Genomic DNA, 144179 nt, shown 5'->3' with positions numbered 1-144179 from the left:
TGCGGGTTTCGGCATTATGCCATGGAGCTAATCTATGTTGTTTTATTTTCTTCTTTTTCAAAGGAGCAACAGAGTCTAATTTTATTCGCAGCGCATCTGTAGCACTATCAACAACATGATCAATTTGGGGTGGTGTACATTTTGTATAAGTTTCCTCCCCTACATGCAGACAGGCTATCGAGTTAAGTATTGGTGGAATCTCTTCCTTAAATTTGGCTATAGCACTAACAGATAGGTTTCTGCTGCAGGAGCTTTTGACTAATGCTTTGTAGTCTAGTAACAGTACTTCAAAAGTTACTAAGAAATGGTCGGATAAAGCAGGATTATGCAGTTCGAGTAATAGTTGCTCAATTTCAATACCATAAGTCAGAACAAGGTCGAGAGTGTGATTATAGCAGTGGGTTGGTTTATTTACACTCTGACAAAAACCAACAGAATCTAATATAGAGTTAAATGCAACAGTAAGGCTATTTTTTATCATCGTCAACATGAATATTAAAGTCACCTACGATAATTACTTTATCTGTTTTAAGAACCAAAGTTGATAAAAACTCAGAGAATTCTGATAAGAATTCTGAATAAGGACCTGGTGTACGGTACACTGTAACAAATAAGATTGGCTGCAAAGTTTTCCAGGTCGGATGCGTAAGACTAAAAACGAGACTTTCAAAGGAGGTATAATTTAATTTTGGTTTAGTATTTATTGATAAGTAAACTTGAGTCAAAGATTGCTGCAACTCCACCTCCTCGGCCCGTGCCTCGGGCAATATGAGTATTGATATGGCTGGGTGGAGTGGCCTCATTTATGCTGACATATTCTTCATGTCTCAACCAAGTTTCAGTGAGACAGCATATATCAATATTATAATCTGATATTAAATCATTTACCAATATTGCTTTAGATGCTAGAGATCTTATGTTTAAGAGACCACATTTAATATTCCTGTTTTGTTGCACTGTAGTAGTTGTTACATTTACTTTTATTAGGTTATTATGTATGACACCTCTATTAGGTTTTACCTTAAATTGTCCTTGGGCAGACACACACACCGCTAATATTGGGTATTTTATTGGGTTCGGGATTCCTATGGATGACTGCCTAGGAGAGAGCGCAGAGAAGCGTGTAAAACTGCGACTCCGCCTCCTCGTCTCAACTCCAGTTTGTCATGGATTAAGTCCACAAAGCCCTGAAATGTTTGCCGAAATGAGATCTGCACCTTCCAAAGTAGGATGAATGCCGTCTCTCTTAATCAGACCAGGTTTTCCCCAGAAGGCTGTCCAATTATTTACGAAGCCCACATTGTTTGCTGGGCACCACCAAGACAACCAGCGCTGAAATGATGACATGCGGCTATACATGTCATCATTGATCAGATTGGGGAGGGGACCAGAGAATATTACGGTGTCCGACATTGTTTTAGCATAACTACACACCGACTCCACATTAAGTTTGGTGCATTCTGATTGGCGTAAACGAACATCATTACCACCGACGTGAATAACAATCCTACTGTATTTACGTTTATTTTTAGCCAGCAGTTTAAGATGCGCCTCAACGTCGCCCGCTCTGGCCCCCGGAATGCATGTGACTGTGGAGGCTTCGGTCTCTAAATTCACGTGTCTCATAATAGAGCTACCAATAACCAGAGTTGGCTTCTCAGCGGGTGTCTCGCTGAGTGGGGAATATCTGTTAGATACGTGAACGGGTTGTTGGGGACCTGCGGGTTTCGCGTTATGCCCCTTCTGAACAGTCACCCAGTCTCCCTGCTGCTCGGGAGTTGCCGGGGGACGGCTAATAGGAGCTACCTTTTGCCGGTCCGCACCGGCTAACATGGGCTTTACTGTAGCTGAGTTACTTTCTAAGATGCGGAGCCGGGCTTCTATGGCTATGATTCCCGCCTCCAACCTAACAACTATACTACATTTAACACATGTATCGGTACCAGTAAAGGAGGTAGGGAAGTAACCAAACATGAGACAGGAAGAGCAGGAAATAACACCTGAGGGTGGGGAAAGAGCCATGGCTAGCTATCAAGCTAAAGTAGCTACCGTTAGCAAACCCGAAAAGAGTGTAGGCAACTGTGGAGTTACAGTCGCTAAGAGAAGGAGAGTTGTGAGTGCTTAAGCTGTAGTAACGTGTGATTACAACGTCAGGCAGTTGCCGTGATCAAGAGTTTTAAAACGATCGATTAATAATAATTAATAATAAGCTATCAGCAACAGAACAGGCACACGGGATACCCGGAGATGACAATGACAACAACAACCGGAAGTTACAACATGCTTACCGCAATAGTGGTCCGTGTAGAAACCGTCTGTGAGAGCTAATTACTGAAACAAGACACAGCGGAATTGGGAAGGCAAAAACACAAGGTTACTAAAGGTTATAAATGAAGGTTACTACAAGTTTAAACAACAGTCTATGTGTTGTTTAAAGGTCACATGTCATGCTTTTCCGGTTATTACCCGTCCCCTTGTGTGTTATGAAGGTTTTTATGCATGTAAACGGTGTGCAGAGTCAAAACCCTCAAAGTACACCATGTAGCGAGTAAACTCTAATACAGAAAATACCTCCCCAAAACGCCTCGTTGGTGAAACATCATCATCCATTTGATTCTTCCGGGTACATCATGATGTCATGTCGTACCCGGAACGAAATGGACCAATCCGTGGAGCCGTTACGTTAAGCCCCCGCTGATTGGTCCAAATTGACCAATCCACGGACTTCCTCACACACTCAGTGCATGCAGCTCTGCTGATCTCTCCTCCCTGGCTGATAACAGACAGTTGGGATCGCGGCGAAATTCTCTCTGCAGACCCATTCTCACACCGTTTATCAACCTTTTTCTTACTCAATATCAAGCCACACTTATTGTTTTTACTTCGGCTGTGACTTTGTGTGTGCTCAAGGTAGGGCTGTGCAATTAATCGTATTTTAATCGCGATTACGATTATGGTTTGCGACGATTATAAAAACAGCATAATTGACAAAATACGATTATTTTGCTGGGTGCGCTTTCGCCCCTCCCTAAAAGCCCACTCGGCCACGTGGGAGTGACATGTGTTGTGAGTGTTCAGCGCGAGCGAAGATGTCAGAACAAAAGCAGCAACTCGTTAAAAAGAAGGGTACAACTATTTCCACTATTTGCAAGTACTTTGCCATTACATTTCACATCGCTAAAGATATGTGCCCAGTTATCACTGTTAGCAACCAGGGCTTTAAGCAACTTGTCAACACGTTGGACAAGCGTTACGCGATGCCGTCTCGGTATTATTTCAGCAGGTCTGCGCTGCCTGCACTATATGACAAATGCCGTGGGGAAGTTGAGAGAGATGTGGCTTCAGCTGACTACTTTGCTACCACAACAGACCTATGGTCTAGCCCAGGGGTGCCCAACCAGTCGATCGCGAGATGTGTCTAAAAATAGAACAACAATATTCTGTTTTATCGTTAATGTCCTGTAACATAATCTTCCTGTGCCAGAATAATGCACTTGAACGCATCAAAGCTTTGTGATTGGCCGGCGTCACCTGCGGAAGTTTATGAAGAGTATTATGCAGAAGATGTGATGCAGCATATTTTTGGTATATTCATTTTAATCTCACCAATATATAAGAGGTGTATTGCATCATGTTATCCCTAAATATATGTGTGGGTATATACATTCCTGTGTATTAATAGTTGAAGGAACAAAATACATTTTTCCTCTTAAATATAGAGAGGTTTTTTATAGATTCCTGAAACAATGTTCCCTTTTTCTTTAAAGTAGATTAGCGCAATAGTCTTTTTCTTTCACTTTTACCCTTTTCATCAAAAGGGTGCTTTAGGCTATTTTTGAGGGGTAAAATGCAGAATTACTTGTGAGTTCTGTTTTGAGTGAAAAGATTACCCTTTTGAGTGTTTTTCTTGGTTAACCATTAGATATAGTGGCTAAATTCGTTCTAAGTTAATTATGCGCATCCTGCAGGCCTTGAGAATTTAGTCACACAGTTAAGAGAGACAATGGTCCTTTTAGACTAAGGGTGAGCTTACTTCGGGTGAATGAAAGTTCAGAGATGATTGGGGGGGGTATGAAGACAGTTAGGCGTTGTTGGTGAGCTAGTTCTGAGGATGTCATGGGATAGTGACTGTTTTATTCCTAACAAGTATGGCTTTCATAAAGAAACACATGACTTGGGTCAGTGCTTGAATTGGAATGAAAAAGGTGCCAGTACTCTAAAATCAGCAACTTTTTCAAGTCAATTTTATATATACAGCCCACAAACAAGAATTTGGCTACTATAATGCTGGTGGGTTTGTCTCTTTACTACTGTATATTTTAGAAAGGTTCACTGTACTTAACATTTTTTATGATAGGCAGCGGATATGGCTAAAGCTCAGTAAGGTCAATATTAACTGAAAATATAGCAATCAAAGTCTAGATCTTCTGCTGAAGACACATGAAGCAGAGACCTTTCAGGTGAGAGCCCCTCTGGTGGTGTTCAACATTAATGACAAGGAAACAAAGCTCTGGTCAGAAGCATTTTTTATAAAAAGCTTTAACAAAATTAAGTATTTCTGTACATTTTGAATGCAATCTAACTTTCCAACTCAGAAAACGAAAAAGTGCCAAAAGTCTTCTCACATTGCTGAGCTGCTTTGCAATATACTTCACCACTGAATAATACAAATATGTATAAAGTAAACTATGATGCAATCTAACTTTCCAACTCAGAAAAATGATAAAGAGCATGAACAAAGAACATGTAAAAACAAATGCAAAATTTGCACAATCTAAAATGAGAAACTGTAACTGCAAGTAACAAAGTCTGAGCCATGGTAAAGAGTTACATTGAACACCAAGCTGATCAGATAACTCCCTGGTTGGTCTGAAGTCCTTCTATCTCCAGGATCTGTACAAATCGGCACATTATGCCAAAAGTCTTCTCACTGGGTGAGCTGCTTTGCAATATACTTCACATTGTTAGAAAAGGCTCCAGAAGGCCTTGGGGACATCAGTATCAGGGGCTGGAGCTGGACAGGCTCTTTCATCAGCACTTCTCCTTCCCTTTGCCAGCCAGGACCTCACATACTGTTCCGGATTGAACTGTCCTAGTGATGGTCCATTACATTTAATGAAAACCAGGCTGGACAGTCGGCTGACAGAGAGAGCATTCCTTTTTGCAGTAAGGATATCGTTCATGCAGCTGAATGCCCGCTCACACTCACTAGTGGAGACAACGATGGTTCGGACTGCTTTCAGTAGAGGCTCCATGGCAGCAGGTGTACGGGATGCCCTGGTTTTCTTGTATTCGCGAAAGCCCTGAACAGTCTCTCTTCTGTCCACTTTCAGCACTTCGCACAAACGTAGCACCTCTACGTCCCCATACTGTACGTCTAACTCCTCTTCAGGCCAACTTCCAGGATGGATAACTTTCATGTCCTGGATTAGCTGATTGTCCCGGGCCTCCCGGCCATGTAATGGGATTTCTCTTGTGCTGACATGAGAGGAGGTTGTGGAAGTCATTCTGTGTCTCAGATTCTCTACCATACTGCGGAAAAACTGACCTGCATGAATCTGTACAAGCCTGCCATTCTCACGCAGGGCAACACCCTTGAAGGACTTCTCAGCTAGAGCTGTATGAACTGTAGTCATGTGTGGGCCAAGCATGGTGACCATGGATTCAAAAACTCGTATTTCTCGAGTTAAGAGCCTATCTGCTGTAGGCAGTGTCATCTCTCTTTTTTGGAGTTGCCGAGAGAGGTCGCTGAGCTCTGTGAGCGCATCGTACATCAGTCCCAGATTGCTGACAAACGTTGCAGATGTGAGCACATCATCCAGGCCCTTGTACTTTGCTCTGTCTCTGGAATCCCTGCTCGTGTCGTTTGCAGCATTTGTGAAGTGATCATGAAGCACTCGGTAGTTTTCCCAGACTGCTCTGACGCTCCTTTCACTTGAAGCCACCCAGCGGATGGACAAAACACGCCCTATCACCAGGAGACGCTGTCCGACTGCTTGCGCACACTGCGCTAACTGCCTCTGATTTTTGGGGGAGGCATGGAACAAGGAATAGAGTTTGTCAAAAAAGATCTGGAAATGATTGAGCCCTGAGACCTCCTTGACCACATCCCCAACTGCCAGCTCTTGACGATGATTGGAGCAGTGCCACACAAACAGGCTTGGGAATTTACTACACAACTGGGTAGCAACGCCTGTTCTCTTCCCTAGCATGACTGAAGCCCCATCACATGCAAAAGAAACGAAACACTGACCTAAAAAGTCCTCGTTAAAATCTCTTCCAAGACACTCCATTAACGCCTTTGTGATGTCATCAGCCGTTGTTCCATCCAACTCGATCAGCTCCCAAAAAAACGTTTCGGGCTCAGCATCAGCTAATGCTGAGCGTAGACACACAACAAGCACCGTTTTACCACTAATAGTGGTAGATTCATCGACCAAAACACAGTTTTCTTTGGTTTTCTGTAATGTCTTTTGCCATTTTTTTCTTCAGCTCATGAGCTATGTGGTCGATGATTTCGCCACAGGTTTTATTGGAGTGCAAAACCCTGCCCACGTTCAGCCCATTCAGTTTCTGTACATTCAAATCAATTGGCATGTCTGTGAATGGCCGGCTATGTTTGCCAATTGTATATGCCGTTCGAAAAACTCTGATAGTGGTGTCTAATTCAGATTTATGCATAGACTGCACTTGATGTTGAATAGTTTCACGTGAAGCAGATGTAAGGATGTCAGCAGCTTTTACATGGGCTTGTGATTCTTTATGTTCTTTGATTTTTTTTCTCAGGCTAGCTTGTTGTTTGCCCTTGTCAACACCGAAATGAGACACTGCACACTCACCCCATTCAGTTGACAGTTTCAGTCCTTGTCCAGTGTGTATTCCCAAAGATTTGACATCTCTGCATATCCGACATCCTAGCTTCTTATCTTTAAGAAGGAGCCATGCATTGGTCTTGCAAAAATATTGCACCTGGTCCGTTGTCCAGCAGTCAGGTGCATCGCTTTGCCCGGTGTTGGTGGTGGCAGTTGCGCCAGCAGCAGCTAACGTTAGAGGCTCTGGAGGAGGCGGCGGAGCTAGTGCTAATGCTAATGCACTAGAACTTGGAGCAGGAGGATCAACCAAAGAAAGCTCCCCATCAGACACAATTTCCAACACAGGCACAGCATTCTCTGTATTTGAAGTTTCTTCCGGCGACAACCGCTGTCTTTTTGCACTTTTATTAATCCACGCTAACATTTTAGAAATGCTAATTTGTGACGTGACTTGCTTTCCTTCTCTCGGGGGCGTGCCTGCTCTGTTCTATCACTCTACATAGCCACCCACTGGGTGGGAGTTGCACTGCATAAACACAACACACGTGCATCTAGGTATGTAAATTGTAAAGCATTAAAACATGGTTTTACTAACAGTTTTCAGTATGTTGTTACTTCGGCATTATTATTATTATTATTTTGAAACGTGTATTACTATGAAATCACGGTCAAATAGGTTAATTTTGACATAGTCGTTTCCACCACAGTATTTACATGGAGAAGATAAGCCCCGCCCCCTCTCCAGCACGTTCTGTTTGAATGACAGGAGTAAACAGCTGACAGCCGCTGTGAAACTCCAGCGGTTAGAGCGATGAGAATGTCCGTTCGGCACCTCATGACGCATCTACTGAGTACCGGGCGGCTGTATATATATATATGGATGTATAATAAGAACGGCGGGAGAGTGTTGAGTACTGGCACGGTGCATGAGTACCGGAGTACCGCCAGCATGCCGGTACTGAGCAAGAAGTGCCGGTACTCCATGGGTCAGAACCAGAAGTGCCGGTACTGCGTACCGGTGAGTACCGGCCCAATTCCAGCACTGACTTGGGTGATAAGATGTGTTTTGTTGTAAAATGGGCCCGTTTGGTTTTCTGCTGGCCAGCGCTGGGTCATTGTGACAAAGCATATTTTGCGTCTGCCAATGAGAGGACCTGAAAAGATGACCAGCTGACGTCACCCCTTCCTTCTGTCTTCTGGTATATGTTCTGTCGATTCCTGAGTTCGGCCTCTCTTCACATGCTGTCAGGACAGAAGGATCTCCGCAGCACGCGAACAGGGCAGAAGTGGGCCGGCTACTTCTTAAAACATTACAATATGATTTTAGTATATTGTATTATATGGTATTGTAATGTATTATATTGCATTGCATTATTATCTTTGATAATTAAAACAGATTGTTTAAACTGGTATCTGGGTGTTCTCTGTCTGATTTCCTTCCTGTTATGATTTTAAGCAGGACTCGTCAAAACGACACGCGGAGCCGAGTGGGGTTGTAAAAACCTCAAAACTCCAACACACCCCATGTGTTGGGGCGTGGGTGGCTGAGGGTCTTCAGTACAGGTGGCAATATTGTCACCTGCCTGCGCTCATCTCTGAAACCAGACCATGTAAACAGGCTGTTGTTTCTTGCAAAAAATCTTTAAGAGATGACACGAGCAGCCCTACCAGCATTTGCCATGGTGGCCTAAACATTTTTATTTGGTCTTAAATTGTAGTTCAACATTTATTTCCTGTTACTTCTGGACCATGACGGTTGGCCAGCCTTCAACGTTTAACTGAGTGGAATATGTTTTACCAAAATGTTGGCTATATGTTAAGGAGTTTTCAGTAGGTTGTGACAGTGCACTGCATCATATTTGATTTAATTTATTTTGGTCTAATTTATTTTTATTTATCATATTAATAATATATGTTTAGTATGGTTTTGGAAGTGCGCTCCAACATATTTGTTGATTTTGCTTATTGGTAAAATATTATTTGTTTTAAATTTCAATAAATGGTCAATGAATAATCGTCAAAATAATCGTGATATCAATTATTGACCCAAATAATCGTGATTATGATTTTTGCCATAATCGCACAGCCCTACCTCAGGGTGCATTCACACCTAATAGTCCGTTTTCTGGTGCGCACCAGACGACAGTTTGTTACATTGTTTCATTTTTCAGAAGGTTCGGTTTGCATTCACACTGGCAAAACTCAAACGGACTATAAACTTTAAACACAAGTCATGGGCACGGAAATGCTGTTCAACCATTGGTCTGACATTAAGGGGGTAAAAACGCAAATCCCGGCAATTTCTATCGGAGCCTCCGCCATGGAGCATCGGCACTTTCGGCAGGTTATTCTCATGCTGCTGTTAATCTGGAGATCAACAGACACTAGCGGCCCGCGCATATGATTATATAATCAGACAACGTCCGTTAAAAAACATTATAACACATATAATGAGAGACGTTCTGCAGTAAGGAGGGGCGTTTCACCGATGACAGGTGTTCTTACTTTTATGTAGCTGACGGATAATTTTTACTTTACACGACACTGTTCAACACTTCATTCTGCTTCACTCTTTAACTAAACAACCGCGGATGTCTTGAAAGACTCTTTCGCTAAAGATTTTGAAGATATCCGCGTTCTTGTGACACGTAAATACTACGCTTCCTATGTTTTGGTGCGGACTGCGTTCACACCAGCAATGAACCGCTCCAGAGTTCGCAAGCAAGCGCTCCGAGACCACCTATTTTAGCGGACCAGAGTCCTGTTGTTTAGTTCACTTCAGAGGTCTCGGACTGTGTTCACACCGACCCAAATGAACCGCACCAAGCGGCTAAACGCACCAGGGTTCGATTCAACCGGACTATACAAGGCAGGTGTGAACGCACCCTCAAAGACAAAACAATTGTCTGATTGTCCTGTACATGTACAATGTAGTGTTGTCACGATACCAACATTTTGGTTTCGATACTAAGTCAAGAATTGCGATTCCGATTCTTTTTCGATACTTTTCTTAAAAAAAGGGAAACAGTCTTAAATGTAATTATTGTGCTTTATTTCACACCAGAACCATAACACAAACTTTTAAACAATGAGAACAATAAACAAAATAAATGACAATAATTCATATTAAATAAAATTAAGCATCATCTCAAACAACTTTTGTTTTATAAAATATAATTTTTTATATTTTATTAACATGTAATAGTACAGTAATATAAATAATTATTGACAAAATGTATATTGCAGATGTTAGCCACATTGGTAAGTTAGCTAAAAAGATAGCCATATTAGACAGTTATCATTGCCATTAATTGCCTCGTCAAACTACGAAAACGTTCGTTTGTCACAAAATAAATTACACTTGTTTGACTTAGATTTGAGGGCATGGGCTTGAGCATGATGTGATTATGTTATCTATCACAGGGGTTCCCAACCCCCGGTCCGCGGACCGGTACCGGGCCGCGGAGGTGTTACTGCCGGGCCACGAAATAGCTGTGAGTTTATCGTAATATTTGCAGAATTATAAATATATAAAAATATTTTATCATAATATTTTTTTCAAAAAGTGTTTAATGTTCGCACCTATAGCCTACCAGTCATATTATTTCATCCAGTAGCCTAGTTAATCTTTCACCAGATAACCGTTGAAAATGGCTTTTATGATGTTCCGAGGGATTCGGCGACTCAGCCTGCATGGTCTCAGCCTCTTGTGCGCACGAGAAAGTTACCGGTGCGCCAAGGAGGAAGTGGAGCGCACAGGAGACAACCGTTTAATTGCAGACTGTTGTGTTTATGTGGGGAAATGGCAGTGCATACATTATTTGAGATATATTTCAAACTCGGACTTCATTTTAAGGACATGTCGGCCAGGGGTGTAGAGCTATATGTTTATTTTTATTAGCTTTTCTTTTTAATGACTGATTTTAAATGCCATTTTCTTAATGTCTTTCATTTTTTTGTAAAGCACTTTGAATTGCCTTGTGTTGAAAAGTGCTATATAAATAAACTTGCCTTGCCTTGTTTAAGCACCGGATTAGCAAAACAGGAGAGTAAACCAGTCTGCCTTGATCTATGAATTAATGTCCGGGACTCTCACGGTATCTGCTGCCCGCAGCTGTTTTATAGAAGGAAAACCTCCTTCACTTCATGAAATGGCTGCAGCATCAGGATGCAGCGGGACGTGTAACTCCGCTTCTGAGAAGTGCAGCACCAGCGCGCCGAGAGCTGTGCCTTACGCACCGCCTTCGCTGTGTTTACCTTCATCAGAACATCGAGTGACTTCAGGCTGCTACGTGTTAACCACACACACCTCTACACACACCTGCCCGATTACTCCCCCTTTTATTAGTTTTATGAAGGAGATGTCCAGTCACCAAGGCGCATGGTGTGTGTGTGTGTGTGTGTGTGTGTGTGTGTGTGTGTGTGTGTGTGTGTGTGTGTGTGTGTGTGTGTGTGTGTGTGTGTGTGTGTGTGTGTGTGTGTGTGTGTGCAGCGGACAGACAGGTCTCAGTTGGTTTGGTGTCCTCTGCTTACATTTAATACTTGTAAATAAAACTTTTGGCCCGTAATTTATTTTCCTCATTGTAGCGACCAGAGAGGGGGGGGGGGGGGATATATCCAGTCTCTGATAGTGTTACGTTATTATGAGAGTGCTCTGTTTGATTCTGAAATTGTATAAATATATACATATATATATATATATATGTGTGTGTGTGTGTATGTATCCGCATCTGTAGCCTGTTATTGTCTCATTATACCGCACTGTGAATGAATCAAAGTAAATATATAAGTGGTCATGAACACATCTGTCCATCAGACAGAGGCTGCTGTGCCTCCTGTCATCATTAATGGACGTCTCTTTAAAATGACCGCTCAGAGGAGAGGAGTTCTCATTTCTCTAACCGCCTGCTGCTTCCCCTCCTCTTTCCTCGGTTCCCCTCCTCGGCTCGCATCTCCTGTGGGCGGGACTAAGTCTCGAGGATAGGAGTCGAGGAGGGGAGTTAGAGAAATGAGAAATCAAATCAAGTTTTATTTATATAGCACATTTATAAACGATTTTTGGTCGAGCCAAAGTGCTGTACATATAATAAAATTAGCCTACAGTAGAGACACTTTACAGCAAATACAACAACACAGATTGTTCAGAATATCAGTATGAGAAAAACGACACCCTCTGTCCTTAGACCCTCACATCGTACAAGGAAAAACTTCCAGAGAAAACCCACAGTTTGAGGGGGGGAAATGGGAGAAACCTCAGGGAGAGCAACAGAGGAGGGATCCCTCTCCCAGGACGGACAGACGTGCAATAGATGCCGTGTGTAAATCGAAGAGATAATACATTTTACAGCACATAGACCGAATGTTAGGAAATGCATGTGTCTGTAATAAGAAGATGAATCCACGAGGATGTCAGCTACAATCCTGAGGAAGCCATCAGGGAAGCAGCATGGTGAGACCCAAGGCAGGACCGCAGAGACAGGTTCAGCCACGACCCGAAACGTCCACGACTTAATCCAGAACTCGGGATAGAGGATCCAAGACACAGGACTACAGCAAGAGGATCAGCCTCGACTCCGGATCCCGGCGTAGATATAGATACAAAACAAGAACAAATATTTGGCTGGGTTAATCGGAACAAGAGAATACACAGACACAGACAGAGAGGGAAAAGGTCATTGGATAAAAGTTATTCTTGATAACCCTCTAGAAAGATCTCATGAACTTCCCCACTCAATCTATCAAGACCCGAGCAGTTCTATTAGAAGTCCAAGGTAAAGGGACAGGCCGGCGCATATCGCTCATGGAATCCCTCACCATATGAACTCTGACCCCTCAAGTGTACAAGTGAAGAGACACCATGTGTCAGCTCCTTTTAGAATATAATTTATTCTCTTCTCAGAGAAACAAGGGTATGAAAAGAATAGCCAGAAACAGAGGAAGAGAGACAGAACGTGACTACGTGAATGCACTCTCCTAAATATTAAACGAGTAAGAGGTGAAGAAACACAAAGCCAGAAATTGAAAAGAAAAGGCACCATCATGCTTCCCCTTAGAATAGGGTGGAAATTATGAAGACCCAAATTATAAAGAGGGGACATGGGATACTAGTGAAGAGGGACAACAGTGAAAAAGCCCAACGTATCCAACGTACTAGCACTCTCCAAAGAGACAGAAAGTCAAAGTATACGCCGAGAGGCACAACGTGACTACGTAAATGCACTCTCCCGTGTCAATTAGTTCAAGGGAAAGGGGGTGAAAAACTAAACTAATCAAAAGAAGGAAGTAGAGAGGCCTAAATGCCCTCTCCTAGATTCAGTTAAAGGAAATAACTGGGGAACAAACAAGTACAGGAGGAAAGGCCCAACGAGTCAACGTCAACACACTCTCCTAGAATAGTTCAAGGTAAACGAGGTAGGAAGAATATAGTAAGAAACAGAGCTGAAAAGGCGTCCAAGAACGCTTTCCCTCTAGTCCAGGGTGAAAAATGTAGGATAAGAAAACAGAGATAGAGAGCACAACAACCTATCTCTTCGTCAGATGCACTCCCCCGCCTGGATAAGCGACTCTGTGCCCCATCCCCCTCTACCGGACCTTAGATCCGCAGAGGGAGAGGGGAGGGACCAAGCCCAAGGGGGGGTTTAAGGTTTTAAAAGAAAACCCAGCAGAGATCCAAAAATGGATGAAGAAGTAATTACAAAACGGTTTATAAAACCAAGAGGTTATTCCTCATATTTCTAAAATGTTCTAATCTTATTCAGGGTTATACCAACTCAGCTCCAAGCAACCAGACGTAGCAACCAGTCGGTCTAGTCAGAACCTTCGCTAAGGTCTCCCCGCCCTCAACCTACTAATCATAAAAAACTGAAACCCCATAAAACCCCAATAATATTAATAACATTTAATAATATTAAAAATAGTATCAATTCTGAGGATAACTAAATAAATAAATAATTAAACAAAAGCCAGAGAGAAAAAGTGAGTTTTAAGTGTTGATTTAAAAAAAGAAAAGAAAAAAAGAAAGGGCCATGGACTATCTATATGGCGCTGGGTTCAGACCTTCAGACATTAATTTAAAATACAAATACTTAAAAGTGGAATAGAGAATGAAAAATTGAAAATGTAATGAAAATGAAAAATATGATGTAAAATATTCTGGATAATTCAAATGTAAAAAAAATAAAACATAAACATAGTTGTATATGAAAAATTACAATAAACAACATTCTGATTGTGAAATATGTCAATTAATTGAAGCAGGGTAAAGTAGCAGACATTTGAAATAATCCTGTTGTAAATATATAAAATGACATTATATTTAGGCCTAGTACCAAGTCCACCTCCGCGCTGTGTGTAGCAGCAGCAGCAGCAGCTCCTGACTGTTTCGGTTTTAAGGTTTTAACTGCAGCGCTGCGGCGGTGCTGACCTCTGTCTGCCGCAGGGAGAACCGCTAGCAGCTAAACCCTGACCTGAGTAATGAGTATGGCGACCTGACGCGGTATGTAGTTGTCCTAACGTTATCTCATGGACATCGTGTTATGGTACAACCACCCGGACTACCCTTTATCTCCAGACCAGAACTACTTGTTTGTGAAATAAATAGCGTCAGTGGTTGATTACGCCGTTAGTGTCAGTAAAGTTGGTTAGCCGCTAGCTCTTATTTTACAAGCTAGCTGATGTCTTGTGTTGTCACTAGCTTCAAACGGCTGGCAGCATCATCACCACGACAACTGGCATCCTTCCCACCCGGCCGTGTGATGGAAGGGTGAGGAACGATGCTCCTGCGTATCCTTTTAACAGGTGAGACGGCCTGGATGTAGCCCAGGTAGCTAATAATGTTCAGCTAAGTTTGTTTTCAGCTAACGCTAACTCTGAAGCAGGACCCGCTAACTTGGGTAGCTTATGGTTGATTATGTAACGGGATTATTTAGCAATTAATTTAAGTGAGCACAATGGCATTGGTTACTAATTGCAAAGTGAACAAGCGTTTTTTCGCATGTATGACTTTTTGAGATGTTATCAATATGTTATGAGTGACTTAACACTAGAATCTTAACTAAAATGCTCCTAAAAACATGTGGCTTGTGTTAAGCCAACTGAGTGAAGTTAGCTGCTATTGTTGACATTTTAAATCTGAATTGGCCCAATAACAACTGCATGTTTGTGTTTTCATGACAGGACTGTTAGGTGTTCTGTGGGATGGAGTTACTGCTTTTGGTAAGCCTGGAAGTGACATAGCCTTGCTTCTTCCTGTGCCTCCACTTTCTGTCTCTAAGCTATCTTCCTCTGATCCACAGGTGGGGTCAGACTAGTGGACGGGGAGAACAAGTGTTCTGGCAGAGTGGAGGTACTCCGCCATGAACAGTGGGGGACTGTTTGCGACCACGGATGGGACCGCCGAGAAGCTCATGTGGTGTGCCTGGAGCTTGGATGTGGCTTAGCTGAATCTGCCCTTCATGAAGCACATTTTGGTGCAGGCAGCGGAGAAATCTGGCTGCGGCATGTCCAATGCTCGGGACACGAGGCCAGTCTGACACGCTGTGCTGTGGTCCTCCACAGTGACGCATACTGCACCCATGAGAATGATGCAGGGGTAATATGCTCAGGTAAGACTCTACTCTGTTGAGTCATTCTCTCTACCAATGGCCACTGCCAGGTGGTTGACTGAGTGATTTCTGCTGGGTTGATTCATTGAGCCTATTCTAGTTAGTGGCATACGGAAATGGCAGACACAGCAAAGCAAATTTAAGCAAGACGTAATGCCAAGTGGACAAAGCTTGTTTAAAAACAATAACACATTTGGTGTTGGCTTTCAACTGCTGACAAGCTATTTCACCCTTGTTGAGTCAGGGTGGAGGAGCTTACTTTGAATGTTGTTTTTAAAAAAAACAGCAACCTATAAATCCTACTCTGTGTCACCTTGGCATTAGTTCAATGTCATAACGGCAAGAAAACCAGCCTGGACAAACAGAATCTGTAAATGAATTATGACAAAACTAATCAGATCTTTAAATGTGAGCCAGATAATATTGTCATCCCTTGGTGGTAGAATGAGTTACCAAACATTGCAAAATCCCTCCCTACCCGACCTCAACCTACCTCTTTCAAGAGTACTTTAACACCTGATGACATCACTGACATTTTTTGATTAATCTGTCCTTTCCTCGCAGGTACGCTTCTAATGCCCACCCTCACCCTGCTGTCACCGCACACTGTGTTCTCTCCTGGCGAGGCTGTTCGCTTTGGCTGCAGTGTTCTGCTGGGTCACCACCTCAGTGACTTCCACCTGTACAAGCATGGAGTGTCCACACCGCTGGTCACTCAGAGGGCGGAGCAGGGCCCCACCCCGGTGGAGCTGACCCTGACCGACATAGAGACTTTCCACCAGGGCAGCTACAGTTGTCGGTACAGGATCAAGAGCGGCTTCCCCCCTCAGCTGCTCAGCTCTCCACCCAGCAACTCCATCAACATCACTGTGGGTGAGTCACGGCCGCATTGTCTCATCCATATTGACTCTGTTTCACCAGAGCTCATTATCATAGCACATTGTTGTGCAACATATGAGACATTTGTTCTCTGCCCAAATAAATCTTTGAAGGGAGATTTCCCACACTTTATTTGGATCTCCAAACAGTGTTGGAGCTAAGTGTGGTCAATTCAAGCAATGAATAACACAGTGTGTGCTATATATAACAAAAAAGCTCCACTTCTGACTATTGAGTGAAGTCTGAGCTGTTTGATTCCGTACCACCAAAATTATGCAGTGACAGCACTGGACGCAGAAAGAAGATATTGCATCCACAGTATTTATTTATGTTGTCATGATTTGTCATTTATTTGGTTCATTGTCGCTGTGTTGAATTAAATTATCATTCATTATACATTTTTTTATTTATGTTGACAAAATCATAATTGGTATTGGCAGAAGCATTCAGCATGTAATGGAAATGTCTTACCTTACCAGATGTTCTCAATTTTGAGTTTGTTGTTAATATTGCTCTTTACTTGTTAGAAAAATCTTGAGTATCTTGAGTGTGACCCAACAAAAAAGGACATTTCATTTGAGAATATTTCGGGAAATTGTAAGGGTTGAAAAGAAAGTTGTAGTTTTATAGTTCAGTAGAGTTGGGACTTTTTTGTTAAGCATGATTAAACCGCTGTATTTTTTGGAATAACCTTTTTAATTGTTCTTTTAATGGTTCACAGTGGAACTCCTAACTCCCCAACACTGGTACAACACGTCCACTGAGGCCCCTGCTGGTTCAGTCATTAAAGGCCACAACTTCAACATCACCTGTTCCACCCCCCAGCAGTACCCTGGAGGTTCCTTCCAGCTGCGTCTGATTCGCTCCAACGGCACCGTGCGCCAGACCCTCCCTGCCCTCAGCCCCTCCGTCACTTTCACCTTCCCTGACGCCCAGAGCTCCAACGAGGGCTACTACTACTGCCTGTATCGGGTCCAGATGGGTGGACGCACCTTCATCTCCCGAGAAAGCCAGCCCCTGCCTATAGCCATCAGAGGTGACACTGACATTCATATAGAGACAGACCATAGATCAATAACATGTTAGAAGAATGACATATGTAAGTAAAGTAGTGTTGTGATTTGGATATACCTGCCTAAATATCTTGATACTGATGCTAAAAGCAAGCCACGTAAGAAACCTAAAACATCAGGAAAAGTAATAGAACATTACATAACGGGGCGTTAAAATGGAAGAAGAGCCTTACAAAGCCAAACTTTCCCACACTGATTCAACTGATAAAAAAAGTTCTTATAAAAACACTGTCATTTTTAAAGTACAAATAGAACTAGGTATAATACCTTGTTTGATGGCATGGCATTGCGATACCATTTGGTCATATGTATACCATGCAACATTAATGTGATGTGTGTTATACAACCGAGTTGCAAAACATATATATTTAGGGGTGCACATAACCGGTACGCATGCGCGGCAACAATCTGAAATGCGTACCGTCTCTTGTGTCACAAAGCGCATTTGCGTACCGACGTACTTGTGAAGCTTTTCCAGAAGGCGGTTAGATCACCGGACGACAGAGTCGGGTCGCGTTCCGATAATCCAAAAATCAGCTCCTAAGTTCTAACCCTATCTCCTATTCCTTGACCTCTGAGTGAAACGTCACGGGGTTAAGGGATAGTGGATAGGAGAATTCAAAAGGACTTAGGAGAAGAGACCGCGGTACTTTAGAGAATCCGAATGCACTTCCACTATCCGACGTGTTTATGATGCGCCAGCGGACGTCATGAATGTGCGTCTGCTGCTGTGGGGAAACTATGGAAACTACAGGTTTCTATACAGCGGACTACAACATGGATGTTCAATAAGAACGAGGGACTACTGTAAACTCATCTAGAGACTCTGCACCGTGCTCTGATGCTGTTGCTTTATGCTTTATGAACGTGGACAACAGAGAAACATATTCTTCAGGACCAAAGCTGGAAATTAAATAAAAAAGGAAAGTGAAACTTATGCTCGTCACCCTCTCCCTCCGGTCCACATTAATACAAATGATCCCAATACGTACGATTGTATGAAAATATCTTAAAATCAATACAAATGTATTTATTATAAACCTTAGTCCTTAACATCTATCAGTGTGTATATCACCATTCAAACATCTTTTAAAAGTTGAACAAACCCCACACAGCTCAGTGAAGACTGTGAGATGTTGACTTTATTTGATCATTTCAGTAAAAACTAACGTTCATATTTCACTTGTTGATTATAATACTGATGAACGTTCAGAAAAAAGCACTTTGGCAACTTACCACATACGTTTTAAAATGCTTAATAAGCACTGTAACTTTCATGATATCATTTCTCGGTCATAATCGGTTGTTTCCGTGAACGGCCGATTGTTGAGTGACGGCAAATGCTGCGGCTGCAATGCATTGTGGGGCAGCATTTTCTCCTCTCCTTTCGGTAAGGGAGGTCCAGTGGTTCCTAAGCTAAAGGAGGTTATAAAGGAAGTTTGAAACCTCCTTTCCTTTCATTTAGAGAATTGGAACGGCACTTAACATGGCTGCCACTGACGGACTTCCGGGTCATTTCACTCCGTTAGGAAGGTTCCTAAGCTACATGGACTATTGGAACGCAACCCTCGGTCTCCGTGTGCACAGACAGGGCTGCTGTTAACGTTGGTCTGTACAACGGAATTGTGCCAAAACTACGCCAACCGGCTGCGGAGGGAGACTCCCCCCCCCTTCACTGGAGAACTGCGCTAAAACAGCTGATCACAACGTTCACACTCTGTGGTCACGAAGTACTCCACTAGCCCCCCCCCCCCCCCCCCGTCGACTTTCATGAAGTACTCCACTAGCAACCCCCCCCCCCCGTTGACGTTCGCAATACAGAGGGCTTCATCAAATAACTTTGAGTGGAGCCAGAAGTTGAGTACCAAACACTGACTCCAGTTACTCATCTGAGTACCTCACTGAGAAAGTTATGTGCACCCCTGTACATATGAATCAATATGGTATTATGTATATATTCCTGACTTGTAAAGCTTGTTTTGTGTTTCTCTTTTGCAACTGTACTTGTATCATCCCATCGATGGCCTATCCTGTATGTTACTTAAAGATAACTGCTCTCTCCCTCAGACCCAGACCCAGTCCTGAGTCCGATGGTGATCAGCTGGATTGTGTCCAGCCTGACTTTTGTGGTGACCGTCGTCGTTATAATCATTGTGGCCAAGGTGCTGTGCAACAAGGAGAAGAAGCCCACTGAACTGGAGCGAGAGACCAGAACCTGTAGGTTTATTTTCCATCAACACCTTTGAGCTATAGTGGTGTGAAATCCTGTATGTGCACAGAGAGTAATATTTGTGCTTCTGTCTCCAGGTGTGGACAACACTTATGTTGCCTTATCAATTAACAAGCTATGACGGGTGTGCTGGCAACAGAACACTAAAGGTATATAATGTCATGATTCTTGAACATATGATGCCTACAGAATAATATTCAGCCTCCCCATGTTTTGCTGATTTAATAGCAAGTAATCAAAAAAGGATTTAATATTTTTCATCGTGTGAGCTTAACAAAGTATGTCGCAAATGTTACAGGTGTATGTATAACAATATGAACTGAATCCGTTACCACATATAGACGATCTCTATTTAACTGATTGTGTGTCTTCTAAAACCAATGAGCACTAGTGATGACTAGTACTTGAAACATGTATTTTATTATGTTTATTCATTTAGATTACTTTGTATTCTGTTTTCATTTGACACTAAAGGATCTTTTGTTGCTTATTAGTTTCAAAAAGTCTGAATCAAAGTTAAAGGTGAAAGAATAAAAGATGAGAACTTCAAAGGAGTTGGGAGAGGGGGATAATATTTAGAGTAAAGGAGATTTGCATCAATGCATCCTGATACACAGGAAATATAACATTCTTAATTGTGCCACACTAGTGCATTAAAGTAAAGTATATTGTATTTTTTTCTTCCAGCAGAATCGCTGATGAGTGGACGGTCAGAAGGCTCGCGCTGCTTCCATTGTGGATTCAGTCGGCAGGAGACTCACAACCTAAAAGCTCGGTCGGACCCAGTTCAGCAGCATTTGGATGAGAAAGCTTTTGCTGGACTCTAACAAAGACCTCACACCAAATGTAAGACTAGTGATTCTGCTGGGAAGAATGGATAGGATTGGCTTTTAAGCCTTGCATTATGGTAAGAGTTGAACTATCGACCACAGAAGACTGACTGTAAATAAGGACTTCCAGTTCAACGTCTAGTTTCTGTTAGATTTCAGCTTCACTCAGATTTGGCTACTGCCATGACGCCAGATGTATGGGAACTGTGAGAATGTGACGTTAGTCCCTCAGGTCTCTGTAATTACCTTGTTTTGTATTTATTACCAGGCAACACTAATAACAACCTCCACTAGCTAAATATGTACTTGCTTCTTCAGATCAATGATCCTTAAAGAATTATAAGATTTTCTTTATTATCTTCAATCCAACCCTACTGTGCATCTTACGTCATTTTCAGTTTGTACATTACTGCACTTAAAGTTGGTGGATAGAAGCTGTTGTTGATTAAAATGCTGCTTTTGTTTGAGCTTCTGAGATTCACTTAATTTAGTTTGACAGTCCAAATATTTCTGATGATTTATAGCATTGCAACAAGATACACAAGAGGACAAATGTTTTACTTTATGCATAATACAATTCATTTACTTTTACATCCTCAATTATTTAAACATTTCAAATGTATTGTTGCTCTTGAATAAATTACTAAATGCTTAAAATGTTTACATATACAAGCTCTTTAATACTTTGAATTATGTAACCGCAATACAAAACACACATCAAACTATAGGATGAAAGGTTGGATTATGTCGTACAAAGTGTGATATATCTACTGAATCATAGCGTTAACAGCGTTACAGCTTGTATAAACAGTTTGATTTTAGATTGATACCCGAAAACATTTCCCAACTTCTCATTAACCACTGAAAAATATATGAATTATTACCCCAATTATTCCTACAAAATCACTGAGGCACTTGCAATACAGCTGGTTTCAAAACTGTCCCATCTGTACTTTTATTACAATTATTTCTTGAAACTGACAAAAGGAAGCATTGTTGTACCACAAGATAAAGTTAAGTACAAGGTTTTGGTCAGTCTTTATATTAACAATATACACAGTATCATAGACCATTAGACACCGTTATTATCGAGAACGGGACGCTAAATAGTTCTGGCCGGTCACACCTTGGACGTTCAACTATTGGTTAACACACCGTGAGATGAGTCTGGGTGTTTTTCCTTTTATAGATACACACTTTCTCCAAGTTAGTGCCAATGATATACAAAAGAAGTTTCCTAAAACCAGGAGAAATGTTCTCTTGATTGAATCTGAAATTGAAACAAGGGTCTTAGAAGTATGATGTACACTTTTATGTAATACTTTAGAATATTGTATGTTGTGGATAAAGAGTGAGATATTTATTGATAGTGGCTGAGACTTACAGTATATATGATTGGCACTTTTTAAAGACACATCTTATTATGCTAATCCAATGACCTTACATATCTGTCTGTAAATATTTAATGTGCGGCATAGTCTTTTTTTCTACTCTACTTTTCATTTGGTGCCAAACAGCAGTAAATGCACTGTGCTGTGGATGATCTTCAGAAATTCTACTGTCCAGCTAAGAGTAAGAAGGATTTTGTGCATTGTTTTATGGATATGTCTATAAAGTATCTATTATAGTAGTGTTGCTGTAGGGAGGCAAAAAACTGCAATTAAAACGCATAAAATATTGCATAAAGCCCAATTTCAGCAATGTCAAAAATAAAAAAAAGGCATTAACCGAAATATATTCAATCAATTAAAATCCACAATAAAGAATAACGTCCCAATAAAATGAACATGACTTAAAAACAAAATCATTCTATTCCTTTGATGGGTTCATTTGTCTCCATACTGGAAAAAACTAAGTAGAGGAAGACTGCCACAGCCACGAAGAACACAAACTGAACCCAGAGCGGGACCAGGCGGGACGACGGCGGGGCCTTCGGCGCTTCTTTAGGGGGTCCGGGGGTCGATTTCAAATAGGGGCTTTTGGAAGTGGGCGGCAGGTCGTACATGTGGGGCCTGAAAGGGAATGGAATCAATTATGCTTCGGAACCTAATTAAAATGATCCACTACAAAGTACCCCTGATTTCTGAAGTCTGGTGTTAGCATTGGTTTACTATGATGTACCTGAAATCATACTTTAACGTAATTACGGTCTTGCCTCCTTTGGGCCATTCAATGTCAGTTACACCACATTTTAAACAGCAAAACTATTTTCTGACATTTTTAAACTAAATCATTGTTGGAGGAAATATTCCGATCTTCTAGCAGCTGGTTGAGGTGAAGCTTGTATAGCAATATTTGATATCATGTTGGGTAGTTTAATCTGAAACACTATATTTTATCAACGTAATCTTTAACAGCACGCAGTAACTATAGCTGTCTAATAAATGCAGTGGACTAAGGAGTGCCGAGTACAATATGTTTCAAGTTGGAGTAAGACATTTAAGTTAAAGTTGGAGTAAGACATTTAAAAAGGAAAGTATGGAGATACCAAAAGTAATTTAGTAAAGTCAAAAAGGTGACACGGACTACATTTGGAAATGATCTGATGGTGACACTGTTTGACTTTATATAAATATACTTACTCATCAGAAAATTCCTTTCCACCGTATTCAGGCTTTGGTCTTGAATAGTTTGAGTAGGATGTCCTGTCGAGAGGGAGATACAACCTCAAATATTGGAATACTGACAACTTCCAGTCAAACAAAAAATATTTATAAAGTTATAACTCACTCATGTTTAAGTTCCCTTTCACTCCAAGCCGGTCTTGACCTTATGTATGACCCACTAGATAGACGAGAAAAATAAGTGATTAAGAAGTATTTGTATTTGATTCAATAAATATAAGAAAGTAATTTAATGTTTTGAGCGGGTAATGGAAAAGCTGACCTGTCTCCCGCACCGTCACTCCTGTCCTGCAACATTAGAAGCAGTGATAATAAGTACTGATGTTTGCTTTTAGAAACATTGAATACAAACATTTGGTATAACTTATTTATTAGGCATGTCATGGAAAAATACAACCATAAAAGGGTGAACAGAAATACTTACAGGAGTTCTGTATTCATAGGTCACTTCCTCTGAAATTAAGACACAAACATGAATAACATGTATAATTATGTTGCTCCAATTTGACCTTAAGACTGAGGCTCATTTGAATGAATTGTTGTTGAATCCATTTGTACCGGATAATTATAAAGTTCTGGCACAATAATGGACTTTATTACTGCACATGTATTCATAAAAGTAAAGCTTTAATATTGACTGCTGTTCTGAGTGTATATGTAAAGTTACATAATGAGTTACCCTCTTCTCTGTAGTAGGTTTGGTCAGGTGATGGTTTCGCTTTCTTTCCTTTGGCCATGGCTTCTTTCAGCTTCCTTTCATAGAGACTTCTGGTGGAGTCTGAGAACCAAACGTAGTTTTAGACATTATTAACAAGTGTCCACATGAAACCAGGGAGATTCTGGCAGTGCTACAGGAGTGAAGTCAGTAACTTTACTCAGGTAAGGAGGAGGCCTGTGGAGTTGATTAAAAAACGGGCGCAAAGTATGAGATTGTTGAGAGCCACTCACCGACCACAGGCCCGTGCTTTATCTCGTACTCGTCCAGCAGGTCGCTCATCTCCTTCACAGTTTTACTCCTTAGCGAAGACATGTTGCTGGCTAGATTAATTCGTTTAGGTGTCTGTGTTGTGTTGTGTTATTATTGTTTGTTCTTTTTCGGTTAGTCTGTTAGTTTCGGTTGCCAAAACCAGACCAACAACCATAACTCCTCCCACCGATAGTGACCAGGAGGCGCTCGTTTTGTCTCGCAGTCAGTAAAGGCGGTAGTCGAACGGGAGTTTGAAAACATGGAGAGATTGAACCCCGCCCTCCTTTCTTGACCCGAATGTTAAAAACATTCGCTACTTCCGTCAAATGTTACATCACTTCCATTTCCGTTTGAGACATTCTTCTTTATGGTTTTTTGTCTTCTCCTTTGCAGAAATGAAGCAGCGCCACTAGCTGGCTTCTAATAAATTCTATGTCTTTTAAAAAAATATGAATTCGATGTGTTCATCACAAATGAGCAATTGTTATCTAGAATCCAGATCATAACGTCTTTTAAATTCTCTACGAAGATCTGGCTGATTATTTTAAGGTTAGTAATATTACTGACAGTGGAAGAAACATGATTCAGATCATTTAAACTTACATAGTACAACATAAAGTACAAACAAATTAAACCACGATTTCATAATATATTCAAAGTTTATTTTGTTTGTTAAATATCTTATCTGCAAAGTTACTGGTAAATATAATTGTCAGAAGTATCATATTTATTAAAAGCAGAAGCAAAGGACTACTCAAGCACCACATGTATCTCAAAAAAGTAGTTAATTTACTGAATATTTTCCCACTATATTGCATTAAGAGTGCCTGGAAATAGGCCTTTTTAATCCTTCTAATACATCTATATTTCTTACCAAATGTGATCATTTTGACTTATCTACAGTTTAAACAAATACATGCCTCATTGTTAGCATATACACATCTTTAGTTAGCAGAAAATTGCACGTTACAGTCAACAAAACACACGTTTAAATGTTTATCACTTCATTTTAACAAAAGCATATTTTATATGAACCAGCCGGCTTGGTCTGAGGCCAACCAGAACATCAGCAGTCCGGTCAGAATCACCACACACATCTTCAGTGTCAGCTTCAGCACGTTGAAACACTGCAGGAACAAAGGAAAGAATAGAGAGGGAAAGTAACCATAAAGTTCAGGAACAAATGAACAAAGTGAACGTTCAGTGAGGGTCAGTGAGTACACACTTTTTGTTTCCTGCTACAAATGTGTGTGTCGCTGATATCAAGCATGTTCTCTGGTGGTTGAGTGTATAAAGTATCACAGGCCGGAGTCATTTCCCTGCTGACGTCGATCTCCCTAAATTCCTGGACACCGGAAAGCAGGGAAAAAATAGTTAGTTGTGTTTATTTATGTGTGTTTTCATTAGGGCTGAAACTACTGATTCTGGATTACTTGTTTGGTCCATAAAATGTCAGAAATCAGTGAACATTTTCCATTACATGTTCTCAAAGTCCAAGATAATGCCTCACCTCTTTTATTTTGTCATTCCATACCCAAAGATATTCCGTATAATATGATATTAAACAGAGAATAACAGAATACCTCCTTATTCAATGTTTGCATGAAAAATGGCTTTACTATTCAACATATTTCGTAATTGTTTTTCTGTGGATCGACTTATCAGTTTGTCGACTAATGCTTGCATCTCTGCTGTCATGTGTGCTCATTGGAGTCTGCGTGCAAACCTCAGATGTTTCTGCAGAACTCAGGTCCTCCTCCCCTTCAGTGGAGCTGCTGTGTGAATCTCTGTCACTGCTGAGCAAAATTAGAAAGTAGACACACTTATTTCCATTTGACACAGCTCAGGTTGTTGTTACATTTCAAGAACAGAAAGTTGAATAAATAATAGGAACTTTGCTCACCACTCGTCGGTTTCATAGTGAATGACTTGAGACAATGGATCTGCACAAAACTGAACTTTTATCTGCCTCTCTGTAAGAAATAAATACAAATGGAAGCTGATTAATTGTTTTAAAAATATGTTTCCATATACAAAGACTTTACCATTCATCATCCTCACTCACCTCTTCTTCTAGTCTCTTCATTGCTGTCATCATAATACTCGTAGAAGGCCCTGATTCTCTCCTGTTCATCCCAGTTCCTTTCCTCTTCCGACTCATCTTCTCCTAACTGTCCTAGCTCGGTGATCTCACAGGCTTCAGTGTTGAAGAAGAAGTCATCATCCAGCGAACCCCTGATAGAAGGGCTTGTTGTTTGTTTTGTATCCCCTCTCTGTACCACTGAGTAGCTGTGGACGTCTTCTGCCGCAGGACGCCGAGTCACATCTGAAAGTGGTGTTTTCACCTCGTCTATGTCCTCTGTAGTTAATAGGTCTTCAGACAGATGAGCTGTTAACACGTCTAGATTCCAATTTATGCTGAAATCAGCTGCTTCCTCCCTTTTGTACTCGTCATAAGACGCTGCACTGTCCCCATCTTGAGTGTCCTCCAGTTTCTTGTTGCTTTCAGGCTCTTGTAGAGGCGTAATGTCAAAGAGTTCCTCATCGCTCCTCTTTTCTTGGACATAATCATCGCTGGAGGTGTAGGAATCATTCTCACCTGTCTCACTTCCATCCTCTACCTCTGCCACAGCTGCTTCAACCCACACATTCTCCTCAAGCTCTTTTTCTCCAGTTGCTTCATCCAATCTCCTGCACTCATACACCTCTGAATCTCTGCTGCACTGATACCTGCCTCCCTCCTCCTCAGTGTCCTCATCTTTTCCCATACATGCTACATCTGATATTAGATCTGTCACATATTTTTCCAGGCCGGTGTTTTGCTTTCCAGTTGTTTCGCTGTCAGATGCACAAGCCAAGGCGTTTGACTCTTGCCTTTTTCCTTCATCTCCTACATATTCACATGAAGAAAAGTCTGAGGGATAATCTGCAAAGCTCTCACCTGCGTCTTGGTGCTCCTCCCCTGAGAATTCCTTCATTTTCTCTCCGTTTTCATCACCATTAACTTCAGCAATAAGATCCTTCAGATTTTGAACCGATATTTCTGGAAACTCCAAACTGGCTTTTGCTGCTTCATCTCCGCAAGTATTTTCAAACTCCTGCCCAAAGCACTGCACGTTTTATTCTTGTTCAATGTTCATGCCCTCGCACTCAGAGTCACACAAGTCCTCTTCCTTTTCTTGCTCATCTTCCTCTCTTATCCCATCACCTCTTAACATCATCTCATTGCTACGTTCAGGGACTCTCTCAAAATAGGACACCTCCTCATCACCCTCACCCTCACCTTGCTCCTCTTTTCTAACTTGAGGGTTTTCAGCACCCTCCAGGGCCAGAGGTTGTCCCTCAGCAAAGACCCTGTCCTCTTTATTACCGACACAAAACTCATCGCTGCAGCTAACTGACCTAAAAAAAGACTCTGGTTGTGCTCCTGTTCCCATATCCTCTGCCTCAGCCACTTCGTATTGCCCAGAGACGGATCCTTCCTGTTCGGACTCTGAGCTTGTATAATCTTCCTCGAGTATTTTGAAGCTGCTCCTTACCCCTGCACCTTCAAAATCCTCATTGTCGCTTATATCATCATACTGCTTTTCAACAACTTCTGTGCGTGTATCTTGAGATTTCATGCAAGACAAAACTGCAGTTTGACCCGTTGCTTCCTGTTGCAAAACCTCATCTTCTTTTGCAAGTACGTTTTCTGCACAGATGTCTGTTTCGTCTTCCTCACATTTATCCTCAAAATGTATGTTCTCAAAGTCCAAATCTCCATCAGAGAAAGATGGGACTGCTGTTTCTGTAACAACATCAGCATTTGACAAATAAATAAAAGTAAATCATGAAAAAGAAAATAAGTAATACATACCACATGATGTATTTCTTACCTGAAAAAGCATCAATGAGTAGTTCAGCAAAACTGTGCTCCATCTTTTCAAGTAGGAAAAGCAATAGTACGAGTTATGTCAAGACAAACAATACTGCACAGAAAGGAAGAGAGGACGCAGTAGCTCTCTTCTGTTGTTGCTGCAAGTGGCTTCCTGTCAGGCAGACAGTGCGTGAATTACATATTTAACAACTATCTTCGATTAAACATATAAACCGTTTTCAGCAGTTAAACCTTACCATACAACTGAGGATAATCAAAAGGTCTCAAAGAAGTGAAGTCACAAAAGTCAATTGTGTTGCTGCAGGAAGTTACTTCATGAATTCATGAAGTGTGTCAGCCTTGATGTGGTTTTAGTGTCAGATGAATGATATAAACTCCACAATGTTCATGCTAAAAGAACACACATGTATTTGTGTTTATGCAACTGAGATGAGTGCAGTGCAACTTTGACTAGTTAGTTATTATAAAAAGAACAATAGCTGTCAGTGATTATTTTGTTAGTAGCTTTTATTTAATTTGACATCTAAAATCAAGTAAAACAGTTCAAATGAAGACATCCGGGTTTGATGATGATTGTCCTACAGCTCGTTGCGGAGGAGGTAGCGGTGGTTGGGCTTCAGGTCAACTTCTACAGGGAAATGATCGCTCACTTCGAGAGCCTAAAAGAGACATCACGAAGAACAGGATTAATTTACATTTTAAGTATAATACTGAAACAAAGAAAAGTATATTTTTAACATGTTTACCTCTTCCTCTGTGAGATGGAAATTCTCTTTAAAGTTGAACGGCTGAGCGGAGCCTGGCACTATACCGGAAATAATCTCACGTCCATGGACAATGATCCTGTTTCAAAGGGAGAAACGTATTGAAGGCATTACCCTACAGCCAAAAGAGTGATTGTAAAGGACTTCTTCAGTACTTCACTAACCTGTCGTAGGCACAGTGTGTCTTCTCACGGACAGTAGTGTCTTGGTCATCTCCGATTAGCCAGTGAAATTTGGGGTCACTCCTCAAGCGGTTGGCCTTCCAGCCCTTGATGGTGATGTAGCTGCAGGCAGCGTTGAGGTCCCCTAAGATCATCACATTCTGAGTGAAGGAAAGGAAGCAAAAAGGGATGTTCAAAACGTCAAAAATGCTCATAAATCTCATGATATGTGGAAGTGAGAAACCATAGTTTAACCATAAGAGGCCAAGCTTCAGAACACTGACAGAGACATAGATAAAACATGACCAAAATAAGTGGAAAATAATGCTATGGTTTAACCTCAGTCTTCCATTTCTGGTAAATCCCTTTGAAGACAGTGTGCAGTTCATTAATCTCCTTCATGGCATTTTTGGGACAGGTGTGCTGACCAATCAGGACAAAATCCTTCACCACTGCAACACAAGAAAACAATTAAAAGTAAAGCATCTTCAAAGAACATGTGATAAATGTATCTATGTGATACTGGCCTCAGATCATACTAAGATACTAAGGTGGCTAATTTCCTGTCATGCAAGTTTTCAAAGATGCCGTTTGTTTTATCTTACATGTTGTTGGGGAGTGAAAGCGAACGATGAAAGGCTCTCTGGAGAAAACGTCTGTTTCAATGGTCCCGTCTCCTTCTAGTTTAGGATACTGATAGTGCTCTTGGACCGTCAGCACATTGGTCCTGAAGAAGATGAGGGAGGAAAAAAGACAATGTTAAAGATGTCACCCTAAACTGTCCCTCTACAGCAGTTGGCGGTGTTAGATTATAGCAGGTTACCTGTAGAGGTAAACATACTGCTCCTTGTAGCTCTTCCTGCCCAGCCTTTCACTTTCCACATAGGAGTATGTGTTAGATTTGTCATATCTGCCGACAACAACATAGAAGAGATGCGTTTAAAGTTGAATGTGTGACAGAGGTCTTACCACATCCTTTGAATGAGCCGGTTTGAAACTGAGAAAGCTTGTACCTGTTAAGATCCTTAACCAAAGCTTTTATTGCTGCTCCTTTGGAGTCTCTGACCTCCTGAATAAGACACAAGTCGCACCGAGAAAGAATCTATGGAGCAAAAGAAAAAGAAGATCTTTGAGTTGTTTACTTTTGTGTAGATGTTGTTCTAGCTGTATACACACAGTAAAATACCTTTAGTAGAATCCCCATAACCTTCCTGTTGTTTGCCTTTGATTCACCGAAGCTCTGAACATTGAACGCACAGATTTTCAGGGAAGATGTGGGATCCAGCACACACAACCCCACGACTAACAGCAGAACCGCAGTCCTCATCTCGCAGAGGCTTATCACTCTGAAAGTCAAAGAGGGTTTGGCAAGATCCTCTTAGTCCTGTTGTGAAATATGTACAAAAAAAACTCTTCTGCTCTTACTTTGCCCCCTCTCACTCTCGGTCTCAGTTCCACCACGAGATTGACCTCAGGCAGGCAGAGATCCATCCCTTCAGTAGGTGGCGGTGTATTTGGGGAACATGCAGGTAAACGGACGGATGTGCTGTGTCAGGGCCTGGTGAGAATGGAGCTTTATCTGGAACTGTTAAAACCACTGAACACAATGAACAGCGCTGTGTTTTGTCTCTGAGTGTGAGTGTTATCAGACAATAGACACTGCCATGGGTCATGTCTGTCAGTTTCATGAACATTTGGGTAGAATTTAGAACATATTATTCTGTCATTTTTGCATTGAGAGCTGGTTGTTACCATTACTGACATAAATAACGCTGAGCTCTTAACTGTGATGGGGTGCTTCTCCCTCTGACAGTCATTTTTATGTTATGTCTCTTTGATCTGTATTGGTTTTTTTCTGTCATGTAGGCTACTCAATGACCTAATACAGGATATTACTAGTATCATCATATTAAATGATACCCATTCAATATGATGATACTGGTTCAAATATAGTCAAGTATTGATACAATACATCGTTTTATAATGCAATAAGGTTTGATACATTTGTTTTATTAAAATATAGCCTACTGTACTTGAGAACAATGTTGATGAACTTAAGGAAATATTGTACTTTTTATGTATTACCTTTATTTGATAGCTGTAGTTACTTTGCAAGTTGAGGTATGATAATGATGATGATGATTAAAAACATGTTTTGCACTGTTGTAGATTGAACTACATAATATATAGTATATACTGTAGAGTAGTCAAAGTGTGTTTGACCTTAAACAGCCACAACACTAAGTATACATGTTAATCCATCACGGTGATCACCAAACATGTCTGTGTTTAAAAAACTAACTCTGACAGGGGCTTACTGTATAATACCTTTTGTTAACCCAAGTATCATTTTTCAAAGCAGAAAATTACTTTACTTTGACTGTAAATTAGTATTTCCACAGTGTAATGCAGTATTACTGTTTTTAAGATATGACTATGTTCCCCAAACACGACACAAAAGTTAGTTATTGTTTGTACAGTAAGTAAGTGCAGCAACCCTATCCCCTAGAAATACTGTTGTGGGGCTCAGGCATTTAGTTTCACTTGAACACACTTGAGTTTTATTAATAACTATAAACGATATGACATGACAGCTGGGGTTTTAACAGAATCAGAATACCTTTATTAGTCCCACAGATTAGTTAGTTAAGTTAGTTAGTTAACAGTGTCTTACAAATCTTTTATTAACCCAAAGCACGATGAACTCTAGACTCTAACTAGTGGCACATTTGTACAATATTATAACGTAACGTCTGTAAAACTTGAATTGCTATTTCATTTTCCTTGCTCTCCATTCTTTCTTTAATTGAGAACAGGTTTTTCTTGACTTTATATTTTATTTCATTTTGACATGGCTTTTTCAATATAAAATAGGGTGCTTTTGACAAAACAAGTTTACAGTAGAATACCTCACTATTTTTTTGAGACTATTAACTCACAGTTTCTCAAAATGTTATTAATGTCAGAAAACTATTAATGTCACAGTGCTTTTTAATTGTTGTAAACATTACAAAAAATGTTCACACTGGAGGTGAACTTTCTGCAAACATCCCACATATGGCAACAAAAACTGTTCACACAAACTTTGAGCTCCAAGTCAAACATTTGATCAAATCCAAAAATATTAACTAAATGCACCCTACATCCCAGACGAAGAAGAAAAAGATCATCAAAAGCAACAAAAAACCGACAATAAAATAATGTTGACATCATATGGGTCTAAAACAGCCTGAGTGTTGAGGAGAGGCCATGTCCATGAGATAGTCTTCGATACGTGTTTCTATGTCTGAGTGCAGGTCTTTAACCTGCTCCCTGAAAGGAGGATGCCACAGCCACAACATGGCAACCCCCGCCACAGCCAGGAGAAATAGGAGGAACAAACACACCTTCCAGCAGGAGCCACACCGCGTCTAAACAAAGAGGGAAGAAAGAAATATATAAAATATAAAGTAATATATAGTTACATCTATACAGTAAGGTATGTAAGGTAAGATAACTAAGCACAATTTTGATCCCTGGTACTTTACCACATGTATTCAATATATTTAACTCATTTAAAGATTCAAATTTAGAATAAAAAATATAATCAATAAATTATGTATTATCATATGTTGAGATAAGACTGTTGTTATCCCTTTGCGGCTACCAGGCAGTATATATGGTCAAATAAGTTCCCCTTTTCTAACATAAAAATTAACACATTAATGCATCGATAATTATATCTCATACAATATATTGGTAAAAAAAAAATAGTTTCGAGTGAATACTTTTACTTTTGTACTGTAACTACATTGATGCTTTTGTTGTCTTACTAATGTAAAGCTTTTGTCAGTTAATGAGAGCATTTGAGTATATCAAGGAATTGTGTTTTATACTCCCTAACCCCCCGCCCCGCCCACCCACACACACCCACCCGCCCACCCACACACCACCCACCCACCCACACACACACACCCACGCACACACACACACACACACACACACACACACACACACACACACACACACACACACACACACACACACACACACACACACACACACACACACACACACACACACACACACACACACACACACACACACACACACACAGCTCACCGGTCTCCTGCGATGATGGCTGAGTTGCCGGAGCTCGTCCCTGCACTGCGACAGCCGGGCCTGGCTGGACTTACACTCCTGCTCCACGGCATGCAGCTCTGTCTGCAGCTCCTCGCACTGTAGACACACACACACACACACACACACACACACACACACACACACACACACACACACACACACACACACACACACACACACACACACACACACACACACACACACACACACACACACACACACACACACACACACACATACAGAGACACACCATATGGCAGTATTGAGAATACATTTGTCTGCAATGAGTGAGAATTGTTGACATTCATTTGAAAAAGAACCTTGTCGATACAAGGTGTTTCCTTTGTTTTATATTTCTGAGTAATGCCTCTTTAACCATCATGATTATCATGCATCTCTGTACAACTCTGAGATCATGAACATTATAATTTATGAATATTCGTGTGGCAGATTGAAATAATCAAATTGTGAAACGTGTACAGTAAATGCACTACAGTACACTTTGATATCTCGACTCTACCTCTCTCTCCTTGAGTTGGAGTTTCTCCTGAGTGTGACGGAGCTCTTTCTCCACCTCAGAGTCCCTCCTCTCCGCCTGTCGTGTCTCTGCTTCCTCTGACATCACACGCTCCTGCATCATCAAGTCCTGGCTCTTATTGCTGACATCTAGGGAATAGAAAGCAGTTTAAATTACTGATGTGTGTTGCACGTATTATAAAAATAGCCCTCAGTATAAAATAATATGACTAGTGTCTTGCCTCTGAGGTCCTGAATTTCCTCTCTTAAGGTCTGGTTGTCCTCTTCCAGCAGGGAAGCGTTGTACCGTATGTCCTTATTCTCCTGTCTCAATGACACCACCTCCTGCCTCAGCCCGGACTCTCTGCCTCTAGACAGCTGAACAGTACACACAGAGGCTTTATAATACAGCACACAGTCAAACCTCTTTCCTTCCACCTGCTCTTGGACTACCGTACCTCCGCTTGGCTGTGCAGCTGTTGCAGTTGATCATCACTGAGGTGTTGGTTCTCCTGGAGCTGTACAGAGTTCAGCTTCAGCTCCTCATAAAGGCTCTGCCACCTCAGTGACTCTGCGTTTACTTTTATGAGCGCTTCCTAGTGGCACAAAAACAAGGTATCTCAGAGATTCATGTATACAATCTTACTTTTTGACATGTCAAAAGCAACATCTACAACCTGAAAACATAATTGAGTCAGTGACATGAATGTGTCTTTCAGCATAGTGAAAAGGAAACATTCTGGTTGTTTATGTTTTGAGTTAAAAGCTAGATGTGTTTATGACCTGCAGTGTCTCAGCCTTGCAAAGCGCCTCAGTTTTCTCCTGTATGACCTTCTGCAGTGTGACCAGGGCCTTCTCCTCATACACCATTTTCTGCTTCTCCATCTGTATCACCAGTCTCTTCACTCCATCCTTGGGAAACTTCTAAAAGGACACAACACTGCTGAGGTACACCTACAAATGCTTACAGTGTTAAACAAATCGATATAGTAGTATCATCACTGCATGACTCAGTACAAGTGTTGAGAAGGTTGGCTTCTTTAGGAAGGACAACATGTTGGGATTGTGGCAAAGAAATCATACAAAAACAGAAAAGAAACACTAAATGGTTTGATCTTCACCAGCAGCTGCAGTTCTTACCTGCAGGCTGACTTGCAGCTGCGCCTCCAGAGCCTTGATCTTGTTTCTCAGCAGGTCTTCAGAGCAGCGAGCCTGTGTGGGTTAGAAAGGAAATGAGTGGCTGTCACGCTGTAGCCTGCAGATGGAAAATGAATGGTTGGTCTACCAGACTCTGTGACAGTTTGACTCTTCACTGTCTGCGCTCACAGGTGCACAAAGGGAACTTGCAGCATCAGTGAGCCTCAAAACAGATCCCAATGTCTGCATGTGCTGCGGCAATACACTGTACTGAGTGTGGAAACATTACGTATAAGTTCCCTCAGAATAACACCTGAGTGAGAATTAAAAGGCACTCATTGTTTTAAAGTAAATTAACTTCTAGATCCACAGCTCTCAAAACTCAAATACAAATTAACAAAAAAAGGGAACACAAAGCTCACCCTTTCATTCATTAAAGCAAAGAAAAACTAATGAGGATGCATTGCACCTATAAAATACAGCTACTGAATGTCACACCCTTCCTGTATAAGAACGACAGCTTGCAGTATGCAATATAGGCTTTAGAGCGGAAGCAGGAAGCTCTTAACCACAGACTGCACAGGCCTTCCTGAGGTAGCATTCACCAAATGAGTTTTTCAGTGTTATTACCAGAGAACTTAGACAACATTTCCTCTTAAAACTAAAGATTTGTGTTTAGTATTTTGAATCTGTTACTGCGAAACACTGAGGGTTTTCGTGAGGATGGAGAATCTTACCGTCCATATTTTGCTGGAGGAGTTCACAAGGTTTGATGTGCTCTCCTGGAGGGCTGCTAGCTTCTTCCTCACAGCCTCCTCTCTCCACAGGGCCTCCTGGCACACAAACACACAGCAGAAGAGAGAGAGAGAGCTACAACAACATGCAAATCAAGTCAGCATCGTATGCCCACAACTGCAAATATCATCTCATATTCTTCATAAAAATAAAACTGCAAGATTTCTTATTTTTGTCACAAACATTTAGGCAATTAACTCATAGGCTATCTGGATATAAACAAACTACAGCAGCAAAGTATGACTGTTGCTTACAATCCTGTTCGATATGTATATCTCAATACTGCTTCTACTGCTTTTAACAATTGTGTGTCCTTTTCCAATCTATTAACTTCATGCCCTGTTTTTGTATTGCTTTGATTTATTTTACAAAGCTTTTAGTAGGCTTTCACCCTGGTTAGAGAATAGTCTACTGTAAAAAAAAAAATGCCTTATGGCTTATTCCAGTTAAAAATATATTTATAATATTTATGAACCTAACTTGTCACTTATTGCAAATAATCCAAAATACAGACAAGCCATTAAGTCAATTGCCACTAATTGCTAGCAGGCCATACTCTAGCTTCATATTATTTTAAAAGCAAAACTATCCAACTTGCATCCAAGAGTGATACAACTGTGATAATGATAAATGGTTAAATGAAAACCAACAGTGGCTCAAATTGATAAAAGTCTAACTTATTTGAGTAATGTCAGTTAAACAAAATGTAGCTCACTTTGCTAACGTTAGCCACCAAAAGCTAGAGGTCATTCCAGACAAAGTGACTCTGTATCAATAAGATCCCCAATTTTTAAGCTTATGAGTTCAATGTTTTATTTACAAGAGGAAAATGTGTTAATTTCTCTAAGGGTAGCACAGTCCTGCTTTAACTAAACAAATCAGCAGAACTTACCTGCAAGTAGTCAGTCAACCTCTGAAGATCCTATAATGTGAGAGATAAGAGACATCAAAGACATTTCTTTAAATCTGATTTTTCTAATATGAAAATAAGATATAAAACCCAGGTTATTTTAGCAGCAGTTTAAAACTTACTGACTCCTTCACAGTGACAAAACCAGACCTGAAAGAAAGAAAATATACTATTAAGATAAAAAAACATTTATTTGTGCACTTTTTTGTAAGCTGGCAGTTTATCAGTATTAATTAATTATTCACATCGGTTTTATATCAAATATAAAACTATATGTGAGGAAAAAAAGGTTGATCACTTTTGCTTTTATATGAAATTTGAGATTTAAGATAAACTCACAAAGTCTGCACACTGGACTCGTGCATTATCTTCTTTTGCAGAATATTTTCAGTTTTGATGATGAATTTTTTGTGGATCTTTTCTGTTTGGATGAATGTTTTGATGTTTGTATTTTGACCTTTAAGAAAAAGTTAGGACACAGCCTTGTTAGTATGGAAGATAATTTGCATTTTTGGTCAACAATGTTATGTAAGTAGGCAAGACTTTAACCATTTATAGTCTCTCTTGTATCTGTGCCTTTCTTCCTGCTCTGGGTTGTTTCCTTTATCTCTGGTGGAGAGATAGATGCTGGACTTCTAGCGCTGCCTTTCTCCTGGCTTAGTGTTACCTGTTCTGACCATAATGCAGCCTGAGGGGAGGGGGAGAAGAGGCAGGTGTACAAAAGTTAAATAATGGAGCGTTATTCAAAAGTACAAAGTTCTTTACAGAGGAAAAAATAAATAAATTGACAACATTAATAATAAAATCCAATAAGGGCAAAATAAAAATGAATAAAAGTAACAGTCATCTCAGATAAAATAAGAATCTGCTTTCTGATAACTTTAAAGAAGAAGATCAATCATTCTTCTTCTAAGATAACCATCTTAATAACATTGAATGATATTTACCCAGTTGCTGGTGCTTGGGCCATCAGATATTTTGCTGTTGGGTGTTAAAATAATCTTTGGAAGCCTTCCATTTGCAGTGGGAGTATTTTGGATGTTTGTATGCAATGTCTCTGACTTGCTGAATGAACTGTAATGTTTCAATGAAAACGTGTTTGGTGAAAGTTTCCTCCTGGAAGAATAGTTGGAAATATTTTCACCACACGGCTCTGGGCTCACTGATCTCCTCCTGAGGAATTCAAGATGCCTCTTTTCCTTCAGTTCATTTTTGATCAGTCTGGTGTTCAGCTCTCTTGTTGGGCTGCGACATGAAGTCACGTTGTTACGTCCTCGCAGGTATTCACGTTTCTCTGCTCTGAGGTCCACTTTCTGGTCAAAGGGTTTCTCTGGGGAGAGCTGTGATCCTCTGACAGGCAGGGCGTCCATGGCTGTCCTCTGGCTGTCCTCTGGCTGTTCAACTGCAACAATGTATCAGGAAATTAATTTAACTGTTAAATATGATTAAATATACAGTATGGCACACCATCTATAGCGGACTGGTATGATAGTCTCAATGAAATATTTCTAATAGAAACAATCACAAGCAGAAAATACTTGTATCCCCAAATTGTGTTTTTTTTTCCTCAATGAAAAACAAATTATATTATATTAATTAATACATTTACATTCTAAAAAGTAAAAAGGATAAATCATGAAATCTATATAACTAATTATGATGTTGTTAACTGCTGCTGTAATGGGATTCCAACATTAAGGAAAGCATGTAAAAAAAGCAATATCTAATATATGTTAACAGCTGATTAAGAATGATTCAATTCACTGTGTGTATGCAATCATATAACTAAGATATACACGTTTTCAGTATTTTAGGTGCAAAATAATAGCTCAGATAGTGAGATACATTACAATATATATAGATATGTATGTAACAGAACAGTTTTCTTGTTTTTCCATATACATAGAAAACACTGTATAAAATATACACTAGAAGTTGTTTGGTATAAATGTTTGTATTCCTAAACACCTCTTGTGAGAACTTGCAGCACAGAAATCAGTTTTCTCTATTAGCTATAATGAAATAACTCTGTAAATAACTGTTGCTAATTTAGAATAAGCACATTGGTGAATGGGCTCCAAAGTTATAGGAGTAGTATGCTTCAAATTAAACAAAATGCAAAGCATAAACAGTTTATTTTAAATGTAGGATGCCCTGTGTTGCAAATGAATCAATTATCTTTATGAACCATTGAGGTAAGTTGTAAAAGAAGCAGTATGAATAATAACTTGCAAGGTAATAATTAATAAAGGTAATGTTGCAGTGGTTGCATTGTGTTTGCATTTTGTCAGAAAGCTCTTTTATCGCTGAGTATCAGAGTTCTCAAAGACAGACAAGGCCCTGGTGTATCGAGACTGTTAAGGGAAAATGTTCAAGATCATGCAAACACAAAATGTTGCTTGAAAAGCAGAAATCATAGATCTTACCTAAAACGCCATGTCATTCAGTGGAGAAAAGTCTTCATGAAGTGAATATGAAGTCCATTTTCTCACTCTTCTGAAATAGTGCCGGTGTTTTGTCTGTTTCACATGTAGCTGTTTCTGTTGAACATCATTTTACAGGAAGTAAAGCGAACCATAGCGTCATATGTTCCTCTATCTCACCAGCCACTCGCATCAAACTGATGCCATACACGGGTGGGCCCCAAGATTACACACACACAGACAATTCCCCCTGCAAACAGGCGGGATAAAACACACCAGTGGAGAGAGCTCTAAAAATAACAACAGTTTTTCATTAATAAGTGGGTTAAACAGAAGCGTATAACTTGAATATTACCATTCACATTTATGTTGTGTTATGTTATGTTATTTTGTAAATTGGAAAAAAAACAATATATTTGAATCTGGGCATTTTATTTTGTTTTTTAATGATTTGTATTTGCTTATTCATTCTTTATTTCTGACCCAATTGATCAAAGTGTGAAGCAAAAGGGTTCCCTCAGATTATAGATATTTTTGTGTTGTATTATCTTGTTATGATGTATAATTGTCAAACAGGCAGTTGTCTTCTGTAAATCCTGTGGCTGTGGTGGTTCACTCTACTGAAGGTGACCCCCAAGAACCCAGTGGCCACAGTCAGACTTAAAAGGTGAAAACAACACCAGTGCTTCTGTTGTAGCTGGTTAAATGGGGCAAATAAGTAAACTTCAATCTAATGCTGTACAGTAGATGAGAGCAGATTTGTCATCTGTAGTTGTGTATGGGTTGTTTGCATTAAACCAATTTACTTTATTTTTAAGGTCATGATTATCTTCAATTTTATTTTACCTAGCAAAGAGTAGAGCTATCAACTCAAATAAATGATCTACATTGATACCATAATCTCTATTAATCCAATCCAAAAGGTGAGGACAGTGAAAAATGGTATCTGTGCGTACAGCTCCATCTAGTGGTCACTTCCTTTAACAACCCTAAAAATAGAAGCTCTACTCCACTCTCGCGATACTTCAGGAGGATATCTCATGTGTCCGCCATCCTTGTGGCTCTTTGCAGAAGGGCACGAAGAAGCCGAAACAAACAGAGTGCCCAGTGTAGCAGGAATACTTGGCTCTTCTTCCTTCAATCATGCTGTCCAGGGTCATTGCTGTGTCAGGTATGCATTATTAGATTAATCTAGCAAATTATTGTTGTATGAAACTCTCATGCATAACCAGTGTCAGGTCGGAGAAACAACAGTTTAAAGTGAATGTGAAGCTGAAGGGTAAAGTGAAGGCCGCACATTGAATGGGAGACATGCTAATGCTAGCTTTAAGTGGCTTAGGTAACTACAAGCAAGGTACAACTGTAGCTATTGCTTGTATTTGTATTGGCAATAACGCAATTGACTGTTTAATGTATTGTATTTATATCAGACACCACTAACAGTTGGTTACAGCTGTGTTGAATGATCTAAAGCTAACTATAGCAAACCGAAGCTAGTTAGCTAGCTTTAGCTCTGCACGCATGTAAATGTCACCTTTTGACAGCTAGCGTTGGTCGGTATTGTGACTTTACGTTTTTAATAAAGGACAAACACCACTTACACAATGCAAATCCACAAGAAGTGTTTATTTTTATCTTAATGCTTTCACAAGTTATTCATTTGAGGACAACCTATTTGCTACCTGACATTTGTATTGTTGATATCATCAGGTGATATTAAAATGGCTTCATACAATTATAGGATTTCTTGACTATATTGAACATCTATACATTTCCAGTTTATGTATTACACCTGGAAAATACAACAGTCCTGGAACTATTACAACCTTCATGAAGGTTACAATGTTCAGCTGTTGTAGAAACAATTTCAGAGTGGTGTTGAATGCTTAAGTATAAAATAAATGCACTAAATGTGAATGAAAACAAGCAATATTTGCAGCCCTGAATTTACATTATTGTTTCTTCTTGATTGCAGCCAGTGGCCTGAAAAGCACTGCCCCCCTTGGAGCTGGGTAAGTGTGTTTTTAAAAAATATATTTGTATTTAAAGTATTTGTTGCCAACAGGATAGATTTAAGGAATAACAAATATGAATCTTTTATCTTATTAAAAGTGATGTATGATTTTGTTTTGCACAGTCTGGTCCAGGCCTCTCGCTCCCTGCACACATCATCCCCGAGTCTGGCTCCAGTGCCCCCCCTGCCAGAGGGAGGCAAGGTCCGTCATGGCATCGTACCAGAGGAGTTCTTCCAGCTCCTGTACCCCAAGACTGGAGCTACAGGTCGGTAGACGCAACACTCACCTTTTGGTTATTTAATTTCTCTTAGGAAAAATCAGTGCTGAAATGAAACACTGAGTATTTGAATACCGCTGTATAGCTTCACTTAAATCAAATAATGAACAGCAATTGTAACCTTAATAGCTACCAACAAATATTACATATATATTCTCATTAGGTCAAAACCCAACACACATCAAAGAGTTTCGATGTCAGTATTAAAAACATCATCCATGCAATAAAAAGTGTCATTTCCAAATGTTCAATAACTCATTGTGGTGGGAAAGATTTAAACAAATATTCTGAAATTGAATTAATAAAATGCAGCGACAAACAAAAGTCATAAGTCCTGTTTAGAATGGACAGAGTTTAAGCAGAGATTTATTTGTTCAGATATGTATTGCATACCAACTGAATGCTGCTTGTAGGTTTCCGTGGCTTATCACTGATTCTGATCAAAATGAAGATGCTACATGAACATTAATTCATTGACTGATCAAATTCTCCATGCTGATCTTTCTCACTAGGACCCTACATGCTGGGTACTGGCCTCAGCGTCTGGCTGCTCTCCAAGGAGCTCTACGTCATCAACCATGAGACCGTTGCAGCCCTAACCGTCGGCACCGTCTTCGTCTTAGCTGTCAAGAAATTTGGGCCAAGCTTTGCATCTGCTATGGACAAAATAGAAGAGGTAAGCTGGCAACCACTTGGTTGGCAACCGTTTTTTTCTGACCAATTATTGGCTACATTTTAAAGGCAAAATAACAAGGATCCTTCTCGTTTTGGAAAGAGCTTAGTCAACTTGGCGTTTTACCTTCATGTATATTTGCATCTCTTTCCCATGTTCTGTTCCGAACACAGCCAACATGCAAACCTAATCCTACTCATTCTGCCTTTTTCCAGATTTCTGATCTTCTTTTTTTTGCATAGACATGTTTGTATGCTATTTGTCTTTTTTAATTTGTGTACAGCCTTTTCAAGCACTGATATAATGCTGTGTGTTGTGTTTCTGCAGGAAAAAACAGCCTGGATTGAAGACGTGAAGGACCAAGCCATGGCGTGCTACGCTGATGCTATCGAGGAGGAGAAGAAGGAACAGTGGCGAGTGGAGGGAAGATCCATGCTCTTCGACGCTAAGAGGGTAACCAGCTTTGAACTGGCCATTTCTATTTTCCCATATCTTCATAATGTTCTGTTTCATATTCACACGGCACTCATTACACAATAAACATGCATTATTCTAAACTTTACAACAGGAACCCACACACATTTTGATACTTAGACTCCCATATATCTGACCAAAGATGACTCTATTCTTCTACTCTCATTGAACTGTTGCTCAGGTAAATGTTCCTCCCACTGAACTTTCAATTGTCAGTCTGGTAGAACCATTGAACCATTGAACAGCGTTGTTCTCAGTTTACAAAACCAAACTTCTTTTAGAAAGCCCTTCATACAAATATATCTTTCTTTGGTAAACCTTTTACAAACTAGCTCACGTTAGATCATATGTGCTGTAAAGCCAATACATCAGTGTAAATGTTTAGATGTAAAGAGCAAGGAAGGAGTTTAACCTGCTTTAAATGAATATGGAAGATTCATTAAATGCCAACATGAGCAACCCAAATGTAGACCAGGTGTATTTTGTCAGTGAGCTTTCTTTGACTGTATGGACTGCTCTTCCCCTCAGAACAACGTGTCCATGCTGTTGGAAACCAACTACAGAGAGAGGCTAAACCATGCGAAGCACGAGGTGAAGAGGCGCCTGGACTACCAGCTGGCCCTGCAGCACCTCAAGGTCCGGATGGAGAAGGAGCACATGGTCAACTGGGTGGAGAAGAACGTCGTCGGCAGCATCACCGCCCAGCAGGTCGGTGTCAAACTGTCGAAGCCTCCAGCAAGAGGAGGAGGATGATGATGAAAATGTTTTGCTTTTCACAAATATTTTTTTAAAGTCACCATTGCATTTGTTTTCGGGGAGTTTTCATTTTTCACTATCTTTCTACCTTTTTGAGGATCCAGTGTCAGGGCGGTATCTCTAGTCTTGTCCTCTTACTGTCTCGGCCCAGCTGTAAAACATGATAAGAGAAGCCCCCTCTCTACAAACACCCATTTTTTAAAGATGTACACTTTCCAAGTTATCCAAGAGAATGTTATTATTATTAGTCAAATACTCACACTTTTCTGTGAGGCTCTTGGAAGCAGCCATAGTTATTTTTCTGGGAAGTTAGCACGTTTTGGGTCCCTAACGTCGGTGACATGGAGATTCTTGGCTGACAGATGAGTTCACTTCCTGTCCATCTGGAGATACTTTGGACTTGATTTCACTCGTCATCAATTATTTCCTTCTGTCAGGGAAAAAAAACATGTTACCCAAGCATCTTTAGAATAAACTGGACTAACGATACACTTTAGGTGTCACTAAAGTGTAAAATACAAATAATAAACAGACTTAATTACACTCCCCAGCCTTTCTAATTAGGATACAAACCATATTGCAACACGCTCTCATGTAATCTCTTTTGCATCTGGACTTAAACAGACCATTCAAACGGAATGCCTTTTTTCTATATATAAAATAAGGACCTTCTTTATTCTTCATTTTACAAAAGACAAATTATTTTAGTTTGGACTTCTATTATTACTAAACTTCTAAAATAAGAGATTTCTTAAATGTTTTATGAAGTTTACAAGTTGACATTCAATGGTTTGCATTTGTGTGTTTGTGTTTTAGGAGCAGGAGAGTATCGCCAAGTGCATCTCAGACCTGAATGTCTTGGCCAAGAACATCCAGGCCAAAGCTACAGCATAAACGGTCGATCCTCAGAGAAGATTTCTCTCATCCCCAACCCGCGGTCCCATGACGAGACCCCACTTTTCTTTACAGAATAAACGTTATCCTCTCTAAAGATTGTCTCTGTCAATATGTTTTGGGTGTGTACAGTATGTTCACGTCATCTGATAGTAAAATAAATAATTCTCTTATTCAACTTGAAGTGGCTGTGGTTTTTTTTTTTTCACTTAAAGCAATGTCTTTTCTTTCTATAAACACTGAGTTTAACCTTTGCATGTATTTGTCAGTGTTGTTGGGTGTGAATGTGGAACATACTTACGTCACCACTTTTATAGCCATAATAGATTACGCTCGAGCTAGGTTATTGTATAAGAGCGTTTTCTGGATCACTGAGGACCTTTGATTGCTCTGTATGTGATACTGAGAAACATTTTCAGACCTTTGGACTCATAATGAGCCACAGACACGCTCCCTTTCACCATACCTCTCATACAAATCCTTATAATGACAAATCCTGCCAAGCCTCAGGATCTGTCACTCCTGTCAGATCTCTGCACTTTGATCCTCGCTCCTATAAGCAGGAAGTAAGGAACATTTCTCTCTAGTCTGCGTGGGGAGCAGATGCATTCTGCTCGGTAGAAAATCAATTTAAAAGAAAAGAAAGATGACACCGGAGCAGGGCTGACACTGACAGGTAATGAATACATTATGGAAAAGATTATCAGGTTTAAATGAAGGGATGTTGAATACATCTTGACTGTTGGTGGCATTACGTTCTGTTAAGAAATATAAATGTCTTAGCTCTTCAAAAGAGTAGGTTTTGTCGTCTTGTTGCTAAATTGGAGCAGGTGTTTTTTTCTATTTCGGTTTTAGAAGGTACTCAGTTTATCTATAATATATTCAGATCCAAGTCCAGTCAGCAGGTGAAATCCTGAGGACAGATTAATAATTACTGGTGTTTGTTCATTTTAACCATGAATTTATAACAATGAACTGAATGCTTTTCCCTCTTCGTGAATGATTAGTTTAGTTTTAAAGCTAAGTAACAAGTGAAAGTCTCAAAACAATAAGAAATGTTTAAATGTAGTGTAATATGAATCATTGCAACATGCCTCTTAAGTTTTCTAACACTATCTGACATTGGGCAACCTGAAAGACTGATCATACCAAAACACATTGGACAGTAGCAATAAAACACCTGAGTCTGCTTTATTTTATTGTTTGTTAATTCAACTTTTAATTTGTGAAAAAAATGTTATTTTATCCTTCAGAAATAAACAATGTAAATGAACCAAGTGGGTAAACAAATGTTTATGTCATGTATGTTTGCAACATCTGTTGTTTTTTGTGACTTGTTCTCTGTCAGATTGACAGCATAGGAAACATATTTTCCTACAGGTTGGAGAGGCTCTAAGTATTTACTGCCAATCTGAGTTTTGACTCTTCCAGAAAGAGGCAGACGTAGTTTCACAATGTTTGGAAACACCGGACCTTTCTCATATGCCCCGAGGTTAGTATATTTAATTTCACTTTCAGGTTCACTTGGGATTCATTTGGTCAAGCCTTTGAACACCAATGACATTATTTACGACACTACTGCTCACACCCTTTCACGATAAAACACAACTGTGTGGTGGTAACTGCAGCTGATGGTTTATCTTCATCTCTGCTCAGAGGTTTCTCCCAGGAGGACCTCCCCCAGCAGAGGAGAGCTTTCCAACAAGACGACCTGAGGGGCGCTCCGCTGCAGAGAAACAACATGTCCAGACCGAGTGCCAAATCCATATATAGTAGGCTCAGACATGAACAAACCTAATTATTGTGTCTATAAGATACTTATTGTTTTCACGGTGGACAACACACATCAAAGTCTTTCAATTGCAAATGACACTATTAAATTGACATCGCATATTCATAAAATGTAGGGAACAATCATAAATACTCAGACATATATACAAAATAGATTGATATTATATACATTAGTGTTGTACAGTGGCTACAACATGCTTACAGGTTTGCATGATTGCTTGTAAAATAACATTGTAACAACGTGTACCCCAGAGTTATTCACTTTTTATATAACAGTTTACTGCTATAATTATTAGCTTGAACCCCCATTTTCTGACATTTATGAAAGATTTGTTTTACATCAGAGCAGAGAAAGGAGTACTCTGATTCGCTGAACAAACATCCTGACAACTTCCACGTCAGAGTGGAGGTAAGTGATGCCTAACACAGCGCCAGCATGGAGACATCCTTTATCTCTCCTCTCCATGACCTCTCCACTCTGTCTCCACAGCACCTGTTCACCTGCGAGCTGGACGGCCAGGAGGTGAAGACGATGGACGACTGCCTGGCCAAGCTGAAGAGGCTGGATGGGAAGGGTCGCCTGTGGCCTCAGGAGATGATCATGGAGGTTCAGGGTGGATATCTGCTGCTGAGTGACATTGAGACCAAGGTGGGTGGCTTCACACTTTAGATAAAGATATATCCATTTTCTACAGCACAAGGTAAAGAGGCCCACAATATGTGGACACCATAACATTCCCCCTTTAATATTTGTCCCCCTTTAAAAAAAAAATCCAAGTGTTTTATATTTTGTAAATGCTTTAAAAGTTAAAGACCTATGTTGAATGTTTAGCCGGAGGAAAGTGATTAAAGGGAACAATCTTTAAGAAGCAAGACAATATGTTAAAGGTCTCTCATTAGTTGATTTAGAGCTGTAATTGATCAAGGAAGTGGATGAAAATGTACAATTTATTTTTTGTACTATCAACAAATGCTTTTGAATCGTTTTTTTCTTCAGAAGGAAGTGAGGAAAGTGACAACAAAAGTATGCTGGGGTCATATCTAGTCAAATCTGAATTGTTTGAGATTGTTGTGTTAATTTAACTGCTGAAAATAATCTATGTTGATTGCAGGTTTTAAACTATATTTAATATTTTAATATTGATAATTTAGCCAAGAAAGAGCCTTTTAGCCTTGAGCTGGGGTCATCTGTCGGTTTCTTTATCATTTTCCTAAAACGTTTCAGTGGTACAAAATGAAAAACAACAAAACTATTTAAATAATATTTGGGAAATGGATCACCAAACAAATGTTTTCTCACTTGCCTGACAGGTCTTCCATAGCTTTACTTTTTTATTGAGTACTAAGTAGATCTACAAGCATTTGTTTTTGATTTAAAACATTCAAAAAGATAACATCTAAAAAAGTGGACTTTGTCAGGGATAGAACAATAAAGTGCTAGACTTATTTCCATTGCTGTTGGTGATGTTTTCTCGGCTCGGAGAGCCAGGATGACGGAAAGCATTCAGTGTCTGACATTTAGATTTATTAGAAAAGTAGTTTGTTAATAATTTCAGTCCTGATTATTAATTAAGTATTTCACCAAAACGTTTGTCCTGTTGAATCTGATTCCAGGCAGAGCTGGAGTCGCTGCCTCTGCTCTCCATCGTGAAAACCAAAGCGGTGCTGGACAGCTGCGCCTACAACTCCCTGCTGACAGTTACCGTGCAGGAACGAAACAAACGCACCGGCCAGGTCTTCATGTTCCAGTGTGAAGAGACTGGGGTGAGTCCTGTTTCACCTGAACCCTCAGAGTGATCTCTGGACCATAACTTAACTATGTGACAGTCATGTTCAGATCTCTGAAAATATCATCACTATTTTATAATTCCTAATTGTTGCAGGTGTCATTGGGGTTTCTTTAAACATGGTTTATCTGGAAGTACTTAAAAGTTTGTGAATATGAGGGGAAAAAATCTAAGCAATAAGGCCTGATGAATATATGTTTTGCTATACGAGAAATTGAAGTTATTTTGATTATCTCTTCAACTCTTAAATAATTACTGTTCTGTGTTAAAGAAGGCAAGAGAGCACATAGTCTGCCATCTGTGTAAACGTTCATTATAACAAATGTCTAGTGTTGTAACAGTAATGAATAAATCGAACTATGACATGACACTTGGATTAACGTGAATTGGGCCTGGAAAGCCCTTTTCATTTCATATTTTATAAGGTGCGGGAACCATGATTATTGATGTTTAATAATAAGCGTGAATGCTGGTGTCACAGAGGGGTTTAACTAAGGGGCGTCTCTGTTTTACCAGGCAGAGCAGGTCAAGAGTGATCTGGATAAGGCGGTACAGAGAGGAGGTGATGTTGTGGAGCCGCGCAGAGAGATACCTGACATCAGGTACAATGTCACATGACATGAATACACTCCAGAGGGAGATCAAATCGAATGAATTAGAAAGTAATTGAATAGTGATATGTAATAATGCTGTCTGTATATTTTCAGGAGTAATCTTGAGAATATAATCGGGCAACATCTCCCAGGGCGACAGGCCGGGCCTCGTCCTGTGCTGCGAGAGAGAACCCCCCCACCACCACCGGACCACCCGCCCCCACAGTGGAGGGACAGAGAGCCAGGTACAGCTTCATCTAATTCACTGAAAGTATATGAAAAACTATTTTTAAGGATAGGAATAAACGATGTAATGATTTAAAGTTGAAGCCTCACGTTTCTCTAAAATGAAAAACCACATTAAAAGCATGTCTTTAATTTTCTCATAGAAATACTTATAAAGCTCATTATCTTAACATCGAAAGGGATTGAGTTTAACACTTCAGGGTTATAAAAACAGAAGCACTTTTATTGGACACTTAGACAATAAGATTAACTTTATTATCCGAGTGGAAATGGTTCCTTCTCCAAGTTAAGCCATCGTAAACACAATACACAGCACAAAAACACCATTCAAACATACCAAATATAATATACCTAATTGCAAATGGACATGTAAAAATAATAGCAAACGTTTATACTGTGTCATGATGATATTTGTTTCTTAACTATTAATTGTGATGTCTAGTAGAAGATATGCCGCCTCCAAGATCCTACACACCACAGGAACCGATGATGCACCATCCTGATCTTCATGAACTACAGATCAGCCCAGAGCCGGCGGAGCAGACGGACACAGAGAGGAGCACAGTCAGTGATACGTTAAATACAAGTACTCCTATTGGTCTATATCCATGATAAATGATCATAGATGTTGTCTAATCATCTCGAAAACATTGTGTCATGTGTGTGTCTGTTCCTTTTCCCAGGACATTTTGAACCACATTATAAATGACTTGGAGATCTTCATGGACAGAGTGTCTGCTGCAGTAAATGCATCTGCTTTACCGCAAGGGGAGAAGAGCAAGAAGAAAAAAAGCTCATCTAAGAAGAAGAAATCTAAAAAGAATGGTAATTTGTATCCCTAGTTTATATTTCTAATTGCACATAATGAAGACAGAAGTAATTACTGGAGAAGTGTCTCACTAAAGGTGCTGATATGCTGATAATAAATTAATAAAAATATGTTTTTTTTATGCAGGTGCACCCGATGCTAGTCTGCCAACCTGGGAGGAATACGTCTCCTATCTTCAGAAAGTCAAATATGGATTCAATCAGCTGGTTAGTACTTTGTCAAAGCTCTTAATGTCTCCACACGTTAAAGCACGTTCGTGTGATTTCAGCAGGAAGCAGTGTGACTGAATCTGTTTGTGTTGCAGGGCCAGCTGCAAGGGAACCTGAGCAGCCCCACGGCTCCTGACTTCGTCCACATCTTCTTCAACAGTTTAAACTCGGTGAGCTCTTTTAAATGTTTTTTTTCACTGGAAGAATCTCAACCCACCAATTATTTACAGGGGTTAAAAACTCTAATTAGGCAAGACCAGAAACATATGACAGAGACACAGATTACTGTTTATTGCTGCAACTGTTAGTCGAGTAATAGATTATTCGAGGGACAGGAGAATAATCGCCTAGTATTTTGAAAATCAATTAATCGTTAAAGTCGTTTTTCATTTAAAAAAATGGCAGGAAATCAGCCTCTCAGATATGGAGAATTTGTGCTGTTTTATATTATATATTAAACTGAATATCATTGACATTTACAGTCTCTTGTCATAATATTTCTGTTCTTGAGCATTAAGGTTTTTTTTATATTTTCATTACCATGTGTTCTTTTTTTCCCACAATAAATAAAAAGACTAGCCACAGCCATGCACCAGAGACACGATTGAAGATTTGCATGTGATACTCTCGCTGTCAATCTTATTTGTATTCACTTCAACAGTTCATACTAACTTCCTTCTTCCATTCCCACAGATACTGCCTGAGTACCCTGCAGACCTGCCTCTCACGGTGCTCTCCCCCCTGCTGACGGAGGCGGCCCTGCGGCTGCTCAGTGAGGTGGTGGACCCCGAGGAGGACCGGCTGTGGAGGTCTCTGGGAGACTGCTGGAACTTGCCCAGGTGGGGCGGCCTTTATGACCCTCACACACTCTCATAAGTCTTTTGATTGGGCCTGTTACCTCCTCTTATATAGCCCACTGATTGTAAGTGTCACCTGCCCTCTCACGCCCTGACCTTGGGCGTAGTGTTTGCTGATATGACGCATTCAGGCCCTATAGAAAACGTGGTAGACAGGAGAGTGTTTAAACTATCCCAGATTTCAGTTGTAGGATGGTACATTCAACTTCAGGCCTAACTTTTGGCAGAATATACATTGAAGGACATATTTATTAAATGCATTCATTTGTTAAAGTGTATATGAACAAATGGTTGCCATGTTGTAAAAAAATCCTTTTATCTGGTGTTCAGCTTCCTGTGGCGGTACACTTTCTTTGTCGTTAGTAGTCCAACAATGGAGTATTTAACCACTGAAATCAGATGAAGGTACATAGGATAAACAAATTCATTTATTTATTTGTTTACCTTTGTGCACACCAGCTGTTCTCCTTTTTCCAGGCTTTATGCTAAGCTAACCATCTTGTGGTTCTTGCTTCATATTTACAGTGCTACAAAAGTAGTATCTTAAAGTGTCACAACTCTTTTTTTAATTCTTCAGTTTATAAACTCTTCAGGGAGGGACTGGGCCTTATTAGAAAGTGAAAACATTTTGTGATTCAAAATGACATTGTGATGACACGTGATTTTTTCTTATTTTGTGCATGCTTGAATGTCAATCACTCACAGATTTATCTAATGAAACTCACTAGAAGCAATGATGAATACAGTTAATTTAAAAGGTCATTAAAGCATTGGAAATAATATGTGTTTGTGTTTTAAACGTGGCTAATGAGTTCCTGTCCCTTCGCAGGTCGAGATTTCCAAACGAAGATGTTCAACCTTACATCCCAGAGTTCTACGATGGCTGGCAGCCGTCTCCCCTGTCCCACAGACCCTCCCCCCTCCCTCCGATGAGCAGGTCCAACAGTCAGCGCTTCCCCCCCAACGCCCCCCGTGAGCCCCCTCTGTACATGCGGGTCATTTACGACTTCATGGCCAGGAACAACCGAGAGCTGAGCATCATGAAGTGGGAAGATGTTCAGGTGAGATGAAAAACTTTGACTCAGAATTAAGAAATACAGTATTGTGTTTTTAAGCACTGTGCAAGTATTGTAGATAAAAATAATAGTGAACATGTTTTATATGAAGCATATTTGGAGTAGATTACTGTATGCAGTTGTGAAGTACTTAGATATTTGTATTTATAATTAGTAATACCAGTGTAGAAATCCAATCCAATAACACTTACTGCATTCACACATTTTTACTAAATAATACAATAAATAAATACTTAGTAAAAGGACAAAACTATTAGCATTAAACTAAAGTAAAAGTACTCATTCTGGTCAAAGTTCTGGTCTACTCATTTCAGAATGATATTATATATTATTATAATTCTAAAACTAAACCATGGGTGTTTTTTATGTATGAATGGTGCTATCTATAAAAGCTATAATTTATTGTCTATAATGCAACTATAAGCCGATAAGAGTGAGTGAAAATTCAGTGAAAGACATTGACATTGAAACAGCAGGATGAGAGCCAACGTCCAGGCATAATACCCTGTTCAAAACTTCACACACCGTACTTCTGTACCACTCAGGAGGACTCAGTCTTGTTTCTCTGTGCTTTTTCATCAAGCTGTTGTGCATTCCCAGTCCTTTCTGGCAGTATCAGCATCCAGGTGTTTGAGATGTTTGGTTCTTCTGGCTTTTACAGGTGGTTAAGAAAGAGAAGCAGTGGTGGCTTGTCCGTAACTCCCGGGAGGAGGAAGGCTACGTTCCTCAGAATGTCCTGGAGCCAATAAAGAGCGGCGAGCCTGCTCAAGACCAACCGGTGAGCTAAGCTTTACTAAGTAACCACTTAATAAGTTCCACATTATATTTGATTCCCCTCGCTCTCCCTCACAGTGGGACGCTCGCGGGGGTCCGGTGACTCTGGACATGACCTCCACATCTGCAGAGGTCAAAGCCTGGCTGGATTACAAAGGATTCTCCAGAATGTGAGTGAAATAACTCACAGTGGAACAGGAAGACTTTTGATACACTAGAAAGTCGTATATAATCTTTCATGTGTCTCCATGTGCAGCACTGTGAACAGCCTCGGGGTGCTGTCCGGCAAACTGCTCCTGGGGATGAGCAAGGACGAGATCAGGACTGTGTGTCCAGAGGAGGGGGGGAAGGTCTTCTTCCAGCTCCAGGCCGTTAAGTCAGCCATTGCAGTAAGTAATGCGTTATGTGCTACACTGACTCTATAAGGCTGTGTCAGAATCACATTGCTTATATACTAGTAATATTTCACTAATAATAAAAAATACAACTGCATAAAATGTAGAGTTTGTGTATGTGAGTAATGCCGGGATGTATTCTAGATTAGCAATAATTTATAAGTATGAATAATATAAATCAACTGCCCCAAAATGCATTGCAGCTTTTCAGACTGTCCAATGGAGGACTGAGAGACAGACGTTTTAAATATTATTTTGATAAAACCATTAGGAATTATGGGGTTAGGAGCAGTTAAGAGGAAAATCATGGGAGCTCACATACATATTGTACTATAGAAAAACAGTAACATGGACTGTCATGTGATGCAGAGTAGACATTTGGATTGAGAATACTTCAGTGCTTCTGCTGGTAGTATGCATACTTAATCTTTCATTTAGTAGGCAGATTAAGTGTGCAGTATGTGAAACCATTAATGGCTCATCCTGTTCCCTACAGCTCGCCAGTGAACCATCAAGCCCGTTCATTGGCCGCTACTAATGATCTGCTTCACTTGGGTTTGATTTCTCCTGAATTTCTTTTGAATTAACAAATGGAATAACTGTCTAATTCATCTTTATGTCATAAATGATTTACCTTTGCAATTCAGTTATATAAGGAAAATAACCTTTACTGAATGAAACTTCTATATAACTTATCACCAGCAGCAGTAATTGTGACTTAAATCAAATTTGACTGCAATTTATTTGACTATTAGTTTGTTCAAGTACATTTTGTATGGGTTTTATGACTGTTATTTACCCCAAAAGCCTGTATGTAGACATGTGTGCAATCAAACAAATCAGATCTTCTTTCTCTTATCTGTATTAACTTATATTATATTTTATTGTAATGGTTAGATGTCATGTATATTGGAAAGTGATGTTGAAATTGAGCCACAAACAAAAAGAAAGTGCAAGATTTACTTTAATCGGTCCAAAATAATTTCTCTTTCAAACGTTAATTAAGTGATTTAACTTTTCCTTAATATCAATACAAATTTGTATTTATTTTCACACAACTCAGATTCAACTTAGAAATGTTTTAGAACGTGAATGTAATCGTTTGGGAAACTGTAATATGTGATCAAAGGACCTGAAAACAGCATATAAAAGAAATATACTACAAACAATGTCACTTGTCCTGAATTTACAAGTTATTGAGGCCGTTGCACTTGTGAACGTTGTTCCTTTCATTATTACGGTGTGGAGGAATTGTCCTTCACTCTTTCTTGTTTCCCCACTTGGCCATCTTGTTGTTGACGGGAGTCTTCATGAATCTGTCCGACTTCATGTAGGCAGCGATCTTCTCCAGAGCCTAAGATTTCATATGAAGTCATTACAAATAATAACTTTGCAAAACCAGCCCACAACTTCCCATACATGTATACTTTATTTACAGTGGTGGAAAGTAACAAAGTACATTTACTAAAATGTACCTTATACTTAAGCTACTTGAATAGTAGTTATTAGCAACTTTTCCCATATAAAAATAGATGACGTTTTTTATATAATTTGATGCAGTACTTTACTAGTAATATAACCAGTATTTAAAAAAAGTTACTAAATTAGTTTCTACATTGACAAACATCTACTTCAGTAGCATTTAGATTTCATTTTCTTCTTCTACCTGATATTATTTACCTAAAGACATGACACCATCACAGAGAAAGACAAAATGTGCAGGACTTTGTATTTCCTGAATGCAACTTTCAGTGGTGGGTGAAGGATGTGTGTTTTTTATCAGTTGAGAGTTCTCACCTCAAAACGGTCTAGAAGATCTTTGAGGTTCTTGAAGTCATCGAGGCACGTAGGATGAAACATCCTGTGCTGATCCAGCAGCTCGTACATGACGAAGTCCACAAAAGTGATCTGTTGTAAAGAAGAGTTGTATTAACAAATATGCTGAAAGCGAAGTACAGGTTCAAACTAAGTGGCAAATGTGGAGGCAGAGCAGTGAAGCCTATACATAAGTAGAACAAAACTGCAGTTCATCAGTTGGCCACTTGAGGCCGCCTGCAGAAAGGGGAAATCTCCATAGAACTCAATGTTGAAATGTCCAATTCCTCACCAGATATACTGTACGTTTAAAGCCTGGTACACAAAACAAGATTGTCTCCATTCCCCTATTCATGACAACTCGTCAATGACAACCATCTGACAATAATGTCCATATTTTACAGTCAACCAGCCAGAGGTCGCGTTAACCGAATATTTTCCATCTATGACAGATTTTTTTTAACAATGACGGAAAAATCTGAAAGCAGTCCGTCATTTTGACAGATTAGAACAAACTCGGAACAGCGCCAAAGTTTTCCCGCAGCGAGGCTCCGGTGTTAAGCATGCCTGCCAAAAAGGAAATTATACCGTTTCCAAACCCAACTTTGCCCTACAAATCATTGAAACGTCTGTGAGTTTTGGCTTTACGCTGTGCGCACTCCCGCGAGGTGCAGTGGGCATGCATAACACGGCGCTAACAGTTCACGAGCGTGCGCCCCGCCTCCCGTTGACAGTTCACGACGTGCTCTTCCCCCCCCCCCCCCCCCCGAGGGTAAAGGCCGACGGGTAATACTGAATTTTGCCGGACATTTTACGATCCTGTCCGTAAAAATGACGGGCAGTGAAAAAGTCTAGAGCAGGGCTCTCCAACACGTCGATCGGGCAGCTTTTCAGTAGCTCGCCGCTCGATTATCGATTATAGCGTAGTAACGTTGCTTCTTGATTTTTCGGCCGCGGCCGGACAATAAAGTGTTTTTATTTTAGAATTGTTTCTGTCACACAAATATAAAATTGGTCCATGACGCAGAGATCAAGGAGCAGATGTGACAGCGGCACAGCGACACCACACATGGAGCCGTCTGCTTTCTCCAGCAGCACCAGTCCAGAACCAACAGCAGAATGACCCGCTCTGAATCAGTCCGCGTCGCTGCGGCTCAGAGACACACAGGGAGGGATTTGTGTTTTTGAAAAACACTTGTTATCGTAATGTCAGGTTTTTGGTGGATTCAATCAAGTCTTGGATTGCAGAGTATGAATGTCCTCTTGCTATTTTCAGTTGATAAATATGTGTGTAAAGTTTGTGAAGGCAGGAGGAAAGCTTCTGCGATCACTGTCTCCTCTCCGTTCCTCCAAACCCCGCCCCCTCCCTGAAAAATAACTACTAATAATGAGTGACAGGCTGATAGTGACCTGATAGAAACTTTATTATTCACTTAATCACTGATTGAGATGATGAAGCTAACTTAATCTCATACATTCATGGGATTCATGTAACAGTAAGACAGAGAATGTAAGTGTGCACCCACATGCAGTATTTTTGTTTTTATAATGCTGTTTATAATACTCCTGTTGTCTGCTTTGTTCAGACTTAAGTCATGTGTGTGATGCCTCATTCAGGACATTCAGTGTCCTTTTTTTAACAGAAGACCGTTGCTTGAAGCTGCAGCTAGACTGCAGAAGTATTAGTTTTTTGTTTTTGAGGATGGAAAAATGTCACACAGATATAGGGAGGCTAGACCTATACAATTGATTTATTATGGTTTATAATTTAATGTCAAGACGAAGAAGAAGAAAATATGGCTGCACTGTTCAGTGTCAATCCTGTGGAGATGGAGATGGAGGTTATAAATCTCCAAAATAATGTTCAGCTGAAGTCTCGGCAAAACTCACAACATTTCTGGAGCCTTGTAGACCCAGAAAACTATAAGAACATTCACCAAGCAGCACTGAAAATGTCTGCTTTATTTGGCTCTACAGGCCTTTGTGAATTAGCTTTTTCTGGCATGAAATCTAAATACAGAACAAGACCGACTGATGAACATGTAAATGACTATTATAGTGAACCTAAGTGGGTACACTCCAGCATACACCTCTATGGTGGACTCCATGCAGTGCCAGTCATCTCACTAACTGTAAAAAAGAGTGAATGCACTTATTTTACACATGTGCCATAAGATGCTTGCAAGGTGGTGATTAAGGCGATGTATTTACTATGTGGGCCATAATAAGAAGTGAAAACATTGTATTTTTCTCTTGGACATTTATGTGAATCTTCAGTGATGTACTTACTATGTTGTCCATATTAATATGTGAGAAATTGTCATTTTCTTGGACCTTGATGTGAAGTTAAGATTTTAGATAAGCTTTAGGTATTGCAATTTCACACGTGTACAAAAGTAGCTTAATTCAACTGATGAGTGCTATGTGAATAAATGTAAGCGATGCGATGCAAGTAGCTCTTGGCCACTTTCATTTTTTCAAAGTAGCTCTCAGGTGGAGAAAGGTTGGAGACCCCTGGTCTAGCGCAACATCTGCAACCAGCCTTTGAAGCTGCACCCATCAACAGTGCAGTCAGTCATTGTTTGTTCCTATTATCCAACTCGGCAGGTCTACAAAAGCTTTATGAAATGTTAAAGCTCATCTTTCTGGTTGTTCAACCCACAGACTGCTTTGTGCTGCGTCACCTTGAATCAACACCGTTTCCAGCAGAAAAGCTAATAAATCTACCGTGTGCGACCTGACCAGCACCGAACAGCAGACAAAGTTAGTGACCATATAGCAGCTCGAGAGAGACCCAGTTTTATTCATCAGAAAACAACTCCAAATGTCAATGCACATTTTTCTTTCTAAGGCCATTATATGTCAAATGTATGTAGGGTGGACTGGTGGTGTATTAATACAGTTTAAAATTACATATCTGACATACCTTGTCACCAGCGAACCACTTCCTGTCTCCCAAGAAACCTGAGAAGTTCTTCAGTGTGTCTGGCAGCATCTTAAGGAACCCTGGCTTCATATTGTCCTGGTGTCAGAGGTGATGTTGGCATTAGTGAAGACTCAAAGGTGGAAAGTGGCAAATTCAGTGTTACTAAACGTTGAATGCAGGACTCACAAAGTCAGCATAGCACAGCCTCACAAAGCCATTTCTGAAGTCCATCGCCTGGTTCTCCATGATGTCCACACGGACCTTTTCGTCCTCTGTCTCTCCACCTGCAATCAGATCAGAATGAATGAGACACTTGAGGAAGAAAAGTGAGATACTGACACATGCATATCATTGTGTGGTTCCTTATTTTGACTAAGCAGAACCCGAGTTTTCCTAAAAATAGTAGAAATCTTATTTTGAAATGTTAAAAGGATGAATACAAAATACATCTTTGTTCAAGGCATTGGATGACAAACTCATTTTGTGCCATAAGAAGATTGTACCCTGAGACGGACAGAATTGCATATTAAGATTTAAGATTTCAATCCTTACCCGATTGGTGTCATTTATCTAAAGTCATTACATTGTTAAATTAACATTGACTTCAAAATAGGTTACAACAAAACACTTTTAGTTTACTGCTTCTGAATAATAAAATGCTCTCAACAAAATACAAATACAAAATACTTACACAAATTGTGCTTACGAGCAATGTATCTCATGATAGCATTGCTCTGCACTATCTTTCTGTCTCCATCCTCCAAGTAGGGCAGCTATGGTGAGATGTTAAAATGTCTATTATTATATACATTTTGTATTTTCAGCTGTACACTTTCATTAATAATTACGGGTTAAACTGACTTACATTGGGAAAGTCCATTCCAAGCTTGGGTTTTTCATCAGTCCAGCAGCTCTTGTCAAAGTCGGGAGCTGTGTGAGAGAAATACAGGTGAGATGATGAAGCAGGTATACTGGATACTTGCAACATTTCTTTGGGTATAAAGCTATGCATCTGTTGAAATCTGTACTTTACCTTCACCACAGACATAAAACTTGTTCTCATACTTGGTGCCAGTGTACTCCAGAAGCAAACGAGCAGGCTGTGCGAGCTAGATTAGAGTCCAAAAATCAGAGATTGGATGAGATATTGTGGTTTTCTCAGATTCTTTTTAATCAAGATTAGAATTATTTTTTTATCTTCAAAAAACAACATGGCTGTGTGAGTGCGTCTGACTGTCTGGTTTTGGCCACATAAATTAGCACTTTTGCAATATAAGCAGGAGCGGAATATGTGTTCAGATTGCTTAATTACTTCCATAGTTAAAGGAATTGTCTGCTAAATGTACACCAATAATACAATACCTTATATACTACTGTAGCCCACTGAAGGAGAGCTTATTTCACATTTGTTTGTCAAGGAACTAAACATAAAACAATTGCATTGTAGTTAAAGTTTTTTTGTAGGTTTTAAAATTACAATCTTCAAAGTACAGTAAGTAATACAACTGTCAGATTCAATTACAAATAATACATTTGGGTAGGCTACTGTACCTCATCATTGTACTAAGTTTAAATACAGTAGCCTACTTCACTAAATGTAGGCCAACTTAGTTACTTTTACACAATTGATTATGGGGTATATATGGCTCTCGAGGCTTGTGTATATGATATCATATTATTTATTGATTTTTTAGAAAGGTTGTTAGTTGCAGCCCCACCTGAAGTTTAGTTAAACATTGAACCACAGGGTACTCGACCTTTCCTTGCTTGAACAACAACTCCGTGTGCACATTTGCTCCTAACGGCTCTCTGTTACAAATGTCATTGTGCAGATTCTGCAAGTAGCTAACCATTAGCATTTGGTTTTCATTTTAAAAATTACATTTCAGAAATAAACAAATAGACATTTAGTTTCACTGGTAACATTGCTCATCCTAAAAAAACAGCTCCAAATGTATGAACACTTCATTTTTAACCCTTATGCTGATTAACATCGTTAACGCGTCAGTAGGCTACGTTTAATTATTTATATTACTGTTAACGTTAAGGCTAATGTTTAGAACACGTGCACACGGAGCCGCGCCTGATTAAGTCTCCGATACTTAACATTTTATAAAATGTCTTATATAATGCTTATAAAACACACTGGAGTTATGCAGCACACTTTTAATAATATCAGTGTATTAAGACGGATACAAAGAGATTGACGTGTTCGGTAACCCGGGGTCTGGCGTCGAGTAACAACGCTGCAAACTGCAGAGTTCATATGGAAACAAAGTCCTAACTCACCCCGCGAATATCCCAGTAAGCCAGTTTCATCGTCATTTTCAATCACTTTCCGAAACCACAGTGTAGCAGATGGCGACTCTACTGCTTGCAGGAATGGAGGGTTGTTGAGTTGAGTTGAGTTGAGTTGAGTTGAGCTGGTATCTTTTTTTTTACAGCCGGTGGGCGGGGTGAACCGGGAGCCTACACAACCGGTTCTTTTGTTTGCCGACATACATTTCCACGCTATGTGAATATGAATACGCTTGTCATATGCTTCATCTATCAATGTGACATGAAAATGAAGGTTATTGTCACCACTTATTGTTCATGTAAGCCTGTTTACCCAAACCTATGCTGAATCATGCTGAGATGCAAGTCCAGACATTTCCCATTACCATATGGAAAGCTGCCTGCAACTGAATGACAAGTGTGTGTGTGTGTGTGTGTGTGTGTGTGTGTGTGTGTGTGTGTGTGTGTGTGTGTGTGTGTGTGTGTACAGGGATTATAGTAAACCTTTTATGGAGGCCTGCTCACACAAGACAATCTTTAGAATGATTTTTGCAATAATATGTTAGCCAACAAAAGAAAGAAAGACGAAAGTTCATTTTGACTTTGGAATTGCAAAATACTAGCTTTCTCTGGAGCCAACCCAACTCAATCTTCTTTAGTAGTTCTCCTCAGATGTCTGTCTACTTGCATGCTCACTTTTTATTTATATCTTTAAAACTATAGTTATCCAAGAGTTACCAGTTGAAAGCTTTTTTAGGATTTAAGTTCAGATTGTGTAGTGAGAATATTTTCTCATTGACTCCTTCCACAGACATTGTTTACAATTATTCAATTGCAGAAATCAATGCACATTTGCACATGACAAGTGACTCAAACAATGAATTATTGACTTGACAGTAGATCCACTAAAAGAATGTCAGACTAATTGGTTAAGCACTGCCGAAGAAAACAAGCCATATAATAGCGGTTACTATACTATACATGTGTGTGAAGTAGGAATGTATTCTTTGCAGCCAGACCAACTTTTATTTTAGAGAGGTTTGTTGTCAGTCTGAATTTGGTGTTAAATTCCTGCTCACTTTGACCCACATTGGACAGTAATGAGCTGAATATGCACACAATACACTCTTTGTTTCACTTCTCCTCTACTCACTGATTCACATGTCCGCAGTCCAACTGTCTTTAAGTTCCTAAATGTAACTTACCTTATGCTGTAGGAACCCTGATACTATGACTCTTTTATGTTAATTTATTTAACATTTGTATTTGTTGGTATAGCACAGGGGTACTCAAATACAAATCTTAAAGGTCCACAAAGAAAATGTTCAATAAGACAAAGGTCCGTTTAATACGGTCATTCAAACTTTTAATTGCAAAAAGATTCTGAACACGAGGTTGCAAAAACAAAAAGCCTCGAAGTGAATTAAACCATCCCAAGAATCAAAGTCGAAATAAGTCCAGAACTATTGTACATTGTGTCAAACACTGTTTCTTAATGAGAGAAGTGGCACCTTTGGTCTGTTGCCAAGACTTTGAACTTTGGCACAAAAGGCGTGATGGCCAGGCGGACACACTGATGCAAGTGTTCATTGGTGAGTCGGCTGCGGTACTTGTTCTTCACCATGTTCATTGTTGAGAATGCAGACTCACACCTGTAGGTTGAGCCAAACATTGTGTGAATGTGAAGTGCCATCTTATGCAGGAGAGGGAAATTAGCTGCAGTGACCATCTTTGTCCAGAAGGTGGGAGTGTCACAGTCAGCCTCTTTCAGTGCAAGGTTTTCCTGGAGGTCAATCAACTCACTTTGCAGAGAAGCAGCACTGGCCCATGGGAAGATTTGTTGTGCTTCTGCAGAGAACTCTCTGACATTTCTGACCAGGAATGGGTTTTCAATGAACAGTAGGACTTGTTTTCCTAATCTGAAGTCATCAAAGCGAATTTTGAAGTTTTCAATCAGCTTCTCCAGGAATGCAACATGATTCTGAGGACGATTTTCTCCTTTGGTCTGTTCCAAAAGTGTGGGGAAGTGGAGCAGCCCCTCCTGTAGGAAAACATAACAAAAAAAACAAAAATAAATAAGAAAATTATATAAGGAGCACTGCTTAAAAGGGTATGATAAAGTATCAAAAAGGTGTTCATTGGAATCCAGGAAATGTGGTAGAAAATATTAAAAAGGCTTACCTGTAGGTCACTTTTGAAAACCTCCAGTTTCCTCTGGAAAGCACGCACTGCTGACATCAGCTCACACACTGTGTTGTTCTTGCCCTGTAGCTTGAGATTTAGGTCATTGAGATGAGATGTTATATCAGCCAAAAATGCAACAGCTTCCATCTTCTCTTCATTTTGCATGAATTCCATGAACTGTTTTGCTTTCGCACTCTTTTGCTCTGACAGAAACACTTGCAGCTCTTTCCTAATGGCCCAAAAACGCTCCAGGACCTTGCCTTTGCTCAGCCATCTGATGTTGTTGTGCAGGAGCAAATCATCAAAAGTGGCATTGACCTCTGTCATGAATGTGCGCAGCAAGCGATGCTGCAGTGAAGATGATGCTCTCAAAAAGTTTATGAGTCTCATCACTGTTGCCATGATTTCAGAGTACACTTCTCCAAGATTTGCACAAAGGACAGACTGATGGATTATGCAGTGGTATGAGATCAGGTCAGGGTGGTGATCTTTCAGGCGCTGAACCAGTCCTCTCTCTCTCCCCATCATGGCTGGAGCTCCATCAGTAGCAATTGACACCACTTTCTTTAGATCTATCCCTCTTTCATTCAGCATTCCCATGATTGCGTTATAAATGTCTTCCCCCCCTTGTGTGTCCACTGAGGTCTGTCAGGCCCAACACATCTTCAACAAACTCCCCCTTTGCCTCATCATAAAATCGCACAAACACCAGCAACTGAGCATTGTCAGTGGTGTCAGTGGACTCATCCACAGCTAAGGAAATGCAGTGTGCATTTTTTATTCCATCACAAAGCTAGCTGATCAAATCACCAACCAGTATTTCCGTTCTTCTGGTTGCTGTGGAATCTGAGAGGGGGATTTGCTTGATTTGACCTGTTATTTCCTCTTTTTGTTTGCCTTCAAACATGGTCTCAATCACTTCAGTCATGCATTCTTTAATTATTTCTGCATCAGAGAATGGCTTCTTGTGTTTAGCCAACACCCATGCCACTCTGAGTGAGGTCTCAGTTGCCTTTTCTCGTTGTGACATAGATGTTACAAGAATCCTGCTTGCAGCTTGATATGAGGATTTCATCCCATTTATTTGTGTGGTTCTTACCGCTGAATTCTGAGGGAAGGTCGCTTCAAAATAATCGTGTTTCGTTTCATAATGCCGTTTCAAATTGCCACTCTTCACAAGAGCTACCGTTTCTTGGCATATTAGGCACATTGGTTTGGTGCTCGCTGGAGGGAGGATGAAGGCATATTTTTCAGTCCACTCATCTTTGAATTGCCGGTTTTCACTGTCGACTTTTCTTTTATTGGTCATCTTTGAACATGCCATTTTTCCAGCTTTACTAGCTACACTCGGCTACAACTGAAACTAAGTATAGCTACATGCAACTAGATGCGCTGTCAACTTTCGCTCTGACTTTATTTATTTGTTATTATAACTCCCGCGCTGACTCAGACAGGTTGAAAGAGACGACATACGCATTTTCATTCCGCGAAGACCCGCCCTCCTGTGCGTCTGATTGGCAGACTGTTGGTGGGGGGAAAAAACGCTGACTTGCTACTGAATGTGATTGGACCAAAACGTTGACACACACAGGTGGAACACAGTGGAACACAGTGGAACAGTCAGACATGCAGAGCGCTGTTTGCAGTGGACATAGCGGATAATTTTGACTCGTTGCGAATGCGTTGTGGCGATGTCTCACATATAATACAGAGAGATAATACATATGAAAAGTATAATTTGCTCAGAGTCCGGAGACTGTGGTGGTTCGGTCCGGATCCGGACCAGAGTCCGTAGTTTGAGGATGCCTGGTATAGCATATACTATTACTTTTTACGACTTTTCACAGTCACTATACTTTCACGTTTTTCATGAAATACGATGACTTTTAAAATGACATTTCTTATGACAATGTTATGCCATACTATACTATAACGTTTTATGAAGTACTATTCCATGACTTTTTAAATTATATTTTTATGGCATACTTTTTTTCTTCTTCTATTATTACTAAAACATTTTTTTAAATGTTAAAGATATTTTTCAATGACAATTTGAGATCTCAAAATAATGGGAACTTACTTTTTTAAAGATTATTTACCTAATGCCTTAATGCAGGGGTGCCCACAGTTTTTGGCTGGTGAGCTACTTTTGATGTAAACTGCCCCGCCCCCTCGCACACAGACGGGAGAGAGAGATCTCGTCTGGATTGGAAAGGTCGAAAATACACCGACCATAGACGCATTTGTTTGTCTTTTTGCATGTTAGAAACGAGTTGGCGACACTAAGAGTGCAAGATAATGTTTGTGTAGCAATAATACATGACCTTTCTCTTTCTAAACTCGCTACTCGGAGGGAAGTCGCTGTCATATGCCTTGTGAACACTCCGATAATGCCTCTCCACGTTACCTTTCTTTGGCAGGGCGACGCTTGCTTTACAAATAAGGCAAATAACCTTTGAATGTGACATCACAACAAAATATTCTTCCTCCCATTCTGTGTGGAAGTGGTAGGGGCGGATCTACCGGGGTGGCATGGGGTGGCAACTGCCACCCTAAACAATAGCCTTGCCACCCCAGCTGCCACCCCAGTTGGCATCTTTGTTTTGAAAGAAAAGTTGTGGCTCATCGGACATTTATGAGAGAAAGTCTCTAATGTCCGAGTGCAAGTGAATGCAGCACAAGACGCGAGTCTTGTAACCCCTCCCCCGGCCCTGGCGCGAGACTGGAAATATGATTGATGGCGAATTCAGTTGAACGGGGGGACGGCGCAAAACGAGAAGCATTTCGGACCCAAGTAGACGGAAGGAATGAGGTATTTGCGATCTACAATGACAGAGAAGAGACTGTCAAGTGTGGCTGTACTCAGCATTGAATCAAAACGCACTAAAGCTTTGGATCTTAATACGTTTGTGAGGCGTTTTGCTGAACAAAATGGTAATCGCCGCATTCAGCTGTAATAGGCATGCCAATTTGATGCTCTGCTCACGGATGACTCGATGAGCATAACAAACTGTTAAGATGATGACCTTGTATGCGTGTGTATATTGTTTTTCTTTGTGGGGGTCTGCCCCCAAAAAACTGTTTTAAGTCCTGAGAAAGTAAAATCAGACGGTGTGTAAAACTACACTGCCCAGCCAACAGAAAGTAACCACTTTGATTTAACCAGGCCAGTAGACAAGGACTTTCCACTGGATAATAACTTACTGCAGCGATGTATATGTTTTAGCTGAATACACGTTTTTTTTTTTTAACCCTAACTGATGCAGTTAGTCACTTTTTTAAATATGTGTTCTTTCTGATGTAAAGTCAAGGTTGTAACTGTATATCAATAATGATATAATTACTTGTTTTTCAAATTTGAAGGAGGGTGAGCAAGCATCTTGATGAACATTCATCATTAACTCCTCCAAAAAATATAGTTTATTCAATAATAAATGAATATGTGAATCATAAAAGGGATTGACAGCTGATAGGAATAATGTGATTGTTAATAGTATAATATTCATTCAGACAAACATCGATGAGACAGTTAATTAATGTACTTATTTCAGCAGTCTTCATATATTTGGTACCCCTGCTGGTCCAAGATTGAAACAAACTCATTCAGTTATTGTTCAGTTAAAATTCATTAAATTACGTCTGCCACCTTACATATGTATATGTAAGGCTTTACTGATGTGCCACAATAATATCACCTATGTCATTGAGTTAAAATATTAATATTGTGGCTTTCCAAGTTAACATTGATTGTAGGGGTGTAACGGTTCACAAACATTTCGGTTCGGTTCGTACCTCGGTTTTTAGGTCACGGTTCGGTTCGGTACGTTTTCGGTACAGCAGAAAAAATTATCACAAAACATTAAAAAAAATATTAATTTTTTTAATTATTATTAAACTGTGAATATTCACTCAAATACAAAATATAATAAAATAAACATTAAGGTGCAGCATTTCGATGAACTGAAATAATCTGTATTTGAACTGTACTGTACTAGTACTCACAAAACAAACTTAGTTTTGGGTTTTTAATTATTATTAAACTGTGAATATTCACTCAAATAAATACAAAATATAATAAAATAAACATTAAGGTGCAGCATTTCGATGAACTGAAATAATCTTTATTTGAACTGTACTGTACTAGTACCTAAGCAGCCAGCTTGACATTAGGACTTGCTTGTCATTGTATTTTCATGTTTTTTTAAAGAAAAATGAACTTGTCCACATTGCTTGCCGAAAGGGCAGATCTGCTGGCACTAACAATGTCTCCTGCTGTGGAGAACACCCTCTCGCTAGGGACAGAGGTAGCAGATACAGCCAGGTAGCGCTTTGCTAACATGGCAACATAAGGATATTTGGCGTTTGTAATAGCTTTGGCTCGGTCTGAACTCTCTGCGAGTGGTGGAGGCTTACATGCTAGTGGGAGTTGGGTTTGCACTTCAGTCTTTTTTCTTTTTGTACCGGTGATATTCACGTTCGGGTGATGCCTTTTCAAATGAGTGTGCAAGTTTGATGTATTGCCAGCCGCGCAGGGGCGGATCTACGGGGGCAAGGGGGGGCAGCTGCCCCCCCCACTGTAGAGCCTTGCCCCCCCAGCTGCCCCCCTAACTTTTGTTTCCCTAAAACTGTACTAAAACAAACCTACACTATTTCCACAAGCTTCTCAAGCAACAAAACAAGCATTACATTAGTTAAAATTGAATCATTTTAAATATCATTTTAGGCCCGTTAAAAATGCAGCTACGGCCCTGCATTAAACTGCGGAGCGGCGTTCACACAGACCGCGGCTCACACCGCTGCAGAGAGGGAGCGAGCTGTCCCAGCACCTATGGATCAGCTTCCCCTGGGAGCATTTCCCTTCCCACTAGTTTTTTTTTTCCATCGACGAGAGCTTGAAACTAAATATTAATAAAACGCTGCCGTTTGAATCGATAGCGTTTAACAGACGGGCGCTGTTTGGGGCGTTACGTTATAAAATACTACGCAGACAGCGTTAGTTGGGAGATCGATCACTTTGCTAAACTACGCGGTAGCCTACTATTAAATCCACGTAAACTACACATCACAGCCATGAGGCCAGATCAATGAAACCAGGATACATTCTTTACCGTAAAAACTGGATCCAAACACAGCTGCCTGTGTGCGCTTGATCAATACTTTCTGATGTTATATTTATGATATGCTACATATTAGCTAGGCTACATGGCCCTAACGTGTAAAGTTATACAAGCATTTGTACCAGTGCTTTTCACAAGTAGACTCTTGCAGGCCTGAGTATAGGAGTGATTCAACAACAACAAAAAGACATATCTGAGAAGTGATCAGGACAAACAGAAAGAGGGAAAGAGAGATGAAGAGACCAGGAGGGTCAGAGCAGGAGGAAGAGGAGGAGATGAAGAGACCAGGAGGGTCAGAGCAGGAGGAAGAGGAGGAGATGAAGACATTAGTGAAGAAGAAGAAATATATGTGAGGAATAAAGATGAAGTATCAGAAAGAGAGACAGGGGCAGGGATCAGGAGGCAGATGAAACTCCAGCTGGACCACATGGTATGTTCTTATTCTCCTTACATATTCCATTACAGCAGCACAATCTAGCAGCTCTTAGTATTGACAAATATTGATTGAAATGCGTTGCTGCACAGGTCACCTGTAGCTCTCTGAAGAGATGGGTGATGTCATTTGTGTACTTAATTAAGTACTTACAGTATGCAGAATTCTGAGTATTCTCTGAATCGGGTGCCTTTTGGGTCTTTATATCTTTGAAAAATGAAACCAAAATGTTTGGTCATAACATCTGGTAGTGGACTACTTACATTTTCCCACCTCAGGCACAAAGTATAAATAATTACTAGGAATTTCCTCGAAAAAATTTAACATGGTTGAAGTTTTTGACAAAAAGTAGGCATGAGACCTTGTTTAGCTAAGATATGGCACCACATGGAAGTCAAGGACATTACAAAATTGTAATATTTTGCAAAACTATTGTTTATTTTTGTAATAAACTATTATTTACTATTATTAATTCATACAACATAGTGGAAATGTTGAGCTTGTCAATCTTAATCTGAAAATACAAAAACTGAAATATAGGTAAGAGAAGAAACTGACACTTCTGTGATGTAATTCCCTCAATGCAGATCACACATGGACTGATCCATTATTTTAATAGGAGGGTAAATGGTATGGCGTGACGGGGTTGAAACAAACTGAGGGACAATATTGCAATTTCATAGATAATTCAAGTATTTTTTCAGAATTGATTTTTGATCAGTTAAAGTTGACAAGCATATGATTATATTAGCAGCAACATTTTGGGATAATTGGCCATTTTGATTTGTTTAATATTAAATTAATATGTAATAATGCTTAGTGAGGACATGCAAATATGTCTGTCGAAGACAACCAATTTTTTTTTAAACAAAATATATATTTAATTTTACATTGTAATGCAAAACAACCTGTTCCATTAATTCATTGCTTTAAAATACATTTTGTAGTTCCCTTTCATTTAAAATGATTGAGGTAAGCTTGGGGGACTCAAAGGGCACCCGATTGTTTGTCTGAACACCTTGTTTCTCTTGTGCATTAAGAACACTTGTGTTAGGGCATGAATTAACAATAAATAGGTTATATACAGTATAACATACTACGTACTGTCCGCCCTCCTATGCCACCCTGGCATGACCTCTTGCCTCCCCTTTGGCCCCCCATGTAAAATGTTCTAGAACCGCCACTGCAGCCGCGTAACCAATGTTAGTTGAACAATGCCGACAAACAGCTTTGGTTTGGTCCACCTGTCTTTGTCCGTCATCCTTGTACGTAACTGCAAAACCAAAATGTTCCCAAACCGGAGACTTCAATGATGCTGGAGGATTTTCGAGCTCAACTTTATCTGCGTTCGCCATTTCGACAGTTCCTCAAATTACTGACTACATTTGAACGCATCCCTGTGACCAGCTCTCATAGTATGCCTCTCGTCCAATGAAATGACTTGGTCGCTCTATGATATATACATAAGATTACTTCCAGAAAGTTGTTCATGTTCTCAATTTTTTACATTTAACGTTATATTCGTTCGGTACCCTTCGGTTCACACGTGTACCGAACCGAAGGGCCCGTACCGAATAATTTCGGTACGGGTACGTGTACCGTTACACTGCGATTTAAATCAGCATATACTTCTGCCAGGGGATGCCACTCCTCAAAATCTCCTGCCACCCTCTTGCCACCCCGTGAATATTTGTCTAGATCCGCCCCTGAGTGGTATGTATTTAGCTTTTTGCTCGGTCCCGCACTCATTTTGTTGTTTGTCTCTTTAACTTAATTTGAGTTTTCCCGGCACTTGACTGATTTTGTATCGCTTTGCATTCTGGGTTAACAGACTGGAAAGCGATAGGTCACTTTTTCTGTCAATCAAGTAAACTCCTGAATTAAGTTGCAGGGAGGCAAAGGGAGGAGGGATCAAAAGCTGTTCTGTCTATTTGAACGGAGCTGGATTTTTTTTTAATGAATGACTCGCGATCTACCAGCATTGCCCCGGTCGACCGCGGTCGACGTACTGGGCACCTCTGTATGGAGTCAGATTTGGGTCAATATTCTAGCGCGTAAAACAAGCTACTCACGAGCGGAAAATGTGCTTTTACACGCGCATAAAAATGACCCTCGCGCACAGATTAAACCCCCGCGAGCGAGAGACAGCCCTCTTGCTCGCTCGCGAGAGTATCAGCCTCGCGGAGTCTGTCTACGCGCCCGTGAAAAGTTTCTGGCACTTTGGGGCGGAGCCACTGGACTTTGATTGACAGCTGCCAGGAAACCCGGAGTTGCCAGGTTTGATAAATGCCTGAACTACCAAGAGCCGAGGAGTGATAGCTGCAAGATCAGTTGGACGAGATTGAATGGTAAATGTGTCCATAAAAAACTATTATATTCGTAAAGTGTACATCTAATATATATATATATATATATATATTAATTAATTTGATATAAAACAATATATTTTTGAGTGGGCTGTATCTGTCGAAAATTGCATATATATATATATTAATTAATTTTATATAAAACAATATATTTTTGAGTGGGCTGTATCTGTCGAAAATTGCTAGCTACTGTCTGCTGTACACTCTTAGAAGGGATGTGTAAAAAATGACACAACATGTGTTAAATTTAACACGCCTACAGAGTGTGCTCAGGGACAACACGTGTTGTGTTTATTTATGTGTAAATCATTTTTACACACAAAATGTGTTACATGCCCCTAACACACAATGTGCACATTTTACACATTGTGTGTCATAAATGTGTAACCAAGATGAACACGCACATTTGTTATTTCTGCACATTTTGTGTTATATTTCTTTAACCAGAATTATGTGTGTCAATGACGATTACTGGAAGTACCAGGTGGTGGATATGGTTTTTATTCAAAAAAATCGAATGCAAGAATACATTCATTGGACATTTATTTACAAGGATTTCATTAGCACAATATGTCATTAAGAAAATAATTGTTAACATTTAAAAACATTAATATTTTTCTAATTCATCAAATGTTGACAGAATAGATAATTCATAAAATCACACCTAAAAAAACTTTATACCTTGGTTAAAACAAACTTAATCTTCAGCAAACTATTGTTGTAAATGACTTTCAGCTGAGGGAATATAGTGATGAGATTCTTCACAAGGACCACCTTTTCAGTGTTGGATGGATAATTAAGGATAAAAATGAATGACAAGTGAGCTATTTATTTTTTATTTTTCAAAAATAATACAAAAAGTTCTAGCATACAAATATTACAAATGCGTGATAATAAAGCAATTGGTAATAAAGAATGTCCTTTTATATCAAGCAAATAAAAACATTATTTTTACAACCAATATATCACTTAAATGCAACAATTATATATACACACATTTCACATTCATATACCTACAATGCCTCTCCACCAAGTCAGAGATGCAAACTTTGACAAGTTTAAGACTGGTCTTCTCTGTAAGAATGCCATTAGTTTGCAGTTCGTCAAATACTTCTGGAATTTTCTTCTTCAGTTATTGGCCATTCAGAAGAACTGTAAAACGATTCCATACATGGGCACACCAGGGTTTCCGCTAGGATTTTTTCTCGCCGGTCAAATGTCCGGACAGAATTTATTTTACCGGACAAATTTGAAACTTACCGGTCATGTTTCAATAATAATAATAAGAATTGTGTAGCAGAGTTTCCGTTAGCAGGTAATTACCGGACTAGGACCGGATATGCTGATGTTTAAAACTCAGTTAATGGGAGTCATTTTTATATTGCTTCAGTTTATAATCGTAACAGATCGAAAAATTCAGATTCATTTTTCAATAAATTATTCCACAAACAACAAACAACATAATTATTACATTCAAAGAAACTACTTGTAGTAGATGAAGTACATTATTCAAAAGTTTACATTAACTTTGAATAATAACACGGGAGAAACGGATCCTCTCTTTTCTCCTCTCTCTCTCTCACAGCCCATGTCATGCAGCACGCTAAACAGTGGGCGGGGCTTCAGGTGATCATGGAGCAGCTGATCCGATCTCTCTCTCGTGTACACTTCACTCGCGTTTATGTCCATATCGATCAGATCCAGCTCTCCTGGTCGGCCTTTATAGAGAGCACAGATCAAATTATTAAGAGTGAATATCGGCCGATAATGATCGGCGGCCAATTGATCGGAACATCGGACATTTTGACCGGCAAGTTTTGAATGTACCGGTTTTTATTCAATTTTACCAGCTAAAAACCGGTAATTACCGGCTAACGGAAACCCTGGGGCACACAGCATAGCTGTTAAGGATCCGAAATATTTTTACTTAGCTTATAAATGTAGGCTAGGTGCGTACAGCAGACAGTAGCTAGCAGTTTTCGACGGATACAGCCCACTCAAAAATATATTGTTTTATATAAAATACATTTTTATATATATATATATATATTAGCTGTACACTTTACGAATATAATAGTTTTGTATGGACAACTTTACCATTCTATCTCGTCCAACTGATTTTGCTGCCGTCACTCCTCGGCTCTTGGTAGTTCAGGCATTTATCAAACCTGGCAACCCCGGGTTTCCTGGCAGCTGTCAATCAAAGTCCAGTGGCTTCGCCCCAAAGTGCCAGAAACTTTTCACGCGCGCGTAGACAGACTCCGCGAGGCTGACACTCCCGCGAGCGAGCAAGAGGGCTGTCTCTCTCGCGAGCGAGCGCAGAGCAGCTCGCGGGGGTTTAATCTGCGCGCGAGGGTCATTTTATGCGCGTGTAAAAGCACATTTTCCGCTCGTGAGTAGCTTGTTTCACGCGCTAGAATATTGACCCAAATCTGACTCCATACTCTGCATTAATGCATTACTTTCACGCAGATCAAAATTGCTGAATTAACAACATAGGTGTTAGAAACCAACATGGGGATACATGTTCAATTTAAACATTGGGAAAAAAGAATAGTCCCTAACTAAGTCATTGGTGTTGTTTTTAAAAATAATAGTTGCTATTGTAAAGTTGGTCTTCCATGTTAATTCAAAATGGCATTAAAACAAAAGTCAAGCACTCCAGTGTGAACACCATTTATTTTTCTTAGACACAAATGCATTAAAAATAATATTCCACAAACATCACATATATCTCTCTGGGAGGGACACATACTGTAGTGCTTACACTAGAGACCCCTGCAAATAACATCATGACAACAACAACAAATGAAAGCTTTAGCGCAAGTTCAATAAGGAAGACCTAACATGAGTCACTTACACGTCACTCTATTGCTCCCTTCCCCCCTCATTAAATACGAGGGCGTCACCCCTCAGCAGCCAATTGCTGCACAGGCTAAATTCCTTAAATACCTGCTCTTCCTCCCTGTCAGTTGTCATTTCAGGTGACTACACGCAACCCGCCTCCACCCCTCTCGCCTCCCGTCTCCTCCAGGACAAAGCTAAACTTCCTTCTTCAGATCGGTCCCACCTACTTATCACCACCACCAGTGTCTAGACCCCGGGGATTTCATCGGAGCGGTTCTTTCCCTCCTGAATGATTATCCTGCAAACCGGGGCCTAATCGCCAAACACCATTCCATTCTCCTTTTGTATTATCATGACAATCATTTCATTCATATCACGTGTAAACAATAAATATGTATTCCTTACATCACGTCTCTCCGGTTTGAACTGAAGGCAGGAGGTAAAAAAGGGTTTGTCAAGTTAGACAACTTTCAATTCTCCCCAAAATAATGTTTTTATCATGAATTGCACTGTTGGTCTCATGCATGAATGAAAACTGAAGGAACATATCATGCATCAATTACTGTACTATGACTCATAAATGTATGCAATTTAAAAATATCCGTGTACATGTAAAGGACATATGGTATTAAATCAGAGTTACTGTATATATTGAAAGCAGAAACATTGTCACAAAATCAGAGTATAATAAGAAGCTACAAACGAGTAGCAATACTGCACAGGAACACATATTGGCTTGCCATCATGCAACTGTACTGAATAACTGTAGAGACTGTAAAAACAAAACCCAAACTGCAATATGACACAGAACACCTGTGGGAAATATGTTCTTATAATCATTACCATTAGGAAGGAATATGGAGGATTTTTCTATTGTCCTGTGAGAAGTAACACTTTAACATGTCAACCAGCCAAATTCATGCATTGTGAATCTAACTTGACCTAAACATACATATTCTTTACAATTTTTTTGCATCATATGTCAAACAAATGTTGTTGCAAAACCTGGTAAATCTTAAATTAAATTATTATTAATCAATGCTGGCTACAGGAAGTTCAGAAACTCTGACAAAATATAATAATTAAATTAGAAATACATTAAGAGACATTGTGAAATAATTGTGACAAGTAAAATATAGAATGACACAGGACACTAAAGGAAGTAAACATGTTGGGTACACAGATTGTAGGTCCTCTCATAGTGGCCCAGGAGCAACGTTCACAATCTTCTTGGAACAATGCTTTCCTTTTTCACAGATATGTTGAAGTCCTGAAGTAAAGACAGGGAATGTAGTGAGAAATGTGTCTCTGTTGTGCTACATGTTCACTTGCTTCCCTGCACTGCTCCCATGCACAGACTGCCCTCCTCGATGGTCTCCAGCTCGTCTGTGCGGATGGCCTGTGTGATTAAATTCAGCTCCTCACACATGGTCTCATAGCGGTACGCCACGCGGATGTCAGGAACGTTGGTGCGCCGGATGTCATTACACTCCTGCCCCTCCTTGCGGTGATGTGGGCCCAGCCAGGATCTCTTCACCTGATCCAGGAGAGGAAAATTAATCAGGCTACAGAACTATAGACTGAGCAGGGAGTGGTATAGTTAGATGTGCTATACAGTAAGTGATACCTTTTGAGAGAATCCACTCATCAGCACGCTGTTTCTGGCAAGCTCACACATGTCGCAGGAGCTCAGCTTCCACACCTGAGCAGCAATGCTGTACTCTTCCATCAAGGGCTCCTACACAAAGGAAATACCAAAACACATCAGCAAGGTTACAAGGTCACATGTTAACCCTGATGAACACAATAAAACCTGATAACTAAACAGGCCAGCCCTCCCCTATCTGAACTGTAGGCTACACCTGGTCACACCTGTTAAGCCCTGAGCCTGTTTTTCAGGTCTCAGGCTCGAAAATGACATTCCCAGAACAAATGACCATATCTTCCCTTCTAAAAAGGTTAAATTAATAATCTTGTTTCTCAAAGTAATGATAAACCTGTGAGTTGGATGTAGAAAAGTCAGAATCAATATAGATGTTTTTTATTTGAAAGAAAATTCAGATTGAACATGATAAAAAAACTGTAAATTATAGTGTCCGTCCAAAAAATATGTTGTACTTATAGTGAAAACTAACCTTGGATGATGGGTTAGTAGACTAAAAGCTTTAGGAATCCAAAGTACAACATATAATAAGTACCCTGTACCAAGATTGATGCAAAACAAGTGATATTTGACCTTTTTAGACAGATTTAGCAAAAAAAATCTCTTCTGGGGCCATTTGGGTGGATTTTCCTTATCTCTGGCCCCCCTTGTTCGATTTTGACATGTGACATCTCTTTCTGACCGTTCGAGCCAATAGAATCGAAGGGGAATCTCCCCACACACACACATGGTAAAACAAAAAGGTGGGGGCTTCGTGGACACAGTTTTGCTCCAGAGTGAAGCTGTCTCTAGGTCTGACATCTCAAAACCGAAAAGCAGATGTATTGCTCATGGATTATCAGAAATCATTTAAAGTGACACAGACACATTGGATTAACTTCAGCATCGTTTTTATCGTTTTAATGCCATTGAAGACCACTTTTGACCAGACTACCACACAGGTGAGCCATTTTGCCGTTTTTAGCTAACTAGCGCCATATATTTTGATGTGTGTTCTTGTCATTATCTCAGAGAATTCGTATAATTGAGTGATAATGAGGGTACCCCTCGATTCTGTGTCCCCTCACGATGTGAAACGATGGGTTGTATGTGCAGCAAAGATAAATAATAAGGTTTTGTGAGTGAATTTCGGTGCAGTCATCTGTTAGCATTTTTCGCACGTTGCTAATTCAGAGGCTCAGCGTTAGCATTGTGGGGGGTTTTTTTGAGAATTTTTTTTTAAATGATCAGTTAGATGAGTTTCTTTCCGTTACATGGATATAAAACATTCATAGTTTATTAAATGAACATGCCCTCAGACACTGTTTTCTGCAAGATATTGCAGGAGGCCCCGTTACCGGGGTCTCTCGGGCTTAACATTATTATTATTATTATTATTATTTTAAACGTGTTTTAAATATAATATGTGAGTTTAGAATGTATTTCTGTTGCACTGTGTCTTGACTCTTTTTTGTAAAACACTTTTGCCTTGTGTGCTATATAAATTAACTTGCCTTGCCTTTTGTGTTGTTTCACAATTTCCGAAGACCACTCTGCTAGTTACAATGTAAGCTAACTCTCTAGAATAAATGCCAGCCATCAATAGTCACAATGGGGTTTGATATAATGGAAATACTGAACATTATAAGTAAAATTCAAGATAATTGGAGAGGTGTAAAGCATGCAACAAAGGTCCCAAGACAGAAAACAAACTTGGTGCGTTATATTCAATTCAAGTCAAGTTTATTTTTAAACTTATATGGCATGTGCTGTTACACTTCGGTACAAAGGTGCACAACAAGTGTAAGTGTAACTTTAACATTAAGGATGTTGTGGTTGTGTACACCGACCTTTGTGAAGTGGAACTGCAGAGGGTCGTCTGTGGACAGAGAGACAACGAGGCCTCGGGACAGGTACTCTGGCAGAGGGTTGCGATGGTAGCTGAGAAACAGGCTGTTATTGCTGAGAGGGGACATGGCAATACCTATCTGGGCCAGGTAGTACAGATACTGCAGCACAGGAGCCTGGAGGATCAGAAAGCACAATGTTAGCTTTATTAATCAACTAATGTTATAGGAATATATTAACACTGCATCTATTATGGAGAGTACAAGGTATGACTAAGATAAGATAGACACACCTTCCTGAGCAGCAGCCCATGGGAGATGTTCTCTGACAGCATGAAACCAGACACCAGGTGATGGATCGGCCCCGCCTCCCCACAATGAGGACGAAGAACAAGCGTGGGAAACCCTCGCTGTCTGGAAAGTAAAAGACACAATAGGAGGGGCGGGAATTCCACAGATTAAAGGGGATAACATATTTTAGCATTGTTTGAAGTGTACACAGTCTTTGAAAAAACTATAATCTGACTTTTCTTTAGACATACTATGACTTTTTTTTCCAATAAACTATACCATGACGTTTTTTCTGATGTTTTCCCACACCATTCTAGGCCTTCTTTATCAACATTTTGACTTTTTAAGCATATTATATTCTGGTGTTTTTGACTTTCTGACATATAATACAATAGACCATGTTTTCATTTTTTGACAAACTGTACTTACGAATTTTAATGACATAATATAATATGATTTGTTATCCTTTTTTTCAGAGTATATTGTGCCTTCTTTTGTGACTTTTTGACATAATGTACTATTGCTTTATTTTATATTTTTCAATATACAATGACTATGTTTACAATTGTGTGACATGCTACAGTATAGCATGACATTGTATACACACTACAGTATAAACCTTTTCAAATTTCAAAATGCTATACTATGACTTCGCTGCAAAAATGTGCTTGAAAAATGTTGAATGCTAAAACATAAAAACTGACGAGTTCAAAGTTGAAGTCGTTGTAAGTTTCTACACCTAAAACATATCATTATGACTGTTTATGGCAGCCAGTGGGACTTAGCTATATCTACATACCTGCGCAGGTGATTCAGCACCGTCATGTTTGCATACATATAGTAGAGGTAGTAGGAGTAGGGTGGGTTTGCCTCCTGTTGCCAGTTGACTGGCAGCGGACTGTCCAGGTTGAAGATATGTTGCTCTGGTTTTGACTCATCGTCCACACTGTCAAAACCAACAACCTGTATGAGGGACCAACAAGAGATCCATGAAACCCTCTGAGGTCTGGCTACATGCGAATAAAATGTATTTAATGATCACACAGCAAAGACTTCATACGTGCTGTAGGAAGAGGTGCAGCTCTGGGTGGCTACCAGGGTCGATTGTAACCTCGAACAGAGGTGTAAATATATTCTCCAGCATCTCTTGGAAGTTGCACAGCTGTTTCTTTGTTTGGTAGACGTCACTTTAAAAGAAAATACAAAATAAATAAGTCAGGTATGGTATGTGTCCAGAAACAAGTCAGTATGGTATGTCATAGGAAAGTGGTGAAAAGAAGTATAGTATTGTAAGCTGTAAAAAAGTCATTTCATAGATACCTTACTGACTTATTATTAAAAAGTCATAGACTATGTCCGCAAAATGTCATGCTGAAGTATGTGGTAAAATGTAATTTAAAAAAAGTTACAAGTAGTAGTATTATAGTAAAGTATAGTACATCGTAAACATGTTACAGAAAAGCATCTTGTAAAAATGTCTTAAAAAAGGTCAAAAATAATGTGGTTAAAATATAATTAAAAAGTCATATGTCAAAAATGTCATTAAAATGTCAAAATGAAGTCAAAGTTGAGAAACATTTCAATAAAACTTATTGAATTTTTTTTTACTTAGTTAAAGAACACTTAATGTCAGAATGTTGATCTTTATTATTATTTTTAAGTACAATACTCAAGTGTAGTATTAGATTCATGTGTGTTTGAGTGTTAATATTATAAAAGGTATTGATATAATCTGTATAAGCTCTATTGTGTGCTATACCTTTCTCTGAACATCTAGTCCAAATGTGACATTCTGATCATTATTTCCAGAGATACATGGGATAAGGCCATCACGGCCCCCTTCAGAGGAGCTTACATTTTCAATATTTTCAGATATGGGAAGGTTCCAAACATCAACAAAAAAGTATAATTTTGCAGTAAAATATTTGTATACAAGCATCCGTTTCCTAAAGTAGACGTATTATAGCAATGAAAAAACATGGTTGTGCTTTGTTCAACCTCGGGTAGGGGTATCTCGACTTTTAGGGGCCTTAGTTCCTCTACTTTATCACACTTCCCACCAGTGCAGTTACTCACAAGAGTCGTGGCACCTGCACCAGCCAGCGCACGTTGCTGGAGTACACCAGGTGTTTGACAGCCCACTGGGCCAGCTTGTCCCACTCGTCTCTGGAGCGGCCGTAGATGGAGAGCCGGAGCTCTGTGTTCTGGTACTTGCTCTCCTCCAGGTCAGCCATCACCTCCTGAGGAACAGTAACAAAAAACGGTCAGCAGAGGGCGCCAGTGTCTCAAGCACTCATTCTGCAGGTATCAGTGACAGGTGATGGGTTGTGTATTTGTTGAGCACCTTAATAATGTGGCCAAAGTATTTCCCCTCAATGTGGTTGTCTGTTTTGATGAAGATCTCTCTCAGGATGGACTCGCCGATGGGGTTGTATTTGGCATTGAACTTGTCAAAGCGGTGAAAAGTGTTACGATCCTGCAAAAGTGAATGTCATTTGAATCACTATTTGTAATTTCAACACCAACCTGGCAACCTTTTATCTATCCATCCTGGGCGTTACTCACGGCATGCATGTCCAGCGTGTCCACGCTCAGGTCAAAGGCCGTCAGGTTCATGCTCTCAAACACCTCCATGAGCGTCTGACCCTTTCCTTTTTCCACATGCACAATCTCCTTCGGGAACTTCTTCATCGCCCTTTTGATGAAACGCAGAAGGTGCTTCTGGTTCATGCAGGACGAAGCGTGAATATGTGTGTCTACCTGTAAAACAAGATAGAACATTATATCTTGAAGTCCGGTTCTGGTTTTTAATAAATATTCTGATAGGGCTCAGTAGGAAACAGCTTTCAAGTTCACCTTACGGATATTGTAAAAGTCTCGATGTGGGACTTTTTTCTGTTCTGCCAGCTCTTTCATCTCATTCAGCAGGATGTGCATCTGGAACTTGGAGCTAAGATACTGCAGACGACGGTAGCAGAAGGACTTTCTGTGGCAAAGGAACACATAAAAAGAGTCACTCGCTGGAAATGTGGTTCAAAAAGGGAATAATTAGGAAGTCCAGAGATAAACAATTTGAATGGTCCATTATACTTTAAAAACGTGTGATATACACTCTGTTCTGTAGTCAAAATCAGGACAACGTACACTGGTCCGTTGATGATGAGGGCCATCATGACGTTCATGTCACCGATGTACTCCCGCAGGTCGGGGTACGGCAGGTCCAGCTCTGTGCTCCTGTTGGAACATCACAACTGAAGTAGGAACCCTCTGCTGCCAACACAATGTGTGAACTGAGTCTAAAAACAGATCCAACCACATCCAGGACTAAAAGATAAAGCATGCGAGTGATTCATCATCAGTATCTCACTTTTCCATATTGCTCTTCGTCGTGTACACATGCATGACACCGTCCACCATCTTGCAGCCGTAGCCCATATCAGGGGGCATGCTGGCAGGGTCCTGGTTCTCATAGGGGTGCGTTTTAGAAATGGTTGGGTGCATTGAGCCATCTGAAGGGAGACAGAACGTCACGGCTCTGAACGAGGTGGCAATGCACAGGTCTAAGGTCTGATTTTAACAGCTTGAATGTTGTGACAGGCTGGTATGGGGTGTGTGACAGATGGATTGTGAAATCTGTGGGTGTGCCCGCCCGGTGATGTCTTAATGTGAGAGTACGGCACCGGACATGGCTTATATTCCAATATTAACACGAGATCAGTAAATATTTTAGAGGAAAAATAATAAAGGTATAGTTTAGGATTATTGACATAATATTATCGTATGTGTAATTTTAACATATATTCTAACCCTAACCCATATTAGATCTTTTATACATCAATGTTTTTGCCAACACCGGTATATAGCAACAACCATCGCAAATAGTCAGGACATAGTCATATTAAAGTATGTCATAAAATAAAGAGGTTTAATATAGTAGGTTTAATATATAATCTAATATAGAATATAGAACGTAAAAAAAGAAACATAGAAAATAGTATAGTCTGGCAAAAGTCATAGTACAGTGTGTAATTGTATAATAATAGTGTAATATTGTCTCTCGTGTTATTGTTTAAGCACAAATCAGTGCCTCCTATTCACTGTTTCTCACTACTTCATCAATATATTGTGCAGTATATGAGGATATCAGCGCTCATGCACACTGTACATACCTGCATAGCCTCCGGCCTCTGGGATGTCCTCCTCATAGTCTAAGTCCAGAGGTCTCTCACTCAGCTCCTGCAGGTAGCGTGCAGTCGTCCTGCAGAAACTCTGCAGCGACAGACCCATGTACTTATGTCTGATGAACAGAGCCTTCACCACACATTTGGCTGCATCCAACAGATCTGTGAAGGGAACCTGGGTGCAAGGAAAGATAAAAAGCTAAGCAAGGAAAACATATTTTGTCTTTTTCTCAGAGGAGGTGTTATTTAAATGTATGAAATGTGTAAAGTGTTTAGACTAAAAAACATTCTCCGTGAATTACTGGGACTCACCCCACATTTCTCCTCTCCAGAAATAGAGACTCGCTGGTACTCTCTCTCTGGAACCAGATCTCTCTCCTGCAGATCAGGGAATTGGCTCTGCTCCATCATGTATCTTATAATATATGCACAAATGACTCAAAGTATTCATATTCTGTACACTTCATCATTATTTTAAAGATAATAAGACCAATATTTGTGAAACACTCACTCTAGGTCTGTGGCACTGTCAGTCTTCATGAACTCCTGTTTGGCTCGCAGGAGGATTTCGGGTTCAAACCTGAGCACAGAGAGACTTTAGGATCCTGAGTCTGAGTCATGTGACTGTTTACTAACCGTCTTTCCTCTACACTTACTTGACATCCTGGCTGATCTGACGCTCAAGGCGATGGCGTCTCTCCTCCAGCTGCTCGATGGGGCTGTCCTCTGGAAACTCATAAGGCGCGCTGCGCATCTCACTCTCGGCCATGGTGCGGGAGAACAGCTCCTTCACATAAACAGAAAACAACATTATGAAAGTCCACATATCAAGGAAATCTTAATTTTTTAGGTCAATAATTCACAGAGTACTAACCTCAGCAATCTCTTTGTACTTCCCATCCATGGATGTACGCAGGTCAATGGACTGTTTCAAGGCCACAGGGATCCCAGGCAAGGAATGCTGGGAAGTGAGGAGATGGCGGGCACCGCGGAGATCAGCTGGAGATAGAGAGGAGAAAAAGGGAAAGAAAGCAAAGAAATTGTGAGAAAACAGTGCATCTTTGTGACATGCGCAATAATGTCTCCAGGAATAATCCTATCCTTGTTTTGGAGCTTAAGAAATAAATTAAACAGCATTTTATTGACATATTAGTCAAATAACACCATATTTTAGTAGCTCTATAGACGCTCACAGCTACTGTACTAAGAATCCTAACTTTAAATGAGTTTTGCTTCCAACAGTCGAATCCTATTGATATTAATATTATAACTGAGATAGCAACATCTCCTCATTTTATCCATCATGTAAGAGGGCTAGATATGAATATGAATCAGCTAAAGAAACTAAATCAGTTTATTGAGTCTCTGTGATTTTTCATTCCTGAACAACAGTAAACAAACAGTGAGCAGAAGCGTGTTGTTCCTCCGTCAGTCGGCCTTTGCACAAGAGCGCAGGTCTGAGGTCAGCCGCTGTTTATGGCTCAAGACACAATGGACTATTCAGGTGGGGAGCCCGTCAGCACTTACTCTGGCTAATACCCTCCATTGTTGCCATTGCAAGACTTTTTATACAAACCCAGTTGTCATGGAAAGGAAAGAAGGGAAAGTGAAGGGGGGATGGTCATTTAAAAAAGACTTAGAGAAAGCTATCAACAACGATGAGGAAAACAGAAGTGTTCCTCACATTAGTCTGTGAGAAACAAACAGTGAGGAAATACAATGCCTCTACTGCTCTGTTTCCCTCTGGGTGTCTGTGTAGCAGTCTGTCTGCAACAATATTAATCTTTACCTGGAAACTAAGCACCTGCCACTGAAATATTCATCATGCTCTTAAATATTTTATCCTGTGTGTGCTAGAGTGTCACTGAGCCTGTTGTTTGTCGGTATTAATACACACACAAAGGTCAAAGAGGGTTTACCGTGGGATACCTGCAGTCTGTATTGTTTTGTTTCTTTTGAGCAGGGTTTAAATTAAGAGCTTGATTTATTTAACACAGCATGTCTGAGTCTGTCTACTCTACAGGGACAGTAGGGAGACCAGAGTGGCCAATTAACTGGGCAGATTAGGATTTGACAAAAAGCCTCATTAAAGAGTAAAAAAACACTTGAGGCAGAGGGAAAGAGAAAAGAGGTGATGGTGTAATCATTGGCCGGACCCCAACTTAACACGTTGTTTATCCAACACTGTCCAATCAACACATCCTACTCAACACGCTGAGAAAGTGTGCCTGAACTACAAGGAAGCAACGTCAAAACACACACAAGCATCTCAGACTAAGATACTACAACGAACACAGAGAGGGAACTTCTTCAGTGTTGTATATAAATATTCAGGAGGGCTTATTCTTTGACTTTTAAAACGCTGAAGAGCCTAGCGTGCACATTCTGCTATGGGTCTCAGTTAATTACACAAACAATATTCAAATAACACTTGATTTTATTGTCCAAGGAGGTCGCATCTACAGGAATAATTTCAGCTAAATGATAAAAAGAGTAAGACGCTAAATAAGACAAGAAAATACCTAATTATTCCCTGTATAAAAGCACATCATTGTACAACATAATGCAAATAGTAAATAGGAGTTTTTAATATAAAAGAAGTAAGGATTTAAAAAGATGGACATAATTAAAAAAGATCCATGTGAAAATGTTATACAGGGTTGCAGAAGATGTGCACAAACACGTTACGAATTAACACTCTTTACTAAATGTGCTTCCCGAGGTACTACAAGTTTTTATTTTTGAATAAATGAAAAATTGTCATGCACACATAAACAAGGGTCACAGAACCTTCTCGAAATCAAACAATGAGTGAAATTTAGACTTGCAAATATTAATTCCATAGTCTATTTATGAACTTATATAACTGCTGTAAACAAGTACTTTTTCAAGTAAACACACACACAACATTCCCTTGTTCCAACTACTACAATATATGGATGTTTTCTGTGTTAAAGTACATCCTAACTTCTGGTGAGACAAAACAAGACATTGAAAGAGGTCATTGAGGGAATACCGTTTTGCAAAAATGTAGGGATGAAACAATAATTGATGGATAATGAATAATTGATCGAAATAAGAATTACTAAGTAACTTATGTCTATCTAAAGCTAGCTTAAATACATTTAATGAGAACGCATGCTGTGATGCCTGACTGTCCTCCAGTCTCAGTCAAAAGGCCGAGCCTCAGTGATAGGAGGGAGCCGTCAGTGAGATGCATGCTGGCTCAGATGTTATCCCTGCTGTCGGGTTGGGCCACATCAGTTAGTGGTGATAACAGCAGGGGACCAGCGGCAAAGACATCCATACTGGGATACAGCAAAGCCGAGCCGAGCCAAGCAAGGCGGGCCTGGAGCTAATCCCCTAATGGCTGCTATATTTGGATTAGTAGCATCTACAGTTACATAACAACTCATCCCCCTACTGTTGAAGAGCAAACACTCAGAAATGAATGTCACGTTTCTCTTGAACCTGCACATCATAATCCAGTTGGCTGAAGCTTTTATTGATCTAATAGCAGCGTGAGGAAAGCAACACAAGGGCTTGGAGAAAGAGAGTAAAACCAATTAGAGCTAATACGACAACATGTTGAATCGCAGACACTTCAACACATCATCTTCCACAACATCAAAATGAGGTCAAATGGTATCAGCATGATGCGGGTCTTCAACTGCATAAATATTCCAGCAGCTGTACAGTGTGGACAGCCCTGACTGCAGTCCAGCTCAGACCGGATGGTGCGGTGTAACGGGCCTCAGGGGATGAAATCACAAGTGGAAAGTTATCCGAAGCTAATGGGCCAGATGGGAGCTAGAGGTCCGGGGTCGAAAGACTTTGTGTGAAACTTCATCTACAGGACTGCTTTCCCCCCCACTGGTCTTTGTTAGAACACCTTGTTACTTTTGAGACCAACAACTGCCTGAATGGAATAACATTCAGCATGATGCTCTGGATTATTAGATGTAAATATCAAGAGATTCCCTTAATTTACCCCCTCTCCTCTCCTCTATGGGCTTTCTGCCATGCATCATCAACCACTGTCCAACTGTTTCCATTGACTACGCAGATACCCCCCACTACAGGAGCCAGTGACTCACAGCCTCTGTGGCAAATGTCTGACAGCAAGGAAAAATACTTTCTCACATAGCTCACATGTGTCAGTGCTGTTGACAAAGCAGAACTACCAATGTAAACAAAGCAGCACTGGAGGTTTATTTTTTACTAAGATTGGATGTTGTCTGAAATGTGTCAATATAAGTGCAGATACATCCTCTAAGTTGCAGTAGATATAACAAAATGATACTTTTTTTAAGTACCTTACTTAAAGAATATAAATGATTATCTGCAAAACCCCTTTTTTACTGCAACAAAATAAGGCAAAGGTGTCAAATATAATACGTTGCCTAAACACAAGCATGTCACCAAGAATGCTTTTTATTAAAAAAAAGTCTAAAACTGGTTACATTTGGATTACATTTAAAAACACTATAGAAACAGGATTACAAGGCATATGTAGCAAACTTTTGAGTAGTTCGTTTTTTACACGATGAAAGCTAAAGCCAGAATATCAAACCAACAACTAACAGAGCAACATAAACAGAAAGACAATCTCACGTATCACTATAGGATTTCACAATAAATTATAGCAGACACACAATCCAGCACAAGAGGGAGTGTTGTGTCCAAAAGACAAACGCATGCAGCTGTCAGGGAGAACACAGCAGGATCTAACAATGCTCCTAAAGGATGTTTACTCTTTGCTTCTTCCAATGGCTCTGCATCAAACAGCTGACTCCTCTCAAGATGTGTAATCAAAGTCTTTGCTTTAGTCTCTGCAGCTGCAGAAACTGCATGTCTGCAGTCCGATGTTGCTATTCAAGTAACTTCTTAACTGTGTTTTCTTTACTGCCGTCAGCCTTCTTGCTTGAACCATAAAGAAAAGGAACGCTGAGAATAAAAAGCAGGATGCCCCCTAGCCTTAAAAACAACCCTCTATATCAGATCCCACAGCAGTTGCAGGTGTAGTCAGCACGATTTATCGATCTGCTCTGCTTCTTTGTGCACAGTTACACCTTTATCCCTTTTCCAAGAGAAAGAGAAAGAGAGAGAGAAAGCTAGTTTGTGGGACAATCAATCGACACACATTGTCCCCGGCACACTAAAGACAGCAGAGCTCAGGGCTATTACACAATCCCGTCAAGGGACAGGCAGAGGACCGTGGCAGTGAGAGTGAAAGACGGAAAGGGAAAAGGGGGGAGGGTTAGAGAGGAGGAGAGGAACACATTATTTGTGCTTTTGCTTAGGATGAGGGTAGTGGAGCGTACCTGCCTCCTCAGAGCCTGCATTACCCAGCAGCTAGCAGGGCAGAGAGGAGAGAGAGAGAGAGAGAGAGAGAGGGAGAGAGAGAGAGAGAGAGAGAGAGAGAGAGAGAAGAGAGAGAGAGAGATAGTGGAGAGAGAGAGAGAGAGAGATTAGAGAAAAGAGATTCTAGCAGGCTATCTCGACTGATCATCTATACTATCGTAGCTATTCGAGATCTCGCCTTCGCTCTCTACGATTGCAGAGTCCAGAGTGACAGAGAGAAGACGAGAGATAGAGAATAGAGAGACCAGACGATATAGAGCGTTGATAGAGAGAGAGAGCTATAGGATAGATAGAGCTATGATATCAAGCTCTCGCCGATGATCATATGAGAAGCGATATATGAGAGGATCTAATCCTATAGAGAGAGTAATGAGCAGATATGGTTCTTCTCTCGCCCCGGTGAGTTTCTCTCTCTACGAGATGAACAGAGAGGAGGGAGAGGCTGTCCTGGCAGTGAGATGGAGCATGCCAAACAACAAATGGACCATAGCGTCTGTCGTCCTTCTAAGATGGGTTAAACATGATGGGAGGAAGGGATGGACGTAACCAAGAAAGACAAACTACAAACACAAGCAAAACTGGCAAAGACAAGACAAACGCTCTCACATAAACACACTCACAGAGTCCGAGCCATCCTCATCTATTGCCTTAATCTGTCCCTGTCATACATACAAAGAGCTGGTCCTGCAGATCCACGAACTCCCCCTCACATCCCCGTGTTCGACCCCCCTCTGTCTGCCTCTGGTTCAGGCCAGCTGTCGCTGCACTAGCTGCCTCTGCAGCTGATCCTCCTCATTTAAATGCCTCTGACATCTATCTGGAACGTACCACAGGAGGGAGAGGAGGCGGGGGGAGGGGACGTACATCAGCAGCGGGCGCACTGTCTCCTGCTGTGAGTTTCTCTCACAGCACCCCCCTGCCCTCTGCTTTATCCTCTGTGCTGTGTTTTGCTATGGGACCATGTGTCTGGGATGTTTGTGGCGTCTGAGTGTGTGTGTGAATAAAATGGTGCTGGCTCAGCGGTAAGGTTTGAGAGGTCAGGGTCTTTTTTTGCCAGCTGAACAGCATTGACTAAGGGAGATGACTGTCTAATAATGAGACCTTGCCTCCATGTCCTCTCACATGAGCCAAATTAAAGGGCCAGCACGTGTCCACATTATGGCTGCAGCAGACATTTCTAGAACATGCTTTCCCATTATATAAACACAGAGCTGTTTGTAAGCTAAGACTGAAGAAATAACACATTCATAATTCAGTAAACTGATGCAATTTCATGACACAGTGATACATTTTTTGTGAAATCCGTCATTGTGTCTGCAGTGTGAGAGTTTCTTTGCAGTCATATCACTCACATGACACCTCTGCACCGAATGTACATTTATTTTTTGGATTAAAATAAATAGTTGCATGCTTGAATTTCAACATGATGTCATAAAAAAGGAAAATCTTCCAGTCATGGCAGACAGAAACGATGAGACATCTTAATATTTCTGACCTTTAATTTAGAAAATGTTGGCAATCACTGGGTGCCTGATTAAACTTTTAATAAAGCATTACAAGTCTAATGAACAAAACTACGTTGACTGAAGTTGTGATCCAGGAATTCAATGAATTTGTTCTCTGGATTTTAAGCTCATCATGATCGGTTTGTTTTAAATTGTTTTCTTATCTTATCTGCTCTTGCTCAATAATGTTTAGAGTTCAACTCAACTCAACTGTCTAACATAGGAACTTAAAGCTGAATAAGAAGCCTCCTTTCATTTTTTACCCTAACACAGAATCGTATTAAGCTGTTTTTACCTTTCCTTGTGAAGGATAAGGCTGGCAACATCGTTCCCCAAGCGTGTGATTCGATACTAAACACTTTCATTCAAACAAATGTGTCAAAAATATATTTGTATCTTTTTTATAAACACTAGAAAAAAATGTAGGCACTGTAGTTTATCTCAATTGTGTTTAACAGTCTGTTATCAAAGCACCTGTTCAAATGTATGGAACCAGAGCATTGATCACAATTTCATTTCCATAAAATATACATAGAGCTGTTTGGTGGAACAAATTGTACACTAAAACTTCCTGACAGTTGTTTCTCTTCCTTTCATGCAGTGAAGAGAGCTGATTATAAACTGGAGCAATCCAGTTTGAAAATCAGTACTGACAAACTGGACAGAAAAACCGTGATTGCCACAGCGAGTCAAACTAAATCTAACAAGAAGAAAATTACCGCTCTGCCCCTCAAGATTAAATTACTGTGTCTTTTTTCAAGGTACTCAAAACCAAAATAGCTTTCAAGAGGATTAATCAAATTGATGTGGCCCCATGAAGAGCAAAACAAACAAGATTGCATTTATTCAGACCAGACTCCCCCTGATGGCAGAAGGCTGCATCACACACACATCAGTGTGAGCCTCATGGTGTCAAAGCCTCTGATGGTGCAGAGTCAAATAATGAAATCTGACATAGCAGGAATCCACCTGGCCTTATCTTCATTAATAGATTAAAAGAAGAAGTAAAGCCATTTTTATTTAGGTAAAAGCATGGTAATGTTAATTTCAGAGGTTAACGTAATTATAATAGATATATGATATTGTTGCATTATTATAATCATTTTGAAACATTGAAATGTAAACAATTTTCAATTTAGCACATAGTTCAGAGCAAATGCTTTATATTATATTGAGGGTTTTAATCTATGGGGATGCTTCAAACGTTATACCGTGATGACATGTTGTGTATGTTAACTAGGTGATTATTTGATTGATTCTTGATTGATTAATAGTCGTCTGTTGTGAAAAAAATAACTTTCTTAAAAAAAGAATATTCTACATAACTGTTTTCTTAAATGTTCCTGTGTTTTTCTGTGAGAAAGCGAAACATTTTTAATTGATATGACTGAAAAGAGAAGCACATCTTGATTTTAGAAACTTGAACCAGCTAATCTAATAATGTCAATTTCTTATGTCAGGAACTGAATCTGTAAAACGTAAGAGTAAAAAAGAAGAAGAGTAGAATCAAATAGAAATACTTGCAGTACAAGTACCTTAAAACTGTACTTATAGGAATGGTACTAACAGTAAGTACATTTGTTTAATTTGCTTCCAAATAAAAGTAGCCAAAAGACAAAACACTGCAATACTTGCCCCCTGTTTGATTTCAGATTACGCCTACAGTAGTATGCTCTGTACCTTAAAACAAGATTCTGTCTCTCCGCAGGTCGATGTGTTGCTAACAGCAGCTGGCTTCAGGTACAGTGTATCAACTGCAGCAGGCTGCATTATGTATGAGCAGCAACATTATATAGTCCCACCCACAGGTCAGGAGTCCACGAGACCTCTCAGAGGCCAGATGTTTCACACTCACTGGAGGTTATCAGAGGAAGGAGTGTTTGGGTGGGAGTCCCGGGTCTAGGTCAATCATTATTTGTAGAGATTGCGCTAACGTGGGGAGTGATGGGGCGGTTTAACCTACAGGGTCTCTCCCCTGTAATTACTGTATTTGTTCATGACACAGCCCCCGACTTGTGTTGCCACATAACAATGACCAGGAGTGACACATGCAGAGGAGGCGTGAGGGTAGTGTGGGCGAAGTACAATTCAGGGCTCAACGCTAACTTTTAAAAGTGGTTGCCAGGCTGGCAACCAGGCATCAGCTTTTGGTTTCCAAAACTGTAAATACGGTTGCCATTTTTAGTCACCTTATATTTTAAATAATTAATATACTATACAGTGATACATCAACTTAATAATGAACATGTGACACAAAAGAATGTTCAAATGCTTTACAATAAGTAATTAACACAATTATTTGAAACTTAAGCAGTAGTAAACTGGTCCACCCTCAATTGCTGGTATACAAAATAAAAGTAGTGCCGTTGTTGTCATGTTCTTCACAGATCCCTCACAAAGGAATTGAGCAAGTCACTAGTTTCTTGGTCATCCGTTGTCTCCCTTTCAAATGTGGGTTTTCTTGACCTTTGTGCTGACTCCCACCATAGATCCATTGGCCCTTCAGCATTGAAGTCTTGGATTGGCCAGACTAATACATTTCTAATGTTAAATAAATGAACCATTCACAGTTAAGAATTAGATATTCATTATTAATGCTGTAAATTACCTTTAATATGTCTAACTATATTTAAAATGTGTTACCTTTTTATAGAAGTGATTATATTTGTATGCCAATATTTTTCTATGGTAAAGTTTCATTTTGCACTTTTATTTTGGTAGTAATAAGATCGGGACTCTTATTTTGAAGGAACTTTTACCGGAAGTGAATGGACAACATTCCTCTTTGCTTTTCGTTCGGGTTCACCTTGTGCTTCATCAGTTGAATCACTTTGAACATTCGTTTGAGATGTTGACGGGTTGGCCGAACTTTTTACCCCACAGTCAAACAACTTAATTTGCTTCACCATTTGTTGTAAAACAAACACACGGCGCACCGCGAACGCGAGTAAACGTGCATTGCTTTCTGGCTCCGTAATCACACCAATGCACGTGCAACTTAAGTATCAGGTTGCGACTGGTCACAACAATAATTAAATATCACTCTTAATACAACAAATAATTAACTTGTATCTATTTTGGGGTGCACATTTAGCTGTTTGCTGTCCTTATTTCTTTATGTTAAAAACTGGTTGCCACTGATGACAACCAAAGGCCAAGAAGTGGTTGACATTTTTTTGAATGGTTGCCAATGGCAACCTGGCAACCGTTACTGTCGAGCCCTGAATGTGTTCAAATCTCCAACCTCCTGTACTGTAAGGAGAGTCACTATAGCGGTCTGATTGTTGTTTATCCTATTACTTCATGTGTTATTGTAGTATTGCTTTCTTGCAGATTTGGAAAGCATTTCTATACTTATATTAAATATTGTAGTTTTTACCCCATTACAATTGTTGTCCAGTCATAATTATTATAATGTGCCTACAAAACATGAAGTTTATAAAACCTCCTGGTTTGGTAAAGGTGTTTCTAGTCAGCAGTATTATAAAGCTACACAATAAAAGGCTGCTAACAAATTGCATCAGGAATAATACAAATAATAATATAACACAACTTGTATTGTATAATGAGTACTATATATGTAAGTAAAGATGTTCGCCTGGATTTGAGAGAAAATGTACTTAGATTTGATATGCTATTGTGAGTAGTTATAACCATATTGTCTTCATTTTCTTTAAGGATTCTCACACTTGAGCATCCCAAATGCATTTCTTTTTTTTCAGATGTTGTTTTGGCCCTCAGGCCTTTTTCAAAAAGTATTTTGGGTCAGAGTGTGTGACGTGTTTCCAAGCCTACTTCTAGTGATCAGCACTTCACAGCCCTAGCTGTAAGTGTCTTTTCTTACATTTGATAGACTTTATAATAAAGTGTTTTAATATAATCATTATCTCTTTCGAGTATTTTTGTTCTTGCTCAATATAATAATGTCTGTTTGTATCACACACTTCACGCAGCTTCATAATTGCGCACATTGCGTTCTCTTTGTCACTCAAGTGGTTCAACAGGTGTAAAACAGCAGGGGGCAGAGAACAGTGTAACCAGTGAGTGGGTGTCGCTCTGATCCTAGAACTACCTTTTCACAGCCAGACAAGTTATTCACACACTGCTGTTCTCTGAAGAGTTACTCCACAAACCTGCAATAATGAACGATATCTGCACCAGAACGCTGTCCGATAGTCATGGATCAGTCAATAATGTGTGAAGGGGGGTACATAACTTTAGAGAGAGCTAAAATGTGAAACTCAAACTCATTTAATGCAGATTAGATTTGCTACAGCGTCTCTGGTGCACTGATTGATCAGTCCATTAGATTGAATCAAAAGTTAAGGATACTTATGGAACAATCTAATACGATTACACTTCTCCAGCTTGCCAAGTGTTGGTATGGATCATCATTAGGCAGCTAGTGTCAGACAATACATAATGTATGATCCTGCTGGGATTGACTGCAGCAGAATCCATAATAGCATTTCATTAAGTACTCACTGAGCACTTGCAGACACTACAATGGCAATTATTCAAATAGTGCATCTAATACAAATACAGGATTGTGAATGCAGCCGGTTTTACTATTTACACTGTACTGTATATACTGCCCAAAACTAGATCCGTGCCCTTCATGAAAACAAAGTCAATGAGTCATCTAAATGTCATCTTTGCCTACTCAGATGCCCCCCTGGATGCTTTAGCAAATATAAATGTGAACGTTATTTTAAATCGCTTCTGCAGAGACTTTCTAAATCAAGCTCCAGAGGCAATCTGTATACAGTCCTCTGCATCTAAAAAACAGAACAAGAAATCTGTCGCTCACGAGTACAAAAGGCAAGACTCATTAGGACAGCAGCTCTTTACACTGTCAGCAAGAAGCTATAAATGAGGGTAATAACAGGGAGCATCCTTATTGGAGTGGGGGTCTCTGAATGACTCTCTCCTTTGTATCAGAGCTACAAATCACTGTGACCTCCTCAACAAAACAACCTTATGTCACAGCTAGTCACTCTCCGTCCTACTAGTCCCCAGTGGCAACATGACCGTGGTGATTTTTAAATATACGTATGTTTTTGAGCCAACGTTTGTATGCCCTTATGATGCAATTCTAATGTAAAAATAAATCTGCCAGTGGAGGGAGGTCATATCACAAACCCCCTATGCAACATAAGATATCAAGAATAATTTTTTTGGACACAAGTAAACCAATGTTTTCTGTTAAACGCATGAAATTGACGAGAATTAAATGACGATTTTTGACGCTATAGGAGAAAATGAGGTCAGATTGAGAGATGACACTGATGAACAGAGAGGGAGGGGTATTTGAAAGGCTGGCTTTACATCATCATATGGTCATTCTAAAGTCTTTGTAATTTGGATGAAAGGCTGACCGGCGGGTGTATACATCAGAGTTGAGGCTAATCCTCTCATTCAGACGGGGATCAAGGAGTACCATCCTACATATTCTCTCCAGGCCACATACTGCCATCAGGCTAAATGAAAAGCACCATCATCACATTTGTCCAAGCAACACATAATTAACAACATAAATTAAGCATTTTAAGGTGCATTTTTATAAAAGGTAGGCCACAATCCAACGAGTTGCCAACATATTAAGGTAATCCTTTAGGTTAAAACACAAAAACTTACAAAATGAATTATGCAACATTTCAGCAGCATGAAAAATGGTTTAATACAGCATCAGCTGATCCTACTGCAGAAAAAACTTTGGCTGATGCTGGAGAATGTACGCATGTTGAGTAATTTGTAGAAAAAGAAATGCTGAAAAGGGCATAAAGGGAAATGAATGCTGAAATCCTCCACAGAGAGCATCATCTGCCTCTACACTTCCCAAATCAACAGGTCTGCTTTTCAACAAACTACTCGCAAAGAAAAACTGTTGCACCGTGTGTGTGTGTGTGAGTTTTCTTTCTTTAATAAATAACAAGTATAATGGTTCAAAAAGCCAGAATACACAATGCCCAGCAGCACCTCATGCTGAATTCATGTGAGAGTCCTTGTTCCGCTACAGGACCAACATGCCAACCTCCACCCCCCCATGCTCCCCCAACTCACCTGTGCCGGCTGCATACTGCAGGCTGCCTCGCTTCCTAAAGGGGGAGAGCGGCTTGTTTTTGGCCCCCCCGGCGGGTCCTGGGGGAAGGTTGGAGGACATGATGCTAGGTTCAGCTGCTCAGCGTGGCAGGGATGGTCGTAGCTGAGTGAGTCAAAGCTGCGGAGGACAGAGCGATACAGAGACACAGAGTAAGAGAGGAGGTGGAGAAGGAGGAGAGAAGAGATGCAGCGCAGATGCTTGGAGCTTGACGGAGTTTGATTGCAGTCAGCGCAAGTGTGTGTGTGTGCGTGTGTATGCTACGTGCCTGTTAGCAGGGATTTTCCAGTCTGGTTGGTCCAGCGTGGGGATGCGGAGCATCCCTCTGCAGCGAAACAGACCACGCCCCCTCAGAAAGGCTCTCGTGCTTGAGCTGCAGCGCTGGAGGCGGGATGGAGGGGCTCGGCTTCCCCCCCGAAACGCATAAACACACACACACACACACACACACACACACACACACACACTTCTGCTGTTGCCATGACAACCACAAACCCTTGGTGTGTGGGCAAACCAATGAGCAGAGTAGTGGTTAGATTCCATAATAAAATTAATTCTACAAAGAAATATGACTTGAACATTTATCCAATTAAACTAATTGAAATAAATAATAAACAAAAACATGATCTATGGTGTAAGCTAAAAAGAAAATCTAAAATATATGTGATATATGAAATGTCAGTCTGTCAGGATTCATACAGACATTTCAGTATACCCAGAGAATGAAACACACTGACTGTTGTGCGTCTGAAGTTTCATTAAGCGCTACGAGAGTGACACTTTCCGATCTGAGGGAAACATCTCAACAACTGTTGGATTGATTGCAACGACCTTTAGTAGCTTCACATTTAAAGCTGATTGCTTGTAAACTGGATAGACATTTGTGTTTGATTATTTAGGTCTAAGCTGTACAGGCTGTTTTATTTGAGGACTGCAACAGACAGTCATTTTTATTGTCGTTTAATAGTTTGTCTGTAAAATGCCCAAAAATTGTGGAATTTCTCCACAATCCCAATTTCTTGGCTCTTTAAACCTTTTCAAATGGCTTTCTTTTCAGACCAATGGTCCAAAAATAACCAAGTCTGCTAATTATTATTATTATTTCAAATGTTAAAATACACCTCCCTGAAGGATGAACGCCTGTAAGAGGAGAGATGATGAGAGAGGGCAGTAGTGACAAATCAGTGCAAAGTGTTCTTTGAAAACAGCTTGTAGTATTATTATTATTATGGAGTAGAGGGACTGTCTTAATATTAAATCTACTGTAAGAACAGTTATTAAACCAAACATAGACTTAGGATACAGCTCATACAAATCATTAAGTCAATAAGTTAAGAAGGGGGGAAATTGCTGCCTAATTTAAGGAATGGACTATTGTGAAGAATAATTAACATGCAATCAATGCAGGATGTAAAGAAATTAATGAATCATTGTAAAGAAACGGCCTGGAAATACAGATAGAAGCAACAATCAGTCTTACGTCTTTCCTTTCTAGTCTCATAGGTTTTAAACCACAATGTAAAAAAATAAACAAGACACTGGCAGCATACTGATGGATAATAATGAGGGTAATAAACAGGCTGGCCCCTGATTGGATCACTGCAGAGGGGTCTACACTGTGGAGCCAGTGCCCTCTTCTGGTACTGATGAGGAAATCACTGCAGCACAGCTCCATCCTGCAGTCTGTAGACCTGAGGGTGAAGCTGCCCAGTGACATCATTAAACTGCTGGGACACGTTTTCATCACCACGTTTAGTACTTCTATATGGATGATTATAAAAGAGATTGAGCTGTGGTTTCTGAAGGGAACCATTTTGTCAGGCAAACCTATTAAAGGACTTGGTGTCTTCTCTATTATTAGAAATCACAATGGAAAAGCTACCATATGTTGTACAAGAGGTTTGACCTGTCTCTAGGTCTGTTTCCTATCAAGGAAGCAGAACCATTAAATATCCCCTTGCTTGTTTTGGGTTATTTTGTTTGAAAATGTATAGTCAGTACAAGTTAAATTCTTGCTTTGTGAAATGTCATCTCATACAATTTTTGTATGAATTAGAAACGAGTCGTGTTTTTTTTGCAGCCGACATAAAATGTGTTGATCCAGATGGTTATCATTGTCTTTATTGTTGTTTAACCATCTTCTTTTTTTTTAAAGATGGTGCACATTAAACATCAAGGTGTCAGATTAAAAAGGGCAATACTAATATACAGTAATACTGTATATTAACAAGTGGATGCACCAGTCTTGTTTGTTAAAATGAGGATTATGGTCCGTGAGAGTTGAGGAATCCAGAAATGTGGGTGTTTTGTAGACGAGATGAAGCTGATGAGAAGACAGGTGTTTCTTTAATGTGAAAACATCTCCTCCCCAGAGGACATTTAGAGAGCAGACAGAGATGGATGGCTGTGTGAAAAGGTTATATCTCTCACAAGTCATGGAGCCACTCCTCGACCATCGTACCTGCCCGAAGTGCCCGAATTTAATCGCGGGAGCTGATCCGCACCCCCTCTGCTTCCTGTGCATGGAGCCGGACCACGCCGCGAGCGGCCTGGACCCATCATCGGCCTGCAATACGTGCCAAATAGGGATGTTAAGATTCACCGATTTGCATCGGTGCACCGGCATACCAACATACTCTCACTCCCTAAGCGTCCAATAACGACGTTTGGTCAGTGTCCGTGGCGTCCAGTTGTGACGCTCCTAGGCTCCTTCAGCGTCATAAAGGGACGCAAATAGCGTTCAACTGATTGCAATGTATTCCCATCTGCGGCGGTATTTGACGCTCAGGGAAGCACGGCATTCGTTTGTGTCGGCTACCCTTAAAGGCAATGTGAGCGTCCATTCCCATTGGATAACGGAGAATTGTACACCCGGAAGTAAGTATTCCTCTTACTGTCGATTGATTTTACAGTGATATCTGCACTACTCATCGACTAAAAAAACACCAGATTATCCTTGTTAATTACACAACATTGATTGGTTTAAATTGTGTGCAATGCTTTTGTATTTTTCCCCTTCGAGTCGGAGAAACAAATATTTTTTCTGAGTAAAGGATGGCAGAAAACACTACACTACCCAGAATCCCCAGCTATCGTTTGGACTACACCATGTGCTCTGTTTGACAAACCCCGTGATAGTCCTCAAGCTCTGTGATTGGTGAGTGTGCTCCGAGGGTTACGCCGATTCTCGAACAGCACTTGAAATGGGATGGAACCACGTCAGACTGTCCAAAACTGGATTTGAACGGGTCCACCGCGTCCCCCCCTCCCCCACCCCGTCCCCAGAACTACAAATGCTGGCTATTCTGTTTCGCAACATGTTCTCTATCTATGGCACGTCTCTACTGGGAGTTGTAGTTTTAAAAGACGTTTTCGTATTTCCCATAATAAGAAGTTGCCAGTATTAAACTGTGTACATCCCTGGAGGTTTAGGGGATAGGAAACACTCAAATGTAAAACATATCATTAATAAATGGGTGAAAATTGCTTGTGCCCATAATGGGCAGCATTAATATATATATACACACATGCCAGCTAAGGTCAGAAGAGCTTTATTTAACAGCTGGTCTTATGTTTTAGACCCCTCCTGTTGTTAATAGATAACATTACATTACATTACATTAATTGATAAGCCTGAAACATGCACTTGTCAAGGTTCAGAGGCAAATTTTGCAAATATGGCAGTAGCCATCGATCAGCTTAAGATAAGATATCATTTATTGATCCCAGGTTGGAAACATTTGCGTTACATCAGCATGTGTTACAGTTGTACATTATGCAGTGGTGTTTATTTGTAAATCATTTAGTATAATCACACAAATTCTGTGTTTTATATTTAACAATTCTGTGTTCTTTATGTATTGATTGTTCAATACCTGACAAGGCCGGAGATGAAATATCTACATACATCTTATAAGAGTATAATACATGATGTATAATATCAGTTAAAATAAGTGCTTCAACATAGTTAACATTGCTGGAGGTATGCACAAATATTGATAGATGTCTTGTAATGCGCTATTGAGGAACCTGCGACCCAAGTTTTTCATTCAATGCAGAACTACACCATAGTTGTGTATGATATGTCAATAAACCTTAGAAAATCTTGAAATCTTGAAAGGGATGTGCAAAATAGTAATTATATACAGTCTTTAGTGAACTATTAGTAGAGAATAACGAGTAATGAATATACTTTATAGGGATCCTATTAATATCTAATAATACAAATAATGAAATTCAATAACATGCTTTAACCACTAGGTGTCCCTTTATATCAGCTGTGCACCTTTATGGTGTAAATACAGCCTATCTACCAATTGGATCAAATATAAAAGTCAGCCGAATTAGTGTTGATACTGCAAGGAGACGTATTGTGTGAAAAGAAATGTAAGATGTTGTTTAATTGCTGATATATTTATGACCCACGTCACGTTTTCAGTTCCTCATGTTTGTCTAGAAGTCTTCTCATCAGGGCTCTATAAATAGAGAACTACGGCAGATATGTAATATTTAATGCAGCCGAACCGTGTATTACAATGCCGTTATGTGATGACTTTCAAAGAGAAAAGCAAGCACACTCGGAATAAAGTATTATTTATTTATTTTTAAAAGTTTTCGGTCTGTTTCCGGTATTTGTTAATGACGATGTGCTGTGAGATGTGAGACTGGAATTGCACAGGGGAAAATAACGTATCTTTAGATGCGGATTTTGTTAAACTAATATGTTTGATTCTGATCCTATATCTTCTTGGCACCACTATCTTCTATTCAATCCACTTTGTTGAGCGTTCTGCCCCTGGTTCTGTCTGTCATAACGTGGAGACTGCATTAATGCCAGATGTCCGGACTGCTGGGGAAGGTTGGGGGGAGGTGCGGGCTGGGAGAAGGGGGGCTGGGTGAGGGGGGGGCTGTGTGTGCTGCTGGACCCCCCACCGCTTACCACACTGTCCTGCCCAGTGATCGGTCTCTCCACAAACATGACATGGCATCAACTTTTTGGGATTTTTGTTCTGCTGCTGTCTGCTCTTATTATGATAATCCTGTGATCTCCCCTGATTTTGATACTGCTGTGTGTGGTTTTGTCCCTGCGTTTGATAAGCCTGGGTGTTTTGAGGCAATTGTTGAATCAGTTGTGAAATTCTGGGAGTAAGAAATATTTGGCTCCTATGCAACGCACGCATTGTGGCGATAGTCGCTTTCCAAGATTTAATTTGCCATTCGGGAGTCGACATCATGTAGGCCTGAGCCGTTTCTGGGATTAAATTATGTAACAAGGTCTGTATGGCAAACAAATCATTACCGTCTCTTTTAATTCGCGCATTATTATCCCACACTCTCATGATACACTGGATACATTCTGGGACATTTTCCGCTGGGTCTTGTACACATGCCGTCACTTGTGAGAAATCTGTGTGAGTTTTAGCGCATGCTCTGATAGCCAATGCGGCGACGTTTTGTATCCACATGTCTCGTGTCTGTGTCGTGGGCCAGTCCCCTGCGGCTGTACACTCAGGAAATTTAAACTCGTCTCTGCACGTGGGCCAATCTGCCTTGTATGTTAAGATTATCAGCTGTTTAACATCATGAACCAAACAGTTATAAACTGAACAAATATTAGTCAACCATGACAGATACTCATCTGGACTTTTAGTGGGACTGGGAGCGTGGTTAGTGACATCAATGACCTCAGCGGGTGTCCAGGGTTTGCAAACTGGAACCTCTCCTATCAGAATTTTCGGGGCGGTCACACTTTCTTCAGAATTATTATCGTGAGATGTTTGCTTTGTCGTGTACATTTTACGCTGGACATTTTTTGAAAAACTGCTGCCGTACGGCGAACCTGGGTAATCTTGTAAAAGGAGTGGTGGGGTGCGAGGAGTGGGGGTCAATCGCGGACTGCCATGTGAAACATTCCCCTCCCCCGCTGCTGCCCTCTGCTCGGCGTGTGCCGATTCTAATTCTCCATGTTGTCCTATCTGATATCTCAACTTATTTTCATTCATGATAGCTGCAGCTGTTATTAACAGATCATCATCGGAGTTTCTCGCAACGGGATTTGAGAGTTCTGTCGCGGGAATTATTTTCGTACAGAGAGATACAGCCTGCTCTCCGTCCAACAGCCCCGCGTCTGTCAAAATACAAATGAGCTGAGATGGGGTTGGAGTTTTACCTTGTCTTTTAATCCAATCATAAATTATGGATTTTGCAATGTCTGGAACATTTTCACCGTGTCTTTCCCTGAATCTGGACATGTTTTCTGATCTCACATCAAAAGCAGCCTCTAGGCTAAGCAAATGAAAACTTTTTGCACATTGAGCAACTTGATCAATAAGCGCCTTGAGCTCAATGGAGCCTCGCTCGCTGCCAACAGATTTTGCATTTTTCCTTTCTTCATAACCCCGCTTTTCTGCCAAAGCCATCCAGGCTTTCACACATTCTGTCATGTATCCTTGATCCCATGAACAATTTGAATTATCTTCCACCAGTTTAAATGCTTGCCACAACACGGCCATATCAAAACTACCTGTCAGAGGCCAATCAAATCGAATCAATCCTTTCTGATTAATCTGTTGTGAGTGTTCGCAAAGTAACGATGTAAACGGCATAACTTTAGACCAATCCAAAGTTCTTCCGACAATTCCAGACGGCATGTTTGGAGAAAACAAATGCGTGTAGTGGTTTTCTGCAATCGGGGTTTTTTTAAGTGTCTTTGTGCGTGAAATGGTTTTCCTCTTACCAACTGAATCGTTTGTGGAGGCAGTATTACCCATGTTTAACGGTTAGTACAATAAAACAAACACTGCAATTAGACAAACAAACATGTACTCGCAACAAAATCAGTGCCCTGGCCAAAAAATCATCCAGTTTAATTTAGTCCGAGAATTACGGAAACGTCAACGGGAGCACTGAAATATCTGTTTAATATGGGCTCTTCTCAGCCATATTCAATCTGTTGATGAGCAATAAACTACCTTATTCTCAATCAAAACCACTATGCAAATGTAGTGGTAAAACTGCTCAACCGACCGAGAGCAGCGATTGTTTTAATTAATTCAGTGCTTTTTTTAATTTTTATTTTTATTTTTTTAAACAACAGCCAATTCAATAATCCGTTAGTTTATTAAACACAGTGTGAACGTAATATTCTGCCACGACCCTTCCCATTTAATAGCTCAATTTAGTTCTTGAGCTTATGGTGTGATTAACAGAAAATACAAGTCTGTGTTCTTAAACATTACTCGTGTGCCGTTCACCACAGGGGGGAAGGGAATTCGCCCTCCCTCCTGCAGGCCTGAGCAGACACCCGAAAACGGATTGGTCTGATTTAAACCCGTTGAAATCTCCAGAATTCGGCAATTTGTTTCAATTACAAATCCTCACATTGCTTTTTTTTTTTTTTTAAACAGAGGTTCCACCTTGCTGATGCTTTCCTTAAGGTCTCTCCGAATATTTGCAGTGTGTGATTGTCCAGTAATTTAATTCTAGAAACCACACACAGCGGAAATCGTTAAAAGTCGATGTTCCGAGGTTATTTATTAGCCCCAAATATTCTTATTGTTTATACATGAGCTGTGCTTGCTTTTGTTGGCACTTGCCCCAGCAGCATTCACAGGAAGAACCGGCCAGGATAAAATCCCCTTTTGACACCGATTCCTCAGGTTATGATTAAGCCTTCAGATGTACATAGTGGAGAGACCAAAACAAATTGTACTCGCGCAGTTTCACAGATAATTTTGATATCTGTGTAAGGCAGTTGTTCAAATAGATTTGAAAAAAAGCACTTACCAGCCTTCTGAAGAAATCTCGGCATCCTATTCGTAGACGCCAAAATGTGAAGGTAAACTTCTGTTGTTGCAATGTTGAGGTAGAATGAAGGAGTCTGGAACGGTTGTTAGCCAAAAGCACCGAGAGTTTATTGATCACAGTACATTAATTACATACGGCCGGGGAGATCACTTAGTTGCACACCGTCCCGTGTTTCACCAGCGATCTCTGAACCAAAAGACACAAAACATCTAACCAACACGAGGAGAGGCGGGCTTCCAGAAAGCCCGCGTATAATCAATAGCCGATGCGAGACAATGGTCCGCTTGTCTCAAAGAGATGCTGCCAGGTCAACCCTCCCCCACGGACATAGGAGAAGCGTTTGACCTGTGACCTCAACCTACAGAGGAGTCTTTGAGTGACTACAAGCAGATGTTTGCAGTATCAAAGACTCTAAGGAATAATAAGAGACTCTATAAACAGATCAGATTAAAATATTCTCTTACACCTGAGACAGGGGTTTTACGGCCGGTGCATCCGCCTTCGTCTAGCCCCCGTTGCCAGACATCTGGCAGTGTGTGGAGGCGACATGGCAGCAGCCATTAAAAACGAAAGCCCCAGTAGCCGCCATGACGGGCATCATCAGGGTGCAGGGCCACTCGGACACGGCGTGTCCCGGTGTGCCCCCCCTTGACGAGAGCCTGGTGGCCCATCTGCTTCGGCAGGCGGCTGGTTGGGTGGAGGGTAAGAGACCTCTGCCCCCGCTGCCCCGGGACCGAGACACCTTGGATGAATATCCTGAATATCTTGTCCAGATATTCAGGCTCGGTACGCAGATGGCGGATGCGGCAAATAATCTCGGCGTGTTGGGCGTCTCCCCGATTACCCATCAGGCAGACGCCCCCGCCCTCCCGCAGCAGGACGGGAGCAATTATCCGGACTGCTGCATTGGTCAGATGAATAATCTGATCCATGGAGTGGCCACCGCAGCAGGGCGGGTGATGTCCTTGGCCACAGATGCGTCTCGTCACATCTGGCTAGGTCTCACTGCCCTATCCACGGGGGGAGAGAATCTCTCCGCCCGGGACGCAAGGGTGAATCCCACCTCCTACCTCCTCATTTAATACACAGATTCCAACGAAGTCTTTTCAAAATAAAAAGAAAGTTGATCTGTATCCAAGTCTAAGTGTCCTTTGTTCCACAATGCTACACTTACACGTAATGTTGACTGTACACATTCCCCACTCGCCGCCCCAGGCAAGCTGTAGCTCCTGTAAAGTGCTAGTGGGCATGCGCAGATGAGAGTGATAAACCGCAGGGAGTGCTATGCGGGTACAGGGACATTATTATACGAGAAAAAACGCGGCTGAATCGGTTGATCCATAGGTTAATAATGTATCTGTGGCTTTGAAGCAATTGTTTATAATCCATAATTCCATTTGTATGTAAAAATCGGAGCACAAGGCCACCAGGGTGGGTGGAGGGGGTCAGGAGGACGGGACTGAGCTGACTGCCCAGGAGCACAGCAGAGGACCAGGAAGGGATCTCGGGCGGACGGCCCGGGGGCAAGGCAGAGTTAAAAAAGGGGGACTCGGGCGGACAGCCCGGGGGCAAGGCAGAGTTCAAGGAGGGGTTCTCGGGCGGACGGCCCGGGGGCAAGGCAGAGTTAAAATCAATCAATCAATCAATCAATGTTTATTTATATAGCCCAATATCACAAATGTTACATTTGTCTCAGTGGACTTTACAGTTTGTACAAAATATCAGTATGACAATACGACACCCTCTGTCCTTAGACCCTCACATCGTACAAGGAAAAACTTCCGAAGAAAACCCACAGTTTAAAGGGAAAAATGGGAGAAACCTCAGGGAGAGCAACAGAGGAGGGATCCCTCTCCCAGGACGGACAGACGTGCAATAGATGCCGTGTGTAAATTGAAAAGATAATACATTTGCAACATAGGTAGTCCAAATGTTTGGAAATGCATGTGTGTATAATAGGAAGATGAATCCACGAGGATATCCATCCAGGACCTATGATCCAGGACCACAGCCACGACTCAAGATCCAGGGCTCGCGATCCAGGACAGAGGAGCGCAGGATCATCCATGACTCCGGATCCCGGCGTATATAGACACCAAAAAGAAAGACATTTCGGGAAGCTGGGTTAATCGGAACATGAGAGTACACAGGTATAGACAGAGAGAAGGAAGAAGTAAGATGTCCCCCGACAAACTAAGCCTATATCAGCAAAACTAGGGGCTGAATCTAATCAGCCCTAACTATAAGCTTTATCAAAAAGGAAGCGCACTCTTAAAAATGGATAGGGTGTCTGCCGCCCGAACACAAACTGGAAGCTGATTCCACAAATGTGGAGCTTGATAAGAAAAGGCTCTGGCTCCCATTGTACTTTTAGAGACTCTAGGAACAACCAACAACCCTGCATTCTTGGAACGCAATGCCTAGTAGGACAGTAGGGTATAATGAGTTCTTTAAGGTAAGATGGCGCCTGCCCATTAAGGGCTTTGTAGGCGAGAAGAATAATTTTAAATTCTATCCTGTGTTCTATAGGGAGCCAGTGTAAGGCAGCCAGAACAGGAGTAATGTGGTCCCTTTTCCTAACTCTGGTTAGTACACGAGCTGCAGCATTTTGAATCAGCTGAAGCGACTTGACTGACTTCTTGGTACACCCTGATAATAAAGAGTTACAATAATCCAGCCTTGAAGTAACAAATGCATGGACTAGTTTCTCTGCATCGTTTTGAGGCAAGATATGCGTTACGTAGATTACGTAGATGGAAGTAGGCGGTCCTTGAAATTGATTTTATGTGGGCGTTAAAGGATAAATCCTGATCAAATATAACACCAAGATTCCTTACAGTCTCACTGGAGGCCAAATTAATGCCATCCATAGTTAGTATATCCTTAGATAATTTGTTTCGTAGATTCTTCGGGCCAAGTACAATAACTTCAGTTTTGGTCATGTTTAACATCAAAAAGTTTAAGGTCATCCACGTTTTTAAGTCCTTAAGGCAGTCTTGAATTTTATTTAGATGATTAATTTCATCAGGCTTGATTGATAAATATAGTTGAGTATCATCCGCATAACAATGAAAATGTACAGAATGATTCCTTATAATATTGCCTAACGGAAGAATATATAATGTGAACAAAATAGGTCCGAGCACTGAGCCCTGTGGCACTCCATGGCTAACTTTGGTTTGCGTGGAAGATTCATCATTGACACGTACAAACTGAGAGCGTTCAGATAGATAGGACCTAAACCAGTCTAAAGCAGTTCCCTGTATGCCAACTAAGTGCTCTAGTCTTTGCAATAAGATATCATGGTCGATAGTATCAAATGCAGCACTGAGATCGAGCAAAACAAGAATAGAGACACGTCCCTTGTCAAAAGGGGTATTCGGGCGGACGGCCAGGGGGCAAGGCAGAATTCAAAAAGGGGGACTCGGGCGGACGGCCCGGGGGCAAGGCAGAGTTCAAGGAGGGGCGAAGTCCACAGCTCTCAGGGGACCGGGCAGGAGCCGGTGTTGACCGGACAGTAACCAGAGCCGGTGGAACAGGTGTCGGCAAGACTCCCCACGGAAGAGGACAAGGAGTTGGCAGGACCCCCGGCGAGACATGTGATGTCGAGGCCTCCAACGAAACAGGACATGGGGTTGGCAGGACCCCCGGCAGGAGAGTAGTCGGCGGGGCCTCCAACGGCACAGGACATAGGGTTGGCAAGACCCCCGGCAGGAGAGTAGTTGGCGGGGCCTCCAACGGCACAGAACATAGGGTTGGCAAGACCCCCGGCAGGAGAGTAGTCGGCGGGGCCTCCAACGGCACAGGACATAGGATTGGCAGGACCCCCGGCAGGAGAGTAGACGGCGGGACCTCCAACGAGACAGGACAAGGAGCTGGCAGGACCCCCAGCGGAACCTCCAACGGCACTCGAGAGGTGACTCGAGAGGGAACTCGAGAGGGGACTCGAGAGAGGGCTTGAGAGGGAACTCGAGAGGTGACTGGAGATGGGAACTCGAGAGGAGACTAGAGAGGTGACTAGAGAGGTGACTTGAGAGGGGACTCGAGAGGATACTTGAGAGTTGACTTGGGAGGTGACTTGAGAGGAATCTCGAGAGGGAACTCGAGAGGAGACTCGAGAGGGGACTTGAGAGGGGACTCGAGAGGTGACTCGAGAGGGGACTCGAGAGGGAACTTGAGAGGGGACTCGAGAGGGGACTCGAGAGGGAGAGGGCTTGAGAGGGAACTCGAGAGGAGACTCGAGAGGGGACTTGAGAGGTAACTCGAGAGGTGACTTGAGAGGGAACTCGAGAGGAGACTCGAGAGGGGACTCGAGAGGTGACTTGAGAGGTGACTTGGAAGGAGACTTGAGAGGTGTCTCGAGAGGAGGCTTGAGAGGTGACTTGAGAAGGCCCAGGAGAGGAGACTGGAGAGGGAACTTGAGAAGAAACTTGAGAGAGGACTTGAGAGGGGACTTGAGAGGGGACTTGTGTCCGCCGGTACGCCGACAGGACAAGGGGAGCTGGCGTTGGACGGACAGCCAACAGGAGACGAGGTGCTGGAGTCGGCGGGTATGTCGACAGGACACGGGGAGCTGGCGTCGGACGGACAGCCAACAGGAGACGAGGTGCTGGAGTCGGCCGGTATGCCGTCAGGACACGGGGAGCTATATGCCATACATTTTTGCACACATTCACAGTAAATATTTATTCAGTATGATAGCTGTCTAACAGAAGTTAAATTAATTTCTCACTTATTCTGACAATGTACTTAACCCCAAATAAAAGAACCCAATAAAAAGAGTTGTTAAATAATAGTGAAGTCACGTTGTAATAACAATAACTCATCTCTCTCTCGTTTTATTTTTGAGCTTTGCCAAAAGCCACTGTGTCAATGTTGTCCTACTTGGGTTGCCGTCCGGAGTTGTCCAATATGGCGGACCATCTCGCACATGCACACTGCAGATCGGGCAGAGCTGCAGATCGGGTAGTGACCAAGCCCCCAGGAAGTGCGCCGGACTCAGATGAAAATATTCGTGCTGGCCAAACGGCGGTACTACACTTCCGTTTGGTTGCCAGGCCCGGAAACACCTTTTCCCATTGACTTACATGGGGAAAGAGTGGTCTGTAACTCGTTGGATAATTTTTTTTAAACTAAATAAACTACCCAGTATGAACACTTGTATAGCCCTTATTAAAAACATTCGTTCCTCAAGTTGTAAAAATGTGCTACTAACGTTATTCTGAGAGTTATTTCCCTCTGCATTATGAATGCGCATCTAACCCACGGGACCGCGCCGCCCGGCACGTTCATGTTACGTGTCCCGACCAATCAGAGCACACTGTGCTCACAGGGAGGGTGGGGCTGGAGCTATTGGAGCTACAACGAGCCGTTAAAGGCAGAGAGTGAAATTCAGTGAATACACGTAGTTTACAGAGATGCTGTATGAGAAACCAATGTGAGTTGCGTTAATCTTTACCCATGGATAAGAACGGATCCATATCGTCTTACTGCCATCCCACGGAGCTGTAATAATGGATATATTGCACATGTTTGCTGTAATTCATTATCATACTACATGGGCTGTATGATTAAATCTTGTACCGTAAATGTTGTATTAAATAAAGTTAATATTACCGACATTATTAACGTCCCTGTAGCTTCGTATTGCACTAAGAAGCTTATTGCACTGTATATAAATAGGCTATATATAAATATATATATATATATATATATATATATATATATATATATATACAATGCAATAATTATTTCATGCTAAATGAAGCTCTGTTGGATATCACTAGATCCTGTTACAGCGTAATATAAGTACATAACGATTGATGTGTACATTAGCATCATTACTAGCTAGCCGCTAGCTGCTAACTGCCGCCTCGTTCATATCAAATCCATGATAACAACAATTCATTACCATGCTGTCATGAACGTGCGGTGCTGTTACGTGTACGCAAATTGACGTGCTTGATGTGAACGAGCATTTTGGTTAAAGTTGCGCATGCTCTATGAGTGCACATACGGGTACTTCTCAGGCATGCTGGGTAATCTGTGACGTTTCACTCTCTCAAAAGTTGGGCCATTTTATCATCATGCGCTAATGAGCAGCTTTCATAGGAATGAATGAGGCCCCGCCTCCCACGCTGTATCCAATTCTTATGATACATCCATGGTACACTGACCCATGGTACTGACACCCAAAGATATATATAAACACTAGATGGCTCATGGGAGATTTTCCAGCGTAGCTGACCGGCCGCCGTCTTGCTACAGTCAACAGTTACTCTGATTCACGCTATGGTAGCTGTTGTGAGGTGAGTGATCTGCACAAAAATACTCTTAACTCGCTGACATCTTGACTGATTTACAAACGGTTTGGTTTATTATAAACATTATTAGCATGGCTATGATACAGGATGCTTGGACATGTTGAAATTGCAGCTTTTCTTTGTGTATGTGGTTGTATTTATTAGCTGGCTAATAACAAGAGGCTGTGAGTGAGACCTAGTATTACAAAGTTCACCCAGCAACTTTAGACCAGTGGGAGAGGCAGAACTGCTCTTTCTTTTCAACATAACTTAAGTTACACATGATTTCTTCCAAGTGGTTTGGCTTGTTAAAAACATCTTACATTATGATACAGGAATTTGCTGGCTTTGTGTTTACAGAAGTACCTGACTATGCCGGACTTTTGTGCAGCCTACGGATGCTCTAATCACCGCAGTCTGCAAACAAGAACCCGTGGGATCACCACATATGTTTATGTTTGCTCAGTCTAATAAACCCATAACATGGTTGTGGAAGAATACCAAAGCTGAGGCTGGACGATGATTGATTGTTGGTGTGCCATGTGTCACCGTGTGTCTTATTTGTTTTGTGTTATACTGTATTTTATTGTGTGCAGCTGGTCCTTATCTCCAAGACACATTTAAAACAAATAACCTTGAAGCCCCATCTCTCCCCACCTGCTCCTGCTTCCTACATCCCCTCCACACCACACCAAGTTGTTCTTCTTAATAATAATAATACATTTATTTTGGGGGGCCACCTTTCATAACACCCAAGGACACCTTACAGGGGCATAGGGGCAATATAGGGAACAATTTAAACAGTGGATTTTGTGATATATCAGCCGGGGTGAGACAAGACAAACCACAAATGGACTACAGAAGGACACAAAAGGACACATGGTACCGTTTATATTATTCTTGGTCTTTTTTCAATAACATATTTCAAAGGTTCTGGGTTTGTTTACAAATCTAGAAACTAAATACAAAACTAGGATGATATGAAGATCTCATGTCAAAAATAATTGTGATAAATTAGACAGAACTGGCCTGTCTGTGAGCACATTTTATGTTGGTTTGGTTCTTCTGATAAAGGTGTGAATATCTAAATAATATACCAACATATGCTATTGTCATTAGTTGTGTCTCTGTTCTTCAAGCTAAGGCATTGCTAAATTAACAACTCTTGGCTTACAGAGTGGTAACATGAGACCGATTTTTATATATAAAATATAAATGTATTTTAATTTTATAATTTATTTATAATTTATTTTAAATATTAACAATATAATAAAAATAAATGGAAATATATTTAATATAAATACCTTGTGTGTGTGTGTATAGCTATAGCTTTATCTGATTAATGTTATTTTCATATGAAAGTCCATGATTATAAGTATGCAGTATCATAACTACATCTTTGATGTTTATAAAAAACCAAACCGTTTGAAAATTGGTTGAAAATTGAGCAAGCTATGGTTATTTAAATAGTAAACCATAATGTTATGAATGAGAGAACTGCCTGTAGCAAGATGGCGGCCAAGTGGCAACGTCGGTCTCCATTGGCCAGCAGCGCGGGTGAGTCATCTAGTGTTTATATAGAGAGGCGAAGTCCCTCCCCTTCCGGGAGCCTCCATGGGACCCCGGAAGCGGAAAATTATACATTGAAGTCAATGGAGAGAGAAAGGTTATCTTTTGATCCCGTTTGAATTGTGCCACGAATGACACATATGATGTTTGTCAATTTAAAAGAACATTTTGCAAGTCAAAAAAATAAAAATGTGTCGTAAAACTGTGAAGTTACACATTTTTTTGTGTGAAACCGCTCAGTGAACTACAGGTCTCTGGTCTCGCACAATACGCGTCACCATCACAAAGACGGCCGTCACGTTAGCAAATTTCACCTGTTTCTTTCAGAATGAGGCGAAAAGTAAAACAAGGTGAACATCACTACAAGTCTGGGCATGTTGAGAGCTGTACATACACGAAAGGGGAGTTAGTCGGTTCCGGTGTTACCGAACAAATTGTGGCCCGAACAACTGGTGAGATTCTATTATTTTCGACAGATGTATTGGGGCGTGTACCTTGAGGACCCATTGTTGACTCACCGGGAAAGAAACATCTCGATCGCTTCGCGTGTTGTTCAAATTCATCTTTTGGTATATCTGACTGAATAGGACGACTTTGATGCACGTTCAGTACGCGTATGTGAGGTTGTGGGTGAGAAGCTGATATCGTGAAGCTTACAGTGACGACTAGAACATGACAAAGTAGGTGACTGTGGGGATGCCTGTGCAAAACATGGCGAACTTTAATAAATCATTTTAACAATATATTTTTGTCAGAGTTTCAGTTGTACATCGTTCTGAATGTGATGTATAGTAGCTTTGATAGCTGTCCATACCTTCAGACCGCCTCTATGTGAAACACAAGTTGTTTACTGACAGCCCGAAAGCAGCCTGGAGATGGCAAGCTGTGATCCGCTCCGAATAAATGGTGATATACTGTAACTTCTCCAGCCATTCTCAAGCGATCAATGTTTTTATTAAATACCTGTATCCCTCTCATCACAACACAACTCTACACTGTGCAGAAAAAAATAACTTACATGAAATAACATGTGTTATTTCATGTATGTTATATGTTAAAACAATATTCCATGGCTAATCCGGTAAACCACAGAAAAGTAGCCTAAATCCAGAATGAATATACGGTACAATAGTTATTGTATATATATATATATATATATATATATGTATATGTATATATATATATACAATAACTATTGTACTGTAGGCATATATATATATATATATATATATAAATATACCCATACAAATATACCCATTGTTGTGGAATATTTTCCAAGGCCCATAACTTTGACCCAGTGTATCAGTTCAAACTGTCCTGACTGAGCACAGGCACCTGTAACCTTGGCTGCTGTGCTCTCAGTGTTTTGTCTCCCTGTTCCTGCCTGTTGGCGTCAGCTGATAGAGGTGTTATCATTCTATCTTGTTATGCAGCATGTTGATGATGCTCTCTGAACTAGCTAAATACATGGGTCTGGGGTAGAGTTCTTCAGAATTGACGTGGCAACTCTACCGTGAAGTCAGAACCTCTGACTCTTGGACTTGTGATGTGAATCCTCCGGCCGTTAACTCCAAATAAACTATCATGTGTTTGACATCAAAGCTACTGCTCTTCCCGTGTCTCCTTCCTGAGTCGGTGACTCCCACTGCATAGCTACACAGAAGTTTCCTCTACACCCATACTTATTAATATATACATATTTATTTTTGGCTTACACGAACAACATATAAAACCCTGAATTCTGTGTGTGTGCACAGACATGTTTCACTTCTTACATGTGAGCAGAAAGCAATCTGCAATCAATGTAATTGGCCATCTAGGATCTAGATAAAACCTGTTTCCCTACCATGGCTTACACTCTACAACAGGTGTAGAGCTACATTATAATGACCTGGATTGTCTAGGCTATATAAACCACTGGACTTGTCAAAAACTTTGTGGGTTTGTGAGTAGAGAGAGGTTAGAGACAGAGAGATTAGAGACAGCGAGAGATTAGAGACATTAGAGACAGAGAGACATTAGAGACAGCGAGAGATTAGAGACAGCGAGAGAAAACAGTTAGTTAGAAATTAAATAGAAAAAGATCAGAACGTGCGTGAGTGAGTACTGAATGTGATAGAGTGTTGGTCCTTGTGAGTGGAATTGTATTGTGTGTTTAATTAAGTGAGTGATTGTTGTTTGCCTGTGTGTGTGTTTGAGGGAGAGCGTAGTACTAGGGTTACATAGGAGTGAGTGGATCCAACAAAAATGGACCCAAGACTTGTGAAAGAGCTGATGGATGTAAAACTCCAGAACGTTTTTCCTGAAGGCTTATCAAGCCATCAGAGGTTTGTGATCAAGAGAAGAGCTGAGACCTTCAGGATTAAAGGTAAGAGTGTGTGGACTTCAGAATATCGTGTGCTATGATAATACTCTCAATGAATATATAATTATGACATTTCAATACCAGATGGAGAACTGCATTACATATGCAGAAGAAAAAAGGACATGGCTGAGCACCTCGCCAAAGTGGTGCTATCCTCAGAAGAAGCTGACAAGCTGTTTAAAGAGTTTCACTGCAGCCAATTGGGAGGACATTTTGGTGTAGAGAAAACACATGGTGCCATCATGAAAAGATTGTATTGGCCTGGTATGGTGGATGACATCCGCAAGTGGGTGAGTTATAAAATAATGAGGTAAATTACACATTATGGTACAAAAGTGGAGCACAAAAAAGTTTATGGTGTGTTTTTTTTTCTTTTCCAGATTTCTGAGTGCCAATCAAAGAGGGCAAGCATCAGAGAAAAGAGGGAGTACACTCCCATTGAGGTACAAGGAAACAATTCCAGCCAGTTTCAGCTTTGGAACATGTGAACTGTGGTTTACTGAAATGCAAATGTTTTCTTCTTCTCAGGTAACAGAGCCTCTGGAGCTTGTTGGGATGGACCTAGTGGGTAAACTCACACTAACAGATGGTGGCAATCAATACATTTGTGTCATGGTTGATTATTTCACCAAATGGGCAGAGGCATACCCACTTAAAAGCAAAACAGCAGATGAGGTGACCAAGTGTATTCTTGATTTCTTTTACAAATTTGGTGCACCTCAAAGACTGCTAACAGATCAAGGCGGGGAATTCTGTCATAAGGTATACCGTTGAAGCATTATCACTCCCTATTATATAACATTTCTGTGCTAACTTTTTAGTGTGAATGCAAAATTCATCAAAATTCACCAACACATTCTCGCAGTTTACACACACACAGGCATTTTCAGCAGGAGATGCATTTCATTGTTTCATTTTTGTCCCAATGTTTCCTTCAAGGTGAACTATAACCTTTGTGAGAGGCTGGGAATCGAAAGAAGCCTGTGTTCCCCGTATCATCCACAGACAAATGGGCTCGTGGAAAAATTAAATGGAACAATACAGAGGTATGTTAATTAATATACATAACATTATTTTTCCTACATTAACAGTAATCACAAATTATACCTAAATAAAACAATAAGAGTAAATAAATGGGTTGCTTTATCATATATTTGAAACAATGTTGTCTTCTACCTGATTGTGTCTGTACTTTACCTGAATTTAGGTCCCTGAACAAACTGGTGGCGGGTGAGCCCAAGCGTTGGGACCAATTCCTGCAGCCCACCATGTTCAGTCTGAGAACCAAAACTCAGCTGACTACAAAGTTCAGTCCCTATTTTCTGATGTTTGGGAGGGAGGCGAGGTACCCATCAGAGGTGCCCAAGGAGTACAAAGTAAGATCCGGTTAATCGCTTATCCTGTAGCATTATTTTTATTTCAAACATGTATGTCCTCTACATTCTAACTGTTTTCTGTGGCAGATAACAGAAGACAAAGTGAAAAGGATGGTGGAAAGGGAAGATGTCTGGAAGGGACTTCAAAAACAGGAGGCCGTTTTCACGCTTGTAAAGAAAAACATTAAAAAAAAGCCAAGAGAGGGTCCGGTCCGCAAGAGGAAACTGGAGAAAGGGCAAGCGGACAACTTCCAAGTGGGGGACTTGGTTTTAAAAAGAAACAAAAGGTTGGAGCAAAGAAAAGGTGGGACACTAGAGGTGGAAATGCAGGGACCTTACCGGGTTGTGGACATTGAGGGGAAAGTTGCTGAAATAGTTTCAGAAAAGGGAAACAATAAGATGAAAGTCAACATTGACCACCTCGCACACTATGTCCAGCCAGAGGAGAGGATCCCTGCTAAATTGAAAAAATTGTTGGATCCTTCTCCTCTGGCTGATCCACTGATCTCCACACCCACCTCCACATCCACACCCTCCACATCCTCCCAAACCCTGGCTCCATCAAGTCAGGCAGAAGGAGCATCTTCTGAGGTGGAGACTTGTAAGTAAACTGACACAAAGTACACCTCAAAGTATGCATTTCCTTAATAACTAACATGCGTTATCTTTTTTTTTTTTACAGTAATCCGAGACATATGGGCAGGGAGGAGGAAGGAGACGCTATGGGCCAAGTATGGCCCATACAAAGTTTACAGCGAGAACCTCATGGTCTTGGCCCCAGGACAGCAGTTGGAGGGAGAGGTAAGCCTACTTTATAAGACAAAAGTACATATGCAAAGTGGTAATTCTTTATCAAATGGGATAAAAACATCTGTTGTATTTATAGATTATCAATGCCTATTTATCATGGGTGGGTGTAAAAGCTGGGGCTTTCATTTTCGACTCCTACCTCATCACTTCCCTCTGGCAGGGAAAACACAAAGGCGGTTTAAGAAAGGTGAGTAGAGTAGGACTAGAAATAAGTGTATGTACATATGTATGTACTTAAGTATGTACAAATATTTTTCAGTTGGACCTGACAAAACACAATGTGGCAGCTGGAGCCGTCTGTCACAGGGCACACTGGACCCTCATTGTAAGTAATCTAAAATGTTAATGGATCAAGATATTTCTTTTTATTCAACACTTGTTTATTTAACACTTGACACTTTGTTTAATTTGTTGCACTTCCACAGATCATGTATCTGAGGGAAAACAGGTGCCTTTTCTTGGACCCATTTGGGGCCACCAAAGAACAGATAAGCCGCTGCAAAGACACGGTAAATCAAGTATCAGCTGTAATGTCTTTACTAGATATATTCATGCATTCAGGATGTGGGATTATATTAAGGGAGCAACACAAAGCCACATCAATGATGTTCCGGATTACTGCTGTTTTACTTCAATAACATAAGATTGTCCTGTGTGAACATTCAGCTGTTCTTGACGTAAAAAGGATTGTATGTCCAAAACATAATGTATGTGTTCCCTGTGTAGATCGCTGGTCCGCAAGACAAACCCAGCTGTTGGGAGATGGGCATGCGACAGCATGGATCATCCCAAACAGCAGGACACAACATCATGCGGTGTGTTGATTTGCAAGGTAACATTTATGAATGTGTGTATATATAACCATCTGTCATCAAACCATAATACGAAGATACTTATCTCAGACTTTGTTAGCTTGCAGAGCAAATACTATTGGACCAGAAGGTCCAGTACCCTGTTGACCAGGCGGGTGTAGCCACAATGAGGTTCGACATGGCAATGTCCCTGGTGAAAAATTCCGGTATACAGGACTAAACCAGAGAAACCGAAATATCCTGTATTTTTTCCATTTCACTACATTTATGCCGGTATTTGTTTTTTACAGATGACCTATCCCAGCTGTGTCGGGCCTGTGGGGAACTTAGTTCAGGGTTCACCAAGGTTGACCAATGGGTAAGACGTTGTATTAATTTCCTGACCACCATTTGGCTGGAAGACTGGGATACACCCTGGATAGGTTACCTCAACATCACCGGGTGAACACTATAACAGATATTGAACATTTTTACTTTAATTCACCAAACTTGCATGTCTTTGCACTATGGGAGAACACTGGTGCAGTGGAAGGAACCTCTGAGCACGGACTCTACACAGAAAGAACCACAGATAAGATCCCAACCTATACATTGCTTATTTAGTTAAATGTTAACAGAGTGATTGTAAAGCGTACTCTGGATGAGTGATGTTAATCTAAAAAAAAATTGGCCATGTTCTAACATGTATTATTTCTGTTTCTTTTCAGATTGAGTGCACCGGCTGTACCAAATGGTACCACACAACATGTGTTGGGCAGCCCTCTATCTCACTGGACTATTACTGCAAAAGCTGCACTTTATAAACACACAAACACACACACACATTCCTTGTTTATGTTCACATGTGGTCCAGGCTGTTGTCATTGCACACTTAAAGCTAAAGTATTACGTTTTTCAAAGGCAACTTATATATATATTTAAAGAAATGTACATAGATTTGTGTGTACATACACACCTGTACACCCACTGTTATATCATTTGGAATGGAATCTAACATACTGACATGACGAATGGTGGAATGTGCTCCCCATTGAAATCAGGACCGCAGAAATCTCTTTCGACTCCACTTCGAGCATTAGAATTACTAACAAAGCACTTATACTAATAAAGGACTGGCTTACCTAAAGCCAGTTGAGTAGCACTTGAAATGTTTTAGCTCTATGAAACCTGAACTTATATGATTCTGTTTTCTTCACTTTGTATCTTCTTGGTCGAATGCACTTATTGTAAGTCGCTTTGGATAAAAGCGTCAGCTAAATGCAATGTCATGTAATGACAATAAATGTTTGAATGTTGAAAAAACGTTTCCAATAAAGTTGTTTCTGAAATATAACTTTCACTGTTGTTTTTCCTTCTACAACAGTAATGTAGGTTAAAACAAAAAGTGCATTTATGTAAACTAAACTGACATTTGGGAACCAAAAAGTGAATGTTGCAACCTATGCAGTTAAGCATTTCATATTATTGGGTCTTAATGCTGCAAGAGTGGGAAGGTAGACATAATTGCTTACACGTATAGGCTAGAAGTCATGATGGAACAACTGTATTCTATGGATTCAATTGGTTATTTTCACAGCAATAACATGTCAAGTCTGCAAACATCTTCGATGGTAGGCTACTGTTTCACAAACAACCCAATGCATAGTTGTTCGTTTTATGTTGCTATATTTTCAAATTGACAATTTACATTCAATTGTAATAAAGACACATATCTGATGCACAGTGTAGAGTTGTGTGGTTGTGTTGTGATGAGAGGGATACAGGTATTTAATAAAAACATTGATCGCTTGAGAATGGCTGGAGAAGTTGTATCACCATTTATTCGGAGCGGATCACAGCTTGCCATCTCCAGGCTGCTTTCGGGCTGTCAGTAAACAACTTGTGTTTCACATAGAGGCGGTCTGAAGGTATGGACAGCTATCAAAGCTACTATACATCACATTCAGAACGATGTACAACTGAAACTCTGACAAAAATATATTGTTTAAATGATTTATTAAAGTTCGCCATGTTTTGCACAGGCATCCCCACAGTCACCTACTTTGTCATGTTCTAGTCGTCACTGTAAGCTTCACGATATCAGCTTCTCACCCACAACCTCACATACGCGTACTGAACGTGCATCAAAGTCGTCCTATTCAGTCAGATATACCAAAAGATGAATTTGAACAACACGCGAAGCGATCGAGATGTTTCTTTCCCGGTGAGTCAACAATGGGTCCTCAAGGTACACGCCCCAATACATCTGTCGAAAATAATAGAATCTCACCAGTTGTTCGGGCCACAATTTGTTCGGTAACACCGTAAGAGCAGCGGGACCGGCTTTACAAGGTTTCGGTGAGTAATATGAGTGCAATGTGTAACGTTAATGTCAGCTAGCTAACATTAGCTAACAAGGTACACTAACGTGTTTTGTTTTAGTAACTAGTTTTCTCCTTAAGAAATTCGTGGTCTCTGTGTATGCTGTGGATAACATTAGTGTTCACAAGAACAAGGTACACTCCCGTGTTTTGTTTTAGTTGCTCTTCAGATTGAAGCGGCCAGTTTTATATCGACTATACTGTATGTGTGATCTCCTTTTTCTCGTTGTGTCATTTGACTTTATTTGCTGTGTGTAGATTCAAGGATTTTGGTTATCTAGGCACAGCTGTGTGTGACTCCCTCTGGATAGATGGTATGTGTTTTCCTAATGTAGAGAGCATTGATTAATTAATAAACTACACACTGAGTCTTGATCCTGACCAAATCCTTTTTTATTGTTGATCAAATGTTTTTCAAAAATGTATTCATACACATTTAGAAAAATACAATGTACAATCCTCTCTGAAGAACCAGCACCTTACCGTGGTAGAGAGGTTTGTGTGCCCTGATGAACCTGGGGGCTGTGTTGTCTGGAACCTTGTGTTTCTGGTAGGGTCTCCCATGGCAAATTGGTCTCAGGCAAGGGGCCAGACTAAGATTGGTTCAAAAGACCTCATGAAAGACGACACAAGAAGTGAGGATACCCGGCCCGGAGGAAGCCCGGGGTCCCCTTCTGGAGCCAGGCCCAGAAGGAGGACTCGTCGGCGAGCGTCTGGTGGCCGGGCTTGCCACGGAGCCCGGCCGGGCCCAGCCCGAAAAGGCAACGTGGGCAACACCTCCGCTTCTCCGTCCCGCGGGCCCACCACCTACGGGATACATCGATGGGGTCGGGTGCGCTGCCAGAAGGGTGGCAGTGAAAGCGGAGGGTCTCGACGGACCAGACCCGGGCGACAGAAGCTGGCTTTGGGGACGTGGAACGTCACCTCTCTGGGGGGGAAGGAGCCGGAGCTTGTGCGGGAGGTGGAGCGTTACCAGTTGGATCTGGTTGGGCTCACCTCTACGCACAGCGTCGGCTCTGGAACCTTACTTCTGGATAGGGGTTGGACTCTATTCTTCTCCGGAGTTGCTCAAGGTGTGAGGCGCCGGGCGGGTGTGGGGATACTCACAAGTCCCCGGTTAGGTGCTTCGTTGTTGGAGTTTACCCCAGTGGACGAGAGGGTCGCCTCCCTACGCCTGCGGGTTATGGGGGGGAAAACTCTGACTGTTGTGTGTGCTTATGCACCCAACAGCAGTTCAGAGTATACAGCCTTCTTGGAGACCCTGGAAAGAGTCCTGTATGGGGCTCCTGAAGGGGACTCTTTAATCTTGCTGGGAGACTTCAACGCACATGTGGGCAATGATGGAGACACTTGGAGGGGCGTGATTGGGAGGAACGGCCCCCCTGATCTGAACCGGAGTGGTGCTTTGTTACTGGACTTCTGTGCTAGTCATGGATTGGCCATAACAAACACCATGTTCGAACATAAGGATGCTCATAAGTGTACGTGGTACCAGAGCACCCTAGGCAGAAGGTCCATGATCGATTTCGTTATCGTATCATCGGACCTGAGGCCGTATGTTTTGGACACTCGGGTAAAGAGAGGGGCGGAGTTGTCAACTGATCACCATCTGGTGGTGAGTTGGGTCGAGTGGCGGGGGAAGCCTCTGGATAGACCTGGTAAGCCCAAACGTGTAGTTCGGGTGAACTGGGAACGTCTGGAGGAGGCCCAAGTTCAGGAGGCCTTCAACTCACACCTCCGGCGGAGCTTTTCGGGCATTCCTGTGGAGGTTGGGGACATTGAACCAGAGTGGTCGGTGTTCAAAGCCTCTATTGCCGAAGCCGCGGCGGGGAGCTGTGGTCTCAAGGTCCTAGGTGCCTCAAGGGGCGGTAACCCTCGAACCTCCTGGTGGACACCGGTGGTCAGGTAAGCCGTCCGACTGAAGAAGGAGGCCTTCAGGGATTTGTTATCCCGGGGGACTCCCGAGGCAGTTGCAAGGTACCGACAGGCCCGAAGGGCAGCAGCCTCATCCGTGGCCGAGGCAAAGCAGCGGGTGTGGGAGAAGTTCGGAGAAGACATGGAGAAGGACTTTCGGGCGGCACCAAAGTTGTTCTGGAAAACTGTCCGACACCTCAGGAGGGGGAAGCAGGGAACCATCCAAGCTGTGTACAGTAAGGATGGGACGTTGTTGACCTCAACTGATGGAGTGTTAGGGCGTTGGAAGGAACACTTTGAGGAACTCCTGAACCCGACAACTCCGCCCTCTATGTTAGAGGCAGAGCTGGAGTATGACGGGGGATCAACACCAATCTCCCGGGGGGAGGTCACTGAGGTCGTCAAACAACTCCACAGTGGCAAAGCCCCGGGGGTGGATGAGATCCTTCCGGAAATGCTGAAGGCTCTGGGTGTTGAGGGACTGTCATGGTTGACACGTCTCATCAACGTTGCGTGGAAGTCGGAAACAGTACCGAAGGAGTGGCAGACCGGGGTGGTGGTTCCCCTTTTAAAAAAGGGGGATCAGAGGGTGTGTGCCAATTACAGAGGCATCACACTACTCAGCCTCCCCGGGAAAGTTTACTCTAAGGTACTCGAAAGGAGGGTCAGGCCGATTGTCGAACCTCAGATTGAGGAGGAACAATGCGGATTCCGTCCTGGTCGTGGAACGACGGATCAGCTTTTTACTCTCGCAAGGATCCTGGAGGGGGCCTGGGAGTACGCTTATCCGGTCTACATGTGTTTTGTAGACTTGGAGAAGGCGTATGACCGAGTTCCCAGGGAGTTACTGTTGGAGGTGCTGCGGGAGTATGGGGTGAGGGGGTCTCTACTCAGGGCCATCCAATCTCTGTACTCCCAAAGCGAGAGCTGTGTCCGGGTCCTCGGCAGTAAGTCGGACACATTTCCGGTGAGGGTTGGCCTCCGCCAGGGCTGCGCTTTGTCACCAATCCTGTTTGTAATATACATGGATCGGATTTCGAGGCGTAGTCGTGGGGGAGGGGGTCTGCAGTTCGGTGGACTAAGGATTGCACCACTGCTTTTTGCAGATGATGTGGTTCTAATGGCTTCATCGGTCTGCGACCTTCAGCACTCACTGGATCGGTTCGCAACCGAGTGTGAAGCGGCTGGGATGAGGATCAGCACCTCCAAATCTGAGGCCATGGTTCTCAGCAGGAAACCGATGGACTGTCCACTTCAAGTAGGGAATGAGTCCTTACCCCAAGTGAAGGAGTTCAAGTATCTCGGGGTCTTGTTCTCGAGTGAGGGAACAATGGAGCGTGAGATGGGCCGGAGAATCGGAGCAGCGGGAGCGGTACTGCAGTCGCTTTACCGCACCGTTGTGACGAAAAGGGAGCTGAGCCAGAAGGCAAAGCTCTCTGTCTACCGGGCCATTTTCGTTCCTACCCTCACCTATGGTCATGAAGGATGGGTCATGACCGAAAGAACGAGATCGCGGATACAAGCGGCCGAGATGGGTTTTCTCCGCAGGGTGGCTGGTGTCTCCCTTAGGGATAAGGTGAGAAGTTCGGTCATCAGGGAGGGACTCGGAGTTGAGCTGCTCCTCCTTCGCGTCGAAAGGAGCCAGTTGAGGTGGTTCGGGCACCTAGTTAGGATGCCACCTGGGCGCCTCCCTAGGGAGGTGTTCCAGGCACGTCCAGCTGGGAAGAGACCAAGGGGTAGACCTAGGACCAGGTGGAGGGATTATATCTCTTCGCTGGCCTGGGAGCGCCTTGGGATCCCCCAGTCAGAGCTGGTTGATGTCGCCAGGGAAAAGAAAGTTTGGGGCTCTCTGCTGGAACTGCTACCCCCGCGACCCGACCACGGATAAGCGGGAGAAGATGGATGGATGGATGGACAATGTACAATCACAACCAATACAACACAAATTACAAAAAAAACAGAAAAAACAAACAATAACAACAATCAGACAAGAGGACAAAACTATGGAAAAATAAACCCTCCCACCCCCAGATCCGGACCATCCTTGTATTATTGCACATTCAATCTATTATAGCATGCTAACAAATGGTACTTACTTTATTTTTACAGATCTGCATGGGAGACGATGGCGCGATGCAGAGCGCTGTCTATGATTGTGCACGGGGGATTTACAAATGCAGCCACGCTGCAGCATTGGCAATATTTGCCATGTGGCAGATCAGCTCCACAGATGTTGAGTGCCAGTGGAGGAAGCCTGGCACTTAAAAAGTAGTCCAGCCAGTGTCTCAACTTTACCAACAGTGAGAGGAGACATACAACCCACTGGCCAGAGACATCACCAACTGTCAACTGGGGGGTTGTAAACGAGGCCGAAGGGGCAGGGTGGGAATTTCACGACGGCCACGACGGCCATGGCCGTCGTTGCCCCGCACTTTGGCCGTGATGCCCTGTGAAAAAAAATGCAATTCACGGCCAAAGTGGCCTTGGTGCCCCTGTCAAAAGTTCCAGTGTAAACAACGCTAGTAAAGTCATATTAGTGCGCGCAGTAGGATAGTCCCGTGCCTGTGGATCAGAGTGATTGCTCTGCTGTGATTGTTCCGTCAGAAATGCCTGTAGGGGCCCGACAGCCTCCTCCTCAGCCGCGGGAGCAAGACAAGCACAGGTAAGCAAGCGGACCAAGCTGTTTTGATATGATTTAACTGAAGTATGTGGTAGTATTTGAAAGGACTTAACATTTACGTGTTTATAGAAAGTACTATTGATAGGTAATTACCATTGTATTAGCCTATTTAAAGTCGACTCGTTACATTTTGTCATGAAAACTAGCGATAGCTAGCTAGTTTGGATAGCGCTAACGTCTTCCCTTCAAGGGGTCTACATCTAGTGTTGCTTCTACAAGCTAGCAGATAGCTGTCACCTTTGAATCTAGTATTTTTCTTGCTAAGCGGTTTTGATATAATACATGACTGACTTATGTGGTTTATGGCTGAACTTAACGTATACGTTAAAGAAACACTATTGCTATTCAGCCATTTGTAAAACGACTGGTGTTGACGTTAGTGCTACACTTTTCAGTCATGTTGATTGACCAGCGTAATTTAACCAAACGGCCTTTGTGCCCTGTCATGTGGCCTTTGTGCCCTGTCATGTGGCCTTTGTGCCCTTGAAAAAAATGTGAACGGGAAGGCCAAATGGCCTTGCCCCTAAAATGACGAAATTCCAAGCCTGCGAAGGGGTGAAGGCTTTTGTGGAGGCCTATCAAGTGACAGTGTTAGAATCGAGTCTGGTCTCTTTGTGAGTGAGTCGGGTGTTTTGGGAGCATCACCCGATGGACTTGTGCAGCCATCTGCCCTGCTGGAGGTGAAGTGTCCACACAGCCAGAGGAACATGACCATCACGGAGGCAGTCCAGTTACCATCCTTCTGTCTCCGTGAGGAGGGTGGGTCATATATTCTCAAGGAGAATCACCCATACTGGCACCAGGTCCAAGGGCAGCTGCACATCACAGACCGGAGTCTCTGCTACTTTGTTGTGTGGACCACGAAGGAGGCGATCATCATCCCCATCCCCAAAGACCCTGCATGGTATGGAAATCTCCTCCTCCTGGAAAAATTATACACCCAACATATGCTCCCTGTGTTGGCCAGTAGAGAGGAGGACATTTAAATAAACATACTCTTAACACCCTCGGACTCTGCGTTGTGTTTCGTATGTGTGATGGGGTGTTATGCAGGGGGGAGGAAAACAGGACACAGCAGATTGGGATTGTGGTGGAGATGCTGAGCAGTTATTTAATTGTTGCATGTAATTATTATTATACTGCATGCTTCTTAGTTATTCCATCTTTTGCTGTAACATGGATCTGTATGTAACTCTATATTTACTTGTTATCTACCACACTTCCTTCTACATCATACACCATCATTATACATGATGGTGTATATAGGATATATATATTTGTATACATATCTGTAAATTGTATAATTTTATTTAAACGTATTTTTGATCTCTCTGTCTATAAACACAAACTGAGTAAGATTGACAATAAAGTTGACTTTGAAAAATATATATATTCTTTATGAAAATAGTTGACTGTTGTCAAATGAATCCAAATGAAACGTTGGACTGAACTACAACTACGCCTTTAAATCTCTACGGACTGTTTTTCAGTGGGATGGCAAGTTCCTATCTTTAAACATTTATTCGTTTTTTCTCAGAACAGATTTGATTTTCTGAAGTTAATTTAACTTTGCCGACCATGTAAGGTCATTATTAAAAGGTACAATCAATTTGTTTAGGGTTGACTAAAATAATGAAAAACATTTCATTTGGATAATTTACTGACAGAATAAGAAACTCAATGATGCTCTACTCACCGGTTCCCTTTTTATAAAGTGAAACAGTTGAAACGATAGATTTTAGTAAACTTAAAAACAACCTTCTCCAAAAGCTATCAAGGAATATACCGAATACTTGTTTTAGAACTTTATTACATATTTTTATATAAATAGTTTGAATGATCCATAATTGACAGAAGCTTGTGTTTACACTGACCTGTTACTCATATATTAATGTCTTTGTAACTTCAGTAAACCACTACCTCACTAATTTATTTCATTCATTACGGTTCAGTAAACTAAGTGATACATGAACCAGTTGAATCATTATAATAACGTAGGATTGCAACTCTTTGAAACTGTAGGTGGCTCTTAAAAGAGCCATGTTTGGGTGTGCTGGTCTCAGGTCAGTCTAAGCCCCTCTCCGCGGATGCGGCGGGCCAGCTGGATGTCCTTGGGCATGATGGTGACCCTCTTTGCTTGGTTCATCTTACTGGGGGGCAGCTACATGGATGTCGGTGCAGTCCACAATCATTGCGCAGTTGAAGGCAGAATTAATTTATTATTGACTCCGAATGAAGCACAACTTCATGTCATACAATACAATGACTTTATTTGTAATTGTGTAAAAAAATATGAGCATTGATTAGCAAGCAGGACCTGCAGGAACAGAGAATGGTGATGGATGGAGCTGGGAAGAGAGAAGAATAAAGAAAACAGATCAACTTTATCGGATATTAAAAATTCAATTTCAAAACAAGTTGCCGCTCCTACAGTTTTATAGTATGTAAAGATGATTTCAAATGACCTATGCAAAATATCACACTCAATACATGTGTGTCTCTGGGGGGTGCATTGTGCCTTTGATGTATATAAATAATATACCATAACCAAATACTATTACGTACAGTCAGGGTCGGCGTCATGGGTGGGCATTCGCGGGCCATGCCCCCCCAAATGAGTCACTGTGCCCCCCCTAACGCAGGCCAGGCAAGCCCTGCCACTTTGTCGTTTTTTTTATTTATTTATCATATTATAAGTGAAAACGTTTCCACTAAATGTTTTTTGTGTGAAATAAATCAGAAATAAAGAATATAAATAAAAAAACACAGCCTGAGGTGTGCTCACTGGTGATTGGTGTGTTTCTTGACCAATGACCCCGGCCTTTGATTTGTTGTTATTACTTCAAAAAATGCACGCACAATTAGCAAGTCAGTGAGACGAAGCTATAAACTCGGACTGTCGGACATAAAGGAATAAAGTAATGGATATACGTAAATGGCTGCAAGGTGCAGCTGCTACACGGCCTCCTCCAACTCCTCCACCGACGGAAAACGAAAGGAATGAACCCAGCTCCAGCATCGCCGGCACCACCTCTGAAGAGCTGGAGCCGTGCTCTTCGACCAGCCAATATACACCACCTGCTAGCCAAGCCCATCCACCTGCTGCAGCTAACGTTAGCGCTGGAAATCAACCCATAGATGATCTTGGAACTGATTAGCCCAACCAAATTGTCTTAAAACAGTACCCTTACAGCATCCTCACTGGCAGGAGGCGTTCGTTTGTCTCTGCTTGGTATCACAACCGAGACTGGCTTGAATACAGTGTCAAGGCCGATGCTGCATTTTGTTTCTGCTGTCGGCAGTCTAGCAAAACCCGGAGAATGGATGCATTTATGTCTGTTGGTTTCCGTAACTGGAAAAATGCGGTGGAGAGAGACAAGGGATTTCATAAACATGCAAATTCAAAGGAGCATCTCTCTTGCTATGCAATGTGGAAGGAGCGAGAGAGGCGTGCCAGCACTGGAAAAGAGATTTCTACACTTGTTAACGCAGACCAACTACGAAAAAACAGGTATTATATCTCCTCTCTTATTGATGTGGTTGGATTTCTGGTGGAAAACCAGCTGCCTTTACGAGGGAAGATAGAGGCTTTTGATAACATGTCAGAGGGGGGCAGTGGCCTTTTCCTCTCCCTGCTGGACTATACGATCAAAAAAGACCCCGAATTGGCTGATGTAGTGAAATCAATCCCTCGAAACGCCACTTACACTTGTCACGAAATGCAAAATGAACTCATAAGTACACTCAGCAATGTGGTGACTGAGGCTATAGTGGAGGAAATAGGAGACTCCTTTTACACACTGAAAGTAGATGGAACCCGTGACCCCACGGGGTGTGAAAACATTTCGATTGTCATTCGATTTGTAAATGAGACATATGACGTCACAGAGCGCCTGCTGATCATATCGACAGCTGACAAAGATGATGCACAGACATTAACGGACACAGTCGTGGCAGAGCTCAACAAAGTTGGACTGGACACATCAAAGATACTAAGCCAGGTATTTGATGGGGCTGCTCTGATGTCTGGGAAACATGGTGGCGTCCAGAAGCTCCTGCAAAAGAAACTAGGTCGTGAGATTCCTTATGTACACTGTTTGAACCACCAGCTACACTTAGTTGTAGTACATGCTATGTCAGCAGAGACAGCTTTAGTGGATTTCTTTCATGTGTGCAATGCCCTCTACAAGTTCTGCAAGAAGCCCACAGTTGCTGTGCATTATAAGGGTGTGCACCTTAAACGCCTTCTGGAACAGAGATGGACAGGACATCTTGCCACTGTGTCTGTAATTATAAAATCCTTCAACGACATAACAACCCTTTTGACTGACATTAATTCTGTGATGGCCCACGGCGCAGAGATACGAATGGAAGCAACAGGCCTGCTGCGTGAGATGACTGAGCCCAGTTTCCCATTCATTGCTCAGTTAGTGCACACAGTTCTTGCCCTGCTGGACCCACCAAACAAGATTTTACAGAGAGAAAATACTGACTTGATGACAGGTTTAAGTCTCGTGGCTTGTGCAACAGCTTGTGTACGCAAACTCCGTTGTGGTGAGGAGTTTAACAAAGTGTGGGACATGGCCATGGCTGCCAGCGCTACTCCGAGACCCGAAGTGCCCAAACGGAGACGCAGAGCCAACCCGACTATGGATTGGTATGTAGTCGAGGGAACTACAGGACACAGGGATGATGACAAAACAGAACTTCAGAGACTGTACTACAGCACGATTGATTCAGTGCTTGGAGAAATGGATCAGAGATTCAGCGAGCGCAACTCGCAGCTGGCCAAATCACTTGCTGCGCTGAATCCAGAAAGCGACACATTCCTTGATGCAAAGGCTGTGAAGCACATTATGGACCTGTCGGGATCGCCTGTAATTGAGGCAGAGTACGAAGTTGCAAAACAGTTTTTCAGCATGCAAAAACAGTCACAGCCAATCGAGGGGGATTGGACTATACAGCACATCCTCTCCAATTACCACACGCACCTTAAGGCAATGCCAAGCGTAATGACTGCTTTCAAACATGCCTTAACATTTGGCGCCTCCACAGCAATGTGCGAGAATTCATTCTCCACTCTAAGGAACGTTTTTTCGGACCATAGACGTGCAATGCTCCACAAAAGAAAGGCCCAGCTGGTTCAACTTGCGTTTGAGAGAGACTTAACAAGAAAATGCACAACCGAATGGAAGAACACCATTCTCTTGAGGTTCAGCACCAGCACTCGCCGCTTGCAACTCTTCTAAAGGTAGACATGCTTTTCATTTACTTAATGATGCCAGCCCTGGCTATGTTGATGTTGAAAGATTTTGGGGTGTGTCTGCATTTATGCATGAAGAGTAGAGTATAGTCTATTTTAAATAGCCTGTTTTCGCTTTCACCTATGCGTAATGTCGCACGCGGTGCGCACAGCGCCGTGTGTGTGTGTGTGTGTGTGTGTGTGTGTGTGTGTGTGTGTGTGAGAGAGAGAGAGACATGGCTTAATGACGCACGCGGTGCGCACAGCGCTGTGTGTGTGTGTGAGAGAGAGACTTGGCTTAATGACGCACACGGTGCGCACCGCGCCGTGTGTGTGTGTGTGTGTGTGAAAGAGAGAGAGAGACTTGGCTTAATGACGCGCGCAGTGCGCACAGCATGTTGTGGAAATCAGGTTGCCAGAGCAGGTCAGTGTGCATGTTCCTCAACGTCTCAGCAGTTACAGGTGAGGTAAAGAAAATAAAAGAGAAAAAGGTCAGTAACAACACTTTAAAGTAACAACACTTTGAATAATTATCTCTTCTAACAATTTTCTCTCAATAAGCACACAACGACTGTCTTTCCAACAAACAGATTGTCATCACAATGAAACACGTCCAGAAGAATGACATGCAAAGCTCCCTGCCTGCCTTCGACTCTCCCTGAACTGCTTCCTTAGCACCCGGTGGAGGGCGCAGTAGGCTACTCTTCAAATGTTTCACGAAATACTTACCATCATGTTTGGTTACTGTTTAACATTTTGGTTTACTTCATGTAATAAAATAATAACTTCATGGTAAGGCTACTAAAAATGACAAGGCTAAGTAATGTAATGCTAACTAACGTGCTCGCTACTCGTCGCTACTAGCTAGGTAGCTAACTTGACTATGTTCCATGCACAACATGTATATTACCTATGATATTACCTGATATGTCTGATCCAGCGACTCCTGGTCCTTTCATCAGACGGGAAGCGATAGAACGAGCAAGTGGTATGATCACTTTTGTGATTACAACCTGGTACAAAGCACACAGGCATCTTGTAAAAGTGAACCAACCACTTGGAGCATTATCGCCTGTGACATCACTTACGCGACCCAGAATGGGATTTGGGATTTGTAGTCTTTGTAGTAGCGTATTTTTCATAGTCTTATATTTCAGCAGTTTTACGACAAAATGTGACTTTTTTGACATGGAAATGATTGTTTAAGATTGACAAACATCATATGTGTAGTTCGTGGCACAATTCAAACGGGATCAAAAGATACGTGTTCTCTCTCCATTGAATTCAATGTAAATGTTTCGCTTCCGGGGTCCCATGGTCCGGAAGTAGATGGGCGTGACTTCGCCTCTCCATATCTATGCTGACACCGGTCTCTACCTGACCGGAGTCACGCTGTGTGTGTCCGTCAGGAAACATGCTGTTTACAAGTAGTTCCAGCAAACATCCACTGATAAACTGCGATGTTAACAACCTCATGATAACCTCATTTCAATCGGGAGAGACGTGATGTATGAGTACATGTTTATTATCGGGACACATGATATGCGGGAATAGTGATTGACGTATTACAACAAGTAACTGTAATGATGTTTTGGTGATTAGGCCCCGGGTTTGCAGGATGATCATTCAGGAGGGAAAGAACCGCTCTGATGAACCCCCCGGGGTCTAGACACTGGTGGTGGTGATAGTAGTTCAGTCCGATCTGAAGGGAGAAGGTTTAGCTTGGCCCTGTATTTAGGAGACAGGAGGCGAAGGGGTGGAGGAGGGTTGTGCGTTGACACCTGAAATGACAACTGACAGGAAGGGGAGAGCAGATTTAAAGAGGTTAGCAGGTGCAATGATTGGCTAGCCGGGGCGTAATGCCCCTGATCACTTATTGAAATAACGTGTGACACCCGATGATGTTGTCTTCCTGATTGAACTTACGCTGAGCTACATTTCAATCGGGAGAGACGTGATGTATGAGTACATGTTTATTATCGGGACACATGATATGCGGGAATAGTGATTGACGTATTACAACAAGTAACTGTAATGATGTTTTGGCGATTAGGCCCCGGGTTTGCAGGATGATCATTCAGGAGGGAAAGAACCGCTCTGATGAACCCCCAAAAGAAGTGAAGTATGAAGTACGGAGCTGTGAGCAATCCTTACCTTGCGGCTGGCTGCGGAGATCTATGGATGAAAAGAGAGATTAACATGGGGACATGATGAGCGCCGGAATCGCTTCCGGGCTGCGGGGTTAGACATGCGCGGGCCCACTGGCCGCAACCTGCACTGCAGGGTTAACATGACGCAGACCCACTGGCCGCAACCTGCCCTCGCAGTGTTAAACCTAAGCGCGGACATGTGTCCGCAACCTGCGCCCGCAGGGTTAAATCTAAGCGCGGACCTGTGTCCGCAACCTGCGCCCGCAGGGTTAAACCTAAGCGCGGACCTGTGTCCGCAACCTGCGCCCGCAGGGTTAAACCTAAGCGCGGACCTGTGTCCGCAACCTGCGCCCGCAGGGTTAAACCTAAGCGCGGACCTGTGTCCGCAACCTGCGCCCGCAGGGTTAAACCTAAGCGCGGACCTGTGTCCGCAACCTGCGCCCGCAGGGTTAAACCTAAGCGCGGACCTGTGTCCGCAACCTGCACCCGCAGGGTTAAACCTAACCGCGGACCTGTGTCCGCAACGTGACTCGGACCCACGTTCGCAACCTGCACTTGCAGGATTAGCATACGCAGATCCGGAGTCATAGCCTGACAGATACGGAACCGTAGACACGTATACATGCTGACGTGTTACCACCACCAGTTATAGGTATATTTACCATCTTTTAGTGTTTGAGGGACCTTTGGATAGCCAGCACGGCACTGATGTCCGGGCGGATGTAGGATGTGAAGGCAGAGGAGGACCATCGTCCGAGTTGTTGCAGGGATGAGGATGAGACGCCTTGATTAGCAGCGGAGGTAGCTGCGCCTATCCTGAACGAATGCCCCGAGAATAATTGGGGCGATAAGCCGGATCTAATGAGAACTTGCTTTAAGTAATGATTGAACTGGTGTTGAGTTAAGGGAATATCCCCTGAAATAAGAAATAGTGGTGAGAGAGGATTAATGGAAGGTCTAAGATGCAGGAATTTGATCATGGATTTATAAGGGTAGAACTGGGAGTCGATGCGGGCGGCGATGACGGAGCAGCGCCGCCGCATTTGGAGTGTTTAAGATATAAGCTAAAGTGGCTAGCGTGAAAGGATATGTCAGAAGCTGACGTCTCGAATGGAATCGAATGTAAGGGAAGCTGTGGTAAATTCACCTGTCTGAGAAAGGCATAAAAGCTAGGAGAAATAGAGCGTCGAGTAGCGCATTGATATAAGGGGAGAATAACTCACTTCTAAGTTTGGAGAGCATGAGGCGTAAAGTGGAGAGTGTAATAGGGCGTCTCCGGTCTAAGACGGGGGGAGAAGTTCTAATGAGACCTTTGAGGATGAGTTTGACTGACTGTTTTGCGAACAGCTGGGAAAGCCGGGATCGGAACAGCGAACGTTAAACTGCACTCCTGCTAAGAGGCCCCGGATGCTTTTTAGATTGACTTCTTCTTTCGAGGCGTTAGATCCAGCGAGTGTGATAATAAATGTGTAGCAATAGTGGAAATCTGAGTGTGCCGCTATGTGGATGATCTCATGCAGATGTCCCCCCCAAAACGGAGGATGTGCGGTGCACGTCCTTAGTCGGGGAAAACGCGGTCGCCGTGAGGCCGACGGATGCCACGTCCAGGAAACGGGAGATGATGGCGTGCCGAAGAATATCCGCATGTAAAGTACGGTTGCCCGATGAGGAAGAGCAACTGTCGTTGAAGACGTTTATGTGGATGCACGCAGTTTGGTTAGAGGAACGTTAATACCATGAGCTTGATGTGATGCCTAGGAACTCCAGGTGTGTGACTGGGCCTATAGTTCCTCATGATTAGGAACGCTGTGCTCCTGGAGGATTCTCTTCTTCTTTCTTCTTCTCTTTTCCCAGTTGAGCGGAGTTATAGGTTAGTAATGTTGTATTTGAACACTAGATGCGTAAAGCAACGCATGAGGAGATCTCCCTGAGCAGTGGGTGATTTGAACTGGGGAGAGACAGCTATTAATATTATTTACCCGAATAGCCGGTGCACACGTAGTTTCTCCTTACTTGACTGCCGCTTAAGGCTGAAAGAGTTCCGCTGAACGATGATGGGAACTCTAAAGCGCGTCGTTAATATCTGCTTTGAAGAGCCAGCCTTGGCCTGCACACTATTAAGATTACATTATCTCCGTGCGTAGAAAGGGGGGAACATTGACCTTTGTCATCGAGATTGCCCTGAGCCTTTAACAAAACGTATTAAATAATCTGATGACAGACTGTAAACAGAATAGCTGAAATTTAACAAACTAAATAACTCAGTTACCTCTAATCATTAACCCATGTTTGTATAATGTAGTTAACTCCGTGTGTTGCTGCTAGCATACATAACACCTGACGTGGAAACGTACTCGTGAATGGGGCTACAGGGCTGATAGAAAGACGGTCGAACCCGGTGCATTTCTCCGTCTGCATTCGGTGCACTTTTGCTAAATGTTTAGACAAATTGCTCGTGCGCCCTTACATGCTAAACTCTTATTGCACTTATGGTAACAAGTATTCTCCACATCGAGACGGGTAAAGTTTAACCACACCTCGGAGCGCGTTCTCTCCGCCATCTCCGCAGTGTGCTCCGCTGCATGAAGCAGCTGCGTGTGTGTAAACTGCCCCGCCCCCTCGCACACAGACGGGGGAGAGATCTCGTCTGATCGAAAATACATCATAGACGCATTTGTTGTCTTGCATATTAGAAACGAGTTGGCGACACTCAGACTGCGATATAATGTTTTTTAGCAATAATGCATGACATATATTTATAAATGTCTCTGGTACCGATAAAAGACCAATACGTTGGAACTTAACGGCGCGTAAAACACACGTGATGACGTCACCAATGAATCGACGACTGAATGAGTTGGTAACTAATTTCGTAATCGATTAAGTCGATTAGTTGTTGCACCCCTACTGCCGAGGAGATGTGTTTGTCGCAAATCCAGCCGTTGGTGCAACGGGAAACGGAATATTCTTAGTGGAGAAGAAAGAGAGAAAAATACGATCATTGTCAATAATCATTAAATTAATATTGGGAGTGAATCCTAATTTATTTAGTATCTGGTCGTGTCATAAACAGGATAATGTGCAGCGACTTGGTCATTGAGGAAAAGAAGCCCTACGAAACGCCATTTATTTCAGGTAACACTGTGTTGGAGCTTGAAACTGCGTTAGTTACTGAGCATTGTAATGGGTAGTAATTACCCAAACTGCATTAGTAATGCAAGTAATACGTTACTGAACTCCATACTGTAACACGTTACACCCAACACTGCCTGCTGGGACTCACCTAACCCTGAACTAAAGGTAGCAATGCATAGTGTTGAACTTCCTGTCGGCTCCCAGACCGTAGTCGAGGAAACGGGGGGGGATGACTATCTGTCGTCTCCCAGGGCAGAAGCAACACGCTTCGGGTTCAATAACCCATTTATCGGAGATACTGGAGAAGGCGAGCTCTTCTTGGGAGGTCGTTGCATTTATTTAGCTCTTCTGTTTCGCAAGATCACAGACCTTCCTTTTTCTGCTGCCTCGTTATTTCTAGAAAACCTGTATCTCGCTCGCTCTACCATACCATGCCCGCGCACACGGGCACGCGCCACACCCCTCTCTTAAAGGGGTAGCGATCTCACTCTGGATGACCCAAATGTCATAACGATATACGAAACATCTCGTGAATTTGTTGCAACTGCCTCTTGCCAGCGCTACCCTGACGCCTGTTTTAGAGGTGAGGCGCAGGAGGAAGTAGCTTCAATGGGATGTAGCTTACGCCCTGCCTGCCTGCAGGAGGGGTTGTGGTTGAAGCCAATGGGTAAAGCTTCGCATGCGATGGGGACCCGTTCCGCGTGAAGCCGGAAGCGCCACATTTGAGCGGCCCTGATGCCGGTGATGCCCTCTTGAGAGACTGAAGGCGTGCGTCAATTGTTTGCGTGAAGTAGCCCATTTCCATTAGCCGGAGGAACTTCCGTGGAGCCCGATTTCCTTGTCTTTTCCTCCCGCGTCCGGGTTTGCGGGGCGGCCGGCTGAAACCGCTAGCCGACTGGGGGACGCCGCTTGTAGCTTAATCCGCAAGACTGCGGAGCTGATGAATAATGCCTGGAGCTGGGGCGAAGCCCTGCTGCTGCTTGTGCGTTGACACCTGAAATGACAACTGACAGGAAGGGGAGAGCAGATTTAAAGAGGTTAGCAGGTGCAATGATTGGCTAGCCGGGGCGTAATGCCCCTGATCACTTATTGAAATAACGTGTGACACCCGATGATGTTGTCTTCCTGATTGAACTTACGCTGAGCTACATATGTTTTTAACTTAGGATCATACCTGTGTTTAGTCTAGAAAAAGGTAAATCTGTGCATTTTATTATAAAGTTGTGTATATTTACAGACCGTTGCAAAAACTAAGAAGCTTATAAACATCAGGTTTAAAACTAAAAGAGCTTTGAAACACAATGAAAGATGTTTGGAGTTTTATTTGAGTTATTCATTTAAACTTTTTGTCTAAGAGATGCTGATTTGAAACCGTTGTTACATACAGTTACGGCATTTCCTGTTTCTGCCGGAGAGAGGGGAGCTTGCTGCTGTGTTTACTCCCTCCATCTGACAGGAGGGAGCCTCGTTGAGCTGCGAGTGTGGCTACCAAGCCCCCAGGAAGTGCGCCGGAGTCTGATGAGAATATTCATGCTGGTCAAACGGCGGTACTACACTTCCTTTTGGTTGCTGGGCCCGGAAACACTTTTTCCCATTGACTTACATTGGGAAAGAGTGGTCTGTAACTCGTTGGATAATTTTTTTTAAACTAAATAAACTACCCAGTATGAACGTTTGTATAGCCCTTATTAAAAACATTCGTTCCTCAAGTTGTAAAAATGTGCTAATAACGTTATTCTGAGAGTTATTTCCCTCGGCATTATGAACGCGCATCTAACCCACGGGACCGCGCCGCCCGGCACGTTCATGTTATGTGTTCAGTACTACATGAGTTTCTCTTTACCCATGGATGACAATAACAACGGACCATATCGCCTTACTGCCAGCCCACGGAGATGTAATAATAGATATATATATTGCACATGTTTGCTGTAATTCATCATTTGTAAAATATTATACTACATGGGCTGTATGATGTAAATCTTGTACCGTAAATGTTGTATTAAATAAAGTTAATATTACCGACGTAGATTAACGTTCCTGTAGCTTCTTATTGCACTTGCAATTGTTTTAGTTACTTGTGGGCTACTTATCATGAATAATCACAGTTACTTTCCTTTTACTCCATCACATTTCAAAAAGAAATAGGCTATTGTTATTTTAACTCCACCACAGTAATCCATCATCAGCTTCACTTTTTAGATAAAGTTTTAACTCACAATTGATCATAACAGGCTTCAACATATACATTTTTATATATTACCAAGTGGTTTCATGTACAACCCACACAAGTATCATGCTAAATGAAGCTCTGTTGCTTGGATATCACTAGATCCTGATGTCAGCGTAATATAAAAGTACATAACGATTGATGTGTAACTTAGCATAATTTACTAGCTAGCCGCTAGCTGCTAACTGCCGCCTCGTTAATATAAATCCAGTACCATGCTGTCATGAACGTGCGGTGCTGTTACGTGTACGCAATTTCACATGCTTAATGTGAACGAGCCTTTTGGGCGGCGTGGTTAAAGTTGCGCATGCTCTATGAGTGCACATACGGGTACTTCTCAGGCATGCTGGGTAATCTGTGACGTTTCGCTCTCTCAAAAGTTGGGCCATTTTGTCATCATGCGCCATTGAGCAACTCTCATAGGAATGAATGAGGCCCCGCCTCCCACACTGTATCCAGTTCTTATTATACATCCATGGTGGCTACAGACGGAGTTCACTCCATCACGGAGGGGTAGGGTCGAGGGAGTGGTTTGGGATTGGGTCACTGTCACAGAGGAGAGGTACGTACCTGTCAGCCAATAGAGGCTTCCTAATGACGTCACGGGATTTCGCGTCAGACATCTTGGAGTACCACTCTACTGGGTTGCGTTCCGATAATCCAAAAATCAGCTCCTAAATTCTAACCCTATCTCCTATTCCTTGACCTCTGAGTGAAACGTCACGGGGTTAAGGGATAGTGGATAGGAGAATTCAAAAGGACTTAGGAGAAGAGACCGCGGTACTTTAGAGAATCCGAATGCACTTTCATTATCCGACGTGTGTATGATGCGCCAGCGGACGTCATGAATGTGCGTCTGCTGCTGTGGGGAAACTATGGAAACTACAGTTTTCTATACAGCGGACTACAACATGGATGTTTAATAAGAACGAGGGACTACTGTAAACTCATCTAGAGACTCTGCACCGTGCTCTGATGCTGTTGCTTTATGCTTTATGAATGTGGACAACAGAGAAACATATTCTTCATGACCAAAGTTGGAATTGAAATAAAAAAGGAAAGTGAAACTTATGCTCCTCACCCTCTCCCTCCGGTCCACATTAATACAAATGATCCCAATACGTATGATATGAACTATGAACATATCTTAAAATCAATACAAATGTATTTATTATAAACGTTAGTCCTTAACATCTATCACTGTGTATATCACCATTCAAACATCTTTTAAAAGTTGAACAAACCCCACACAGCTCAGTAAAGACTGAAATGTTGACTTTATTTGATCATTTCAGTAAAAACTAACATTCATATTTCTCTTTTTGATTATAATACTGATGAACGTTCAGAAAAAAGCACTTTGGCAACTTACCACATACGTTTTAAAATGCTTAATAAGCACCGTAACTTTCATGATATAATTTCTCGGTCATAATCGGTTGTTTCCGTGAACGGCCGACTGTTGAGTGACGGCAAATGCTGCGGCTGCAACGCATTGTGGGGCAGCATTTTCTCCTCTCCTTTCGGTTAGGGAGGTCCAGTGGTTCCTAAGCTAAAGGAGGTTATAAAGGAAGTTTGAAACCTCCTTTCCTTTCATTTGGAGAATTGGAACGGCACTTATCATGGCTGCCAGTGACGTACTTCCGGGTCATTTCTATTGGTTAGGAAGGTTCCTAAACTAAATGGACTATTGGAATGGGCCCCCGCTCTACTGGCGGCAGCGTTCAAAAATGGCGAAAATGAAAGGCTACTACGAATCACTAAACCCGGAGGATAAGACCGTTTACAGAGAAAAATGTGTGTCGATTGGTTCGGTGGACCCTTATTTGATTCCCGTTAAGGATTTCAGCACCGATATAAATTCATGGCCTTCACTTTCCTACTGTGATATCGTGAACTACCTGTTTTTTTTTCGCCTATTCCATTGTACACCATGGAGGAAATGAAGGCGTACAAAGGACTCTAGGCACATAAAGAGTTCACATCCGGGTGGATCCGCAACGTTTGCGTTGCATATCAAGGAGATGTGGCTGTAATAGCTGGAAAAGTGAGTAAATATTTCGTGAGGTCCTCTTCAGCTGGCTTTTTAAATATCCCTAAAGTCCCCCAAAATAAAATGGGTGAGGCTGCTTTTATCCACTACGCCAGTGGTTCCCAAACTTTTTGTGCCCAAGGCACACCAAAGGACAAGTAAAAATCTCAAGGCACACCTATTGTGCAAAATAGCCCTTATAACACGTGTTATCATTCATATCATGTAAAATATCTGTAAATGTGCATAATTATTTACTAATGCCAAATAAAATGTGACAAAGACAACTATATTACTCATGAAATATTTATTAACGAAATATTTCAGAAATTAATTTGAAACTTTATCAAATTAGGCTTCATCAGAGCAGCAACACACTCATTTAAACCAGATAGGTCACAACATTAAAAATGAGGCAAAGGAAACTCAGCAGAAATTCAGCACAGAGAACTGTCAATGCAAGGAAGCTGAATTGTCCATGGTCCTGAACTACAAATTATAAATGTAACATTTCAGCAATCAGCATTGAAACATGTGCTATTGTAAATATTTTTGCCGACTTACAAATTAGTGAGATACATGTGCCTGTCGGGGCGCGCATAATTTGTTAATCCTTGGTGGCACTGAGGAAAGGGCCACTCGCAAGTCCTGTTCAACAGAGAGCCGGCCCGTGACCTCCTGTTGTTCTTAATGTAAATCAGAGTAGAGAACGCCAACTCCAGAGATGGGGTCGTTACTAACAAAATGTAATATATTACACTACTTCGTTACTATCTACATAAAGTAACTCGTTACTTTACTCGCGGAGCACGTACGAACTGCACATGCGTGAGTGGCAATAACTTTCCTTACCAGCAGGCGGCGGTAGTGTGTATTTGTCATTCAAAACAGGCAACAACCGGAAGACAGAGAAGAAGAACAGACTGCGTGATATAAACAAACAACAAATAGCTTGTGCGGTAGCTTCACCTTAGCATGTGTTCTTTGCAGGTGCTTGTTGAGGTTTGACGTGGTGTTTCCAGCAGTGGATAACAGCTTCTGGCCTGGACACAGTTTGCACCTCACCGTCACATTCCTGTCTATTCTTCGGACGAACTCAAAATAATGGGCATACCTTCACCCCTCGAGAGTTATCGCTGACTCAGCCATGTTTATGCCAACTCGGTATCACGGCAAGACGTCAACATGTGACGATTTACCATGCTGGGAGACGTGAACATGTCACGGTTTCGTCCCCTTCAAACGTGACAGCTACACGGTATTGTTAACCCATGTTAACCAGTGGAGAAATAACCGGAAATACCAAGCAAATGCTACCCCGACGTAATGATTTATTTTTTAATAGTCACACTCGATTACAGCGATTTTCTTGTTGCCCCAGCTGGTCGACACCTCTTTTAGCAGAAACAAAGGCTACATTAATGTATTAAATCGATGTTAATCCGTGCGTGTGGATGTGGAATTAACGGACGTGACGTTGTGCGATTGAGTTGCCAAGCAACAGCTTCGGTTCATGTTAATTTACAAACTATTCAACTACAACCGTAGTTATATTTAAAAACATGTTAGAAGGCCTCACGAAATACTTTAATGCACATTAAAATGTAAATGTGAAGGAATGTGTGTATAACAAAATACATCGGTCATTAAACGAAACCGGAAACAGACGTAGGCAAGATCCTCAGCTCGATGATTGGATGGTTATCCGCAATGCATGCTGGGATTTGGTGTTTATGTGATGTGAAATCTGAAAACGTTTTTTAAAAATACAATAATACTTTATTCCGAGTGTGCTTGCTTTTCTCTTTGAAAGTCATCACATAACGGCATTGTAATACACGGTTCGGCTGCATTAAATATTACATATCTGCCGTAATTCTCTATTTATAGAGCCCTGCTGAGAAGACTTCTAGACAAACAGGAGAACTTCCGCCAAAACTGAAGATGTGACGTGGATCATAAATATATAAGCAATTAAACAGCATCTTACATTTATTTTCACACAATACGTCTCCTTGCAGTATCAACACTAATTCGGCTGACTTTTATATTTGATCCTTTTAGGAACTTACTTACTATCCTGGGCTAACCCTCAGAAGAGGGTCAGAGATGGCGGGCAGACGTGGTGTGTTCGCAGCGGCTCTTTTTTACGCACTCTTAACACATTTTCTGGGAACCAAACACTCACATGAACGGGACTGCTTAGCTTCGATAAGTAGTCATACATCACAAAAACAGTTTGGACTTGGTCACCTCGTTTTGTTTACCACCTTTGTCCGCCCTGGCATGGGAATGCAGGGCCCAAACAAACAATTCACCAAAACGGATCAAAGAGGGGAACGACTCATCATTACTTTCTGTCTGCTGCTAGCCGGTGATGTTCATCAATGCCCTGGCCCAATGATCCACACTGAACTTGCGGCTAAACTACCAACTGACTCAGTTACAGCATGTAACTCGCCTATCTTACAGATACAAACTGCGGTCACAAACACTGTACTTATAATGTCTGATTACCCACCTAATTTCCATACCTGCTCCTCGGATGTCTCTGGGAGTATATCGACTGCAAACGCCACTCAACCGATATCACGGGCCGGGCCTGATCTGACTGGTGTGGAGGAAGAGGGAGAGCCGTGGCCGCTGAAACGGTGTGCATCCTCGCTAACCCCCGAGGTCGCACGGCAACAACAACTCCATTACACGGATGACTCCCGAATCTCCACGCCACGGGCGATCGTTATCCAGCCGGGCAGCGCACAACCAGTCGATCTCAAACCAACAAACTCCATTCTTCCTGTCAACACTCTCTGCGACGGTCCAGGTAAGCATGGGCCAATCTAGAACTCACTCACAACAAGAGTTGGCGCCGCTCGACGGAAAGCCGCAGGATTAAATCCAGCAATTAAAAAATTGCGAAAACACAACTTCTTTCAGACAGTGAACAATGCCAGAGTGCTGTGGGACCATAATGCAAAACCCAGTGGTCTGCTGGGGGGTCACTTGAATATCCGCAGTCTTGTACCCAAAAGTGATCAGATAAAACATCTCTTAACAGACTCTAACTTGGACTATTTATGTTTGTCAGAGACTTGGTTGAATAAAAACTCCCCATCCTCAGCCATACGTATTCCTGGCTACAATGTTTTTAGGAAAGATAGAGCTGTGGGCAGGGGTGGGGGGTTACTGTTTTATATCAAAGACCACATATCATGTAATGAGGTTCAATGCTCTGCTGAGAATGAGCTTGAGCATATCTGTCTTAATGTTAGCCTGTCACCACAGATGTCTTTCATTCTCATTGGAGTGTATAGACCACCATCTGCAAAAGCAATTTTTTTGACAAATTACAAAAAATGCTTAGAGAATGCAGTTCTGCCAAGGAAATAATATTAATGGGTGACTTCAATGTTAACTGGGAGGACAAAGCAAGTAATAAGGCACTAGAACGGGTATCTAATCAATTTGATCTCACACAATTAATTAAGGGGCCTACTAGAATAACCACATCCTCAAAAACCCAGATTGACCTGATTTTCAGCAACAAACCTGAAAGGGTGACAAAAACCTACAATATTATCACTGGTCTGTCTGACCACAACCTAACTCTCATAGCCAGAAAGCTCACTAAATCCCGTTTCCATTTGAAACCCAGTACAACATCTTACCAATTAAGAATACCCAAGAGTGATATTGATGAATTTGACAGGGAAATTAAAAACATTAACTGGAGCCAAATGTTATCAGGTACAGATGTAGATACCAACACACATGCCCTTATGTCAACAATCCAAAATATATCAAAACGATTCCTCAGGAAAAGCAAATCTAAGGCCAAAAATAAACATACCCTCCCCTGGATTAATAGTGACATCAGGAAATCAATGAAGGAGAGAGATAATGCTCTAAAGCACTCTCTTAAGTCAAATGTAGTGACTGACAGGCATATATTTGTGTCCTTACGAAACAGAGTTACAAAGGAAATCAGGGCAGCTAAATCCAACTTCTTTGTTAATCTCATTCATGAATCTAAGGGAAATCATAAACAAATCTGGGACTGTCTGCAGAACCTAACAGGGAAAGGGCATAACATAACAAAGCAGCTGGAGATCAGTAACAATGGAACCTTATGTAAGGGGCCAGCAGAAATAGCGGCTATTTTTAATAACCATTTATTAATTCTGTGAGGCTGACTATAAACAGTCCCCAAATTGGTCAAATACATTCATCACCTATTGATTGTACACAGCCAGTCTTCTCCTTGACAGAGACTTCTGAATCAAAAGTTAATTCTATAATTTCTTCTTTAAACAATTCCAAATCAAAAGACACTTTTGGACTGGATTCTCTGTTTCTAAAGAAACATGCTACTACCCTCACAGGGACAATTACTAAAATAATTAACACCTCTTTTAGGGAGGGAAAATTCCCAAAAGACTGGAAGTTAGCCATTGTTGTGCCAGTCCACAATAGCGGGGACACAACTGATGCAAACAACTATAGGCCCATTAGTATTTTACCTGTCATGTCTAAGATCTCTGAGAAATGTGTAGCTGAGCAATTGACTGGACATCTTAACAGTAGTCCTTTCACACTACACCCCATGCAATTCGGCTTCCGAGCCAATCATTCCACTGAGACCGCAAATGGTTTCCTTGTGGAAAATATTAAATCAAAAATGGACAAAGGAGGCATTGTTGGAGCAATCTTCTTAGATCTTAAGAAAGCTTTTGATACAGTCAATCATCAAGTACTCATTCACAAAATGTCCTATTTTAATTTCTCACCCAGTGCAATAGACTGGATGAGCTCCTATCTGTCAGACAGAGTTCAGTGTGTAAGGGTAAGTGGCGAGACATCACCACCCCTGAGGAATGAACTGGGTGTACCCCAGGGATCTATCCTGGGCCCAATTCTATTCAGCCTTTATATAAATGACTTGCCATCAGTGTGCACTGGATGTGAGGTGCAAATGTATGCTGATGACACTGTCATTTATGTCCATGCAAAAACCAAGGCCCAAGCTGCGGCCAAATTAAATGATGCAATGGTTCATGTAAATCAATGGCTTACTGACTCACAGTTATATCTGAATGTTAAGAAGACAGTCTGTATGTTTTTTAGCAAGACCAACACTGTATCACACTGTGAACCCAAGGTCTATGTGTCTGGGGAGGTCATTCAAACAGTTACACATTTTAAATATCTAGGCATTATCCTTGACACTACTCTATCCTTCAAAAAACAAGTGAGAAAGGTAATGCAAATAACTAAATACAATTTAGCAAACTTTAGATATATAAGGAACTGTTTGACAACACCTGTAGCAAAACTCTACATGACTGCCATGATCCTTCCCCACCTAACATACTGTATGACTAGCTGGACCCAGGCGAATAGCACAACATTAAGGCCTATCCTGTCACTTCATAAACAAGCTCTCAAAGTTTTGGACAGAAAGCCTAAGATATACCACCATTGCAAAATCCTGGACAAACATAACCTGCTCAGCTGGGGAAATATTTTAAAACACACTGATGCATGTCTCACTTTTAAAATTCTAAACGGCAAGGCACCCCCACCACTCTGCACTTCTATACAGCAGAAAAACTCAAACAGCAGAACCACAAGGTCTGCCCTAAGAGGGGACTGTGTAGTCCCTCTTAGGTCCAGTTCCTTTGGCAAACAGTGTTTCTCTGTGAGGGCACCAACACTCTGGAACACAATACCAATACAGATAAGGAATAACACCTCCTATCATACATTTAACCACAATTATAAGAACTGGCTTTTAAACAATCAAAAATGTGAACACTTTTAATTGTATCAAGGTATGATGATATTTCACCTGTTTGCATGTTTGTTTGTTCCTCTCTATTGTTGTACTGATGTTTATTTATTGTTGTACTGCTATTTATTTATTGTTGTACTGATGGTGTCTGCTGTACTCTATTTAATTATGTTTTTATTTTCTAGTCTTGTTGTGGTCATTTAACATCTTGCCAAGGACAACAGTTGAAAATTAGCCTGCTGGCTAATACTGGCTCATTTACAGCAATGTGAATTAATGTGCACTGTCCTTTAAATAAATAAACAAACAAACAAACAAACAAATTGGTAGATAGGCTGTATTTACACCATAACCGTGCAGAGCTGATAGAAAGGGACACCTGGTGGTCAAAGCACGTTATTGAATTGTATTATTTCATTATTAGATATTAATAGGAGGATGTGCAAAACAGACAAACTAATAAGGCTTAATTTAAACATTAAAGAGTACTTTAGGTTAAGGTCTTATTTTGAATAAGAAAAAAGCTTTAAGAAAAATATGGAGGGATGAAAGCCTCTTGAAACCGCAGGTCCTTCCTTCCTGCAGCGGTCAGACTTTACAACCAGCACTGCCCCTAGTAGACCCTCCTGCACACACCACAACACAGACTCTATCACCCCTTGCTGCTAAATACAAACCAACTTTGTGCAATATATATATGCCATTAATAACTGTGTAATTTATACCTGGCCACTAAATCAATATATATGCCGTTTTGTTTTTGATCTTTATTTTTGAAAATTATGTAACTTTTTATCTTTTTTTTAGCATATTGTTTATTATATTATAACTTAGTACTTTTTTAGCATATTGTTTATTTTATTCTAACTTAGTACTTTTTTAACGCATGTAAGATATGCAACACTAAGCTGTCTGTGGCTCTTTCCTGCTGTAACGCTGCACATTTCCCCTCTGTGGAACTAATAAAGGTATTCTGATTCTGATTCTTTAATGGTCACACATGCAGAGCACACAGCACACACAGTGACATTTGTATCTACAGATAAATATTAAGCCTGACAAAGTACTTAACGTCTAATATATTGCTTTCCTGCAATGTTAACTATGTTTAAGCACTTATTTGTTTATTATTTGTTTATTATTAAACTGATATTATACATATGTATTATACTCTTATAAGATGTATGTAGATAGTATAATAAATGTGCAGAATGACAGTTTAATGGTGGAGTATACACACATATTGATAGATGTCTTGTAATGCACTGTTGAGGAACCTGCGACCCAAGTTTTTCATTCATTGCATAACTACACAGTAGTTGTGTATAATATGATATGTCAATAAACCTTAGCTTATACAATCTTGAAATCTTGAAAGGGATGTTCAAACTAGTCATTATATACAGTCTTTAATGAACTATTAGTAGAGAATAACGAGTAATGAATATACTTTATAGAGATCCTATTAATATCTAATAATAAAATAATAAAATTCAATAACGTGCTTTGACCACCAGGTGTCCCTTTCTATCAGCTCTGCACGGTTATGGTTTAAATACAGCCTATCTACCAATTGGATCAAATATAAAAGTCAGCCGAATTAGTGTTGATACTGCAAGGAGACGCATTGTGTGAAAAGAAATGTAAGATGTTGTATAATTGCTTATATATTTATGATCCACGTCACATCTTCAGTTTTGGCGGCAGTTCTCCTGTTTGTCCAGAAGTCTTCTCAGCAGGGCTCTACAAATAGAGAACTACGGCAGATATGTCATATTTAATGCAGCCGAACCGTGTATTACAATGCCGTTATGTGATGACTTTCAAAGAGTAAAGCAAGCACACTCGGAATAAAGTATTATTGTATTTTTTAAAAACGTTTTCAGATTTCACATCACATAAACACCAAATCCCAGCATGCATTGCGGATAACCATCCAATCATCGAGCTGAGGATCTTGCCTACGTCTGTTTCCGGTTTCGTTTAATGACCGATGTATTTTGTTATACACACATTCCTTCACATTTACATTTTAATGTGCATTAAAGTATTTTGTGAGGCCTTCTAACATGTTTTTAAATATAACTACGGTTGTAGTTGAATAGTTTGTAAATTAACATGAACTGAAGCTGTTGCTTGGCAACTCAATTGCACAACGTCACGTCGATTTAATACATTAATGTAGCCTTTGTTTCTGCTAAAAGAGGTGTCGACCAGCTGGGGCAACAAGAAAATCGCTGTAATCGAGTGTGACTATTAAAAAATAAATCATTACGTCGGAGTAGCATTTGCTTGGTATTTCCGGTTATTTCTCCACTGGTTAACATGGGTTAACAAT

At 41.3% G+C, this 144179-nt stretch overlaps 8 protein-coding genes and 2 long non-coding RNA genes across 16 annotated transcripts; 3 read left to right on the top strand and 7 right to left on the bottom strand.

The window, feature by feature from the left end:
- The first annotated feature begins 14225 nt into the window (after positions 1–14225).
- si:ch211-150o23.3 lies at positions 14226–20894 on the top strand. Of its 2 annotated transcripts, none has more exons than XM_034209423.1 (8): positions 14226–14609; positions 14988–15026; positions 15107–15415; positions 15980–16288; positions 17016–17330; positions 19435–19584; positions 19675–19746; positions 20288–20894. In XM_034209423.1, the coding sequence occupies exons 1-7, from the start codon at positions 14585–14587 to the stop codon at positions 19716–19718; spliced, it is 1191 nt and encodes a 396-aa protein (XP_034065314.1). In that variant the 5' UTR covers positions 14226–14584; the 3' UTR covers positions 19719–19746; positions 20288–20894. The 2 variants fall into 2 exon arrangements, with proteins under 2 accessions (XP_034065314.1, XP_034065312.1); XM_034209421.1 differs by having other exon boundaries at positions 20285–20894.
- Positions 20895–24658: 3764 nt separating this feature from the next.
- Positions 24659–28000, bottom strand: LOC117541989. The gene is made up of 6 exons (XM_034209398.1): positions 27897–28000; positions 26084–27808; positions 25922–25991; positions 25745–25814; positions 25244–25363; positions 24659–25145 (listed from the first exon to the last, which is right to left on the bottom strand). Exons 2-6 carry the CDS (start codon positions 26994–26996, stop codon positions 25044–25046), a joined length of 1275 nt encoding a protein of 424 aa, XP_034065289.1. The 5' UTR covers positions 26997–27808; positions 27897–28000; the 3' UTR covers positions 24659–25043.
- Positions 28001–28387: 387 nt separating this feature from the next.
- On the bottom strand, positions 28388–30164 carry dnase1l1l (deoxyribonuclease I-like 1-like). Its single transcript, XM_034209431.1, has 8 exons — positions 30010–30164; positions 29837–29925; positions 29647–29733; positions 29429–29550; positions 29163–29275; positions 28827–28984; positions 28645–28741; positions 28388–28557 (listed from the first exon to the last, which is right to left on the bottom strand). The coding sequence occupies exons 1-8, from the start codon at positions 30148–30150 to the stop codon at positions 28477–28479; spliced, it is 888 nt and encodes a 295-aa protein (XP_034065322.1). The 5' UTR covers positions 30151–30164; the 3' UTR covers positions 28388–28476.
- A 1192-nt stretch (positions 30165–31356) lies between these two features.
- On the bottom strand, positions 31357–38863 carry LOC117541979 (TRAF3-interacting JNK-activating modulator). Its single transcript, XM_034209374.1, has 14 exons — positions 38730–38863; positions 37251–37705; positions 36853–36991; positions 36643–36760; positions 36426–36453; positions 36286–36315; positions 35336–35431; positions 34602–34673; positions 34245–34385; positions 33920–34057; positions 33704–33839; positions 33466–33611; positions 32925–33041; positions 31357–32233 (listed from the first exon to the last, which is right to left on the bottom strand). The coding sequence occupies exons 2-14, from the start codon at positions 37671–37673 to the stop codon at positions 32033–32035; spliced, it is 1785 nt and encodes a 594-aa protein (XP_034065265.1). The 5' UTR covers positions 37674–37705; positions 38730–38863; the 3' UTR covers positions 31357–32032.
- Positions 38864–39755: 892 nt separating this feature from the next.
- atp5pb (ATP synthase peripheral stalk-membrane subunit b) lies at positions 39756–43999 on the top strand. The gene is made up of 7 exons (XM_034209375.1): positions 39756–39897; positions 40702–40738; positions 40864–41006; positions 41531–41694; positions 42019–42144; positions 42694–42873; positions 43738–43999. The coding sequence occupies exons 1-7, from the start codon at positions 39870–39872 to the stop codon at positions 43813–43815; spliced, it is 756 nt and encodes a 251-aa protein (XP_034065266.1). The 5' UTR covers positions 39756–39869; the 3' UTR covers positions 43816–43999.
- Positions 44000–44385: 386 nt separating this feature from the next.
- On the top strand, positions 44386–53541 carry eps8l3b (EPS8-like 3b). 2 transcript variants are annotated; one of them, XM_034209530.1, is made up of 18 exons: positions 44386–44491; positions 45196–45307; positions 45472–45587; positions 45951–46015; positions 46097–46255; positions 47221–47370; positions 47910–47995; positions 48101–48231; positions 48678–48796; positions 48916–49057; positions 49188–49267; positions 49366–49440; positions 49964–50109; positions 50957–51188; positions 51865–51981; positions 52056–52147; positions 52234–52366; positions 52869–53541. In XM_034209530.1, the coding sequence occupies exons 2-18, from the start codon at positions 45270–45272 to the stop codon at positions 52908–52910; spliced, it is 1923 nt and encodes a 640-aa protein (XP_034065421.1). In that variant the 5' UTR covers positions 44386–44491; positions 45196–45269; the 3' UTR covers positions 52911–53541. The 2 variants fall into 2 exon arrangements, with proteins under 2 accessions (XP_034065421.1, XP_034065420.1); XM_034209529.1 differs by having other exon boundaries at positions 48675–48796.
- On the bottom strand, positions 53319–59577 carry LOC117542058 (glutathione S-transferase Mu 5-like). The gene is made up of 8 exons (XM_034209531.1): positions 59403–59577; positions 58147–58222; positions 57979–58043; positions 57805–57886; positions 57300–57397; positions 57114–57209; positions 54170–54280; positions 53319–53726 (listed from the first exon to the last, which is right to left on the bottom strand). Exons 1-8 carry the CDS (start codon positions 59436–59438, stop codon positions 53631–53633), a joined length of 660 nt encoding a protein of 219 aa, XP_034065422.1. The 5' UTR covers positions 59439–59577; the 3' UTR covers positions 53319–53630.
- Positions 59578–72150: 12573 nt separating this feature from the next.
- On the bottom strand, positions 72151–93666 carry ampd2b (adenosine monophosphate deaminase 2b). 5 transcript variants are annotated; one of them, XM_034209478.1, is made up of 19 exons: positions 93536–93666; positions 93231–93387; positions 81173–81297; positions 80955–81085; positions 80810–80878; positions 80611–80713; positions 80287–80473; positions 79485–79626; positions 79262–79351; positions 78974–79103; positions 78683–78877; positions 78462–78593; positions 78194–78357; positions 77178–77304; positions 76917–77080; positions 76120–76240; positions 75830–76003; positions 73965–74075; positions 72151–73874 (listed from the first exon to the last, which is right to left on the bottom strand). In XM_034209478.1, the coding sequence occupies exons 2-19, from the start codon at positions 93328–93330 to the stop codon at positions 73662–73664; spliced, it is 2478 nt and encodes an 825-aa protein (XP_034065369.1). In that variant the 5' UTR covers positions 93331–93387; positions 93536–93666; the 3' UTR covers positions 72151–73661. The 5 variants fall into 5 exon arrangements, with proteins under 5 accessions (XP_034065369.1, XP_034065368.1, XP_034065370.1 ...); XM_034209477.1 differs by lacking the exon at positions 93536–93666 and having other exon boundaries at positions 93231–93492; XM_034209479.1 differs by lacking the exons at positions 93231–93387; positions 93536–93666 and adding an exon at positions 88848–88981.
- A 34346-nt stretch (positions 93667–128012) lies between these two features.
- Positions 128013–132934, bottom strand: LOC117541764. Its single transcript, XR_004568342.1, has 2 exons — positions 132783–132934; positions 128013–128284 (listed from the first exon to the last, which is right to left on the bottom strand). It is a non-coding gene; the product is annotated as an uncharacterized LOC117541764 (long non-coding RNA).
- Positions 128462–128999, bottom strand: LOC117541765. The gene is made up of 2 exons (XR_004568343.1): positions 128909–128999; positions 128462–128863 (listed from the first exon to the last, which is right to left on the bottom strand). It is a non-coding gene; the product is annotated as an uncharacterized LOC117541765 (long non-coding RNA).
- Positions 132935–144179: the final 11245 nt, after the last annotated feature.

Source organism: Gymnodraco acuticeps, unplaced genomic scaffold (assembly GCF_902827175.1).
Source record: "Gymnodraco acuticeps unplaced genomic scaffold, fGymAcu1.1, whole genome shotgun sequence".
In the NCBI taxonomy this organism is placed as follows: Eukaryota; Metazoa; Chordata; class Actinopteri; order Perciformes; family Bathydraconidae; genus Gymnodraco; species Gymnodraco acuticeps.
Note: the sequence above shows the minus strand (reverse complement) of the source record. Positions and strands in the feature narration are given on the sequence as shown.

Coding starts and splice junctions, on each gene's coding strand:
- si:ch211-150o23.3 (XM_034209423.1), top strand. CDS start 14,585: ATGCTCCTGCGTATCCTTTTAACAG. Junction 16,289..17,015: donor CTCCATCAACATCACTGTGG/GTGAGTCACGGC, acceptor AATGGTTCACAG/TGGAACTCCTAACTCCCCAA. Junction 19,585..19,674: donor GGAGCGAGAGACCAGAACCT/GTAGGTTTATTT, acceptor TTCTGTCTCCAG/GTGTGGACAACACTTATGTT.
- LOC117541989 (XM_034209398.1), bottom strand. CDS start 26,996: ATGAAGGAATTCTCAGGGGAGGAGCACCAAGACGCAGGTGAGAGCTTT. Junction 25,364..25,744: donor GTTCTGCAGAAACATCTGAG/GTTTGCACGCAG, acceptor TCCGGTGTCCAG/GAATTTAGGGAGATCGACGT. Junction 25,146..25,243: donor TTTGTAGCAGGAAACAAAAA/GTGTGTACTCAC, acceptor TTGTTCCTGCAG/TGTTTCAACGTGCTGAAGCT.
- dnase1l1l (XM_034209431.1), bottom strand. CDS start 30,150: ATGAGGACTGCGGTTCTGCTGTTAGTCGTGGGGTTGTGTGTGCTGGAT. Junction 29,551..29,646: donor CAGTATGTTTACCTCTACAG/GTAACCTGCTAT, acceptor CATCTTCTTCAG/GACCAATGTGCTGACGGTCC. Junction 28,985..29,162: donor ACCAGAAATGGAAGACTGAG/GTTAAACCATAG, acceptor TCCTTCACTCAG/AATGTGATGATCTTAGGGGA.
- LOC117541979 (XM_034209374.1), bottom strand. CDS start 37,673: ATGGACGCCCTGCCTGTCAGAGGATCACAGCTCTCCCCAGAGAAACCC. Junction 36,761..36,852: donor TACAAGAGAGACTATAAATG/GTTAAAGTCTTG, acceptor TTTTTCTTAAAG/GTCAAAATACAAACATCAAA. Junction 34,386..34,601: donor AGCTGCAAGTCAGCCTGCAG/GTAAGAACTGCA, acceptor GTGTCCTTTTAG/AAGTTTCCCAAGGATGGAGT.
- atp5pb (XM_034209375.1), top strand. CDS start 39,870: ATGCTGTCCAGGGTCATTGCTGTGTCAG. Junction 39,898..40,701: donor CAGGGTCATTGCTGTGTCAG/GTATGCATTATT, acceptor TCTTGATTGCAG/CCAGTGGCCTGAAAAGCACT. Junction 40,739..40,863: donor ACTGCCCCCCTTGGAGCTGG/GTAAGTGTGTTT, acceptor TGTTTTGCACAG/TCTGGTCCAGGCCTCTCGCT.
- eps8l3b (XM_034209529.1), top strand. CDS start 45,270: ATGTTTGGAAACACCGGACCTTTCTCATATGCCCCGAG. Junction 49,268..49,365: donor AATATGGATTCAATCAGCTG/GTTAGTACTTTG, acceptor TTTGTGTTGCAG/GGCCAGCTGCAAGGGAACCT. Junction 49,441..49,963: donor TCTTCAACAGTTTAAACTCG/GTGAGCTCTTTT, acceptor CCATTCCCACAG/ATACTGCCTGAGTACCCTGC.
- LOC117542058 (XM_034209531.1), bottom strand. CDS start 59,438: ATGACGATGAAACTGGCTTACTGGGATATTCGCGGG. Junction 58,223..59,402: donor CTTACTGGGATATTCGCGGG/GTGAGTTAGGAC, acceptor ACTCTAATCTAG/CTCGCACAGCCTGCTCGTTT. Junction 58,044..58,146: donor GTTTTATGTCTGTGGTGAAG/GTAAAGTACAGA, acceptor TCTCTCACACAG/CTCCCGACTTTGACAAGAGC.
- ampd2b (XM_034209478.1), bottom strand. CDS start 93,330: ATGTCCTCCAACCTTCCCCCAGGACCCGCCGGGGGGGCCAAAAACAAG. Junction 78,878..78,973: donor ACTTTTACAATATCCGTAAG/GTGAACTTGAAA, acceptor CTTGTTTTACAG/GTAGACACACATATTCACGC. Junction 73,875..73,964: donor TGAGTGGATTCTCTCAAAAG/GTATCACTTACT, acceptor CTCCTGGATCAG/GTGAAGAGATCCTGGCTGGG.